The sequence below is a fragment of the Marmota monax genome, unplaced genomic scaffold (assembly GCF_021218885.2).
Source record: "Marmota monax isolate L192 unplaced genomic scaffold, Marmota_monax_Labrador192_F-V1.1 WCK01_AAM20220418_F8-fsc00044, whole genome shotgun sequence".
Taxonomy (NCBI): Eukaryota; Metazoa; Chordata; class Mammalia; order Rodentia; family Sciuridae; genus Marmota; species Marmota monax.
In genome coordinates, this window is record NW_026695198.1 from 1,758,024 (window position 1) to 1,902,202 (window position 144,179).

A 144,179-nucleotide genomic window follows, 5' to 3' on the forward strand; every position below is an offset into this window, starting at 1 on the left:
TAAAGCTTGTTTTTAAGTCTTATCTATAGATTTCTCTTTCTCTCCTTTCTGTAAGTATTCTTTTTAATGTTTAAAAAACTTTTTAATGTAGATAACATGTTCTTATGGTTCAAAAGTTAAAATGACACAGGCATGTTTGGGAAAATCTGATTTCCAACTGCTTTGCCCCCCCCTTCACCCCTCTTTCTTAGATAACCTCCTTTAATTTATTTCCCATAGATGTCAATTGTTTCCTTTTATAGTAGGAGAAATGCCAGTGTACTATATTCTTTTAAAATGTAGCATAATATGTAACTAATTCTGTCCCATGGCTTTTTCTTTTTTTTTTTTTTTTTTGGTTGTTCAAAACATTATAAAGCTCTTGACATATCATATTTCATACATTAGATTCAAGTCGGTTATGAACTCCCAATTTTACCCCAAATACAGATTGCAGAATCACATCGGTTACACATCCACATTTTTACATAATGCCCTATTAGTAACTGTTGTATTCTGCTACCTTTCCTATCCTCTACCATCCCCCCTCCCTCCCCTCCCATCTTCTCTCTCTACCCCATCCACTGTAATTCATATCTCTCCTTGTTTATTTTCCCATTCCCCTCACAACCTCTTATATGTAATTTTGTATAACAATGAGGGTCTCCCTCCATTACCATGCAATTTCCCTTTTCTCTCCCTGGCTTTTTCTTTATATGCTCTTGAGATCTTTTCCTACTAGTATTTATTTAGAAAGAATATAATATTTGTTTATAGAAATCACTTTTTTAAAAAAACAGCTGTATTCAAACAGCATCTATTAAGTTCATTGTTTACTTAATCAGCCCCCCTGGTGGGTATTTGGGTCTTCTCTAGGTTAATCACAGGCCATACTGTGGTGAAACAGCTTGTATACATATCATTTTACATATGCAGGTACATCTGTGGGATACATTCCTAGAAGTGGGATCGCTGCACCACTGGGTAGTGCATTTATAATTTTGTTAAATACTTCCTTTCTTAAGTGTTGCACCATTTTAAACTCCCACAAGTACAGTTGCTCCTCTTTATCCATGGAGGATTGGTTTGAGGACCCCTTTGTGAATACTAAAATTCAAGGATGCTTGAGTCTATTATATGAAAAGCATAGTATTTGCATATAACCTATGCACATCCTCTGCATACTTTTAAATCATCTTTAGATTGCTTAGAAGATCTAATACAATATTAATGCCATGTAAATAGTTGTTACAATACAGTGTAACAACTGTATTGTAACAACTGTATTTTTTCCTTGTCAAGGAAAAAAGTTGGTATGTGTTCAGTATGACAATTTTTAAAAAAATATTTTCACCTATAATTGTCGAATCCAGTCTGAATACCACAGATACAAGAGGACAGATTGCAGTGTATGAGAGAGTTCCTATATTTCTGAGGGCTTTCCAATGTACTGTGTGTTTACAACCCTTGAATTTGTTAACAGTTTGATAGATGAGAATTATCAATATAGAGTAGTTTTAATGTACATTGCTATCATTATTAATGAGGCTGAGCTCTTATGCTTAAAAACTAGTTGTATTTCTTTTCCTGTAAACTCTCTGTTCATGTGTTTGTTCACATTTTTGTTTTGAATTGCTTTTTTCCCCTTATCAATTTCTAGAAATTTATAAATTGTAGAGATTATCCCTGTGTGATATAAATTGTGTAGTTTTTTCCCAGATTTTCACTTGTTTTTTATTTACCTTCACATATTTTGATATACAGAAGTCTTACATTTTTTTTCTTTGAATTTTACAGTTTATATTACTCATTACAGTATCTTGATTTTTTTAAAAATATTTCTTTATTTCTATGTGGTGCTGAGGATTGAACCCAATGCCTCACAAGTGCTAGGTAAGTGCTCTACCACTGAGCTACAGCCCCAGCCCAGGTATCTGGATTTTAAGTCACTGAAAGGCCTCCAAGATTTTTAGAATTTGCCCATGGTTTCTTTTAGTACTTTTATGGTATCACTTTTACATTTAAATGTTCAAACTAGGATTTATTCTGGTGTTCAGAATGATGCATAGGTTCAGCTTTCTTTTTCTGTGTCCCTATTATTTTCACCTGTTGATTTTAGAGCCCTTCTTTGAATACTCTTATGGTATTGTTAACTTTTGGATGTATTGGGGTGTCTCTGGGGTTTGTATTCTATTAGTCTTTTTCTTCATATATCAGTATCACAGTATTGGTTTTATAAAAGTTTTAACATCTTTTAAAACTAGTTTCCCCTTGTTGCTTTTCATATTCCTGGGAATTCTTGCTTGCTTATTTTTCCATGAGTACTTTTGAACTGTTTTGTCTAGTTCCAGAAAAACAAAAAACTAAAATAAATAAACATCAGATTAAATATATACATTTAAAATCTATTTAACTTCTCCAAACTTTTTTTTCTTTTTTCAGGTTCTTAATAAAGGTGCTAAGAAAGAATGTAACACAGGAAAATAATTAAATATTTTCACTGTGGTAAGTGTTTTATGATTTTACATTTTAAAAATTCTTTAATTTTTATTATTTTTTAGTTCTGCTTCCTTAAGTTATAAAAGGGATATTGTTTTAGGAGCATTTGACTTCATAGAACCTGTGGTTGGTAAGGTGGATGCCAATAATGTGGGCTGTTTGAATAATGACGTTTGTCTTTCCCTCTCTTTGACTCTAATATTTTAATTTCTATTATCTTGTCATTATAAAGTATGGTTCTGAGAAGGAGATCCTGTATTACATCTACTTGCAACATTCAATGAATTCTTTCCTCTTAAATAGGAAGTTGAAAAGATTTGAAGTAATTTTGGTGATATAGAGGCATTTCTAAAAAGTTTGTTGTGATTTTTTATTTTACTAATTAGAAAAAATTTTACCCATATAAAACAACATAATGACAAAAGTCAGCCCTCAACTCCTGCACAAAGAAATAGCCACCATTAACTCACTTTTGGAAACTTATTGATGGATATGAAAGTATACAGAAGACTTTAAATAAACAGCAGTTTTTCTCTATATGAAGCTATGTGGTCATTTTTAATGTGTTTTATGTATCTCTATTTGTGAGTTGAAACTGATGTGCATAATCATGGGTGATCATTTTACTGGCTGCCTAGTTTGTTTTTTTAATTATTTTTTTAGTTGTCAATAGATCTTTATTTATATATGCAGTGCTGAGAATCAAACCCTGTTCTTTACAGGTGCCAGGCAAGTGCTCTACCACTGAGCTACAACCCCAGCCCTTGCTGCCTAGTTTTCCATCATTTAGAGGCATCGTACTTTATCTAGCTACTCCTTTGATAACTATTTAGATTGTTACTTGTTTTTCTTTCTTGTGAATAATGGCATGTTGATAATAGTATACTTATTCATTTATCTTCTTAGAGGTATAACTGCCAGGTCAAACATTATATATATTTTAAATATTAATAAATATGGCTGAGCCGTTGTCTGTAAAAACTATCCCCTTCAATGTCCATGAGAATCCTATTTTTAAAACCCTTGCTCACACCAAGTTTTCTTAATCTTTTTAATCTTTGCTAATCCAATATGGGAAAAAAAGTACATTTTTTGAGATAACATGTTTTTTACTGGTACTGGGGATTGAACCCAGGGGCACTTCCCCAGTAAATTAGATCCCCAGGACCTTTTATTTTTTATTTTTTTTTTTATTTTGAGACAGGGCCTCGCTAAGTTGCTGAGGCTGTCCTTGAACAGTGATCCTCAACAGTGATCCTCTTGCCTCAGTCTCCTGAATTGCTGGGATTACAGGTGTGTTCCACTGTACTCAACTATTGAAGGAAACCTTGTGTTATTCAAAGATTTCTTTCATTCAATATTCTTATTAACATAAATAATTCTCTTCTTAAGGACATACTTGTGATTCTTATATGTCAGATATTCTTAGGCTTAAATGTGATGAAAATATTTAAATATATTGAGTTGTTTTTAGGTCTTTTGCCTTGATTTTAACTCATTATCAATATTTGAAAACTTGAGGGTTGGGGATGTGGCTCAAGTGGTAGCGTGCTAGCCTGGCATGTATGAGACACTAGATTCAATCCTCAGCACCACATAAAAATAAAATAAAGATATTGTGTCCACCTAAAAAGTAAATATTAAAAAAATATATTTGAAATCTTGATCAACTAGCTATAATTGTTTTGAATACAGAATGTTTTCCTCTGCAAAGAGCAGTACTTTTGTGTTTTATTCACCTGAAGGGAAGCCTAAAATAACTTTCAAAATAATTTTTTTAACAATTTTCAAACATGGATACCAATGGCTGAATAGCATATAGAATATTATTTCCATAATTGGTTGATAATATAGTGTTTTTGAGTTATGTAAACCATGTGATTGTGTGTTCATGTGTAAACCTGTGTGTATTTCTTCTGTCCAAAAGATTTTATCACTTCCTGATGTAAATATGATTTTTAATTTTATGTTTGCTTTAGGTTTTATTTCAATCAAATAAGAGTTACATATAAGGATGGCCTCACATGAAGCAGATTCACAACTTTGTCATTTACCTACTGTTTATTCTTTGGCTTAATAAGAAAACATTAAACTGTCTTCTCTATATAAAGTACATCTAGATTGCTTTTCCTGAGGGGGCTTTTGTTTTCATTTCAATTAACATTGTTTACTGAATACCCCAAGGTTAGGACCATATGGTCCAACTGGTGATTTATTCACTAGTTTTTATTCAGCACTGAATACCTACCTACCTGGTAGGCATCCACAGGTGCTAGGCAAGTGCTCTACCACCCAAATCATTATTTACTTATTTGTTTAATTTTTTGGTACTGGGGATTGAATCTAGGGGAACTTTACCACTGAAATACATCCCCAGCCCTTTTTTATTTTATTTTTATTTTGATACAGGGTCTTGCTAAGTTGCTTAGGGCCTCACTAAGTTCCTAAGGCTGGCCATGAACTTAGGATCCTCCTGCCTCAGCCTCAATCTCCCAATGGTTGATGTGTATTGTCATTATTAGGTTAAAGATGTGAAAGAGAATAGCCATACATTTTAATTTAGAGAAGAGTAACATGATTTCATTTAAATTTAGATGTGCATAACTGTATGGCACTTGCTACTATTTCATTTGATGGAACTTTGTTTCAAATTTTGATTTGGACTATATTCTACTTACTTTTTAGAATCACATAAGCCCTGTAGTTTAAATCTTTTTTTTTTTTTTTCCATTATGGGCAGAGTAAGTATTTAAACTAGGTATGCTGCTAGATCTTGTTTAAAATCTGTTAATGTTTCCCAGTATAGACATGGCAATGTTTTTCACAATATGATGTTTAAAAATAAGGATAAAGGGGCTAGGGATGTGGCTCAAGTGGTAGCGCACTCACCTGGCATGTGTGTGGCCCCGGTTCGATCCTCAGCACCATTCTCTTTCTTTCTCTCTCTCTCTCTCTCTCTCTCTCTCTCTCTCTCTCTCTCTCTCTCTCTCTCTCTCTCAGAAAAAAAAAGAAAAGAAGGATAAAGTAAATGCTCCCCAAAATAAAGTAAATATAATTGTATGGTTCACATTTTTAAAACTAAAATCAGAGAAATGAATTGCCAGACTTTGAGTAGAATGAATAGATTTTTGTCTGGGACATGTCTGTGAAGCTTTTCTGACTCCTAAACCAGTTTTTCATAGCCAAAGTAAACAGAGAGATGGAACAATTAATGATCTAATAGATTTAAGCAGTGTTTTAGTCTGGATTTTATATAGTTCATTTCTGTTGGAATACAGGATTCTAAAGAATAAATGTAACTAGTTTTAATTAGTATTTTTGCAGAAGACATTTGCATGTGAAAATTTTAAAATCAAATAATCCTCTAGCAATTTTTATTTGCACTTTAATTTGCCTAGCAGTTGTTTCTTTTTAATATTTATTTTTTAGTTGTAGTTGGACACAATACCTTTATTTTATTGATTTATATGTGGTGCTGAGTATTGAACCCAGGGCCCTGCATGTGCCAGGCAAGCACTCTACTACTGAGCCACAACCACAGCCCCCAGCAATTGTTTCTTAATACATAGTCCAAAATTAAATCAAGGCAGACTTGAAATTATTGAGTCTTCATTATTGGGCCAAATTAATGAGGTTTTCCTGAACTTTTCCTTCTGGGATCTTATTATGGCTAATGATGTAATCTTATTTGTTTTCTAAAATATTGAAGTTCGATATTTTTGAATCTCTTTTTTGTGGCAGTACAGGAATTTGTTTATACAGTGCCTTTTATTTTACTGATGAGTTCATTTCTTTAATTGTGTGCCCTAAAGCCTACTAAAAATATTCCTGGATAGTGAGGGATTAAATAGAAATTGTAATTAAAATGAAGGATTTATCCTTTATTTCTCCTGTTAGCTGCATTTGTTAAAATTTTTATACAACATTTAAATAAATATTAAGACTTTATTACAGGGCTGGGATTATGGCTCAGTGGTAGAGTGCCTGCCTGGCATGTGTGAGGCACTGGGTTTGATCTCGGCACAACAATAGATAAATAAATAAGTAAACAAACAAATAAATAAATAAGTAAATCTATTATGTCCATCTACAACTACTAAAAAAAAGGACTTTATTATATATTATATTGGTTGGATTTTGTGCATTTGAAACAGTTTCTTCCTATATTAGGCATAAAGCTTAGTTTAGACTGGTATAGTAAGTGATCATTTGATTGGAAAGTTGGGTAGACTGAGAAGTCCAGTCTTCCTGTGCAGAATTTGAGACTTTGTACTCTTTGAGATGAAACAGCTTTGCAATCAGGGTAGTAGTACTGAGCTGCCAGTGGGAGGAGAGATGCCAGATGCTGGTATACAGTGTAGATGAGAGCCCCTCAGGGTTTCCTTCTATAGATTCTGCAACTGACCAGGTCTTCCCAAGGGGCACTGTTAACTCAAAGTCTTATGAGTAGAGTTTTAGAAAGGGGAGGAAATAAGAGTAGCTTTGGGGCACAAGGTCCATAATGAGCTCAGAGCTTAGTGAAACTCCCAAAGTTCTGAATGTCCCATCATCCTGAGAAATTTCCTCCCTCCTAACCCTGAAAGTTTTGTCCAGTGTGTGACATAATGCAAATTTGTGTGGAGCTAGGCAGAGCAAGTCTATTACTACAGAGTCTAGATGCTGTCTTTAAATGGACATCCAGCATGGGAATATGGCTGAAAACCACTACCCCCTCCCCACATCTTATCTATAGCAGTGCAATTGGAATTTCACACAAGCTTTTCCTTCTTTGGTTTGTTTAGAGAGGACACCTAGGTGCAGGTTGTGTTTGTGTATTTTAAACCCCCTGTGATTTGTTTTAGATATATTTCAGTCTGTTAAAATATAACAGTTTTTTTTTTTTTTTTTTTTTAGTCTGAACATTCTAGCAGCCAACATTAACTCAAACATTAATTGCTGTCAATGGGAAAGGATGTCTTTCCACATCTTTTCTTGGTGCTTACACCATCCCACTTCTTTTTTCTTTTACCTTAATAACAGATTACTGACACTTGGGAATTATAAACATATTGCAGCAATCTTTATGGAAAGATTACCAATTATTGCACTGCAAAATAAACATTTCTTTCTAATAGAGTGTTTCTCTCCATGTCTTTCTTTCTCTCAGTTTAGTGCTTTTAAATACCTTTTAGGTGAATGAATGCTTTGTGTCATGCTGTGATTTAATATTTTTAAGAGACTTTATTGATAGCTTTTTAAAAAACCTATGTGGGAGGAGGATGAAGGAGAAAGATTATTCATTCAATGTGAAATCTTCATAGATCTTTAGATGTCCACAAGGTAGAAGGATGGCCAATGTTAATTACCCCTACTCTGGTATAGTTCTGAAATTAGTATTTGCTGTGAAGAGTTGTGAACAGTGAGAATATTTGTGGTGGGCTGTGGATTGAGCATTGCAGTGTGCTCTTTGTGCTGATTAGATCCAGAAGTTTTGTGGAACCCTGGAATACACCATCTATTTCCATTTCCACTGCCCAAATCAGGAGAAATAAAAGCTTGCACATACACATACTGGCTAAGTGGCTACACACAGAGTTCAATTTGAATGTCTTCACAAAGCCAATCCAGCAAAGCTACCAGAAATTAGGTGTTGAAGATGAAATAGCAGTTTTTGTTTTGTTTTGTTTTGTTTTTTAATTAAAAGTAGCATTTTTAAAGGAGCAATAGTCTCCTTCTCTTATCTTTACTGTAGAACAGCATGGAAAATTTAGGCTCTGCTGCAGTGTGTTAGGCACCTTTGTGACTTCCTGCTTTCTAGCTACTGGGCTTAGACATCATGAGTTGGTATTGGCTCATATTGAGGAAAAAATAAGGAAATCACATAAGGAGACATATATATCAAAGTATAATCTACCTGATCAATAGATGTCAATATTTTTTCAAGGAGTACTCTTGAACCTGAATGTAAAATCTTATAGAAGACAAATCATGAATGTATTTTGGTGTCCTGTAAATGGTATTGAGTAAAGAGTGCATTTAAGTGAGACTCAGAGCTGAAGCTTAGCTGTAAAGACCAGATTCTGTGTATTTATTTAGATAGAAAAGATCTACAAAGGCCTGAATTTTTTTGAATGTCTGGGTTGGGCATGTTTGCTCATTCTCCCTGTCCACATCTCTTAATCTATGATAGAGCCATTAGAGAGCAAGATGACATAGCCCGTCTCCTCACTGATTCCTGAAGTTCAAGTGCATCGGATGCTGCTAAAAAATGGCAGAAGCGCTGATGTGTGAACTTGATTAGGGAAGCTTCTGAAGTAGATTGATATTTATAGAATTTGTAAATAGGCAGGATAACAGTGAAGAACAGTTTCTGTATTTATCTAGCTGAATCTCAGCTTTAAATTGCATTGTCTGTCTCATTATTTAACCCTCATTATCCAAATTGTTATGCTTTTACCTTGTAAACCAAAAGGTATCCCATTCATCATAAATAATAAGAAGCTTTGTCACTGTTCTGACTAAAAGATCTGACAAGAACAATTTTAGAAGAGGAATAGTTTATTTAGGGGCTCATTGTTTCAGATGTCTCAGTCCACAGGTAGCTGGCTCCATTCCTTGGGGTACAAAGTAAGGCTGAACATCCTGATGGAAGAGTGTGGAGGAGGGAAGCAGAGATAGACTTGCTAATTTAATAATTAACTTAATAATTTTTATATTATCACATGATAATCAGAAAGCAGAGAGAGATTTCACTCACCAGATGCAAAATATATACCCAAAAGTCACACCCCAAATAACCCAGCTCCTCCATCCACACCCTACCCACCTTCAGTTGCCTCTCAGTTAATTCCCATCAGGAGATTAATTCACCTATTGGGTTTAGGCTTTCATAACCCAGTCATTTCTCCTGTAAACTTTCTTGCATTGTCTGGCGTATGTGCTTTTGGGAAACACCTCACATCCAAACTATAACATCTCCTTTGTTCTAAGAACTTGGGGCCTTAAAATGCCATCAGTGCCCTTATGGGTAGAAGGGGTGGATGGAAGGAAAGAGGCAATCTGAGTTTTGTTTTTTGTGTGTTTGTTTGTTTTGTTGTTGTCGTTGTTGTTGTCGTTGTTGTTGTTTTGTTTTTAAAGTGAACTTACACCCAGTGATTGAAAATTTATGATGTAAGCCAGTAAGCACTCATAAAGTAAGTGGCCTAATTAAGAATGAAAAATTGAACCTGATTTTACAAGTTTTTTGCCTAAAAACTTGGACGCATGAAATATTGTGAGAAATCATTTTGAATTTTGTTTGTTTAAATTATAGTAACTCTCTTGATATTCCTTAAAATTACACAGGATGAAATCATTTTTCATAGTATCCATAAATATTGTAAGTCACTGTTTCTTTAGTCTGAGGCTTAGTAGACTGGGTGTCTACTAAGAATGCAGTTCCACAGCTCAGCAGGTCCCAGGATCTGAAGAAAATTGTCTCCTTCATCAGCCCATCAGGACACAAAGGAGTAAATCCAGATTTGGTGGTGGTGAGGTGACAGTATAAGACTAACCTGGGGCCTTCTGCAGGAAAACTTTCCCTGAAGCAAATCTGAGGATAGTAGCCAGGGAGACAGGCATTATTGACCTTTGGCCTTGTTTTTTAAGCATAATTTGATTTTTTTTTTTCTCAGAGAACTTTAGGGAAATTCTCCTTTGTCTTTAGTTTAATGTAGAAATGGCCCCTGAAAAACCAACACATTAGGAAAATTTTTTTCTCAGCCTTGAGTATATTCACATGTCACCAGGCTCTGAAATGAGTTATCACTGTGCTTTATTATTTTGCCTCATAGCTATTGCCTTTCTGATCCTGAACTTGAGCACTTCATGACCCATCTTTTTAGCAGCCTTTTACACTGTGCTAGTGTTTTTTAAATTTATGGTTGAGTAAGTCAAGATTTGGATGGAAGGAAGATGAAATTGAAATATATCTGTCACCAATGTGTGTGTATGTGCATGTGCATGTGATAAAAAGCATATTGATTCAACATCCTCCTCATTATGTTATAGACAAAGCAAAAATAAGAATGTATAGTGAAAGGGCATATATTGCCAGCAACATGTTAGTAAGTATTTAAAATTCAGAGTATCTTCTCTTTTTTATTATGCAGAATAAATGATTAAAGCTGAATATTGGTGAACCACTCACTGCCTGTGCTCTTTGACTTGTTGGTGATCCACTTTCTACAACATCACATCCACTTTTTTTTGTTATAAATAACTTTTCTATGGGTTATTTTCACTCTGCAACAATCTCTTTAACCAAGGGAAGGAGAATTCCTTTGGAAAATACTCAATTCTTTGGTACACAATGATTGCACAGTAAACACAGTTTCTGGGACATCTTAAGGAAGGTTAATTCTCTAGAAAAATCAAATTGGTTTGCATTTGTTGGCAAATTTGTTTCTGCATCTCTTTGACCAACTCTAAACCTCCAGTTCCTTGACTTTCTCCTAAACTAGTCTTAACATCTTCCTGATTTCCTCATTAATTCAGTCAAGTAGAATTTTTGACTTCTGGTTTTTTCTTTTTAATGAGACTTTTAACTTTTTGAAAATTATACTTGCAAGAGTATTGCCAACATGAGCTTATATAACTCCCATATAATGGTAAGACCCACTTCCAACCTCATGCATCTTTAAGTTAAACTTGGCCAAGTAAAAGAGAATAACACACATACATACATATATGCTGTGTAAGATATATATATATATATAATTTCTTAAATGTAAAGAGAAGTATAAATTGGTTCTATGATGTTAATATATGAAAAATTACAAGTTAATATTAATTTTAAGCTGGGGATGTGGCTCAAGCGGTAGCGCACTCGCCTGGCATGCGTGTGGCCCAGGTTCAATCCTCAGCACCACATACAAACAAAGATGTTGTGTCCGCTGAAAACTAAAAAAAAAATATTAAAAAAAAATTCTCTCTCTCTCCCTCTCTGTCTCTCTCTCTCTCTCCACTCTCTTAAAAAAATAATTTTAAGAACTACAGACAATTTTAAGAGGCTGGCCTGTTGCTCAATGGACTCATTCTGTTTGCAAAAGCCCAGTGTTTGATCTGAGTTCTTCCCTTGTGAAGCCATGGATAATCTATGGGTATTAAAGATTCGTGGATGAGAAAAGAAGAATTTTAAATATTCTCAGGGATCTACCTGTGTGACCAAGATATCTCTATGTGAGAAAAACATGACTCTCTGAGGGCTGGAAGGTAAACAAACTTTGTGATTTCAAAGGGGTTTCCTGAGATTAGTGAAAATAGGAAATAAACCCACATCTAATGAAATGGTGGCATAGCACATTTGAAAGGAACCCTCTCCTATGATTTTCAGCTCTGGAATGTGGTGTCAATTAGATACTGCCTTTGCCTGAGTGAGAGATTTGCATTCCCATGCAACTTTATTTCTGGCAAGGGTGACACCTGGCAGCTTAGGAAAGAAGACAATTTAGTAAAGAAGCATGACTGGGCAGGTCTGTCCAGCATCAGCCATTCATTGCATAAGGTGAAGAACTTTCTGGGTTTGATGCTATCACAGTCTCTGCCATTCAGGTGTGCACAGTCTTGTCATAAAGAGACATCAAAGCTAGAACATGAGCAAGCAGAATGAAAATGATGTAGGAGAGATGTAAGCGCTCTGGAGGTCAGAGGAGGCGGGCATATCCACAGAGGGACCAGAAGGGGCCTTGGAACAGTGGTGGAAGTCCAGAGATGTCTGAAAGACCAACTAGGGTTTCAACAGACAGATGTGAGTGGGGGCTCTTTAGTTGAGTCCACCAGCTCAGCAAAGATGTGTGGAAATAGAACAATGGTGTTTAAAGACTTGTGAACAGTGAGGCAGAAGCAAAATAGTGGGCCCACCTTTTATCAGTCTCCCAAGGAATAGGGTAAGAGGCTTGTTCTCAATTCAGTAGAAAAGCAGAAGGAAAAGATGTGACCAAGAAGTCCATTTGAGTTTGAAATTGAAAGGAACTACTATTAATTGAATACTTACAGTGTGCCAGGGACTTGATAGTTGTTATCATAACATTACAGCCAGGAGACTGAGAAGTCTCTGGAGAGATTGAGAAATGAAAATCACAGTGGAAACAACTGCAAATTCAAATCACAAAGCTCACCTTCTTTCTCCCACTCCTTATTGGCTAGCAGGGAGGAATGGTGGGGAGATCACTACAGAAGCCATTGTGCCAATTCAAACAATAGGTAATGAGGGGTAGAAAGAGGAAGATGGCTTTGGAAATGGAAAGAAGGACATAAAGAAGCATCCAAGAAGGCCAGTCACTGTGGCAAAGGAAATAGATGCCTAGGAAGAGTCTAATTAATGCCCAGTTTTGAAGCCTGGACTCAGGAAATGTGTTTAAAAGGAAAAAAAAAATCTGGAGAAGGACCTGGTTTAGAGAACAAAAAAAATAAGCTCAGTTTGATAGTTACTATGAGATGGATCAGGTTCCATTTAAGATGTAGGAGACATCTGCACAGAAGTGAGAGGTGAAGACTTTGAATAAATGGCTAAGGTGAAGGAACACGGAAGGACCAGCAGACAGCTTTAGACAATGCCCACCTTTAAGTGGAGGATAGAGATAGAACTAGGGGAGAAAAGGGAGAGGGAAGTGAATCAGTAATGAGCCTGAAAGGCAGGAGAGAATTTCAATGCACTGACCCCAAAAGTTAGGAGTCCAGCAGTCCTAGTGCTAGTGGCCTCAAGTTGTATCAGAGAGCACACTGGTCATCCTGGGTCATGGGCCTGGGGCCTGGGACACACTCCAGCCTGAGAGGGTGAGAAGCCATGGGGAAGGTAAAGATGGGGAAAGAGACTGACTGGGGTGAGGCTCAGGTCAAAGGTGACCCTATTCATGGGTGATGGGGATGTAGGAGCAGAGAAGACTGGGAGAATAAAAATGCCCCGGAGAAAAATAGACAATGGGGCTAAAGCTTAGAGCTGGAGACAGAGAAAAAAAAAATAAAAATGGTTTTGTTTTTCTTTCTTTCCTACCTACAGAAAACCTGTTTTTGTATTTATTTGCATCTTCTTAAGGATCAGCACTTATGTTACAAGGCATACCTCCAACCCGGAAAAGAACCACAAGTTACAGTGAATAACAATTAGTGCTTTTCTGACGCCTTCTGTTTGTTGTTGTTTGTTTGTTTTAATTTGTTATACATGATAGTACAATGACCTTGACATATCATACATTTGAATCTGATGGGATATAATTTCTCATTTTTCTGAGTGTACAGGTTGCAGAATCATATTGGTCATGCAGTCACATATATACACACAGTAATAATTAATGTCTGTTTCATTCTTCTATCCTTCCTATCCCTCACCCCTCCCCTCCCCTCCCATCACTTTTCTCTACCTAATCTATGGTAATGCTCTTCTTTTTTTTTTCCTCATATCTTCATACATGTATTTTGTATAATGATGAGTGTCTCCTTCCATCATCCATGAATTTTCCCTTCTCCCTCCCACCCCTCTTCCCTATGTAGAGGTAATCTTCTTCCCATGCTCTTCCTCCCTATCCCATTTTGAGTCACCCCCTTATGTCAGAGAAGACATTCAGTATTTGTTTTTTGGGGATTGGCTAACTTCACTTAGCATAATCTGCTCTAATGCCATCCGTTTCCCTGCAAAAGCCATGATCTTATTATTTTTTAGTGCTGAGTAATATTCCATTGTGTATATATGCCATGTGTTTTTTTAATCCATTGAAGGGCAGAGGAAGTACGTTCTCAACTAGTCTTTCTCTTGAAATCCAAAAATTAGTATTTGGAAAATCATGCCTGTTTATACAATAAGCATTCTGAAGTGCCTACTGTGTGCCAGAACAGCAGACCCCGTCCCATAAATCAGAGTTAACAGGTTGTTGTTTTCTCCAGGTCCTAAGGAATCCAGAAAACAGAGCAAGCTTCTGTATTTGTAATAATGGAATTGCAGTAATATGTTACTTATTTTAAAACAGTGATAAAAACTCATTGCCTGGAAGTAGCCTTTGTTCGCAGCACTTCAGTATGCATTACAGAGCTCCGTGGTGCTATAAGCATGGGTTACAAAGTTGCAAAAGAATACTTGGTGGCAAACTGTCAAGCAAGACCTTATTTTACATTTAATGCCTTGTAGGAAGAAGAGGACACAAGAGGAATCTTTGGAGAAGACAGGAGAGTTCAGTTGTTGTGAAAAGCAAGGAATCCATGCCTTCCATTGCTGGGGATCTCCAAGTCACTTGCTGGTTTTGCTGAGCCAGGTCTGGGTGCCATCCTTAAATGGAAGAGAATATTTACAAAAGAAAATACATTCTTCAGGTGGGTATTTTGTAATGTACTCCTGAGAGCTGTCGTAGAGATAAGTTTCATAATGGGTCCTTTTAGCATGAGCTCTGAACCTTCCATCTGACCCTTCGAATTGAATCATTAATCTGTGGTCCAGACTCAAACCTCCTGTGTTTCTTATAACTAATAATCTTATTTCCTTCATGTTAGTCTAACTTCTGTTTGAAACAGATGCTTTTATAATTGGATCCCTGGTACTTAGTGGTCTACAAAATATGCATTGATCCATGCATGACCTTCTTTGTTATTTTCAATGAAGATAAAACTCCTGAAACTCCCCCTCCCCCACTGCCAAAAAAAACACTAGGACCTTAACAAGAAATTAAAACATATATATCTACCTTATAAATCCACATTCATCTGATTTCCCTCCTTCTCCCAAGCCAAAGTGAACCATCGTCCCAAGTTATGTGATTAATATTCCCTCGCATTCTTTTCTATAGTATCTTATCAAACTTCTTTGTGTGGGCTAGGGATATAACTCAGTTGGTAGAGTGCTTGCCTTGCATGCACAAGGCCCGGGGTTCAATCCCCAGCACAACAAGAAGCAAAATAAAAATAAAAAAGTCTTCTTTGTGTTATACATATTTCAAAAAGTATGTGTATGCATACATGTTGTTTTAACTTTATAAAAATAAAAAATATAATTATAGGGCTTATATTGGCAAGATACACCCTGGTGATGCTTGTGGCAGGCATTTGGATTGGGCTTTCTATAATATTTTATTATATGAATATATCAGAATTGATTTACCAACACTACCTTTCCTGGTTGTCTGGGTTACTCATAAGTTCTTGATATTATGAACTGTGCTTTTATGAACATTCTTACATTTATGCAGTTTTATCCATGTGCAATCTAGGAGTGAAATTGTTAGGTTAAGGGTTATATTCAACTTTAGGGGAGAGTGTCAAACTATTTTTTTAAATTTTTTTATTGGTGCATTATAGTTTTATCTAACAGATTATGTATACATGGAATATAATTTTCCCATTTCATTCCCCAGTACTTCCTCTTTCCTTCCCCTCCTCCCTCACCTTTTATCCTTCCTCTACTCTGCTGGCCTTCCTTTTCTTATTGCTTCTTTTTAAGTTGGTGCTGTATAGCAATACAGAAAGGTGGAATTCACTGTGGTATATTTGTATGTATTTATACCATAATTTGGTCAAATGTATTCCAAAGTTCTTCCCTTTTCATGTGCCTCCTCCCTCCCCCTCTACTCCACTGATATATTTTCCTGGGATCCACTCTCCTTTTTAATTTTTTTTTTTTCTTATTGTGCTCTAGCTTCCACATATGAGAAAAAAATTAAAAAATGGCCCTTGACTTTCTGAGCCTGGCTTATTTCACTTAACATGATGTTCTCCAATTTCATCCATTCATTCAATTACCAGTAAATGCCATCATTTCATTCTCCTTTATAGCTGAGTAAAACTTGCTTGCATAGATATACCACATTTTCTTCATTTATTCATGTGTTGACAGGCACATGGGCTGGTTCCATAACTAAGTTATTGTGAATTGTGTTGCAATAAATGTTGATGTAGCTGAATACCTATAGTGTGCTGATTTTAGATCTTTTGGATAAATATCAAGGAGTAAGATAACTGGATCATCTGCTGATTCCTTTGAGGAATATCCATTGTGCTTTCCAAAGTGCTTGTACTAATTCGAAGTCCCACTGACAATGTCTGAGTGTACTTTTCCCCACCAGGTGCATGGAGCCTGGTGGAGGAAGTGTGTTCCCGGGAAGTGTGTGTAGAGGGCCAGTGAGATTTTGGGAATAAAGGTTGCTGTTTGAACCTACAAGGCTGTGTTATTTTGTGCCCAGCCAGACTGCGGCAGGGTACATGGGAATTTATGGTATAATTTTTCCCCTATGGCTGGGAACTGAACCTAGGACCTCATACTCTACGTAAGCACTACTATGCTCTAACACTGAGTCTCACTGTACAGCCCTGTATAATGTTTATATAAGTTTGAAAATTATAATATGCAGGTTGAGGGGGGTTGATGTAAAATGAAATTTTTTTATAAAAAATGCTGAAAGCATATTCCTATCAGTAACAACCAAAACTAAACATTGTCTAAAGCTATGAAATTTTCTGGTAAAAGCTACTGAAACTTTTTTGTTTTAATGAATATCCAAACTGACTAATGTTGGCCAGTGTTTCATTCTGGAAAACTAATTTGATAAATGAGCATTCATAAATTAATTCCTGGGCTATTAAGCCTTGAAGAAGAGAATGCAGTCCTAGCAGGGGGAAAAAAATAGATGTGAGAAAGAGGAAGCAACAGAATTTAGCTGGAATTCTGCAACCCGGAGAGGGAGAAGGAATATGGAGATTGGCAGGGCCCAGTCCTAGGTCAGTTATAGCCATGGTAGGGTTTTATAATACTTGGAAGTTGTATTATGAGGATTTTTTTTCCTGATTGTAAGCATAATGTGATATAAACAAATTTGGACTAAGGAAAAGAAAATGAAAACTATAATCCTGTCACTCACATTTTTATGAGACATGCTAATAAGAATTTTTCTTGATACTTTACTTTTTCTTCTGAAGGATTGAGAGTCTTGATATGATGACCAGTAGGTGACTGCCTGACCCCAGTCAAGGACCTTTCCAGATAGTACCTTTGTCCACGCTGGATCACCTACCAATATTGACCATTATTCTTTTTTTGAAAAAAATATTTATTCTAATTTATTATACATAACAGCAGAATGGATTTCAATTTATAGTACACATACAGAGCACAGTTTTCCATGTCTCTGGTTGTATATGAAATAGAGTCACACCATTCGTGTCTTCATACATGTACTTAGGGTAATGATGTACATCTCATTTCACCGTCTTTCCTACCTGCATGCTCCCTCCCTTCCTATCCCTTCCCTTTGCCCTATCTGAAGTTTCTCCATTTATACCATGCTCCTCCTCACACCCTCATTATGGATCAGCATCCACATATCAGAGAAAACATTTGGCCTTGGGGGTTGGCTTATTTCACTTAGCATGATTTTCTTATCTTTAAAAAAGAAAATTACAGTAGTCCCTTTTATCCACATGGGGTAGGTTCCAAGACACCAGCAAATGCCTGAAAACACACAAAATTTTTTATAAAAAATGCTGAAAGCATATTCCTATCAATAACAATCAAAACTAAACATTGCCTAAAGCTATGAAAGCTATCTATTGCTTTTTCTATTCATACATGTATACCTATGATAAAGTTTGTAAATTAGGCACAGTAAGAGAATAACAGCAATAATTAATAATAAAATATGACAGTTACAGCAATATACTATATATGCAAATGCTCACGCGCTCTCTCTCTCTCTCTCTCTCTCTCTCTCTCTCTCTCTCTCTTTGAATGGAATTTTAGTTAACTGAAACAGCAGACATCAGAATGCTGGATAAGAGGGGTTTGTGATTGTTAGAAAATATGATGAGGAGATAAATAAATAAATGTGTGTATGTAATTTTTTACTAGACAGGTATCATTTCCAGCACTTTAGTGTGTATCCTAGACTTTTCTTCTGTCATTACTCACATGGATATTATGGAATCTTCTCATAGAGTATATTCTAGTTTGTAAGTTTTCTGCCTAACACTACATATAATTCATCAATGTTATAAATGTTCATCTACTTTAATGTTTGAGTGGTACAGAATATTGCATCATGTGAGCAATGTCTAAACTGCATTTCAAATGTGCATCACAGTCACCAACCAATCACAGTGGATGCTGGCTAGTGCTCTCATACACTGTCATTGACCAGGTCTTCGCTGAGCCAATCGCACTTTGGTGACTTTTACATTGTTTTTATTTGTTCCCAACCAGTTGCAAGAATGAAGTGAATATCTTATATACTAAACCTTTGTGCACAGCATGATCATTGTGTAAGGAAACGTTTTAATAAGTTTAAAAATTCTTTTTTTTTTTATATTTGAACACACAAGTTTATTTACCTGTTAATACAAAGATTTCTGAAATGATTTTTTCTAAATTTTTATTGTTGGTTGTTCAAAACATTACATAATTCTTGATATATCATATTTCACACTTTGATTCAAGTGGGTTAACCAAAGGAATTTCCATGTTTTAACTTTTATAATTTATTTAACCAAATTGTTCTCCAAGGTTTTATTAATTTACATTGACATTGGTAGGAAACAAAAGTCCATTTTCCACACTCTCTGAGAGTATTACCATCAATATTCTAAGTTCAAATAACATTTCACTAATTCAGTTTGCATTTCTTCTATTACAATTGAGATAAAATTTTCCATGTTTCTTGGTCATTTTTGTTTGTTTGTGTGGGCTGTCTTTTGGTATTCTTTCTCCTTTTGTCCACCAAGTGTCTTTTCTCTTATTTATTTGCAAGAAGTGTGTCTATTGAGAGCATTGTCTTCATTAAAGCTGCAAGCTTTTTTTTTATAAATTTCTCTTTTGTCTTTTTTTTCTATAACTTTGTCTTTTAGATTCTTAAAAATGTTATGTTGTTAATCTTTCAGTATTTTTAAATTCTCTTTTTGTTTGAGTGCATATATAAATATATATATCATCCAATTTTACTTTTGACATTATTTTTTTCATTCTCTTTATCTAAATCTTGGTTCCACTGAGAATTTATGTTAGTATGAGATACAATGCAGGGATCTAACCTTCTTCGAATTGGTGAGCTTAGTGGTCAAATAACATTTATTGAAAATATTCTCTTTGCCTCCTGATTTTAATTGGCACCTTTGTCTTATATTGTACATCTGTTTGCAGCTAGATATATTATTGTTATTTCAATTCTATTTCTATGTTGATTATTCTTGCAATCATATTTTTATCATTCTGCAATGACTTTTAATAACTTGTTGAAGAGTTCCCTTTCTATTATTATGCTGTTTGAAATTTTTTGGCTAACTGGCCATCCTTAAGCATTTATTCTTCTACATGAACATTCAATATTCCTTTTGTCAATTTTTTTTAAAATGTTGTTTAGATTTTTCTTGGAATTATGTTACATTTATGTTATTCTGGAAATAAAGGGCATCCTTACAATATTAGGGAATTAGTGTGTTTTGCCATTTGTTGAAGGTGTTTTTCATGTTCTTCAGTCATATTTTATAGTTCACTCCATAAAGATCAAGCAATTAACTTGCCCAGTTAATTTGAAGCTGTTTATAATTACTGCACATTGTGACAGAGCTCTCCTCCTCTGCCCTGCCCTCGCTATCCTGCTCTGAATATTTATGAGTTTTATAACTGACCATCTTGTGGAACTCACTCACTATTAATACTTTTTCAGCTGATACTTTTGAATATTACAGGTAGTACAATGATAACTTTGTGCCATTCTCAATATTCATATTTTTTTCTCTTGTCCTGAGCATGGTTCAGGAATTCACAACTGTGGGTACAGTATTTAACCCATCTCACTATTCCTGAATCTGCTGGACCAGTAGCACCCTTGTTTTCCCTTCTCTCTCTCGTTAGTTTCATATTATCAGGACTGGGACCCTTAGTAAAATTAATTGGGACACTTAAACATTTATATAGCCTGAAGCCAATTGAATTATATAGAAAGTGCCCCTTACCTTAATGTGTGACTGAATTTGTCCACCCATCCCCCAAAACATCTGAATCTCTCTCTCATGGAAGTGGTAGGGAGTTGTTTATCAGTTTATTCTATGGCTTTTAGTCTCATCAGATTTTTCTATCTCTTCTTGAGCAGGTGGCTTTGCCTTATTTTATTTTCATAAATTTAAACCAAGTATGCTTTCTTTTTCTTTTCTTTTGGGTACTTTGGATTGAACCCAGGGGCACTTAACCAGAGAGCCACATCCCCACCCCTTTTTTATATTTTATTTAGAGATAGGGTCTTGCTCAGTTACTTAGGGCCTTGCTAAGTTGCTGAGGCTGGCTTTGAACTTACAGTCCTCCTGCCTCAGCCTCTGAAGCCACTGGGAGCTTTTTTTAAAAAAAAAAAATTCTTTTACTTAGTTACACATGACAGTACAAAGATCTTGACATATCATATATTTGAATCAGATGGGATATAATTTCTCATTTTTCTGAGTATACAGGTTGCAGAATCACATTGTTCATGCAGTCACTTATGTACACACAGTAATAATGATGTCTGGTTCATTCTACTATCCTTCATATCTCCCCAACCCCTCCCATCACTTCTCTCTACCTAATCTAGGGTAATGCTATTCTTTTTTTTTTCCTCACATTTTCATACATGTATTTTGTATAACAGTGAGGGTCTCCTTCCACCATCCATGCAATTCCCTTTCTCCCTCCCATTCCCTTCCGCCCCTCTTCCCTATGTAGAGGAAATATTCTTTTCGTGCTCTTCCTCTCTTCCCCATTTTGAGTCACCCCCCCTTATATCAGAGAAGACATTCAGCATTTGTATTTTTGGGATTAGCTAACTTCACTTAGCATAACCTGCTCTAATGCCATGATTTTATTATTTTTTTTAGTGCTGAGTAATATTCCATTGTGTATATATGCCACATTTTTTTTTTTACCCATTCATCCATTGAAGGGCATCTAGGTTGCCTCCACAGTCTAGCTATTGTGAATTGTGCTGCTGTAAACATTGATGTGGCTGTATCTCTGTAGTATGATATTTTTAGGTTTTTGGGGTATAGTCCAAGAAGAGGAATAGCTGGGTCAAATGATGGTTCCATTCCCAGATTTCCAAGGAATCTCTATACTGCCTTTCAAATTGGCTGCACAAATTTGCAGTCCCACCAGCAGTGTATGAATGTACCTTTTTCCTCCACATCCTCGCCAGCACTTGTTGTTTGTCTTCATCATGGCTACCATTCTTACTGGAGTGAGATGGTGTTTTAAAGTAGTTTTAATTTGCATTTCTCTGATTGCTAGAGATGATGAGTATTTTTTTGTATATTTGTTGATTGATTGTATATTCTCTTCTGAGAAATGTCTGTTCAGGTCCTTGGCCCATTTGTTGATTGGGTTATTTGGGTTTTTTTGGTTTATAGCTTTTTGAGTTCTTTGTATACCCTAGGGATTAGAGCTCTATATGATGTGTGAGGGGTAAAAATTTGTTCCCAGTATGTAGACTCCCTATTGACCTCACATATTATTTCTCTTGCTGAGGGAAAAAAAAAAAAAATTTAGTTTTAATTCATCCCATTTGTTGATTCTTGGTTTTAATTCTTGTGCTATAGATGTCTTATTAAGGAAATTGGGGGCTAACCCCATGTGATGGAGATTAGGGCCTACTTTTTCTTCTATTAGACTCAGAGTCTCTGGTTTAATTCCTAGATCCTTGATCCATTTTGAGTTAACTTCATCACATCAATAGATTTATAGATAAGAACCACATGATCATCTCGATAGATGCAGATAAAGCATTTGACAAAATACAGCAACCCTTTATGTTCAAAACACTAGAAAAACTAGGGATAACAGGAACTTACCTCAACATTGTAAAAGCTGTCTATGTTAAGCCTTAGGCCAGTATCATTCTAAATGAAGAAAAACTGAAGGCATTCCTTCTAAAATCTGGAAAAAGACAGGGATGCCCTCTCTACTTCTATTCAACATAGTTCTTGAAACACTGGCCAGAGCAATTAGACAGATGAAAGAAATTAAAGGAATAACTATAGGGAAAGAAGAACTTAAACTAGCACTATTTGCTGATGATATAATTCTATAACTAGAAGACCCAAAAATAACTCTACCAAAAAACTTTTAGAACTAGTAAATGAATTCAGCAAAGTGGCAGGATATAAAATCAACACCCATAAATCAAAGGCATTCCTGTATATCAGTGATAAATCCTCTGAAAAGGAAATGAGGAAAACTACCCCATTCACAATATCCTCAAAAAATAAATAAATAAATAAAATACTTGGGAATCAACAAAAGAAATGAAAGGTCTATACAGTGAAAACTATAGAACCCTAAAGAGAAAAATAAAAGAAGACCTTAAAATATGGAAAGATCTACCTTGCTTATGAATAGGCAGAATTAATTTTATTAAAATGACCATATTACCAAAAGCACTATACAGATTCAATGGAATTTTGATCAAAATCCCAATGAGAAATAGAAAAAGCAATTATGAAATTCATCTGGAAAAATAAGAGAACCAGAATAGCTAAAGCAATTCTAAGCAGGAAAAGTGAAACAGGTGGTATCACTATACCAAATCTTAAACTATACTACAGAGCAATAGTAACAAAACAGCATGGTACTGGCACTAAAACAGGCTGGTGGACCAATGGTACAGGATAGAGGACACTGAGACTAACTCACAAAACTACAACTACCTTATATTAGACAAAGGTGCTGAAAGCATGCACTGGAGAAAGGATGGCACCTTCAACAAATGGTGCTGGGAAAACTGGAAATCCATTTGCAACAAAATGAAACTGAATCCCTCTCTCTCACCATGCACAAAAGTTAACACTGGGTGCTTTTGAATTTAATCTTCCATCTCTATGTTTCTTAATTCTAGCATTATTTATTTGTATTTTCTTTTTTCACATGTAACTTGCTAGAGGCTTGCCTCTTTTATTTTTTGTTTTGTTTTGGTACCAGGGATTAAGCTCAGGGGTACTCAACCATTGCACCACATCCCCAGGACTTCTTGTTTTTGTTTGTTTGTTTGTTTGTTTGTTTGTTTGTTTTTATTTTGACACAGGGCCTTGCTAAATTGCTTAGGTTCTCACTAAATTGCTTAGTTCCTCACTAAGTTGTTGAGACTGGCTTTGATTCTGCCTCAGCCTCCTGAGTCACTTAGATAACAGGTGTGCACCACCATCCTTGGCCTTACTGGACTTTAAAAGAGCTATCTCTTTGATTTCTTATCAATTCTATTGTTTTCTGCTTTCTAATTTACTTATGTCTGCTTTTATCTTTCACTTTCTGTTTCTACTGTCCATTATATTTTGTCTCCATTTTTTAGTCAATTTATCAGTGTTTCTTTTTTATCCTTCATTTTTATTCAGTTACAAAACCATTTAAACTTTGTCTCCTCTCCTATAAGTGATCATAAAGAAGGATACACAGAGAGGACACTGTAGCTAGGACAGCAGGCTCAGAAATAGAGATCAATACTGCACTTCTCTGCTGGGCCACTAGCTCTGCCTCTCAGGTGCTAGCTTTTCAGATGGTGCCATTATGTGCATAATCTCTTTCCTACTTTGTTTCCTGCTAAATGTTAACCAGAGAGCCAGAGTGGCTAAGGGCTGCACTCCATCTTTGGCAGTTATGGAAATGAAGGCCCTTCCAACTTTATTACTTTTTCTGAAGCAGCTTTGTCTCATTTGCAGGACCCTGGGGCCTAAGTGGCACTTACTGGGAATTGCATCTATCAGCCTGAGAATGTGACCATTTATGTGATGATACTGAGTGTTTCTGATACCCTGGTACAGCAGTCACCCTGCCCTGTCCTGCCCTACCCCATTCTACCCCAATTTCCTCAGCCATCTCTCATCTCCTCCTGGCTCTGCAGGATTTATCAAAGGAGGTCTGTGGTACAGAGCACTAAGAAGAAGTAAGGGAGCATGTGAATGGATTTTATTGAAATATTAAGCTGTTGAGGAGAAGGGAAGGATGTACAGTGTGAAATACTCTTCAGTCAGACCAGGATAAATCTACCTGTGACATCTCAAAAGGCTCACTCTCAGGGTATTCTAGGGCTTCCACAGAGAACCTTAAGGAACCCCTGATTTTAATCCATGACTTCTAGTGGAACTCCATGCAGGACAGTGTCAATATCCATTGGCCTTTTGCATATGGTGACCAGCAGAGAGGAAATACAAAATTGGAGGATGGAAGGAGGTGGGTGTCTGCCCATGCCCAATTGCACAACTTCACTTTTTTTATGGAATGAAGATCTTCACTTCTAATCAATTCCTTACAGGATCTCAGTCCCTGTGTTCCATTTCTGAAATGATTAGCACTGATAAAAGTTTATTGAGCTTTTGCTATGTGCCAGATATTATGCTTAAGTATTCTTTTTTAATAGCTTTATTGGGACAGAATTTACAATGATAAAACTGATTCATTAAATATATACAATTCAAAGATTTTCATAAAATTTATAGGATTGGGCAGCCATTATTAAAATCCAGGTTTAAAATGTTCCATCATCTTACAAAACTCCTTCAAATCTGTTTGCAGTCAGTCTTCTAACTCATGTTCAGCTCCAGGCAATCATTGATTTGCCTCTGTCTCTACAAATTAGTGTTTTTCTAGGAATTTCATATAAGTTGAATCATATAATATATATACTTTTGTATCTCGTTTCTTTCCCTTGGTACAGTGTTTTTGAGATTCATGTATGTGATAGCATGTATCAGTATTCCATTCTTTTTCATTGTTGAATAGTATTCCACTGTATGGATATACCACATGTTTTCTATCTATTGACAAAATGATGGACATTTAGATCATTGTAGCTTTTAGTTATCATGAATAATGTTGATATGAGTGTTCACCTACAAATATTTATGTGAACATGTGTTTTTGAATCTTTTAGATAAATATTTAGGAGGAAAATCATTAGGCTGCTTAATAAACTTATTTTTAACTTTTAAAGAAACTAATGAACTGTTTTCATGAGGGATGACACAATTCCCACAAATGATATATAAAGATTCTAGTCTCCATATTCTTGCTAATGCTTGGTGTTGTCTACCTTTTTTATTGTAGCAGTCACATGGGCATATAAAGTCACCTTGTTGGGTGTGGTTTTCTATGGCTTCCACTCCACCCCCTCATCAACACTATTAGTCAGGATAGGCTAGGTTATGCTGTGGTAACCAGCAACCTCCAAGCCTCAGTGAGTTCAAACCACACATGCTGCATGGCTAATGATGACTAGAAATGGTAAGGAGAAGGAGTGCTCTTCAATGGCACCCAGGGACCCAGGCTGATGGGAAGTTCTGGAGGAGGAAAAGGCAGACTGCTGTGGTTTTAACATCATTGCCAATGCTCATGGTGAAATTTAATTTCCTTTGTAACAGAGGTTGCACCTTTGAGAGGTGGGATCTTTAAGAGATGATTAGGACAAAAAGGCACTACCCTTGCCAATGGATTAAGCCTTTTATTGTAGGAGTGAGTTTGTTATTAGTGGACTCTTGGTGAAAGGATGAGTTTGGTCTGCTTTCTCTACTTGCCTTTCTTCCATGTTACAATGCAGCACAAAAGCTCTGGCCAGACACTGATGCCATTCTCTTCTTAGTCTCCAGAACTGTGAGAATTTTTTTTCTTCTTATAATTTACCTAGCATGTAATATTCTGTTATAGCAATGGAACATGGGCTAAGACACAGACCACACCAGTTCTCAAAGCTTCTGCCTGACAGTGACAAAGTAACTTTTATTCCTATTTCACTAGCTGGCATTTCACATGGTCACCATTAACTTCAAAAGTTGGCAAAAAGGGCTGGGCCTGTGGCTCAGTGGTAGTTCACTTGCCTGGCATGTGTGAGACACTGGGTTCAATTTTCAGCACATAAAAGTAAATAAATAAAATAAAGGTCTACCAACAATGAAAAAAAATAAAAAAGTGAGTGAAAAATAGAATTATTATTTTATCAAGAGGGAAAGGTTAATTGGAATATTTGTGAAAAGCTAATGCATTTCATAAATGCTGAGGAAGATAGTCTCAGCTTTCTACAGAACTAGGAATCCAAAGCCCAGAGCTGAAGGGCCTTGAGGAAGAAACTGCTAATATTTCAAGCAGAAGCAATCTACCACCCAAGCCTGCATGTGTGTGTGTGTGTGTGTGCGTGTGTGTGTGTTTGTGTGTGTGTGTGTTTGTGTGTGTGTGTTTGTGAGGGTACCAGGGATTGAATTCAGGGCAGTCGGCCACTGAGCTACATCCCCAGCCCTTTTTTGTATTTTGTTTAGAGACGGTCTCCCTGAGTTGCTTAGCACCTGGCTGTTGCTGAGGCTGGCTTTGAACTCATGATCCTCCTGCCTCAGTCTCAAGATGCTGGGATTACAGGTGTGCACCATGTTGCTTGCATTCTTATTAACTACATTGACACTTTCACTGAGATACTGTTTGCTACAGAGTTTTTAAACATCCCCACTGAGGAGTAGAACACACACACACACACACAAACAACTTTGGCACATGGCTTTACTCAGTCCCACAATGAGATTGAGCTCACATCTAGAGAGCCATGTCATGGTGTCTAAATACTGACTCTGCCTGCCTGCTTCAAACTAGGGTCCATGTAATCATCTCCATAGAGATATAGAAGACCCCTGGTCCTGTCACCACCTTTATAGATAAAGATCATATCCTTTTACTACCCGTCCCTACATACACAGTGCTTTTGCTCTCATAAAACTCCAGAACAAATTCCCAACAGAGAACACCCTGAATACTTGAAGTGGGTCAAATAAATATTTTAATTAAAAGCCATCAAAGACCAGGAGAGGGACTTTATTGTAAATAGGGAAGAGCAGCACCTAACTTCAAACTGACTTGGTGCCCCTAGGAGAGTAGAGCCATAGATTTCTAGGTCTCCGTGCTGAGAGCTGCATCATAGTCAGGTGTGCAATGCATTCTCCAGGCCTGGACTGGGCTCTGTCGGCTGGCTTTGAAACCTTGTACAGCTGACTCCTCTAAGCCTTAGTTCTCTCCTTGGTAAATGTTAATAATAGGAGGATCTATTGGACTTAGGATTGAATAAAGAAATATGTGAAAGTCCTTAGCAGGGCTCCCGGAGCTTGGGGAGTGGTCATGTTAACCAGTTGTACCATTGATGTCATCATAACATATTCAGGTAGCTGAAAACAGAAGTCTCCAGATTTGGTGTTCAGGGACTTGTTGGTCTTGGAATCATTCTAGGTTGAAATTACCCTGGGATGACTGTCTCCATTTCTGATTATGCCTATTTTTGTCAACACTAGTCCAGGACAATTTGTGATAAGTTAAAGGAAAGGAAAAAAATCAAGGAGATGTTGAAGAGAATAGAAAGATGTTGAAGAGTGCTGATGACTCCCTCAAGGGGGGAGGAAGTGTCCAGTGGGGGAAGAACATGGCTGTGCCTTTCTTACTACCTCTGGGGCCCTGAGCAGATCATGTTGCCTCTCTGGCCCTCAGGGTAGGAGACCATAAGCAGTGGAACTTTAGTTTTGCCTGTGGTGTCACTTTAAAGTTTCAATGGGGTGAGTCCTTATCCCCACATTGGATAAGAACTTCAGGCTGGCACCAGAACATTCCTTCTCACTCATAATTTTAAACACTCCTTTTATTACTAAGTCCCACAGTTAGTCTCTTTTCTAAAATTGGAATGTCCTACCTAACACACTAACCTATACTTCAGACTTTCTTGAAGAGAGCCTTCTTCATATTCCGCCATGTGGTCCACTGTAGAGAGTTGCTAATCTTCTGGGAAGAGGAAAATAGATGCCATCTCCCCCCACATGTGCACATGGAGCTGGAAACAGGGAGAGGTAGGGTTCATAAGGGTGAAAAGGAAGGTATTTACTTGGGTGTGCTCAGGCAACATGTGGGTAAGTAATTGGGTATGGGGGGGCTGGGGTTGTGGCTCAGTGGTAGAGTGCTTGCCTAGCATGTATGAGGTTATACGTTTGATCCTCAGTACCACATACAAATAAATAAAGGTATTGTGTTCAACTACAACTAAAAAATAAAAAAATAAAAAATAATAATAATTGGGAATGGAAGGAGTCACCAGCCCTGAGGCAGCTGCAGCTCTGTTCACCTTAGGAATCCCTTCCTACTTTGCAGACTCTGGTGATCCACCTTCCCATGTGTCTGATGGAGATTCATGCCCTCTAGATGATCCTAGGAGACCATATCTAAGATGGTCCACAACACAAGACTGTCTTCAGGAAGTGTATTCTGCCAGGACAAGCTTTGGGAATACAAATTCACATTCATTTCTTTGTTAGTCAGCTTTCCCTGACTGTAACAAATACCTAAGTTAATACATTTATAAAGAGAAAAGGATTTTTTTATTCTTTTTTTTTTGGGGGGGGGGGTGTGCCAGGGATTGATCTCAGGGTCACTCAACAATGGAGCAACATCCCCTTCCCTATTTTGTATTTTATTTAGAGACGGGGTCTCACTGAGTTGCTTAGTACCTTGCTTCTTGCTGTGGCTGTCTTTGAACTTATGATACTCCTGCCTCAGCCTCCCGAACTGTTGGGATTACAGGCATGTACCACAGTACCTGGAGAGAAAAGGGTTCTTTTAGCTCACAGTATTGGAGTTAGTGACTTGTTGGCCCAGTGCTTTTGTGCCTGTGGTGAAGCAGCACATCAATACGGGAGCTTGTGTTAAAAAAGCCCATTCACCTCAAGACCAAGTGTAACAGAGGCAGACTGGGATCCTACAATCCTTTTGGGGAGACTCCCTCAGTGACATATAATGTCTACTTGGTACCATCTCCTCTTCTTTCTCTTCTCTTCTCTTCCCCTCCCCTCCCCTCCCCTCCCCTCCCCTCCTCTTCCCTCCTCTTCTCTTCTCTTCTCTTCTCTTCTCTTCTCTCTCTCTCTCTTCTCTTCTCTTCTCTTCTCTTCTCTTCTCTTCTCTTCTCTTCTCTCTCTCTCTCTCTCTCTCTCTCTCTCTCTCTCTCTCTCTTACTATGGATTAAACCCAAGGGTGTTCTACCACCTAGATATACACCAGTGCTTTTTGACTTTTGAGTCACATCTTGCTAAGTTGCCAAGGCTGGTTTTGAACTTATGATCCTCCTAACTCATCCTCCCAAGTAGCTGGGATAACAGACTCCCCTAAACTCACCTGGGTCCCACCTCTCAAAGGCTCCATCGCAACCATCCAATAGCATTAATCCAGGGACTAAGCCTTTAACACATGGGCACTTGGGAGATATTCCAGATCCAAGCCATAGCAGCTTTCTCGCTGGTCTCTAACCTTCTGTAATCTCAGGAGTAATTGCACACAGTCCCTGTGCCTCCATCGCTTCAGCCTCAGAGGATCAAACTCTCCACAGCCTCTCAAAGAAACTGGACTAGAGGTATAGGAATGGGTAAAACATCCCCAACTTTAGTGTATGCCTGTGTTCATCAGAAGGTGAATAAGAGTCTAATGATTGTAAAATTGTCTAATACCTATTGATTCTTTTATATCCTCTTTGTGGACTAGGGATTTGTGAAGCTGGCAGAATTTGCATGGTGAAACAAGTTCTAAAGCTTTGTCTGTAGAAATCTCCATCTTCATTTGGTAACTCACTTGGTGATTTTTCAGCTTTGAAATCTTGGTGCTGGTCATTATTTCCTGAGGCATGGCCCTTCTGATTTATTGGGGTTTTTGGGAGATGCAGTGACATCACTGATGCTTGATAGGTCCCAAGAAGAGTGCCCTACACTTAATAAGACTCAGATATGTGATTGACATTATTCTGCCCTAAAGAGGATGTAGCACATCAGAAGCATTTGATAAATGTTAATGAATAATTTTATAGATATACCTCAGTGTATTTCAAGGCAGATTAAAATAAGTGCTAAGTAGCTACAAGTTTTGTGTGGTGACAACCAATGGTACTGATAGGTAATTCTGCCTGGTGCAACCTGAGGAAGCTTCGGCCAGGAAATGGCCTTTGGGATTTGAGTCACTGGGAATGGATCATGTGGGGCGTTCAGATGGGCTTTCATTTATGGGTGGCACTGGGTTATTAGTTGGACCAAACCATGTTTCTTTGTGGGCCAGTCTGTCTTGGATAGAGCTCTTTTCATTTAAAGTGATAGAAAATCTACTTTAACCAACTTAAACAGTAAAGGGAAAGATTTCCTAAAAGGGCAATATATAAGCACATGTTTCAGCAGCAGGCCCAGCTGGATTCAGGCTTTTGGATGCCACTGGGACCCATTTTGTAGTTCTGGTTATTCTCAATACTAATTTCATTTTCAGCCCAGTAGCCAGCACCCCCTCTGGGGGGACAAGGTGTTGGACACTTCCAAAACTGCCTAGTTCTAGTTCAAATTCAGTGAAATGAAAGTCTAGCATGTCTCCATCTTTGCCTTCCCCACAACAGTCCTGACATCTGATATAATCACCTGGCCTTAGTTCCATGGCTCTGCCTTGAAGATTCCTGTGGGTGGGGAGGTGCTGCTAGGGGCTTCACCCAAAGACAAGGCACCAGAATCCCCTGAATTGATGGAGGGAAGAGCTGGCACCTGGAAAATAAAGAGGAGCTGCCAGCAGAGACAGTTAGCAGAGAGATACTCCAAGTACTTACTTTTTTACCATGAGACACCAGTCACACTCTGGGACCACAGCTGTACCCTAACTCACCAGCTGCATGACCTTTTGCAAAGTTCATCATCTCTCCATGCTTCAGTTTTCTCATCTGCAGAAAAGAAATAGTAGTAAGTCCAACATCATAGGGTTAGAGAAAAACCTAATGAATTTTTACAAATCTTACCAGGCTGAAATCGCCAGGTAGAGTCAGTGGAGCTGTCATTATGTAATGACTTCCTTTCCCTGTGTTTTTATATTTATTCAGTTATTCTGTACGTTTCCAGTCCCCACTTGGCTATCATGGTGGCGGGAAGTCATCCACCTCTCAAGAACACCTCAGTGTGATTAAAACCAAAGTCCTGCTAGGGATGGGGCTCTGGTCCATGTTGCTCCCTGCCATAAAGATCACTATACATGAATAGGGCCCTAGAAATCTAGCTCAGGGTCGGCCATGGAAACCCTAGCCACTCTGCATTTGGTGTCATTAGGGAAAACTAGGAGGAAATCGTAGCACTTGGGCCATTTGCAGAGGAACTTTGTGATCTAATCCAAAATTTTGGAACATTCTGTCAAATACAATCTGAACCAGAACCCATTCCCATGAGGAAACTACCCAAGTTGGCTAGCCTTTCTCTCATCCCTTTCTCAGTGTGTGAATTAGCATGTTAGGAAGAGAGACACAGAGAGAGAGACTGAGAGAGATTGAGAGATTCATAAAGGCTTAGGTAAGAAAAATTTTTAAAATGTGATGCCAGTAGATTAAAATGACCTGGAATACCCATTATTTCTGCAATAACCAATTCAAGGGCTTTATGTTGGTGGTGGTGGTGGAATGTGTCTTATTTTAATTGCATCCCCTACTTTAACAGAGTTGGCTTGAGTTATGCTCTAAAACCAGCCGATCTCCTAAATATTGGAGTCAGCTGGAGCAGAGGTTCTCTAAGTGTGGTCCCAATGCCAGCAGGTTCAGACTCAGAATGGCTCTGAATGCCCATTCCCAGGACTTACCTAGAGTGGCAGTGGTAGTGGTCATCTTCCAGGCCAGTTTTCTCATTAGCCTAGAAGGTAAGAGGCATTCTGACAAAGGACACTTTTGGAGTCACTGGCATTTACCAGAATGGGAGGGGGCCTCCCAGGGAGGTGCTTGAAATCCTATAATTGGAAGAGTTCAGGTAAACCTGGTAGATACTCTGGAACAGAATTCTTAAAAGTAGCACCTGATGGCTGTATCCACACCACTCTATTATTTATTGATTCTTTTTGGAAAAAATTTGCATTAGAATGCAATTACCACCATGAACTTGTGGCAAGGAACTAGATTTGAACTCTAAATAGGCCATATTGTCCATAATATTTGCACCTGGTAATTTATAGAACATCACCATTCAATATTTTTGCTATTATGGAAATATCCTGTGTCTTTCCTGTCTAATTCTGTAGCTTCAAGTACATAATATTTTGGCATATAGATCCTATGACAAAAGAACTGAGTTTGTCACTTTGATGTATTACATGGCCAATGGCCACAATATTGGGTAACATCATTCTAGGACACAAAAGCATAAAATGGAAGCATTTCCTCTAAAAACTGGAAAAACACAGGGATGCCCCCTTTTACCTCTTTTATTTAACATAGTTCTTGAAACACTGGCCAGAGCAATTAGACAGATAAAAGAAATTAAAGGGATATGGATAGGTAAATAAGAACTCATTAGCACTATTTGCTGACAATATAATTGTATACTTAGAAGACCCACCAAATTCCATCAGAAAACTGCTAGTATTAGTAAATGAAGTCAGAAAAGTAGCAGGATACAAAATGAACACTCACAAATTAAAGGCAATTCTGTATATTAGTAACAAATCCTCTGAAAGGAAAATGAGAAAAACTACCCAATTTAGAATAGTATCAAAATTATAATAAAATACTTGGAAATCAACTTAATAAAATAGGTGAAAGACCTCTACAATGAAAACTAAAGAATCCTAAGGGGAAAAAATTTTTTTTAAAAAATGTGGAAAGATGGAAAGATCCACATTTTGGGGGGGCGGGGGTACAGGGGGATAGTCAGAATTAATATTGTCAAAATGACCATACTACCAAAAGCACTGTACAGATTTAATGCAATTTCAATCAAAATTTCAATGACATTCCACATAGAAATACAAAAAGCTGTCATGAAATTTATATGGCAAAATAAGAGATCCAGGATAGCTAAAGCAATCCTTAACAAGAAGAGTGAAGCAGATGACTTCACGATACCAGACCTTATACTATGCTACAGATCAAAAATAACAAAAACAGTATGGTGTTGGCACCAAAATAGACTTGTAGACCAATGTACAGAATAGATAACTGTAATTATGGGAGTTAGTCTCTGTGTTATCTTATATTTGACAAAGGCATCAAAAATATACATTGGAGAAAAGATAGCCTCTTCAACAAATGATGCTGGGAAAATTGGAAATTTATATGCTATAAAGTGAAATCAAACCCCTGTCTCTCACCATGCAAAAAACTCAACTCAAATTGAATCAAGGACCTAGAAATTTAACAAGAAACACTATGTCTGTTAGAAGAAAAATTAGGCCCAAATCTCCATCATATCTGATTAGTCCCCAACTTTCTTAATAAGACTCCATATCACAATAATAAATATTAAGCATCAATAAATAGGATGAATTCAAACTAAAACTCTTCTTCTCAGCAAAAGAAACAATCAGTGAAGTGAATAGAGAGCCTACTAATTGGGAACAGATTTTTACCACACACACATCAGATATAGAATTAATCTGTGTAATATATAAAGAACCCAAAAACTTAAACAAAAAACAAACAAAACAAATAACCCAATCAATAAATGAGCCAAGAAACTGAACAGACACTTCTCAGAAGATGATATACAATCTATCAACACATATATGAAAAATTGTTCAACATTTCTAGCAATTAGAGAAATGCAAAATAAAACTACTCTGTGATTTCATCTTACTCCATTCATTTAAGAATATAAATTACAAAAAAGTGTTGGCAAGAATGTGGGTAAAAGGCACATACTCATACAATGCTGGTGGGACTTCAAATTGGTGCAGCTAATCTGGAAAGCAGTATGGAGATTCCTTGGAAAATTAGGAATGGAACCTCTATTTGACCCAGCTATCCTACTCCTCATTCTGTACCCAAAGGACTTAAAAACAGCATACTACAGGGACACAGCCACATCATGTTTATAGCAGCACAATTCACAATAGCTAAACTGTGGACCAACCTAGATGCCCTTAATTAGATGAATGGATAAAGAAAATGTGGTATATACACACAATGGAATATTATTCAGCATTTTTTTATTTATTTTTTTTTATTCAGCATTAAGAGAGAATAAAATCATGACACTTCCAGGTAAATTGATGGAGCTGGAGAATATAATGCTAAGTGAAATTTGCCAAACCCCACAAAACAAATGTGAAATGATTTCTCTGATTTAAGGATGCTAATTCATAACATGATGTGGCAAGGGGCAGGATGGGAGGATTAAATAAACTCCAGATAAGGCAAAGGAGAAAAGGGGATGGAGGGGAAAAAAGGGGGCATAGGGCAAGAAAGTCAGTGCAGTGTGATGGTTATTATTACCCTAAGTACATGTATGAAGCCACAAAATTTGTGACTCTACTTTGTGTACAACTAGAGATATAAAAAATTGTTCTCCTTATATGTAATATGAATTTTAAAGCATTCTGTTGTTATATATAACAATTTTTTTTCAAAATATAAAAAAATGTATACATACAAAAATGTAGACAGTGGTTATTAGGTCATTAAGTTGTGTCCTATTTTAAGCCATTCTCAACATCTTACTCATATATAAAGGTTTTCTTAAAAATTTTATAACTCACTTTAAAAAGAAATTAAAAACTACATTCAAAGATGATAAAACTTGACAATACTAGATTTGGGTTGTTGAGTTATTTTCTTGCATTGATAATATGGCTTATTTTGAACATAAAGTGTTGTCTAGTGAAAGCATTGAGCCTTTACAAGTACTTTCTGTCTGCTAAAAGTTCCCTACATTGTGGGAACAAATTTTTACTCCTCACACTTCAGATAGAGCCCTAATATCCAGAGTATACAAAGAACTCAAAAAATTAAACAATAATATAACAAATAACCCAATCAACAAATGAGCCAAGGACCTGAACAGACACTTCTCAGAGGAGGACATACAATCAATCAATAAGTACATGAAAAAATGCTCACCATCTCTAGCTGTCAGAGAAATGGAAATCAAAACCACCCTAAGATACCATCTCACTCCAGTAAGATTGGCAGCCATTATGAAGTCAAACAACAAGTGCTGGCGAGGATGTGGGGAAAAGGGTACACTTGTATATTGCTGGTGGGACTGCAAATTGGTGCAGCCAATTTGGAAAGCAGTATGGAGATTCCTGGGAAAGCTGGGAATGGAACCACCATTTGACCCAGCTATTGCCCTTCTTGGACTATTCCCTGAACACCTTAAAAGAGCGTACTATAGGGATACTGCTACATGGATGTTCATAGCAGCACAATTCACAATAGCTAGACTGTGGAACCAACCTAGATGCCCTTCAATAGATGAATGGTGCCACAGCCCGGCTGGCTGGGCAAAATAACCGGGGGGTGACGAATAACTTGTGTACGTTGATACAGCAGGAGTGGGAGCCGTTTATTGCAGGACAGGAGCAGTATTTATACATTCCACACAGCTTATCTTATTAGCATAAACTAGATACATCAGTCAACCAATAAGGAATCTCCACACTTAATAGCTCGCTTTTGTTACTTCTCAAACCACTCCCTCTGGCATTTTGCCAGGCACCATTCAGACTTGTTTACGAACTCTAACATTCCCCTGGCAAAATGCCAGGTGTTATTTTTTACTTGTTTACAGACTCTAACAGAATGGATTAAAAAATGTGTCATTTTTACACAATGGAGTATTACTCTGCACTAAAAAATGACAAAATCATGGAATTTGCAGGGAAATGGATGGCATTAGAGCAGATTATGCTAAGTGAAGCTAGCCAATCCCTAAAAAACAAATGTCAAATGTCATCTTTGATGTAAGGAGAGCAACTAAGAACAGAATAGGGAGGAAGAGCATGAGAAGAAGATCACCATTAAACAGGGTCGAGAGCGGGGAGGGAAAGAGAGAGAGAAGGGAAATTGCATGGTAAAGGAAGGAAACCCTCATTGTTACACAAAATTACATATAAGAGGAAGTGAGGGGAAAGGGGAAAAAACGAGAGAGAAATGAATTACAGTAGATGGTGTAGAGAGAGAAGATGGGAGGGGAGGGGAGGGGGATAGTAGAGGATAGGAAGGGCAACAGAATATAACAGACACTAGTATGGCAATATGTAAAAAAGTGGATGTGGAACCGATGTGAATCTGCAATCTGTATACAGGGTAAAAATGGGAGTTCATAATCTGCTTGAATAAAATGTATGAAATATGATATGTCAAGAGCTTTGTAATGTTTTGAACAACTAATAATAAAAAAAGTTACTGATAGAGAGTGGGGGATGGGTAGAGACTGTGTGAGAGAGTTTGCAGTGAGCTGGCCTAGAGGGATGACACTCTTCCTATCCCAGGGCAGAGTGTAATTCAAGGATGATGGGAGATTCAAAAAAAGGATGGTATGTATAGGGTAGGAATGTGCACTGGTATCCATAGTTTAACTCAGAGAAGGTGCAGTATGGGTTTGCAGATGGAGTCAAGAGAGAGCCAGGAGACTAAGGGTTATAGGGAAAAGTACAGCTTCAGAGGCTGGCAATTTTTAGGTGACTTGGCTCCTATACAGAAAAGCCTCCCATACACAGAGGAGCAGAGGCCAATCCCCTCTGCCTTGTCCCCTACACAAAGGTCTGGTGTGTTTCCTGCTGTGAGAACCCTCATATGTATACTTTCCTTGTGCTATATATAACCTCTTTTTTCCCATTTCCCCAAATAGGCAAAACACATATTCTCAGAGTGATACTGTGCCAGTCTCTCAGCACCCACACATGCTGATTTTAGTAAGCTGAAATCTAGAGCCAACCCTACCAACTACCTTATCTGCCACCCAGTCAACCTGGACCCAAGCACTTCTTTATCTCTTTCATTTTCTGCATCTTGTAAATTTTATAAAAGTAGGATATCAACTCAGCTTCACCATGGCACCCAGAAATTTGATGGTTCCACCTATAGCATATCCCTGAAAACACGGAGTGGGGAGACTCTTACCATTCTTCCCCCCATGTCAGCTCCAAAGAGCATTATATTAGCTCTACACCCCCATCCCCTCCAAATAAAACCAAGGCCTACAAAAATGAAAGTTCCACAATCTCAACATATGGAGGACACTGAAGAGGCTTTCGGCCAAAAATAATAAGGAAATGAATAAATAAGTAAGAGAAACCAGTATGAGATGCTACCAGTTTATTGCTTACCACAATGTCTTTCACAAGAAAACACTCTAAGGTTTTTAAGTAGTGATGAAGATGGTGTTCATAGCTCTGCACAGAGCTCAGGTCCCTAACTGAGATGCCCAGTGTGGCCATTGCTTTCTCATAAACACAAGGTTTGGAGTGTCCAATTTATTTTAATAGTGCTTTTCTCCTTTATTCTTAGTTAAGTCTAGTGTGGCATGCTGGCAATGTGAGGAAATGTCAAAGGGTACCTCTTATACTTGTAATGTAGCTGTTGTCCACTAAGTGAAAGATTGTTTAAATAGCTGAAATGTTCTAATAGCTTCAATGAGGTATATTTAAAATTCTATGCACACTTTTATTCTATGGAGGGGGGTATGTTTTGATATAAGAATACCCCATGGATCCATTTCCACATTTGCAGGAAACCATGCTTCTCCTGCTGTCCCCTTGTACATTAAATTCATATCATCAAGAACTTATATAAATCAAACTACTCAATACTTTTTTGGTGTCTTATTTTATTTAGTATAATTATTTGATACTTATCCATGTTCTGAGTGTTTCAGTAGTGTCATTCCTTCCTCACTTGTGAGGATTCAATATTTTTTTTAAAATGCTTCAAATGAGAATATTCAAAGCTATTTGGATATTATAACTTTATTTTAAGAGTGAGAGAGAGGGGGGAATATCTATGGATGGCATTCTAATTTTCAAAAATTTATAATTATAGCTTTTACAAATGGTGTGAAGGTAATTTTATGAAATATTTTAGTGCACCTTTGTTTTGACTGTAACCTGTCACATAAGGTCTGGTGGTGGAACTTTCCACATTCAGCATCATGTCACCTCTCATAATGATTCAGATTTCTGAGCATTTTTCATTTTTAGATTTGCAATGCCTATCTTTTAGAACATGGTTTATCATTTAACTTTCATGAGCATTTGCATCATTTCCAATTGATGTCTATTAGTGCAAACTGCTGTGTAATTTACATAAAGTCTACATGAAATTATGATCTTATATTTTAGTTATACACTTTTTTTGTAAAACATCTGAGTCTTCTTTTATGTATTCATTAAAATTTTAAAGTATATGTTCAGGTTTTTGTTTTGTTTTGTTTTACTTTTAAATGCTCCAAGATGTATTTCATGAGCTCTTTATGCTGGACTGATATCTATGTTTATACCTCAGCCTTGTTTGATGTTGTAAATCTTGACATGTTCTCCCAATAATATTCTAGGTCTAAATTGAAAGTGACGTGTGGGTGCAGTGACCATTGCCCAGTGTGCTTCAATTAATTCTGCTATGAGAAATTGCCTGTGGGAAACCCACCTGAAATTGTCAATTCAGTAATCTCTTACTGAATTCAGTAATTTCTTACTAATCTCTCCACAGCTATTCATACTTAAAATGTGAATGGAATAATGTATTTTAACTTAGTAAATGTGTTAACATTTTGAAACAATAAAATTCATATACAAGAGCATATCAAATCATAATTATTAATAAAAGTTAAGAATAATTTTTAATTTGATGGATTTGTCTAAAAAGTAATTGTTAGTTTTGAATGATGAGTCTCCTACATTAAAACTATTATAATTCCTACAGTAAAAAGTCACAAGCCATAGAAATCTGAATGGTGATATCATTGTATGGTTCTGAAATGGGGATCGCCAGGAAGTATTTATCATTCTCTGTGAATTAAGAATTGTCCCATGTCATTATGTGGTTAAAAGTGTGCCCCACCCCCCAAAAAAATAGTTGGGACATGTTCAGATGATTGATGAGAAGTGAGGAAACATGGTTCTTGCAGAAAAATAGTCTCCAGAGAATCACTTGGACTTTTGAATTCTTTGATAGCTCTGATCCTTCTGCCCTGGGAGTGGTGACCTATTTTTTTAACAAAGACATCTTGTTCCTTACAGGACCACATACAGCTCACCCATGGCATATGATTATAAAATTTTTCTTCCATTCAATTTAAATTGTCACTAACATGTTATAATTTTTGAAGTGTCACAAAGAGGTGTATGGTATCAAGACTATATATGTGTGTATATATCTATGAGGCTTTCAGACAGCATAGCCCTGTTCATTTTATAATTTTGTTGCAGTTTTTTTTTTTTTCCATCTAGGACAAATTTAGATAAGAAATATCCAAGTGGCAGCACAAGCAGACTTATTAGAACTGTCTACTAGTGGTATGCTGAGTAGACTTGATTTACTTTTGACAGACATTTTTAAGTGGCATACTTTAATATAAAATTTGTTTTTAGATATCTGATTGCTTGGGTGTGGCATCTGAAAATGGAATGTATGTATCAAGAAAATGATTTAAAAATATAAATGCATTTGGTTGTTCTCATTTGCATGATATTTCGATTACCATTTGTGGGAGGTCAGGGATTGAACCCAGGGACACTTAACCATTGGGTCACATTCCCAAACTTACTTGTTTGTTTGTTTGTTTTAATTTCCAGAAAGGGGTATCATGAAGTTACTTAGGGTTTTGCTAAGTTTCTAAACCTGATTTTTAACTTATGATCTTCTTCTCTTGACCTCCCAAGTTGGTAGTATGACAGGTATGCACCTGGAACTTTACCAACTTTGGGGGCTGGGTAGTAGAGATTGAACTCAGGGGCACTAAACCACTGAGGTACATTCCCAATTCTATTTTGTATTTTATTTAAGACAAGGTTTCACTCAGTTGCTTAGTGCCTTGCCATTGCTGATGCTTGCTTTGAAACTGATTTTCGTGTTTTAGCCTCCAAAGCCACTGAGATTACAGGCATGCACCACCATGACCAGCCTGTTTACCAATTTTTTAAAACAAAGATTACCGTAGAAATCTCTCTTTCAATATAAAATTCATTATTTATAAATTGATCTAAACATAACCATCAAGTCATAAATTCTTAAGAATAGTATATAATTAAATAATGAATATTTTAAGCTAAAAAAAAAGAATATACACTGATTGAAGTTTATCCTCTACTCTTGTAAGACAAAGAATCATAACTCTGTCAGAAGAACTCTGAAATTATTTGGAGCTAGTATAAGTGTAAACCAAACCTGTCCTAAGAAGTCTGTATTATTACATATTTGTTAATAAATCAATTGTCTCATTTTCTTTTGATATGTGTCATGGAGGTTTTTTTTTTTATTTTGATTTATTTATATGTAGTGCTGAGAATTGAACCTATTTCCTTACACATGCTACATGAGTGCTACTCCTCTGAGCCACAACCACAGCCTCTTCATGGAGTTGTTTATAAACAAGAAGTAAACCTAAAATGTTATTGTCTGAGTAAAGATCAGTGAGGTTTTTTTCCAATTATTTTTAAATTGTAGACAGACACAATACCTTTATTTGTTTATTTATTTTTGTGTGGAGCCGAGCATCAAACTCAGTGGCTCACACATGCCAGGTGAGTGCTCTTCCACTGAGCTACAACCCCAGTTCCAAGTATTTTTAAAGTTACCTTTTGCCCTCTGATTTTTGCTATAAAGAATCTAAGAAACAATGTAGTCCAAATTTTCTCATTTTGTATGCAAGAAGAGAGACTAAGAGAAATGACTGAATCATTTTGTGTTGCATATTACATAAGTTGAAGATTAAGTTCAAATCAAATGAATAATAGGACCTCAAATAAAACAGCATTCTTTCTGTAATTTGATTATGTTCTTTTTCATATGATGCTAGCTGGAAGATGTGGCTTTAATCAGCATTTGACTCTATTTGTACATCTGAAAAAAGTACTATCTAGTCACTATGTATACAAATAATCATTTATATTAGGCTTCAATGGAAAAAATTATATTTTATAAGCACTTTTTCAGAGGAGTATTGGTCACCATTCTTTGATTCATTCTCATATTTTTTAGGTATCACTTTCAAAAATTTTCTTACATAAGGTTGTTTAGATACTTGTGAGACATCAATTTCATGGGTATCTGTGTATGCTCTAAAATTATGTGCCAAATTTAGCTGGAAAGTTCTCAAAGACCAAATCCTCAAGGTCAAAATGGGTTTTCATTCTATAGCTTTTCTCATTTTTTTTCTTATCTTTCTTGGAAGATGCTTACCTTTCTCCATAAGATAGTGCTAGTGCTACCTTAATTTAGAATTTATTATTTATCCAAATAAAAGTGACAGATTGTTTTAACTTTTTTATAGGTTATTTATTTTCTTCACATTTTAGATCATTTTTATTTATCTATTGAACACTTTCCAAGTTCTTCATGAACTTGAACACCAAGAAGTCAAAATGAGAAACTGTATTAAGGACTATCTAGTTTAGCATCTTGGATCTACTGACAATGATGTTAAAAGGTTAGAGGAAGCACACCTAAAACTGCTGAGTCCAGAAATGGACACCATGTGGGGTTAGCAGGGCCTCAATGTCAAAGAAGAAAGGGGGTAAGAATCTTGTGAACTAACAAGGTGGGTGAAGCAGAAGGATCACAGGTTTAAAGCCGGCCTCAGCAAAAGTGAGGCACTAAGCAACTCACTGAAAGCCTGTCTCTATAAAAGGTAAAAACGGGCTGGGGATGTCACTCTGGGGTTGAGTGCCCTTGAGTTCAGTCCCCAATATAATAACAATAATTATTATTATTATTATTAATAATAATAATAATAATTTAAAAATATTCAAAATAAACTAATCCCCAGTAATGGGCATTAATGTGTCAGTAGTGTCAAATGTTTGTGCTTTGATAGACAAATAAAATTGCAAATATGCTCTGGTAAATCTGAGATATAATAGCCATATAAAATTATATCTTATTGTAATGTATAGTATGTGTACAAAAACACCTCATCAAATGGCAGGCATACACTCTTAAGAAATGCACTCAAAGTGATTTTGCCATTTTTGCAAACATCATACTGTGCACTAACATTTAGATTGTAGATTACTACAATCCTGGGCTCTACAACATTCCAGCTGTTTTTGTATATAATACCCATCACTGACTAAAGGATCACTATGCTACAATTTTATTATAAATAGACCTGTGAAACTAAAGAGATAATCTTGTTTTTTTATTTATTTTTTAGTTGAAGGTGGACACAATGTCTATATTTTATTTTTTTAATGTGGTGCTTAGGATCCAACTCAGTGCCTCACATGTGCTAAGTGAGCACTCTACCAGCCTGAATCCCAGCCCTAAATACAGAAACTTAAAAAACAACAACAACAACAAAAAAAAAACTTTACAACTAGACAATGAAAAATGAAAGTTTCCACTGCTGAGGTGTAGAAAATTACCATTATTTCTAAAGAAAGCTCCTGGAACTTTAGGGTATCTGTATGACACAAAACAAACTGTTTATAATCATGCTTAATACAACATGATAAATCTTTCAGAGATAATCAATATGTAACTATAAAACATTCAATTGTTACTATATAAAAAAGGGAGTTTTATTGTGAATGTGTTGATACATTCTCATAATATCAACTGCTTGAGAGGTTATGGCAAAAAAACAAATGCTGAATATTTTCTTTGATACAAGGAGAATGATTATTATTGGGGTAGCGAGGGGGAGCATGGGAGGAATAGACAAACTCTCAATAGGCCATAGGAGTGGGAAGAGAGTGGGCAGAGGTTTAGAAATGATGAACTGTTTATAAACACCATTATCCAATATACACATATGAAGATGCAAATTGCTGTGAATATACTTCGTATACGACCAGAGATATGAAAAATATGTGCTCTATGTGTGTAATAAGAATTGTAATGCATCCCACTGTCGTGTATAAATAAAAATAATAGTAATAATAATAAAGGAAATTTCAGGGAGTGGATGAACAACTTACTGAGACTATGTCTCATAACATTAAGACTGGGGTCTAGTTTTGTATACAGGAGCACCCTTGGTTTCACTCATAAGAACCACACAACAATGTGGGAGCTTATTTCTTTTCAAAGTTGCACAAAACAAAATATTATCAAATTAATAAATTGGGCATTAAAATAATCAATGAAGTCATACTATTAAAGGGTAAAAAGTGACAAGTAAGATAGATTACCTGACACATGACTAAATAAATTTAATAAGAAAAGACAAGGACACCAAGAGAAGAACAGGCAAGCGATTTGAATAGCCTCTTTACCCAGGTGATTTCTAGGGGCTCATACTCATAAAAATGTCAGCATCTTAAAAAATTAGAGAAAGAAAAAATAAAGCCAAATGCATCAAATTAAATGGTATTCCTGAAGATGTAGAGTGAAAAGTTCTCATGAACTACAGATGAAGTATAAGTTGCTACCCTTTGTAAAAATTTTGTGCCTATTGGAGGACATAATTCTTCCCTACCAGTAGCATTAACTTATAGAAATGACTGCCCTTAGAAACCATAATAACAGATAAGAGTGGAGCTGAATGGTCCATACAGTTGGAATCTGTAGGGTGGAGGAAAAGAGAATGTGCACATAAGAAGATACAAATAATAAAGTGTGAGTAAAGTGATTTCTACTGTCCCGACACATTTTGGCCACACTACATTCAGCCTAACAAAAAGTAATGTCACATTTGTATACTATTTCACACACAGCATATATATTTTAAAGGGTAATATGTAGAATTTACCAGAAAATAAAAACTTGAAAAAGGACATAAAAAACCCAATTACACACATATGTTTAGATAGCACTCATCTTACAAAGACAACAATTTTTCCTGAATGTAATCTGTAATATTTTTCATCAAAATTTTAGCATGTGGTGCTGGGGTTGTGGCTCAGTGGTAGAGTGGTCACCTAGCACATGTGAGGCACTGGGTTCAATCATCAGCACCACTTAAAAATAAATAAATAAAATAAAGGTATTGTGTACAACTACAACTAAGAAAAAAACATTAAAAAAGAAATTTCAACATTCTTCTCTTTTAAAAGGAAGAGACTAAAGGAAAAAAAAAAACCATCTGCTTCAGAGAAGCAAATGAGCTAGTAGTATCATTAAAAGACACTGATGTATATCATAAAATTATAATACAATAATAAAGACCAAGGAATCATAGTATGAACAAACCCAAAGAGGAATCCATATGCATGTAATTTTTGTATTGTTAAGAGCAATAGGATGCTCTAAGCCTATCCATACCAAAAATAACACTAGAAATAAATGGATAATACAATACAATCTAAAGTTAGATGGGGTCATAGTTCCCTCAGAGTTTGTGTGCAGTGTAAGGTAGTGGGTTCAAACTCATTACAAAAAGCAGATATTAAGATGAGATGAAGGGAAGATGGCAGCGAAGGGAGTGCATCACCCCTGTCTACCACATCACTGTGTGGGAGAATGACGAGTTAGAATGGCTAAAAGCTATCTTCTTAGGAATTTCCAGCAAAATTGGGGTGCTCCAAAACCTAGAGGAAGGATTTCCATTGCACGAGGATCAGCTATGGGGGCTCAAACGCAAGCGATTTGTCCGCACAGAGGGTCACGCTGCTTATTCAGCAAATCGCCCCATGGCTAGAGTCTGTGGCGCGCGCTGGGAAACAACAAGATAGCAACGCAAAGATACAGTGCTGCAGATTCTGCGGGCTCCTGCCAGCTGTGCAACCACTGTGCTCAGTGCTTAATTCTGGTTTGAGACGGGGGAAGGAAGCGGTCCAATTTGGTTCTCCACACTGATCAGACCACAGAGGAAGCCAGCGGCCACCATCTTGGAGAGCTGACGTCACCATCCCTGTTTTCGACTGATCGCAGCTCATTCAGCTATACAAAAGGTAATTTCAGGCTGCCATTTGCCTGTGTCTTGCAGACAAATTACTCAGGCTCAGTGCTAAAGAACCCGTGGAAACTGCTTCTTGGAGCCTGCTCCTATCAGAACATACACCGAGCCCGGAGCGGCCGAATTCCAGCTCCCGGAACTGCTCTGGCCCAGGGCTAAAGAACCCGTGGAAACTGCTTCTCAGTCCAGGTCCTGCTGAATACTGTGGAGGTAAATACCAACGGAGCCTTCATAGGCAGTGGCAACAGGATTGAGACGGGGCTTGTGAGGGCCGGTCAGGACTCACCCATTGCTTTGGTCACCTGACAAAGGGAACGAAATGCTGCCATTCGCATGGGACACCAACATGGCAGAGATCTGATGTCATCAGAAAGCAGCGGAGGAGATAACTTCATCGATACCAGCGGCGACAGAAACAGGTGGTCTCCTGATAAAGAAAGTGAGTCACAAACACCCGAGTCTCTCTCACTTTGTCATCAAGCCAGAGGGTCAGAGCAGAGCCGCCGCCTGTGCCCAGAACAGGCCCAGTGACCCGCCAGCATGGTAGTCACATCACCCCAATTGGAGTAGAGGCAGAGCAGAGCCGCCGCCCGCGCCCGGAACAGGCCCAGCGACCCACAGGCATGGTAGTCACGTCACCCCAATTGCAGTAGGGGCCGAGCAGAGCTGCCTCCCATGCCCAGAACAGGCCCAGCGACCCGCCGGCATGGTAGTCACGTCACCCCAATTGGAGTAGGGGCAGAGCAGAGCCGCCGCCCAAGCCCGCAAGGTAGGCAGACCTGCGACCATGCGGCGGAACAGGCCCAGCGGCCTGCCGGCGTGGTAGACACGTCACCCCAATTGGAGTAGGGGCAGAGCAGAGCCACTGCCCGCACCCAGAACAGGCCCAGCGACCCGCCGGCTTGGTAGTCACGTCACCCCAATTGGAGTAGGGGCAGAGCAGAGCCGCCGCCCACGCCCGCAAGGTAGGCAGACCTACAACCGACCAGCAGAACGGGCCCAGCGGACCGCAGGCATGGTAGACACGACACAACAATTGGAGGAGGGGCAGAGCAGAGCCGCCGCCCACGCCCGCAAGGTAGGCAGACCTGCAACCGACCGGCAGAACAGGCCCAGGTGTCCGCACGTGTGGTAGACACGTCACACCACTTGGAGGAGGGGCAGAGCCGAGCCACCGCCCGCGCCTGCAAGGTAGGCAGACCTGCGACCGACCGGCAGAACAGGCCCAGCAGCCCGTCACCGTGGTAGACAGATCACCCCAATTGGAGTAGGAGCACAGCCGCCGCCCGCCCCTACAAGGGAGACTTTTCAACTATACAAGAGCAATATAAATATATAGGGGGAAAATTTAAAAATCCCAACAGTTTCACCAAGCAGAAGAAACACGAGCAGTATGAAAAGACAAGGAAAGAAAGGACCACAAGCAATGCAGGTCAACTCAACTTTAGAAGAGGTAATAGCTACAGCAGATGGAATGTCAGATAAAGAATTCAGGATATACATGCTTCAGATGATCTGGAGTCTCAAGGAAGACATTAGACAGCAAAATCAGACAATGAAAGATCACTTCGACAATGAATTACATAAACAAATCCAAGAAGCAAAAGATCAACTATACAGGGAGATAGAGGTTATAAAAAACAAACAAACAGAAATCCTAGAAATGCAGGAAGCAATAAACCAACTTAAAAATTCAATTGAGAATACTACCAGCAGAGTAGAACACTTAGAAGATAGAACATCAGACAATGAAGACAAAGTATTTCAACTTGAAAAGATCATAGACAGCTCAGCAAGACTGTTAAGAAACCATGAGCAGAACATCCAAGAAATATGGAATAACATAAAGAGACCAAACATAAGAGTCATTGGGATACATGAAGGTATAGAGGTCCAAACCAAAGGAATGAGCAACCTATTCAATGAAATAATACGAGAAATCTTCCCAGACTTGAAGAATGAGACAGAATCCCAAATCCTAGAAGCCTACAGGATGCCAAATGTGCAAAATCATAAGAGATCCACACCTAGACACATTATAATGAAGATGCCCAACATACAGAATAAGGAGAGAATTTTAAAAGCTACAAGAGAAAGGAAGCAGATTACATTTAGGGGTAAGCCAATCAGGATAACAGCTGATTTTTCAACACAGACTCTGAAAGCTAGAAGATCCTGGAATAACATATTTGAAACACTGAAAGAAAATGGGTTCCAACCAAGAATTTTGTATCCAGCGAAATTAAGCTTCAGGATGGAAGATGAAATTAAAACCTTCCACGATAAACAAAAGTTAAAAGAATTTGCAGCTAGAAAACCATCTCTTCAAAACATCCTCGGCAAAACATTACAGGAAGAGGAAATGGAAAATAACAATGAAAACCAACAGTGGGAGGTAGGACAGTAATTGGGAGAAAAATAATCAAAGAGGAAAACAAACCATGTTTAGTAACATAAATAAACAAATATGGCTGGAAGAAAAACCCATATCTCAGTAATAACCCTAAATGTTAATGGCTTAAACTCACCAATTAAGAGACACAGGCTAGCAGAATGGATCACAAAACAAGACCCAACAATATTCTGCCTACAGGAGACGCATTTGATAGGAAAAGCCATACATAGACTGAAGGTGAAAGGTTGGGAAAAATCATATCACTCATATAGACTTCGGAAACAAGCAGGAGTGTCCATACTCATATCAAATAAAATAGATTTCAAGCCAAAGTTAATCAAAAGGGATAAAGAGAGATACTACAAGGGAACCATACACCAACAAGACATAACAATCATAAATATATATGCCCCAAACAATGGTGCAGCTATGTTCATCAAACAAACTCTTCTCAAGTTCAAGAGTCTAACAGACCACCATACAATAATCATGGGAGACTTCAACACACCTCTCTCACCACTGGACAGATCTTCCAAACAAAAGTTGGATAAGGAAACTATAGAACTCAATAACACAATTAATAACCTAGACTTAATTGACATATATAGAATATACCACCCAACATCAAGCAGTTACACTTTTTTTCTCAGCAGCATATGGATCCTTCTCAAAAATAGATCATATATTATGTCACAGGGGAACTCTTGGACAATATAAAGGAGTAGAGATAATACCATGCATCTTATCTGATCATAATGGAATGAAACTGAAAATCAACGATAAAGGAAGGAAAAATCATGCATCACTTGGAGAATGAACAATAGGTTACTGAATGATCAATGGGTTATAGAAGACATCAAGGAGGAAATTAAAAAATTCTTAGAGATAAATGAAAACACAGACACAACATATCGGAATCTATGGGACACATTGAAAGTAGTTCTAAGAGGAAAATTCATTGCTTGGAGTTCATTCCTTAAAAAAAGAAAAAACCAACCAATAAATGATCTCATACTTCATCTCAAACATCTCAAAATCCTAGAAAAAGAAGAGCAAAACAACAGCAAAAGAAGTAGAAGGCAAGAAATAATTAAAATCAGAGCGGAAATCAACGAAATTGAAACAAAAGAAACTATTGAAAAAATGGACAAAACTAAAAGTTGGTTCTTTGAAAAAATAAATAAAATCGACAGGCCCTTAGCCATGCTGATGAAGAGAAGAAGAGAGAGAACTCAAATTACTAGCATAAGGGATGAAAAAGGCAATATCACAACAGACACTTCAGAAATACAGAAGATAATCAGAAATTATTGTGAATCTTATACTCCAATAAAATAGAAGATAGTAAAGGCATCAATAAATTTCTTAAGTCATATGATCTGCCCAGATTGAGTCAGGAGGATATAGACAACCTAAACAGACCAATATCAATTGAGGAAATAGAAGAAACCATCAAAAGACTACCAACTAAGAAAAGCCCAGGACCGGATGGGTATAGAGCAGAGTTTTACAAAACCTTTAAAGAGGAACTAATACCAATACTTTTCAAGCTACTTCGGGAAATAGAAAAAGAGGGAGAACTTCCAAATTCATTCTACGAGGCCAACATCACCCTGATTCCTAAACCAGACAAAGACACTTCAAAGAAAGAAAACTACAGACCAATATCTCTAATGAACCTAGATGCAAAAACTCAATAAAATTCTGGCGAATCGGATACAAAAGCATATCAAAAAAATTGTGCACCATGATAAAGTAGGATTAATCCCTGGGATGCAAGGCTGGTTCAATATACGGAAATCAATAAATGTTATTCACCACATCAATAGACTTAAAAATAAGAACCATATGATCATCTCGATAGATGCGGAAAAAGCATTTGACAAAGTACAGCATCCCTTTATGTTCAAAACTCTAGAAAAACTAGGGATAACAGGAACATACCTCAATATTGTAAAAGCAATCTATGCTAAGCCTCAGGCTAGCATCATTCTGTTTTTTTTTTTTTTTTTATTATTGGTTGTTCAAAACATTACAAAGTTCTTGACATACCATATTTCATACATTGGATTCAAGTTGGTTATGAACTCCCAATTTTACCCCAAATACAGATTGCACAATCACATTGGTTACACATCCACATTTTTACATAATGCCCTATTAGTAACTGTTGTATTCTGCTACCTTTCCTATCCTCTACTATCCCCCTCCCTTCCCCTCCCATCTTCTCTCTCTACCCCATCTACTGTAATTCATTTCTCTCCTTGTTTATTTTCCCATTCCCCTCACAACCTCCTATATGTAATTTTGTATAACAGTGAGGGTCTCCCTCCATTGCCATGCAATTTCCCTTTTCTCTCCCTTTTCCTCCCACCTCATGTCTCTGTTTAATGTTAATCTTTTCTTCCTGCTCTTCCTCCCTGCTCTGTTCTTAGTTGCTCTCCTTATATCAAAGAAGACATTTGACATTTGTTTTTTAGGGATTGGCTAGCTTCACTAAGCATAATCTGCTCTAGTGCCATCCATTTCCCTGCAAATTCCATGATTTTGTCTTTTTTTAGTGCTGCGTAATACTCCATGGTGTATAAATGCCACATTTTTTTAATCCATTCATCTATTGAACGCCATCTAGGTTGGTTCCACAGTCTAGCAATTGTGAATTGTGCTGCTATGAACATCGATGTCGCAGTATCCCTGTAGTACGCTCTTTTAATGTCTTCAGGGAATAGTCCGACAAGGGCAATAGCTGGGTCAAATTGTGGTTCCATTCCCAGCTTTCTCAAGAATCTCCATACTGCTTTCCAAATTGGCCACACCAGTTTGCAGTCCCACCAGCAATGTACAAGAGTACCCTTTTCCCCACATCCTCGCCAGCACTTGTTGTTGTTTGACTTCATAATGGATGCCAATCTTACTGGAGTGAGATGGTATCTTAGGGTGGTTTTGATTTGCATTTCTCTGACAGCTAGAGATGGTGAGCATTTTTTCATGTGCTTGTTGATTGATTGTATGTCCTCCTCTGAGAAGTGTCTGTTCAGGTCCTTGGCCCATTTGTTGATTGGGTTATTTGTTATCTTATTGTCTAATTTTTTGAGTTCTTTGTATACTCTGGATATTAGGGCTCTATCTGAAGTGTGAGGAGTAAAAATTTGTTCCCATGATGTAGGCTCCCTATTTACCTCTCTTATTGTTTCTCTTGCTGAGAAAAAACTTTTTAGTTTGAGTAAGTCCCATTTGTTGATTCTTGTTATTAACTCTTTTGTTATGGGTATCCTATTAAGGAATTTGGAGCTCGACCCCACAATATATAGATCGGAGCCTACTTTTTCTTCTGTCAGACGCAGAGTCTCTGATTTGATATGTAGCTCCTTGATCCACTTTGAGTTAACTTTTGTGCATGGCGAGAGGAGGGGATTCAGTTTCATTTTGTTCCATATGAATTTCCAGTTTTCCCAACACCATTTGTTGAAGATGCTATCCTTCCTCCATTGCATGCTTTTATCTCCTTTATCAAATATAAGATAGTTGTAGCTTTGTGGATTAGTCTCTGTGTCCTCTATTCTGTACCATTGGTCCACCCACTTGTTTTGGTACCAGTACTATGCTGTTTTTGTTATTATTGCTCTGTAATATAGTTTGAAATCTGGTATCGCTATACCGCCTGATTCACACTTCTTGCTTAGAATTGTTTTTGCTATTCTGGGTGTTTTATTTTTCCATATGAATTTCATGATTGCTTTCTATATTTCTACAAGAAATGCCATTGCGATTTTGATGGGCATTGCATTAAACCTATAGAGAACTTTTGGTAATATCGCCATTTTGATGATGTTAGTTCTGCCTATCGATGAACAGGGTATATTTTTCCATCTTCTAAGATCTTCTACTTCTCCTTTTAGGGTTCTTTAGTTTTCATTGTGTAAGTCTTTCACCTCTTTTGTTAGGTTGATTCCCAAGTTTTTTTTTTTTTTTTTTTTGAGGATATTGTGAATGGAGTGTTTTTCCTCATTTCCGTTTCAGAAGTTTTGTCGCTGATATACAGAAATGCCTTTGATTTATGCATGTTGATTTTATATCCTGCCACTTTGCTGAATTCATTTATTAGTTTTAGTAGTTTTTTTGTAGACCCTTTTGGGTCTTCTAGGTATAGAATCATGTCACCCGAAAATAGTGACAATTTAAGTTCTTCTTTTCCTATTTTTATGCCTTTATTTTCTTTCATCTGTCTAATTGCTCTGGCCAGTGTTTCAAGAACTATATTGAATAGAAGTGGTGATAGAGGGCATCCCTGTCTTGTTCCAGATTTTAGAGGGAATTCCTTCAATTTTTCTCCATTTAGAATGATGCTAGCCTGAGGCTTAGCATAGATAGTTTTTACTATGTCGAGGTAAGTTCCTGTTATCCCTAGTTTTTCTAATGCTTTGAACATAAAGGGATGCTGTACTTTGTCGAATGCTTTTTCTGCATCTATTGAGATGATCATGTGGTTCTTATCTTTAAGTCTATTGATGTGGTGAATAACATTTATTGATTTCCGTATATTGAAACATCCTTGCATCCCAGGGATGAATCCTACTTGATCATGGTGCACAATTTTTTTGATGTGCCTTTGTATCTGATTCGCCAGAATTTTATTGAGGATTTTTGCATCTAGGTTCATTAGAGATATTGGTCTATAGTTTTCCTTCTTTGAGGTGTCTTTGTCTGGTTTCGGAATCAGGGTGATGTTGGCCTCATAGAATGAATTTGGCAGAGCTCCCTCTTTTTCTATTTCCTGAAATAACTTGAAAAGTATTGGTATTAATTCTTCTTTAAAGGTTTTGTAAAACTCTGCTCTATACCCATCCGGTCCTGGGCTTTTCTTGGTTGGTAGTCTTTTGATTGCTTCTTCTATTTCATCCATTGATATAGGTCTGTTGTGAGTATCCTCCTGACTCAGTCTTGGCAAATCATATGACTTAAGGAATTTATCGATGTCTTCACTATCTTCTATTTTATTGGAGTATAAGGATTCACAATAATTTCTGATTATCTTCTGTATTTCTGAAGTGTCTGTTGTGATATTGCCTTTTTCATCCCGTATGTTAGTAATTTGAGTTCTCTCTCTTCTTCTCTTCGTTAGCATGGCTAAGGGTCTGTCGATCTTATTTATTTTTTCGAAGAACCAACTTTTCGTTTTGTTAATTTTTCAATAGTTTCTTTTGTTTCAATTTCATTGATTTCCGCTCTGATTTTATTTCTTGCCTTCTGCTACATTTGCTGTTGTTTTGCTCTTCCTTTTCTAGGGCTTTGAGATGAAGTGTGAGCTCATTTATTTGTTGGTTTTTCCTTTTTTTGTGGAATGACCTCCAGGCAATGAATTTCCCTCTTAAAAGTGCTTTCATTGTGTCCCAAAGATTCCGATATGTTGTGTCTGTATTTTCATTTATCTCTAAGAATTTTTTGATTTCCTCCTTTATGTCTTCTGTAACCCATTGATCATTCAGTAACATATTGTTCATTTTCCATGTGATGTAGGATTTTTCCTTCCTTCTTTTATCATTGATTTCCAGTTTCATTCCATTATGATCAGATAAAATGCATGGGATTATCTCCACCCCTTTATATTTACTGAGGGTTGCCCTATGGCATAATATATGGTCTATTTTTGAGAAGGATCCATGTGCTGCTGAGAAAAAAGTATATCCACTTGATGATCGTTGATATATTCTATATATGTCAGTTAAGTCTAGGTTGTTGATTGTGATATTGAGTTCTATAATTTCTTTATTCAGCTTTTTTTTGGAGGATCTGTCCAATGGTGAGAGAGGTGTGTTGAAACCACCCATAATTATTGTGTTGTGGTCTATTTGATTCTTGAACTTGAGGAGAATTTGTTTTATAAACGTCGCAGCACCATTATTTGGTGCACAAATATTGATAATTGTTATGCCTTGTTGGTGAATGGTTCCTTTTAACAGTATATAATGTCCTTATCCCTTTTGATTAACTTAGTCTTGAAGTTGATTTTATTCGATATGAGGATGGCCACCCCTGCTTGCTTACGAGGACCGTGTGTTTGGTATATTTTTTCCCAACCTTTCACCTTCAGCCTGTGTATGTCTTTTCCAATCAGATGTGTCTCCTGGAGGCAGCATATTGTTGGATTTGTTTTTTGAATCCATGTTACCAGCCTATGTCGCTTTATTGGAGATTTTAAGCCATTAACATTTAGAGTTACTATTGATATATGGTTTGTACTTCCAGCCATGTTTGATTATTTATCTTCTTTTTTTTTAAATTTAGTTTGTTTCTCCATGATTAGCATTCCCCCCACCCTCTGTCTTTACAGAGGCACTTCCCACTGATGGTTTTGGTTATTGTTTTTCATTTCTTCCTCTTGTAGTGTTTTGCTCAAGATGCTTTGCAATGCTGGTTTTCTGGCTGCAAATTCTTTTAGCTTTTGTTTATCATGAAAGATTTTTATTTCGTTGTCATACCTGAAGCTTAATTTTGCTGGATACAGAATTCTTGGTTGGCATCCATTATCTTTCAGTGTTTGAAATACGTTGTTCCAGGATCTTCTCGCTTTCAGCATCTGTGATGAAAAATCCGTTGTTAATCTTATTGGTTTACCCCTGAATGTAATCTGCCTCCTTTCTCTTGTAGCTTTTAATATTTTCTCTTTGTTCTGTATATTGGATATCTTCATAACAATGTGTCTTGGCGTTGGTCTACTGTGATTTTGTGTGCTCGGTGTCCTGTATGCATCTACAATTTGTATATCCGTTTCCTTTTTTATTTCTGGAAAGTTTTCTGTAATTATTTCATTCAGCAGGTTACTCATTCCCTTGGTTGGAATCTCTGTACCTTCCTCTATCCCGATGACTCGTAGGTTTGGTATTTTATGTTATCCCATATCTCTTGGATGTTTTTCTCGTGATTTTTTACCAGCCTTTCTGAGTTGGCTAGACTCTTTTCAAGATGATATATTTTGTCTTCATTATCTGACGTTCTGGCTTCTACTTGCTCCACTCTGTTGGTGATACTCTCAATTGTGTTTTTAATTTGGTTTATCGTTTCCTTCATTTCTAGAATTATTGTTTGTTTGTTTTTTTTATAATCTCTATCTCCTGATAAAGATGCTTAACTTCTTCTTTTATCTGTTTACGTAATTCATTTTCAATGTGTTCTTTCACTGTTTGGATTTGCTGTCTCATATCCTCTGTAAGGTTCCATTCCATCTGTCTAAGGTATTCCTTGAGTTCTTTATATGACCATTTTTCTGATGACTCTAGATCCTCCTGAATATTTAGGCTGTCCTTCATTGTTTGTACTCCTTTTCTTCCTTGCTTTCTTATGCTGCTCATGTTACTTCTTGTTCTGTTTGACTGCTGAATTACTGTTTACTCTTATAAATTTATTTGATGCTTGGGAGGAAAGATATTAGAAGGGAAGGGAAGAAGTCACTAAAGAGAATGAGAGTAGGCAGGTAGAATTCAAGGAAGGGGGGAATAAGAAACTTGAAAAGAAATGAAAAGACAAAACAAAAAAATAGAAAAGAAAGAAAGAAAGAAATTTTTTAAAAAAATAATAATGATAATTAAAAAAATGAAAATTAAAATTTTAAATAATAATAATAATAAAATAAAATAATTTAAAAAAATTAAAAACATTAAAAAAAGTTAAAGAACAACAACACCAAAAAAAAATGAAAATGAAAGAAAAAGAAAAAAAAATAATAATAAATGCAATCATAGAGTTCGATTAACTTCTCTTCCAGTAGGTGGAGCTGTGCCCACTTGGCCAAGCATCTCCTCTCAATAGGTGGGAACCATTCACTGTGCAGCAGCTCTTCGTTCCAGACTGGGCGGGTCTCCAATCCTGAGTGCCTAGGGCCTTCTCTTGTGTTTCCTCAAGCCAGGCCACGCTCACCTGTGACACTCACCATAATACTGGATACACGCCAGGTCTGCTGCTCCTGGGAGCCCTGTTTTCATGAACGCCTGGGCACACTCTCCCTGTTTGCCTCCCTCAGACCCTAAGTTTGTAGAGCTTGGGGCTGAGAACCCCCAGCGAATTTGCTTGCCCTCCAGTAGCCACGCCCCCGGTAGCTGGTGCAAGAGACCTCAGTTGTCAGCACTGGTGGGAGCGGTAGCCGGGAGTTCTGTGCCGCGAGTCCCGCACCACTCCTGATTCCCTCGGTCTAGCTATCGCGCTCACAGGAGAGCTAGGAGGGGCCCTTAAGGTTTCCCCGGTGTGTGGAGGGAGATGGCTAGGGGATTACACAACTGTCACGCTGGTTTCAATGAAGTTATCTCCTCCACCCGTGACATCAGTTCTCTGCCATGGTGGTATCCCTTGCAAATAGTGACCATTCGTTCCCTTTGCCGGGTGACCAATTCAACGGGTGGGTCCTGACTGTCTCTCCCAAGCCCCGTTTCAATCCTGTGGCCACTGCCTATGAAGGCTCGGTTGGCTTTTACCTCTGTAAGTTCAGATGGGCCAACCAGTTATTTCAGGAGGATCGTTACTGCTGAGTCACGAGAAGCAGGCAAACCGGAGTTTGAATGCAGCCAATCCGGGCTCGGTGTGTGTGTTCTGAGGGGCCCAGACTGTTCGCCCCAGATACACGTCAGCTCAGCATTGCCTAGTGATCCTGAGCAAACAGCATTTAGACAATTTACGACTCCCTATGCCCGCGCAGCTGGAGAGGTGAGAGACTTGATCTCTCCGCGCCCGCCACCATGTTGGATCCTCCAAGAACAGTTCTCACTGATCTCTAGCATCATTCTGAATGGAGAAAAATTGAAGGCATTCCCTCTAAAATCTGGAACAAGACAGGAATGCCCTCTCTCACCACTTTTGTTCAACATAGTTCTCGAAACACTGGCCAGAGCAATTAGACAGACAAAAGAAATTAAAGGAATAAAAATAGGAAAAAAAGAACTTAAATTATCACTATTTGTGAATGACATGATTCTATACCTAGCAGACCCAAAAGGGTCTACAAAGAAACTACTAGAGCTAATAAATGAATTCAGCAAAGTGGCAGGATATAAAATCAACACATAAATCAAAGGCATTCCTGTATATCAGTGACAAATCCTCTGAAATGGAAATGAGGACAACCACTCCATTCACAATATCCTCAAAAAAAAAAAATACTTGGGAATCAACCTAACAAAAGAGGTGAAAGTCTTATACAATGAAAACTACAGAACCCTATAGAGAGAAATAGAAGAAGATCTTAGAAGATGGAAAAATATACCCTGTTCATGGATAGGCAGAACTAACATCATCAAAATGGTGATATTACCAAAAGTTCTCTATAGGTTTAATGCAATGCCAATCAAAATCCCAACGGCATTTCTTGTAGAAATATAGAAAGCAATCATGAAATTCATATGGAAAAATAAAAGACCCAGAATAGCAAAAACAATGCTAAGCAGGAAGTGTGAATCAGGCGGTATAGCGATACCAGACTTCAAACTATACTACAGAGCAATAGTAACAAAAACAGCATAGTACTGGTACCAAAACAGGTGGGTGGACCAATGGTACAGAATAGAGGACACAGAAACCAATCCACAAAACTACAACTATCTTATATTTGATAAAGGGGCAAAAAGCATGCAATGGAGGAAGGATAGCATCTTCAACAAATGGTACTGGGAAAATTGGAAATCCATATGCAACAAAATGAAACTGAATCCCTTTCTCTCGCCATGCACAAAAGTTAATGCAAAATGGATCAAGGAGCTTGATATGAAATCAGAGACACGGCGTCTGATAGAAGAAAAAGTTGGCTACGATCTACATACGGTGGGGTCGGGCTCCAAATTCCTCAATAGGACACCCATAGCACAAGAGTTAATAACTAGAATCAACAAATGGGACTTACTCAAACTAAAAAGTTTTTTCTCAGCAAAAGAAACAATAAGAGAGGTAAATAGGGAGCCTACATCCTGGGGACAAATCTTTACTCCTCACACTTCAGATAGATCCCTAATATCCAGAGTATACAAAGAACTCAAAAAATTAGACAATAAGATAACAAATAACCCAATCAACAAACGGGCCAAGGACCTGAACAGACACTTCTCAGAGGAGGACATACAATCAATCAACAAGCACATGAAAAAAGTGCTCACCATCTCTAGCAGTCAGAGAAATGCAAATCAAAACCACCCTAAGATACCATCTCACTCCAGTAAGATTGGCAGCCATTATGAAGTCAAACAACAACAAGTGCTGGTGAGGATGTGGGGAAAAGGGTACACTTGTATATTGCTGGTGGGACTGCAAATTGGTGCAGCCAATTTGGAAAGCAGTATGGAGATTTCTTGGAAAGCTGGGAATGGAGCCACCATTTGACCCAGCTATTGCCCTTCTTGGACTATTCCATGAAGACCTTAAAAGAGTGTACTACAGGGATACTGCTACATTGATGTTCATAGCAGCACAATTCACAATAGCAAGACTGTGGAACCAACCTAGATGCCCTTCAATAGACGAATGGATAAAAAAAAAATGTGGCATTTATACACAATGGAGTATTACTCTGCATTAAAAAATGACAAAATCATGGAATTTACAGGGAAATGGATGGCATTAGAGCAGATTATGCTAAGTGAAGCTAGCCAATCCCTAAAAAACAAATGTCAAATGTCTTCTTTGATATAAGGAGAGTAACTAAGAACAGAGTAGGGACGAAGAGCATGAGAAGATGATTAACTTTAAACAGGGATGAGAGGTGGGAGGGAAAGGGAGAGAGAAGGGAAATTGCATGGAAATGGAAGGAGACCCTCAGGGTTATACAAAATTACATACAAGAGGAAGTGAGGGGAAAGGGAAAAATAATACAAGGGGGAGAAATGAATTACAGTAGAGGGGGTAGAGAGAGAAGAGGGGAGGGGAGGGAAGGGGAGGGGGGATAGTAGAAGATAGGAAAGGCAGCAGAATACAACAGACACTAGTATGGCAATATGTAAATCAATGGATGTGTAACTGATGTGATTCTGCAATCTGTATATGGGGTGAAAATGGGAGTTCATAACCCAGTTGAATCAAAGTGTGAAATATAATATATCAAGAACTATGTAATGTTTTGAACAACCAACAATAAAAATTAAAAAAAAAATAAGGAGGGTTATTCAATGTGGGATAGGGAGAGGGAGCATGGGAGGAATAGATGAACTCTAGATAGGGCAGAGGGGTTGGAGGGGAAGGGAGGGGGCATGGGGTAATTAATGATGATGGAATGTGATGATCAAGTATACACATATACTATGTATACAACCAGAGATATGAAAAATTGTGCTCTATATGTGTAATAAGAATTGTAATGCATTCTGCTGTCATATAAAAATAAATACACAAATAAAAATTTAAAAATAATTTTAAAAAGATGAGATGAAGTTAGAATTTGTTTTATTCAACCTTTTTCACCAGTGTTACTAAAGATATTGACCAGAGAAATTATAGAGGAATAAAAGTTTATTTGTAGGCTTAGGGTTTCAGAGGTCTTTGTCTATAAAAGACTGCTCCATTTCTCAGAGCTCAAAGTGAGGCAGAACATCATGGCAGAAGTGTGTGGCAGAGGGAAGCAACATACTTGGTGAATTTGTTTTGGGGAAATATACAAATTTATACTCCAAAGCCACATCCCCAATTCCCACTTCCTTCAGCCACACACTATCACTTCAGTTACCACACAGTTAATTCATTCAGGGACTCTTTCACTGATGAGGTTATGGCTATGACCCAATTATTTCTTCTCCAAACCTTCCTACATTGTCTCACATGTGAGCTTTTGGAGGACACACAACTGGACCATAACAGATATATAGGAGAATAAGAGGCCCCTAACCCCCCCTTTCTCTACTGATACATTGAATACACATCTACTCATGTTATGGGTCCTTCTTTGACAAAGTCATCAATGAGTTCTGAGATTTAGAGTCATTGAACAATTGAAAGAATTCCTCAATCAAATGAGTAGAAAAGGCTAGGCTACACCTGGGCATTTGAGTTGTTGAGTGAAGTGCTATATATTTGAGAAATATCTCCTCAAAGTCAGGGGTCACTTTAAATAAGGGGAGATTAAGATCATATATAAGCTGACTTTATAATTTTCTGTAATTTTCATCTTAATTTATCCATTGGTTAGAGAAGAAGTGATATATAAGTATGAAAATGACAAAGTGGTCGTCTTCTACTTGGTGTCTTCTCATTTGAATCACAACCTGAAGTTAGGGTAGAGAAGTTACATATCAAAGGTGTCAGTTTGTTCCAAGAAGAGATTTACCAATGGTTTTGCTAACTTCTTTTGCTGGAAGAATTGCTTCTCTTTTGATTCAATTATGGGTACAAAAGGGAAAATTAAGCAATATGCTGATAGACTTTGTAAGATATCTAACTTAGCACTTTCTAATCATTTAAATTTCTATATTCCCCAATCCCAAAAAATAGATTCTTGCTGCCATGATTCCAATTTTAATTGGAGAGCTAAATAAGTAAAGTTTATAAGTATTAGGTGTTTTAATAATGTTTTGCATTTCAGTAAAAGGGAAATATTGTTATATAGTTACCAAATACACTTCCCTCATATAAGAAAAATGTTAATAATTTTGCCAAATGTTTTAAGTTGAAGTTACTTCAAGTTACTTCCTGGATGTCATATCCATAAAGTAAGTTTGGATGAGATGGAATTGTTTTTTAAAAAGTTTAAGTACCAAAGGTAGTCTTGTCTAGAGAAGTAATAAGTAAATAAGTATTGGCTTTTCCAATTTGTACTGTAACATCCTTAAGCTTTTTTTTTTTTTTTGAGTGTATTTATTTCTCAAGTAAACAACTTAGATATTTTTCCGTTCCTTTTTCTTTCTGATGCAGAGTTCAGGTTAATTAATATTTTACTGCATCTGATAATGTATTATATGTTTGAAGCATATGACTTTTCATTTTGACATTCTTGTGATTTCATATGCTGTATTCTTCAAGCAATAAAATTCTAATGTGTTTTATAAATTGTTTTTATATTTAATGATCTATAGGGAGATATCTATCACTATTTTTACTAGTTTCAGGAATGTTAAACCCAAAAGACATTTTTGACATTTGGTGTATTTCTTGTTTGTTTACTGTTATTTCAGAAAACGTGATTTTACTTGTGTTTTTATAATATACAGCCAGTCATAACAAAACTAATTTAGCAGTATTTTATTTTTAGCATTTTAAAAGTCACTGTTACGTGTTGCCAGTCATTAAAACTTTTTAGTCTTTTGGAGACAAAAACAAACAAAAAAAACAAACAAACAAACAAAAGATTTGAGCACTTTCTGATCCCTGACCTAACCTTGTTCACCCCAGTACTAATCCCATGCCTATCAGTTTTTTTCCAGAATAAGTTTCTCCATGCACTGAGTGTCTAATATTAGCAACTTCGGTTCAAGAGAGTGTATCCTAAACTTCCGAATTCTATAGGCAATAGAGACTGAGCATGTGTAAAGCTTCATATATTGCAAACAATTGGATTTGCATTGTTTTAAACTACTTCCAAGGAGTAAAATTTTCAGAGTAGTGTAGGCAAAGTGTTAGAAATCCCTGTTTCATCACAGAAAATATTTATAGCACACTCTTCCTCTGGCTACTTGATAGTCTGGAATCTAATACACTTGCATCAAAATTTAATGCATCAGTCAAATGAAAAATTTTCTGTACCTTGTGCAGTGTTGTCAGAATGCCTGTGATACAAATCTGAAAGATATGGTTTGGAGTTCTGGCTCAGTTTAGAGTGCTTGCCCAGCATATAGGAGGCACTGTATTTAAGCATCAGTACCACATAAAAATAAATAAATAAAATAAAAGTAATTTGTCTATCTATGACTAATAAATAAATAAGTAAAATATTTCAAAGTAAAAAATAATCATCTGAAACATAGTAGGTACCCCAGAGCATATGAGCATGGATATGAAGACTCAGTTGTAAAAATGTTGGTGAGAATATAAATTGAATAAAGATATTTTTGAAAATGATATTTGTATTCTTCAAAAAGTTAAAATAAAAATGCCAGATGATTTAGTAGTGGTAATTCTGGGTATGTATCTCAAAAAGTATTGGAGTCATTACATCATAGAAAACACTGCAGTTCCATTTTCATTGTAATATTATTCACAGAACCTGGTAAAAGAACTGAAGTACCTTTAAGGTAAATGGTAGGTTGCACATGGTGCCACATGCCTGTATTCCCAGTAGCTTGGGAGGGTGTGGCAGGAGAATCATAAATGTAAAGCCAGACCCAGCAACTTATCAGTGAGGCACTAAAGAAATCAGTGAGGCCTTGTCTTTAAATAAAATATAAAAAAGGGCTGGTGATGTAGCTCAGTGGTAGACTAGCTCTATTTTCAACATGTAGTAACATAAATAAATAGGGCCAACATATTGACCCCATGCTTTATTTTCCAAGAAAATTCTGGCTTAACTGGACAGGATATGTCACATTCCTTAACAAACTGTTATCTGCAGAAGAAATGCAGTTTCAAAATAATGTTCATAAGAGCAACTTAAGTTACCCTGAATTGAAGACTTTTGTGACCCTGCTATAGACCAGATTCTGGAAATAAAGATAATCCCTACTACCATAAATTCTGTGTGAGTTTATGCTTAAGAATTCAATTAGAAAGGGTGAACATGAGCCTAATTAACCTAAAGTTGTCATGGCAGAGGATACTTGAGAGTTTGATGTTATCCTGCTGTCAGTCCCAAGTCAAGAACTGTACCTGGGCAGGACTCTTTGGGATCTTTTTTTAGATCTTTAAAAAAACTGGAGTGCAAGAGAGCCATGCTATTTTCTTTTCAGAGAGAACACACTTTCTTCTGTCAGAGTGTCACCTTGTTCCTCCTTCACATCACTTCTAATAAACTCATTGCCTGCCACTCTGATTGATAAGTTTGGAAACTTATTGTCTTGATTGAAAAAAAATCTGCATTTGAAGGAGTTGGTCTTCACACTACCTCAATTTTTTAGAGTGTCCCAGCCCTGTATCACTAAAAGATCCTTGCCAGCTGAAGGGCTATCAGAGACTCCTTGGAGTGCCTTCACTTCATACTTTATACTGCTCTCTAGAGGGAAAAGACCCAAGGAATGATATTTACTAGACACTCCAACAGACTTTAGACATGGTGGCTGTTCAAACCTTTTGTTAGGCAGTTATGAAACCCACAAGTAGGACAATATGGGAGGTTAGAATGAGGACACATCCCACAGGAAATTCTAAAAGGAGGAATTTCAAATCAGATATTGTGATAAGGTATCTGTATGTGGGAAGACAGAGAGCAGAGACACATTGTTCTTATTTTTCAAACTACAGTTGTCTGCTTTTCTCTCATGTGAAATGCTCACAAAGAGAAAGGAAAATCTTTATACCGCCATCCAGTTCTTGGAGAAAAAAAATAGAAATACTGCATTCATTTGAAATGTAAAATAGAAAAAAAAATAGTTGACAAGGCAAAGAGGGAATGCTGGCATTAAATATGTGAACAGAGCTGAGTGCAATGGTGCACTTCTGTAATCCCAGTATCTTGGAAGGCTGAAGCAGGAGGATCATGAGTTCAATTCCAGCTTCAGCAAAGACGAGGTGCTAAGTAACTCAGTGAGACTCTTTCTTTAAATAAAATACAAAATAAGGCTTGGGATATGGCTCAGGGTCCAGTGACTGAATACATTTTAGAATGACTTGTTATCCAATGACAGATAAATAATCCACTCAATATTGGCTGGATGCCAAGATTCAATCACAAGATGCCAGCTAGTTTCCATATGGAAACTAGCTGGTATCTTATAGATAGTGTGGTGGAGGTGTTCCTGCACCTGCTATCTGAGAGGGTCACAGTGTGGGGGATGCTGTGACAGGGCTGCACCACCAGGAAACCAGAACCATGGGGAATGTTAAGTGTTTTGTTCATGATACTCATGAGATAGATAATAGGGCATACAACAATCAATAATAAAAGTACATGTTGCCTGAGATTGCAGGAAAATTCCCAGAATTAGACTAAGGATACAAATAAGATATGTCCTGAGATGTGTTTCAGTATCTCTCACAATACAAACAGTAGTGTTATTTCTTAAGAAATTCAAAGGGAAAAGATTGCAAATCAAGGTTCCTGAGAAAAGCTTAGCAGTTTACACTAAGTCCCTCATTCTAAAGCCACAACCTGTGCAACATATATTCCCTTCACTAACAGATCCTTCTTTGCCCTACACAGGAATTCATGATGAAAATGGGAAACACATAGTTAATATTAAGAGCAAATGAGTTGAAGTGCAGAGCCTGCCCTTTAATTAAAGAATATAAAGACATAAGAATTTGTATAATTTGATGAAAGATTAAAGAAACTCTTTTAAAATCAGTTAAATAGGTCATATGAAAAAAGAAAATTACCTTGGAAAAACAGAATAATGTAAAAATTTATATAGATATATTTTAGAGTCAGTTCAGAATAGTAGGCTTTTAAGTAATAGGTTTCACTGTATAATAAGTATAATAAGAATAATATTCTTATAAGAATATTATTATAATTTTATTATAATATTATAATAATATTATAATTATTTATTATTATATATTATGTATAATATATCATGTATAATATATATAATTATTATACTATAATCATATATAATTATTATAATTATAATATTATAATGTATAATAAGAATAAGTGTGTATTACTAGGGCTTTAGTTTAGAAGCAAAAAAGCTTACCAATAATCATAGGTATGCTTTAAAGTTAAAAGTTAATAATAGGTCAAGATACAGGTAGTCAAGTTGCACAGTCTAGTACTTAGTGATTGAGGTGAAAATGTAAAAGCTTAATCATGATTGGCAAAGGTTACAGGAACATATTTTAAACAATGTGTTCAATATCTTATGAAGTTAATATATGTCAGAAATATTGCAACTCTTGAAAAATTATGTAAATCAAAGAACTTTGGGGCTTTGATGCTATTCATTAACTACATGATTAAACACCTGTAACAAACGTGTAAATGTAAAGGCCCCTCTAGTGGCATCAGATCCTTCTGAAGGCTGCTTGTAACTTGCAACCTGTCATTCTGTCTCCTCTTCTTTTGCTGAAGCAACTTATACTTCAGTACCCCATGCTACTCTTGCTTCAGGACCTCTGGATTTCTGTTAGGGCTGGACCTTGGCAATAATAATTAATTTTTTCTTCATTTAAATTTGAAGTTGACTCTGTTGATGGGCTGTATTGAATTATAGAAAGTATAAGTATAGACATAAATGCCTATTGTTTGTGCTAATATTCTCATCGTACCCCATACCAAAGAAAAAACAGACATCATAGTTCTATTATTATGCTCAAGGCCAAATTGCAAATAATTTATTTTTTGATTCCTTATACTCTAGGTTCTGGAATACTGAGAGATCTAGAGACTTGGCACCATTCAACTCTTGTTTATTGTAAATGTTAATACTAGAAACTTTAAAATTTTATTTGTGCTCCATTTTTTTGTAGGGGAGTGGGGGACATTGCTACCTTGGGGAATTACTTATGAGTTGAAGTCTCAAGCTGTTTTCTCATAAGACCACAGAACAGAAATATTAAATAAAAATTTAAAGTAATTGTGATATTTCATTTTTATATATATGCACTTCTGTCTGGGCTAGATCTACATATTTGGAGGGAACTCTGCCATGAAATAATTTTATCCTGAGGCTCTTAATGCAATTCACAGCAAAAAAAAAAAAAAAAGATTCCAGGGCTGTGGAGCATTCCTGTAATATCAGTTACTTGAAAAGCCATCATAGGAGATGTTGAGACCCTTCCCCAGGACTCTATCTATGTTTCTATCTGTTTCTATCTATCCATCAATCCATTCTTCTGTGGTCCTGGGGCTCTGTAGTGAATAATACCCATGGGTCCGATCACCAGTGTTTTGTTTGTTTGTTTGTTTGTTTGTTTTTGCTACTGACAGTTGAACTCAGGAGCACATGACCACTGAGACCACATTCACAGTCCTATTGTAAGGGACCGGCGAAGCGTCGGAGGGAGAGACCACCAAGAGACCACTCATGCAATTAGCAGAAGGGGATTTATTGAGATTCCAGCATGCTGGGGCTCCGTGCCCACTCAAGAAGGGAGAGCAGCCCAGAGCCCTGAGCAGGGGCTGAGCACTGCTTAAGTACACTTTTTTGGGGAGGGCGGGAACTTTACATACATCACAGTCTCCTTTAACAAATCATCATACACCGCGGGAAAATCAAACAACAATTCTGAGACATGATTAGTTCATTCATTGGCGGGAACAAGTCTGGCAGGGGTGATAGGTCAGTTCTAAAGCGGGGTACACATTCAAACTGATTGGTCCAGGCCCTTGGATGCCTACGTGCAAGGCCACACAGGGCCCTAAGTTATTAAACAACCAGGCGGTCAGGGGAGATATTTACTGGGCGGTTCCAAGCATTGTCTTAACAGCTACAGGAATTTCAGGTTTTGCATGTAGCATAGGAACTTAACAATACCTGGTCCTTTACATTTTAACTCAGGCCTTGCAGCTTAGAAACTTTACAATGTCGGTCTTTTACACTTTAACTTCAATTTCTTTTACCCTTACACTATTTGTATTTTATTTAAACACAGCATCTCAGTGAGGTTCTTAGTGCCTTGCCATTGCTGAGGCTGGCTTTGAACTCACTGTCCTCCTGCCTCAGACTCTCTAGTTGCTGGGATTACAGGCATGCACCTCTGCATGTGGTGGATCCCCAGTGTTTGATCAACAAAAACAGAGCAGCCAAAAACCTGTCTTTGTGTCCTTACTTGATTCTGATCTGGATGCAATTTACTGTCACTCAAACAGTAGGCCTACTGAAACCAGAATTAGACAGGCAGTCAGTGTAGATAGGTAAATCCAGTCAGGTTAAATCTAGGAAGCCAATTTTGAGTGAATCTGGGAAGTTGGAGACTGTCCCCTGAGGGATAGTATCAAGAATATGCCCCTGCTCCTGTTGCCAAGGTAACCTGTCCCAGGAATTTCCCCTCCCTATAGGGAGCTATAAGGTTGTTAATGTGTCCTTGTCTACTCCATCCTGCCCTTCCCCCTTCAACCCACCTATTTCCCACCATTAGGTCATCCCACCAAGACTTTCTGGGCCTAGGCAGTCCTCAGGAAGGATAAAGATAAGGGGGGAAAGGCAGGAAAACAAAGGAAGCCTAGGACGTATAAAAAGGGCAGAATCCCTTGCTTCTTGGGATACCATGATACCAGCTATGTCCCCCTTCTCCCTCATGGGAGAAGTCTATGTTACCCTTTTCTAAATAAACCCTGCTTCATATGCTTGCCTTAGCAAGCTTCTCTAATGTTCGGAGTTCAACATGAGGGAAACTAAGACTTGTCACCAATAACTGGCAGTATCACTACAAGGCTCAATTTTGGAGGAAGTTCCTGAAGCCATTTCCAATCTGTCTCTTGGGTGAGAACTGCCCAACCAAGACACAGCCAGTGGTGAGGGGGTGGGCTTCCACAGTCTTCTGTTCCTTTTTTTTTCTGGAGCCTGCCTTCATTGAATCCATTTTTATGTTTCCAGGTTTCTGTGCTACACTGGAGCTGAAAAAAAACTACATGGGGAACACTAAGCATCCTGTGTTATGCTCGAATTCAGGACCCCCAAAAGACCACCAGAGACCCAAGATCGATGTAAGCAGCAAAGAGGTGTTTATTGCGAGCTAGCTCGGTCCTCCGCACACACACAGCAACAGGTGACGCTAAGAGGCCCCGAGCCCAGGTTTTGCAGTAGTTTTATGCATTCTTTGGAGAAGGCAGGGACCCCCACATACATCATAGCATCTCCTAGCAAATCATCACACACCACGGGAAAATCAAATAACAATTCTAAAACATGATTAGCACATTCACTGGCAGGAACAAGTTGGTTGGAGGGATTGGTCACTACAAAAGGGGGATTCATTTAAACTGATTGGTTTAAACCGTGAGGATGTCACAAGGGGAGTACGTGCCAAACTGCAGGGCTTCTAGTTTAGATATTGGTCACCACACCTAGGTGGAAGCCATCTGGAATTTCAGATATGTGGTTATCTTGGCCTATCTGCGGCTTTTCCGGCTTTTCTGAGAACTGGACTCTTTCCACAGAGCTTTTCTGTAGATTTTTTCTTGACTAGGATTACAATAAGTCAGAGGTTAAGTTTCAGAGCAAAATAAGATCCCAAGCAGAATGAAATTGCTTAGGTCTTTCACCTGAAAGCCAGGAAATGGTAAGTGTGTGTTCTTGTTTTTAGACTGGGTAGGGAGGTTGGTTGAAGCCAATGGGACTGGCAATGGTGGCTGAAAACTCCCCATAATTGTCTCCAGAGTCTGGTGGCTAGAGGGTCTCTCCATGGCAGCTTAGCCTTCAGTTTTCTCTGACTAGTCTAGTGGAGCTCATATCAGTATTTGAGACCTCAAGTCTTTTGTTCCATAACTGTATGGTGTTTCAGAGCCTTCCTGAATTCCTATGTGGGCATCTGTGTGCCATTAGCTCAGCATGTCCCCAGATTGTGTGGTGAAGACTGGGAAGAGGGCCCCAACTTCATTAGTTGTGTTCCTGCATGAGAGAAGCTGTAGCTTTTTTAGGGACCCCTGTTCTTGCTCCTCCTGAGTGTTTGTTTTTGTTGTTTATATGTTTGTTTATTTTAGACCAGGAATTATTCCCAGAGGTATTTATCTACTGACCCACATTCTCAACCTCTTTTTGTATTTTTATGTAGAGACAGGGTCTCACTGAGTTTCTTAGAACCTCACTAAGTTGCTCAGTCTGGTTTTGAACTCACCATCCTCATGCCTCCTGAGCTTTCTAAATGTAGACTAAGAAGTATCTCAAATCCAGAATGGCTATCTGATAGTTTAGCTATTTATAGGTCTGAGATTAAATCCCAAATTTCCAGCTCTCTTCACAAAGGCAGGGTTCCCTGCTCACCTTGATTGAGAAAAAATAAAATAAAATAAATAGTGAAATGACCAGGCAGCTGTATAATGGTCATCTTATTTAACCACATCTGGAGGCTAATGGATAGATATGTTAATGAGCACCATTAAGGCCTATTCAAATTAAAAAACCTTGAGACTCACTCTTGGAATACCTTCTACCAAATTCTTTGTCCTTGGAGTGAACCCAGTTGGGAGTCACTGGAAGGAAGATGGGATACAGAAAGGAAAAATATGAACCCAGTTGGTAATAAGAATGCCTTTTTCAGTACTCATTTTAAATAGACTTTGCCCCATGCTCTCCAAAAACCATATATAAACTTCGAAGCTGGCACAAAAAAAAAAAAAAAAAAAAAAAGGGTTCTTCTGCTATCACGCCCTCTCCCACATTGTGGGAGTTCTATTTCTTCTTGCTAAAATAAATCCTATTTTTTTTACTCTTACCTCCCTTGAGTGTCCATAGATTTTATTCTTCAAAATTTGTGAAAAAGATCCCAGATATAATTGGTTAAATGGGAAATTTAATTTCATCTCAAAACTTCAGTTTCAACATAATTTTTTCTTATGTTTTGTTTTAAAGAGATGCTTATTTGTAATTTTCTTCTCCAAGAACTGGAGGGCAGTTTTAAAAGATTTTGCTTTATCCTTATGAGTCTTTCACATAAGAAAGAATCAGGGAAAAATTAGATGACATTAAAAATAATGACTTTTTTCTAAATAAAATACTATAGTCAATGTGTCCCAGTCACCAGGGGGCAAAATTGTGACATATGTTGTCAAGGAGAGAAATAAAAAGTGTCCACATGCTTCTGCCCCTTTCAATGCTTTATTCACTCAAATTGCTCAATACAATTATACTCTATAGGTTCTTACTCAAGAAAATAACAATCCTGAATGGTACGCATTGCAATGGACATAATCTATTCACAGCAAAAAAATAATAATTTGATTAATTTACTGCTAACAATTCTAGATTAATTTTAAACTCTGCAAAACTCAGTTAATCATGACAGGCTAGTGACAGACATTCCCTCTGTGTTCTAAGTTTAAATGTCAGATCAAAAGTTTTAAGCCTTAGGCTTTTAGTGCAGCAGATGCACACTCACTCAGACCATGGTGACAAGGTCCAAAACCAAGGCAGGCTTCTCCTGGCTCGGAGTGGACAACAGGTTGAGGAGAGAACCTATGGAGAAGTTGTGGCTTTCACCAAAGTCCAGATGAAGTGGTAGAGTTTGAGAGATGAGAAAATCATGCAGAGGATCAGAAGAATAATGACAAGTGATGGGATGTCAGGTCCTCATCAGGCTCTTCAGCTTGAGTACATCCTTGTTTCTGCTGGCTAAATCTCTGCTCATTAGCTCTATTATTTATACTAAATTTGGGGGCTTTTAACCTCTCTTTCAATTCTTATTAGCTATCATGGGAATTCTCCATGAATCATTTAGCCTGGGGTTAAAAACTTCTGGTCTTGTGGTCTCCACCCTGATCTTCTTGTCTTTCCCTCTTATCAGGCAAGTATAGCCTGCCAGATATTTTACTCTGTTTATCAGGTTGAGGGGAAGTAACTTTTTTTAGGCCATACTGGAGGACTCTTTGGGTGTGCCTGGTGAGACTGCAGGTTTCAAACTGGAGTTTTTTAAATGGAGCTGTTTAAGCTCAGGGCTAAGACCATCCTCACAGTCCCAATTGAAGACTTTTTTTAATGTAATGGGACCTTAATTGAGGGCCCCCCATATATAAGACCACTTTATTAAAATGAACTGTAGAAGCATTCCAAAAATTTCCAGCAAACATTTTTGTCCTAATGTGGAGGAAAATAAAGATGGGACTGGACTTGTTTTAAACTACAAGGAAGTTTAATCACAAAGGCTAGAGTACATAGTGAATCTGAACATCAAAAACCATGTGAGTAACCTGGTACATTTAAAAAAAAATTTTTTTTTTTAGTTGTCAATGGACTTTTATTTTACTTATTGGTATGTGGATCTGAGAATAGAACCCAGTGCCTCACACATGCTAGGTAAGCGCTCTGCCACTGAGCCGAAACCCCAGCCCTAACCTGGTACATTTTTAATAACCTGTTTTACATAGACATTAACCAGTAGCCTTAATACTTTTTCAATATCTGTTTGGATTGAATTAATAATCCAGAAATCAGTGAAGCAAAGAATTGAATAATTTTATCTTCAACTGTGGTATCAGATATCACAGTGTCTGAGTTAAGATTCCCCTTTGAAGAACTTAACTGTGTGTTGTGTTCTCATTCCAACATCCCATATTTGCCCAGTCCTTAGTTTTAGAACAGTCTGACATAAGGTGTCCACAGATACCAATGTCTCTTAGTCTATTTAGAAAATATCAGTATCTGAGTCTTCTCTTCTAGAGATCAGTTTGAACTATAAGTGTGTAGCATCTAAGGGGAGTAGTTGGATGCTGTGAAGCTGGAAGGAATCTTCTGATGTTCCTTTCATCTAAAAGGAAGTTTGTTTGGGGGGTGCATACCAGGAATTAAACTCAGAGGCACTCCACCACTTAGCCTCATCCCTAGCCCTATTATACATTTTCTTTGGAAAATGAGAGTTGCTTAGTGCCTTACCATTGCTGAGGCTGCTTTGAACTCTCCATCCTCTGCCTCAAACTCCCAAGCCCCTGGAATTACAGGTATTTCCCACCATGCCTGGCTGGCATTTCCCACCATGCCTGGCTGGCATTTCTTTTCTTTTCTTTTTTTTGTACTGTGAATAAAGCTACAATGAAAATGGAATTGCAGTTATTTCTTTGAGAAAAGTTTTCCAATTCATCTAGATGTGTGCCCAGAAATATTATTACTGGATTGTATGGCATTTTTTACCCTGATTTATTATTATTATTTTTATTTATTGAGTCACCCTAGATTAACCCATGGGCACTTTGTCACTGTGCTATACACCAACCTGTTCCCCTTTTCTGAGACAGCATCTCACTCATTTGGTTACGGCCTTGCCAAATTGCTGAGACTGGTCTTGAACTTGAGATTCTCCTTTCTTATCTCCTGAGCCACTGGGAGCATAGGCATGTGTAGCCTTCCTCCTCTACCCAACATTATTATTAGTGGATTATATGTCAGTTTTATCTTTAGCTTTTGAAGAAACTTAACACTTTTTTCAAAAAATATATTTATTAATTTTATATTTTCACCAATATTTTTACATGTATATGTACACTGGCATAATTGTCATCTTTCAGAAATTTGTGTACCTTAGTTGGTTTGGCACTAGGAGATGAACCCAGGAGTGCTTACCACTGAGCCACATCCCCAGTCCTTTGTATGTTTTATTTTGAGACAATGTGTCGCTAAGTTACTTAGAGGTTTGCTAAGATACTGAGACTGTCTTTCAAATCACAATTATAAACCTCTGGGATTACAGGCCTCTGCCACCACACCTGGCTCTCAGATTTTACCTAAAGACATTTTAAGAGCCCTGTAGAGGGTACAGGAAATTGGTTGAATTCATGCATTAAATTCCCAAGGCAAGTTTATGTGAAGTAGCCAGTGTAGGAGGGTTCTGTAAAGATTTATTCAAATAAACAGGGATTTGTGGTTTCTAACCCCTATTCTGAACTACTATTGGTTATCATAGTCCATAAAGGTGCTAGAAATACAATGTAAATTTATTGGTTTTCAATCTATGTAGATTTGCACATGCTCAGTCACTTTTGCTTCCAGAGCTTAGAAGTTCAGGACATAGTAACTTGAACAAAAGACAAACGTTTAAGTTGAGAAATTTAGTATACAAGCAGACTCCTTCTAGGAGAAATTGGTAGTTCTGGCCTTATTATTGGAGTTAGCAGGGTTGGGGCTGGGCTCATGAACTGCTAAAATATTACTCAGGGTACCAGTGGTTCATTATATTTTTCCCTATTACATCCACAATACAGCCTAGGGAGAATATCCTCTGACAGCAACAGCAATTGGGAAAATATGTTGGCAAATGTCTTCTTGAGATGAACTAACATCTTTGATACTTGGCCTTGATCCCAGCTGATACAACACTTGCAGAAGCTTTCATGGCCCCTAGAAATCACCATACATTCTGTGGCTTAGATACTGCTGTATCACTTCTCCCACATTTCTGTTTACTGTGGGTGATAGTGACCATTGGGGATTTGGTCTCAAATGGGGTAGTTTGCTAAAGACAGGACTAATACTCAGTGTGCCCCAGCTTTTCATTCTGATTGAAGGTAAATATTTTCTAAATTGATGAATGTATTTAAGTCTCTCTATTCATTTATAACTTTGTGAAAGAGACACTCAGAACATGAGTAGCTTTTTATTAACTCTATTTTTAGATGGAGAAAAACTCAAGAATTTTAATATTCTGCCTTATTTTCAACATCATCCCCCATTAACATATGCCTTTTATTGTGTTTCTAAGTTTGGAACCGAGTATCTTGCACATTCTGAACACACATGCTGTGCCAGTAAATTGTGCTACTAGTCCCAAATTCTAACTTCAGATTGGATAATTTCGCCATTCATATCTAATATTATTTTTCATATGTATGGTTTTATTTAGGCCTTCCTATTGCTCTTAACAATGCCAAAAAATAACATATATATGGATTCACATTTGGTTAATTTATGATTCATTTGTTTCTATTATTGCCATATAGTTTCATAATACACATTAATGTCACTTAATAATAGCAACTTTATTTGGTCTTCAAAATGGAAGATTTTTGGCTGTTTTACATATTTTTCCTAGATAAATTTCAGAAAAACAGTTTAAGCATACTAAAATCTTAATGGGGATATATTACACATTAAACTGAAATAAATGGTTTTCTTTGTAATTATGAGTTTTATTTACACACATGGTGTGTATAATGGAGCATTTTATGTCCTCTGTAAATTTTTGTTTTGTGATAAGTCACACATATTTTTCTTGAAAGCGTCTATATATGTCATGTGTTGCACAGATATCACCTGTATGTAATACTTATGTAATATAATTGGATGTGCTCAGAAACTCACAGAATGCAGAAGTTCACATAAAAGCAGGTTTTTTTATTTTCTTTCACTGTTCTGGGCAAGTTTACCCTTCATGGATAGCACCTCAGAAGGGGAGAGATTTTTCTCCCCTTTCTTTCCTCCCCCTGCCAGCTATTACCAGGGAGCCCAATTGGTAACTTCTTTTATCTTAGAAATGTAAACATCTGTGTGAAGCCCCAGTTAGGCATCAAGAGGCCTTGTTTACACATTTTTTACAAACTACACTACTGGATGCATGTTTGTGAGAAACTAGTAAGTGGGTGTCCAGTACCTGGAGTGCTGATTTCTTCCCAGCCAGTGACCAGTTAAAACAGGGCAACATGAAAATTGGAAGTTTATCTACATTGAACTCTTTTGTAGAGACTCTTTTGGTGACAGTCCAAAAATCAGCCATGGTGAAGATTTCTGGAGAAGCCCAGTTAAAACTTCTGTGGAGAAAGCAGGCGCCACTTCAATGAAACTAAAAATATGTCTGATTTCAAGAAAGCAATTTTTTCAAACTATTATATTTATTTAATTTTGAATGTACTTCCTCTTTGCACCTATTTTTCTGGTTTCAACTGCATGGACTAACATAGCTGTAGCCTTATGCTATCATGTAACTATATATTATCAGGGTTCAAAAGCCCAGTATTTTTATAGGCTTTTCTACTGTTTGAGGAGTATCATATATATTAAATAAACACTTTACACAAAAAATAATAGCATTTTACATTCTTTCTCTAATTCAAGAGAATTTGTTTCTTGTCCTCATCAATACTGTGTAATTTTTTTGGCATCAGATGTTAGTTTGCATTTTTCTAATTTGTTAAGATGTTAAGAGGTTTTAATTTTTGAACATTTCTCCTACCAAAAGTGTCATTTCCTTTTTTATTAAATATTCTTAACTTTATGTGAGGTCATTTGTTCTCCCACTTTGTCACTTCTCTTTATACCTTTTGTTAAAATTATTTTATTATTTTAGTTGTGGCTGGACATAATACCCTTATGTTATTTATTTATTGATATGTGGTGCTAAGGATGGAACCAAGGGCCTCACATGTGCCAGGTGAGTGATCTGCTACTGATCCAGAACCCTAGCTCATCTTTGTACCGCTTAATGAAAAAAAAATTAATTTTAATGTTGCCCAATTTATAAATTTTTAACATATTTGTGTAACTTTTTGAAAATAAATAATTGCTCTGTTTTGTGGTTCTTTTTTTCTTTTTTTTAAATTTTTTTATTGTTGGTTGTTCAAAACATTACATAGTTCTTGATATATCATATTTCACACTTTGATTCAAGTGGGTTATGAACTCCCATTTTTACCCCGTATACAAATTGCAGAATCACATCAGTTACACATCCATTGATTTACATATTGCCATACTAGTGTCTGTTGTATTCTGCTGCCTTTCCTATCCTCTACTATCCCCCTCCCCTCCCCTCCCCTCCCCTGTTCTCTCTCTACCCCCTCTACTGTCATTCATTTCTCCCCCTTTTATTATTTTCCCCTTTCCCCTCACTTCCTCTTGTATGAAATTTTGTATAACCCTGAGGGTCTCCTTCCATTTCCATGCAATTTCCCTTCTCTCTCCCTTTCCCTCCCACCTCTCATCCCTGTTTAATGTTAATCTTCTTCTCCTGCTCTTCATCCCTACTCTGTTCTTAGTTACTCTCCTTATATCAAAGAAGACATTTGGCATTTGTTTTTTAGGGATTGGCTAGCTTCACTTAGCATAATCTGCTCTAATGCCATCCATTTCCCTGCAATTTCTATGATTTTGTCATTTTTTAATGCAGAGTAATACTCCATTGTGTATAAATGCCACATTTTTTTTATCCATTCGTCTATTGAAGGGCATCTAGGTTGGTTCCACAGTCTTGCTATTGTGAATTGTGCTGCTATGAACATCGATGTAGCAGTGTCCCTGTAGCATGCTCTTTTTAGGTCTTTAGGGAATAGACCGAGAAGGGGAATAGCTGGGTCAAATGGTGGTTCCATTCCCAGCTTTCCAAGAAATCTCCATACTGCTTTCCAAATTGGCTGCACCAATTTGCAGTCCCACCAGCAATGTACAAGTGTACCCTTTTCCCCACATCCTCGCCAGCACTTGTTGTTTGACTTCATAATGGCTGCCAATCTTACTGGAGTGAGATGGTATCTTAGGGTGGTTTTGATTTGCATTTCTCTGACAGCTAGAGATGGTGAGCATTTTTTCATGTGCTTGTTGATTGATTGTATGTCCTCCTCTGAGAAGTGTCTGTTCTGGTCCTTGGCCCATTTGTTGATTGGGTTGTTTGTTCTCTTATTGTCTAATTTTTTGAGTTCTTTGTATACTCTGGATATTAGGGCTCTATCTGAAGTGTGAGGAGTAAAGATTTGTTCCCAGGATGTAGGCTCTCTATTTACCTCTCTTATTGTATCTTTTGCTGAGAAAAAACTTTTTAGTTTGAGTAAGTCCCATTTGTTGATTCTAGTTATTAACTCTTGTGCTATGGGTGTCCTATTGAGGAATTTGGACCCCGACCCCACAGTGTGTAGATCGTAGCCAACTTTTTCTTCTATCAGATGGCGCGTCTCTGATTTGATATCAAGCTCCTTGATCCAGTTTGAATTCACTTTTGTGCATGGCGAGAGAAAGGGATTCAGTTTCATTTTGTTGCATATGGATTTCCAATTTTCCCAGCACCATTTGTTGAAGATGCTATCCTTCCTCCATTGCATGCTTTTTGCCCCTTTATCAAATATAAGATAGTTGTAGTTTTGTGGATTGGTTTCTGTGTCCTCTATTCTGTACCATTGGTCCACCCGCCTGTTTTGGTACCAGTACCATGCTGTTTTTGTTACTATTGCTCTGTAGTATAGTTTGAAGTCTGGTATCCCTATACCACCTGATTCACACTTCCTGCTTAGCATTGTTTTTGCTATTCTGGGTCTTTTATTTTTCCATATGAATTTCATGATTGCTTTCTCTATTTCTACAAGAAATGCCATTGGGATTTTGATTGGCATTGCGTTAAATCTATAGAGAACTTTTGGTAATATCACCATTTTGATGATGTTAGTTCTGCCTATCTATGAACGGGGTATATTTTTCCATCTTCTAAGATCTTCTTCTATTTCTCTCTTTAGGGTTCTGTAGTTTTCATTGTATAAGTCTTTCACCTCTTTTGTTAGGTTGATTCCCAAGTATTTTATTTATTTTTTTTTTTGAGGATATTGTGAATGGAGTGGTTGTCCTCATTTCCATTTCAGATATTTTGTTGCTGATATACAGGAATGCCTTTGATTTATGTGTGTTGATTTTATATCCTGCCACTTTGCTGAATTCATTTGTTAGCTCTAATAGTTTCTCTGTAGACCCTTTTGGGTCTGCTAGGTATAGAATCATGTCACCTGCAAATAGTGATAATTTAAGTTCTTCTTTTCCTATTTTTGTGCCTTTAATTTCTTTCGTCTGTCTAATTGCTCTGGCCAGTGTTTCGAGAACTATGTTGAACAGAAGTGGAGAGAGAGGGCATCCCTGTCTTGTTCCAGATTTTAGAGGGAATGCCTTCAGTTTTTCTCCATTCAGAATGATGCTAGCCTGAGGCTTAGCATAGATAGCTTTTACAATATTGAGGTATGTTCCTGTTATCCCTAGTTTTTCTAGAGTTTTGAACATAATGGGATGCTGTACTTTGTTGAATGCTTTTCCGCATCTATCGAGATGATCATATGGTTCTTATTTTTAAGTCTATTGATGTGGTGAATAACATTTATTGATTTCTGTATATTGAACCAGCCTTGCATCCCAGGGATGAATTCTACTTGATCATGGTGCACAATTTTTTTGATATGTTTTTGTATCCGATTCTCCAGAATTTTATTGAGGATTTTTGCATCTCGGTTCATTAGAGATATTGGTCTGTAGTTTTCTTTCTTTGAAGTGTCTTTGTCTGGTTTAGGAATCAGGGTGATGTTGGCCTCGTAGAATGAATTTGGAAGTTCTCCCTCCTTTTCTATTTCCTGAAGTAGCTTGAAAAGTATTGGTATTAGTTCCTCTTTAAAGGTTTTGTAAAACTCCTGTATACCCATCCGGTCCTGGGCTTTTCTTAGTTGGTAGTCTTTTGATGGTTTCTTCTATTTCCTCAATTGATATTGGTCTGTTTAGGTTGTCTATATCCTCCTGACTCAATCTGGGCAGATCATATGACTTAAGAAATTTATTGATGCCTTCACTATCTTCTAATTTATTGGAGTATAAGGATTCAAAATAATTTCTAATTATCTTCTGTATTTCTGAAGTGTCTGTTGTGATATTGCCTTTTTCATCCCGTATGCTAGTAATTTGAGTTCTCTCTATTCTTCTCTTCATTAGCATGGCTAAGGGTCTGTCAATTTTATTTATTTTTTCAAAGAACCAACTTTTAGTTTTGTCCATTTTTTCAATTGTTTCTTTTGTTTCGATTTCATTAATTTCAGCTCTGATTTTAATTATTTCTTGCCTTCTACTTCTTTTGCTGTTGTTTTGCTCTTCTTTTTCTAGGATTTTGAGATGTTTGAGATGAAGTATGAGATCATTTATTTGTTGGTTTTTTCTTTTTTTAAGGAATGAACTCCAAGCAATGAATTTTCCTCTTAGAACTGCTTTCAATGTGTCCCATAGATTCCGATATGTTGTGTCTGTGTTTTCATTTATCTCTAAGAGTTTTTTTTAAATTCCTCCTTGATGTCTTCTATAACCCATTCACTAACCTATTGTTCATTCTCCAAGTGATGCATGATTTTTCCTTCCTTCTTTTATCGTTGATTTTCAGTTTCATTCCATTATGATCAGATAAGATGCATGGTATTATGTCTACTCCTTTATATTGTCTAAGAGTTGCCCTGTGACATAATATATGATCTATTTTTAGAAGGATCCATGTGCTGCTGAGAAAAAAGTGTAACTGCTTGATGTTGGGTAGTATATTCTATATATGTCAATTAAGTCTAGGTTATTAATTGTGTTATTGAGTTCTATAGTTTCCTTATTCAACTTTTGTTTGGAAGATCTGTCCAGTGGTGATAGAGGTGTGTTGAAGTCTCCCATGATTATTGTATGGTGGTCTATTAGACTCTTGAACTTGAGAAGAGTTTGTTTGATGAACATAGCTGCACCATTATTTGGGGCATATATATTTATGATTGTTATGTCTTGTTGGTGTATGGTTCCCTTGAGCAGTATGTAGTGTCCCTCTTTATCCCTTTTGATTAACTTTGGCTTGAAATCTATTTTATTTGATATGAGTATGGACACTCCTGCTTGTTTCCGAAGTCTATATGAGTGATATGATTTTTCCCAACCTTTCACCTTCAGACTATGTATGTCTTTTCATATCAAATGTGTCTCCTGTAGGCACCATATTGTTGGGTCTTGTTTTGTGATCCATTCTGCTAGCCTGTGTCTCTTAATTGGTGAGTTTAAACCATTAACATTTAGGGTTATTATTGAGATATGGGTTTTTCTTCCAGCCATATTTGTTTATTTATGTTACTAAACATGGTTTGTTTTCCTCTTTGATTATTTTTCCCCCAATTACTGTCCTACCTCCCACTGTTGGTTTTCATTGTTATTTTCCATTTCCTCTTCCTGTAATGTTTTGCCAAGGATGTTTTGAAGAGATGGTTTTCTAGCTGCAAATTCTTTTAACTTTTGTTTATCATGGAAGGTTTTAATTTCATCTTCCATCCTGAAGCTTAATTTCGCTGGATACAAAATTCTTGGTTGGAACCCATTTTCTTTCAGTGTTTCAAATATGTTATTCCAGGATCTTCTAGCTTTCAGAGTCTGTGTTGAAAAATCAGCTGTTATCCTGATTGGCTTACCCCTAAATGTAATCTGCTTCCTTTCTCTTGTAGCTTTTAAAATTCTCTCCTTATTCTGTATGTTGGGCATCTTCATTATAATGTGTCTAGGTGTGGATCTCTTATGATTTTGCACTTTCAGCGTCCTGTATGCTTCTAGGATTTCGGATTCTGTCTCATTCTTCAAGTCTGGGAAGTTTTCTCGTATTATTTCATTGAATAGATTGCTCATTCCTTTGGTTTGAATCTCTATCCCTTCCTGTATCCCAATGACTCTTAAGTTTGGTCTCTTTATATTATCCTATTTTTCTTGGATGTTCTGCTCATGGATTCTTAACAGTCTGCTGAGCTGTCTATGTTCTTTTCAAGTTGAAATACTTTGTCTTCATTGTCTGATGTTCTATCTTCTAAGTGTTCTAATCTGCTGGTAGTATTCTCAATTGAGTTTTTAAGTTAGTTTATTGCTTCCTGCATTTCTAGGATTTCTGTTTGTTTGTTTTTTATGACCTCTATTTCCCTGTATAGTTGATCTTTTGCTTCTTGGATTTGTTTATGTAATTCGTTGTTGAAGTGATTTTCATTGTCTGATTTTGCTGTCTGATGTCTTTCTTGATACTCCAGACCATCTGAAGCATGTATATCCTGAATTCTTTATCTGACATTCCATCTGCTGCAGATATTACCTCTTCTAACGTTGAGTTGACCTGCCTTGCTTGTGGTCCTTTCTTTCCTTGTCTCTTCATACTGTTCGCATTTCTTTCTGCTTGGTGAAACTGTTGTGCTATTGAATTTTCCCCCTATATATTTATATTGCTCTTGTATAGTTGCAAACTCTCCCTCACAGGCGCAGGCGGCGGCTCTGCCCCTCCTCCAATTGGGGCAATGTGCCTACCACGCCGGCAGGCCGCTGGGCCTGTTCTGCCAGTCGGTAGCAGGTGCACCTACCTTGCAGGCGTGGGTGGTGGCTCTGCCCCTCTGCCGGCCACTGGGCTTGTTCTGTCAGTGGTTGCAGTTCTGCCTACTTTGCAGGCGCGGGCAGCGGCACTGCCCTTCCGCAGGCCGCTTGGCCTGTTCTGTCTGTCGGTTGCAGGTCTGGCCTGTTGTGTTGGTGGTTGCAGGTCCACCTACCTTGCAGGCGCGTGAGGCAGCTCTGCCCCTCCGCGGGATTCTGGGCCTGTTCTGCCGGTGGGTCGCAGGTCCGCCTACCTTGCAGGCGTGGTTGGCAGCTCTGCCCCTCCACGGGCCACTGGGTCTGTTCTGTCGGTGGTCACAGTTCCGCCTACCTTGTAGGCACGGAGGGAGGGGGTGGCTCTGCCCCTCAGCAGGCCGCTGCACCTGTTCTCTGTTTTGTGGTTCTTGAGATTTAAAACAAAGTTGCCATTACACTCATCAACATCCCCAGGCATTTTTTAAAAATCTTATATAGAAACATGTTGTTGGCAAGTGACCCAAGCTGACCTTAAAATTTTAACCTTTCTGCCTTAGTCTTCCAAATAGTTGGCGTTAGAGGCAAGTACTATAACATTTTCAGTATAAATCCCTTTTATTCATGCTGGGGATTGAATACAGGGTTAACTGACAAATGAATCACATTCCCAGGATTATCTTATATATTATTTAGTGACAGGGTCTCACTGAGTTTTTTAGGACTCTTTTTGTTGTGGCTGGCATTGAACTCACAATCCTCCTGCTTCAGTCTTCAGAGTTTTGGGATTGCAGGCATGTGCCAGCACACCTAGCATAAATCCCTTGTTTTAGTAACTTTTGACAGATATATATGGGTTATTGAATTTAGGGGTGGTATACCCTTAAGCCACAGCCATATACCCAGGCCATTCGTTATTTTATTTTGAGACAGAAACTTTCTCATGGTGGTCATGGCCTTCCTATGTTGACAAGGCTTTCTTTGAACTTTTGGTTCTTCAGCCTCTACCTCCCAAGTCATTGAGATTATATGTATAATACCATCCACAGCTGTATTTTATTTTTATATTGAAGTATATAATACTTCTGAAAATGATTTTTTTCTGATATTGAAAAAGCATATAATATAGTTTTCCCATAAAATAACTCCTGTCCCAATGATTTTTTTGAAAGAATATCATATTTCTATTTCTGCAAAGCACTGCACACTTTCTCTAAATTTCAAGTTTTTTGTTGTTTGTTTGGTTTTGTTTCATTTTCTTTTTCTTAATAAAGGTTCTGTGTTACACACATTTATTTATTTGTATTATTATAAGGTATCTATTTATTTCTGTAAGTTTATAGTGCACAACAATGTGTGGTAAAATCCATCTGTGGTTCAGTGATGTACTTCAAGGAAATATAATATGTAGCCTAAGTATTTGGTAATACAAAATTCTAGATGTCAGTATTCACTGTGACATTTAAAAAATAAATAAGATAAATTTAAAAAGTTAAAAAGTTTAGAGTGCATTTCTTGCAATGTATACCTATCATTAAATGAGGCATATTTGGCACAGGTACATATATATTGCTATTATATATAATTAATATTTTATTGCTACATCTCAAATTAATTATATCTCTTTCAATTTAATTTGTCTTTTGGAAGCAACCACACATGACACTCTATGTAGATGTACATTTTATATGGTGTGAAAATTTTGCTTTTGCTTAGTATGTTCTGCCCTCTACTCTCCTTTTTATGAAATTTTCTTTTCAAAATTATTGATTTTCATGAATTTTAGACCTTTTATTTTTAACTAGTGAAGTCTGTAGAGTTTCTTTTTATCCTCAGTTTTAGGTTCATCCCACTATATAAAGCTTTAATGTTGTGTAATTGACCTCTAATATTCTGCATATTTTACCCCTAATTCTGAGCACTCTGGACTATTAATATCTGAATGTAAAGGATCTCAGAATTTTTCATGCAAAAGGCAGGAAATGGATGGAGCAGGATATAAGACTGGTGGATGCTAAGTATGTAGGTGACATTATTTTTTTTTAAAGTATTGATGGAGGGGCTGGGGTTTTGGCTCAGCTCTAGAGTTCTGACCTAGCACATAAGAAGCCCTGTGTTTGATCATCAGCACCACATAAAAATAAATAAATAAAATAAAGGTATTGTGTCCAACTACAACTGAAAATGAACACTTTCAAAATTGTGGAGTATATGGGGGTAGGGAGAAAAAGATCAATAAAATTAAAAAAAAAAAAAACTTGAGCAGCAGAAGGGTTCAGATGCAACAAGTCTACAATGGCATCATTAGGGTAGAGGGATAGTGTTCTTGGAAGCAGAAATAAAATTTGGGAAGAAAGAAAAAGGTAACTGTTGTACTGTTCCCAAGTGAGGGAGCCAGGTGAATGGGTTCTGTTTTTAACTTTTCCCATCTAGAAGTGGAATTGATAGCTTATAAGGTATGCCTCAGTAAGTAGCAGAACATCATATCCAAGTACTTTTACACTTTTTCAAGGCGACAAGCTCTCCTTTAGAATTCCAGTCACATTACATCGTTGTACTTTTTAGTTATTCATTCATTCTTTCAATTATTTATTTGTTTTTGTATTTACTCACTTTTTCTTTTCATTGTTTTTACATTCCTGGTGATTATATAATGGTATAAATACACTGAATGTTAACTTCTCTAATTTTGGTTTATGTGTTTATTTATATACTTATTATTTGAACATTTTCCCCCTTCCCAATCCTGATTTATATTAGATCTTAATCTTGTTTTATAAATACTTGATAAAAACACATTATTTCAAACAGCTTAAGGATCTATCTCCTGAGCATAATTCCAATCACAAACTAAAGTGGGCCTCTGGGTCAATTAAAAGCTGTGTCAAATCTCCTCTTTGTTCTTATTTACAGCTTAAAATAGTACTCCTCTCTCACTTGTATATGTTTGAGAACATACTAATTTCCCAATGCAGCATTTAATAAATGTAGATGAGTTTTCATCAACAAACCCACTATTGTTTTTAAATTGTTTAAATCCTTGACCCTGAAAGTTTCACTGATTACCTTTTTATTCTCTCTCTCTCTCTTTCCCTCCCTCCCTCCCTCTCTCCAACCCTCCCTCCCATTCTCCCTCCTTCCTTCCCTTCCTCCCTCCCTCCCTATCTCTCTCTGTCTCTCTTTCATATTACAGATTGAACCCAGGAATGCTTTTCTGCTAAGAAACATCCTCAGCCCTTTATAAAATATTTTATATAGAAAAGGGTTTTGCTGAGTTTCTTAGAGCCTCACTAAGTTGCTGAGGATGGCTGGCTTTGAACTAGTGATCTTAAACCAACATCCTCAGAAGACTCTAGGATTATAGGCATGCATCACTTCATACAGCTTTTGATACTCTCTTTAAAATAATCAGTCACAACTCTAATAATTAAAATTGCATTTAAGTCACTCTTTTCTAATGCAGTAATATATTACCAACTAGAATATTTTTGAAACAAATTTATTGAATCACACTATTTTATTTGAAGAGTTTATTCTGTTACCTCTTTAGAACTTGCTAAATGGTCTTCTTTCTTCTTAGAATATGTGTGTCTCTTGATATCAAATGGGTCTATGATAAGTGTGTTGAAAATTATGATTCTAAACCTATTATGAACCTCCACATTTCCAAGAGTATTGAGGGCCAAAAAAGAATAATATTCATAACTAATGAATCACTTTCAGTGGAAGCATAGTACCAGTGTCCAAGGTGGAATGCAATCAAGATGCTTCAGTGGTAAGGTGGTGTCAGAACCACCACCCTAGGGATTTGGGGACCTCTAAAGCACCATGTACATTTTAGAATCTTTTACTCACCTTTTAAATACAATTACTGCTGCTTGCATAAAATATAAAACACTATGTATAAGAAAGGTGAATGAGAATTAAATCCTCTGGAGGCACCAAGGTTAATCTTTTATTCTAGTAGATAATTAATCAAATAAGAAACACCTTGCAATTGCCCCCATCTTTCCCAACTACATGAAATAGAACATTTAGATGTACTGAACTGAAATGACAAAAATGCATTTCATGGAGGTGGTATCAAAGAAATTTTAATGGCGGAATCTTGGAAATGTGGGATAAAAATATATACATACATATACAGTTATATAGAGAAAAAGATAAATGATAAGCTCATAAATGCAGGGGTAAATTCGGTGTGCCACATGAGTTGTATGTACAAGGTAATGATAATACCCAAAAGATGAAGAAAGTAGTGATTGAGGTGATTCAGAACTCTATAATTGTGAGGAATAATAATAAAAATTTAGTAAAAAATAGACACTGTTATATCCCTTTGGATATGCCTCTTTCCCCTGCTGTTCATCTGAATTTCATTCTATCAAATGAGGTTAGGTGGGTAAAGTGCTTTCTGAATTTTTGTTTTCTTTTGTTTTCAGGATTTTGTCATCCATGTCTTGTAATGCCCAGTCCTGAACTCACTTTTGTGGCTCTTTTACAACTTATTCTCATCTGCAGAGGCACAGACCCACTTCACTCATTTTGTTCAATGAACTGAATTTTCTCTATCTTTGCAAACAATGTTTGGAATAGTCAGTCTATTGGAGGGTCTTCCATATCATATAATATGGTTCTCAGACCCTGTGGGAATTGAGGGTAGTTCCCTGCTGTGTTACTGTCATCTTCCCTGTGAGAAGGCTTATCTATCTTCTGTGTTTTGAGTACTCCATCAACTCAGAAGAGAAGAATTTGTGGTCACAAGCTAAAGAACACTAGAAGCTATGAGATTTGAGAAAATGCAAGGAATAATTTTCTCTTAGACTTTTATAGGAAGTATGGCTATTTCATCACTTTGATAAAAATTTATATACTCACATTCACTCACACTGTGAAAGTCTTGTATTTAAATAATCCATAATTGTAAGAAACAATTTCTGGTTATTTCATTCCAATAAGTGACTTAATTCTTTTTTTAGCCATATTAAAAATCAAAAATTACTGCAAATTAAATCTATGTATTCAAATTTCCATCATGATAATGTGATCAGCATTAAGTAGGAATTAAGAGAACATTGAACAAAGTTGCCATAAAACATGATTGAAACTTCCCTGCCTTTTCTAAGTGTCAGAAACAGGTTGATCAAGCAGCTTTAAATTTCTGAGTAGTATGTAAGTGTATTTGTGATTCATTTTTCAGTATCAGTTTCCAGGGCTGGGGATATAGCTCAGTTGGTAGAGTGCTTGCCTTGCATGCACATGGTCGTGGGTTCAATCCCTAGCACCAAAAAGAGAGAGAGAGAGAGAGAGAGAGAGAGAGAAATAAATACCAGTTTCTTTGTGATGTAACTTATTGGTGTTCTTTGATAAACTATTCCCTTCATGTTAGACACTCACATGTTCTCTTTGCTTTTAGTTACTTCAGATAACTTCTGCCTTAACTATTATTTTCTTATGAACCTAATAGGGATACATTTTATTATTTGGAACTAAAAAAAAACTGATTTTCACAAAAGGAGGTTTTCTACTGTTATATATAGCCTGATCATTCTTGTTTTATATTTTGGAGATTGGCTGTTAAATTTTCAGCTTTTTAACCTACTCAATTTATACTTGGTCAATTTGTTGGCTAGTTTCCTATCATTTGTTTCATCAAGTGAATGTAGTTTGATCAATTTTATGGTCCCATTCTCTACTTTTCTACCTCATTGATATTGGTTTCTTCAAAAGTTTCCCATCAAAGTCTCTGATTGGTGGTGGGAATAACTAGAAACTAAACTCAGGGCTACTGGAGTACTGAGCCTCATACCCAGCCCTATTTTGTATTTGATTCAGTGGCAGGGCCTCACAGATTTTCATAGTGCCTTGTTGCTGAGGATAGCTTTGAAGTTGAAATCCTCCATCCTCAGTCTCCAGAGCTACTGTGATTATAGGCTTAAGCCACTTTACCCAGCTAGATCTTGCACGTTTTAATTTGATGTCATTTTAAACTTGCAAATGCAACTATATTGCACTTACAGAAATATATTTCCATTCATTATGTAACTATTATTGTGGTAGCAATTTGGGGGGGATGTAATGTTTCTCTATGATTTTTATGTTGTACTTACTAAATTAAATATATGATATATCATATTAGTGTCATGTTATTGACAGTGTTTTACAACATTTAATATTTTTGTAACTATGTTGTAACTAAAAATAAATAAACTCATATTTCTTCAATCTTATATGATCCCAATGTAGCTAGTTTCAGACACACTTTTTAGTGTTTGCACTCAAATTTGTCATTTTATGATGAGTAGGCCAATGACAAAATTTAGATTCATTCAAAAAAGAAACATTTAATTGTATTTATTCAGGTTATCATCACATCTGATAAGCCTATAAAAAACATAGTAGTGTGACTAATTCATAGGTGATTGAGAGTTATTTTAGTAATTAATGTGTTACAACAATGTGTCCATTAGAAACAGCTCATAATTTTCTCAGTGTACATTCATTAAAATATGATCTTTTGAGAGACCTTTAGCATGACAGCATGAAGATATCCAGGAAAGTTTAGCCCAGCAGAACTAATGAACAGGAAAACAAAATTCCAACTATTTATAATTGCTGGTCCAGAAATGTAGCTCAAGAAAATAGACAAGTAAAGGTACAAACAAAAGTATAAAAGGCAATAGAAATACACATTTTTTACTTTCTTATTGGATATTGAAAGCAACATATAAAACTGTATATTTAGAATATATGTCCCTAGTACCTCAAAAATTCAAAAAAAATCTCACACTATGTGGGAAGCATTCTCAGTATTCTTCTTTATATTACTTGATACATATTTTGGGGTTTCTAAAGAAAACATGTAAAAAATAGAGAGTGTCTTCAGACTGAAGTGTTTAACATTTTTATTCATCACCCACACACGTACATTTGGCTTGGTACAAAAATCCTGATTTAATTCTACTAATTTACACTTTTTTTTCAGAGTGCAACCAAAAGTTTCAGAATATGTATCTTCTAGTCTAGCATGTATTTAGTGCCACATTAGTTATTCGCCAGTGGAAATCAGTCCTCATATGGGCTGAGGAAAAACTATCATTCAATTTCAGTTAATCCAGCTTTTCTCTTATTGAATATGTAGAAGCAATTCTCTATTGTAAATTCTGTAAGCCCACCAATTTAACTAAGGCACTGATTGATAAATTAATTAATTAATTTTTAATTTTACTGTGGAATTGATTTAAGAGAAATGTGTGGCTGTTTATTTTATTCTTCTTATTTTTGTTCTTCTTTGTGCTGGGGATCAAATCTAGCAGTGCTCTATAATTGAGCAAAATCATCTCTGCCTAAGTTGCCCAATTAGTTTTGTACTTTCATTAGTGTCAGGAATTAAACCCAGAGGAACTTAACCACTGAGTCACTTCAAAACCTTTTTTTGGTTAAATTTCTGAGGTTGCCTTTAACATTGAGAATTACCTTCTTTTGCCTTCTGAGGTGCTGGTATTACAGAAATTCTCCATCATAACAAGGAGCCTTGTACTTATTTGGTTGGCCTCACCATCACAACTTAGTAAAATTATAGATGTACACCATAATGCTTGGTGCTTGCTGAGCAAGTGTGAGGTACTGGGTTCAATTCTCAGCGTCACATATACATAAATAAATAAAAAATAAAAGTCCATCCACAGCATATGCATATGTGTGTGTGTGTGTGTGTGTGTGTATATATATATATATATATATATATATATATATATATGAAGCAAGATACATACTTCAAATTTGTTTTTTATTTTATTACTAAATTAATATTTGTTAATAACACTGGTTATTAAACCCATACTATTATAATAATTAGGCTTCATGAAACTGGATAATGAACTAAAAGTAATGTATATGTCCTGGTCTCAGGGGATTACAATTCTTCAGTTATTTACAATATATATCATATACCTTTGATTTGCAACTGTAAGTTATCTCCTTCAAGTAGAAATTAAAATTGAGGCTAAACAATGTGTAGGCCAGTTTTTTTTTTTTTCACCTAAGAACTAGGTGCTGATTTTGTAATTTAAAAACTATTAGATAATTAATTCATTTTTAGTAAATTTCAGGTATTAGTTCTTTTAGGGGTTTTGGTGATTGACCCCATTGACACTTTACCAATGAGTCACAGCCTGAGTATTTTCAATTTTAAGACAGGGTCTTTCTATGTTGCATAGGACCTCACTAAGTTGCTGAAGTTGAACTCCAACTTGCAATCCTGACTCAACCTTCAACATTTCTGTGATTACAGTAGTGTTCCACTGCCCCCACTACAGTTATTAGATTTTAAGAGAGCACAATCGGAAATAGAATGACCTTGCTTAGGTGGCTTCATATTTGTAATACTCTGGCCTCAGCCGAAAAATTGCCAGTTTTACAGATATATGGTAAATTATGTAATTTGCATCTTTTTGAATTACTCATATAACTAACATGTAAATAATATGTCAGGGAACTTTATGCTCAGGATCTTATTTCTCAGATTTCATTTTGTCTTTTAGTAAATGCCTTGTGACTCCTTTTTCATAAATCTGACTGTCCCTGTGCATAGTTTCTTCTGTCTGAAAACATGGCCATGAGATATATATGATTTTTGTTTGTTTTAACACAGATTTGTGCCTTGCTATGTTAGAGTAAGACCCAGGACATATTCATGAGCATAGGTAAGAGAGATTGCCAACACTGAACTAGAGCAAAAGCAGGAGTGAGGAGGCTGAGGATCCCAGAGAACTGAGGATTGTGTGAGACTGAGCATACTAATCAACAGGGAGATCAAGTTTATATTCTATATAAAATAAATAGGCAATACAAGGAAGCATATGTTTGAAGTATTAGAAGATAGTAGTTAATCATGATTTTTATTCACTCATGAAACAGCAACAACAATCAATAGAGTAGTAGCAGAATGTTAATTAGAACATAATAAATGTTCATTTTAGCAATAAGAAATATATATAATACAAAGTTAAAAATTGGTAATAGATATCCTTTCAAAAAGAGATAAATAGATATGGCAAGACATGCCTGTAATCCCAGGAGAGGGCTGAGGCAGGAGGATTATAATTGGAGGCCAAGCTAATACACTTAGAAAAACTGTTTGCCACTGTAAAAAATAATCAAAAGGACTAGGGATGTAGTTCAGTGGTAAATGACCCTAAGGTGCCATCTGTGTCCAAAAATACAAAACAGAGAGAGTGAGAGAAAGATAGAGAGTGAGGGGCAAGGAGAGAGATAAAGAAAGTCAGAAAGAAAGGGAGAGAGAGAATAAACCAGAGAGAGAGAGGCAACCAAGATTAAAAATGTACATTTGTACATGGGTTGTGGCAAAAAAGTGAAACACCTGCCATGCTTGTACAAGATCTTGGGTTTGATCTCTATCCGTGCATGCACACACACACAAAAAATGAATATTTATTTACACAAGAATATTAAAAATTTAACAACTTTACAATAGTGGTTGATGTATAGACATAGTTTTCTTATATACTTATTACAAATTATAAAGTAAAAATGAAAATTTAAAAAGCCGCAGTATATTCACATAAATGTAAGTGGATCTCATCATGAAAACTCAGTGTTTTTAGAACAGTAATCAGTTAAATTTTTATTTTTCTATTTTACTGGCTGGAATTTTGACTGCTTTATGCATTCCATAAATTATTTATCTATTCATTCCTGCAAAGCTCATGTGAACGTAAAATTAACTTCATAAATATTTTCAGGGTGTAATTCTTTACCATTTAGTATATTCACATGTATACCATTCCCAAAATTTAGTTTCAGGAACTATTTTAGATGAAAAAAAATTAGTGCCCACTAGCAGTTTTTTTTCTTTTTTCTTTTTCACAAAGCTCTTGGCAATGACTAATATGTGTTTTTGCTTCATGAATTTACTTGCTCAGAAAATTAAATATAATATTAATTGTAAAACACATTACAGTTTTTCTGCTTACTTTCAGTTAGCTTAAGGTTTCCATGTACACATTCATTGTAACATTTAGTGCTCTCATGAAACATACTTGCTCAATATGGCTGGGATAATAGCTCAGAGGTACAGTGCTTTCCTAGCCTGTGTGAGGCCCAGAGTTCAATTCCTAGGAACACAAAGATAATATTGCTGAGTAATATTCTACTGTGAGGATTTACATGTTTCCATTTATCTATTTACCTTGCATTGATTTTACATTTTGGTTCTTATGAATAGTCCAGCAATAAATATTCCTATATGAATGACAGTCTCACCACATTTCCAATTACTTTTGGTATATTTCAAAGGTAAATTCTTGTTCATCTAGTAATTCTTTGTTTTACCAAAAAACCACCAAGGTAATTTTACTTTTGTATCAAAGAGGCATGGATTTTCAATTTTCTGCATACTGATATAATTTTCTTTTGCATATTGATCCATTTTAGGGTATTTTTTGCAAATGTTAATATTTTGGTTTACATAATGTAAAACAGTTGCATTTGGATAGGCAAAAGGAACAAAAGAATATTGCCAAAAATAAACACTTAGTGGTTTATTCAGTGGTCTCACAAAAACAAATTAGAACTGTGACAGAAATTTGTACATGTCAAGAGCTATCAAGTCATCTAGATTTTAGGACTTATCATTGACTTAACAGCTTGAAAAATTTTGGGGTCTCTGGGATGTATAACATCTTTCAATAGTTGAGTCTCTTAATGTGGGGTAATTATGAAGGGCACATTTTGGCACTGGAGTGTGAGAGCCAATGCAGTGGGAAATACATCATCAGCTAAAATTCTGAACATTCTGTTCTATCCAATCATGGATCTTCAGCCATGGCCTGGAGCATATGTGGACAGCTTTGTTCTGGAAGCATGGGATCTCCTCAGATTTTGTGGTACTGATTGGCATGATCATCAGGAGAGAATCCCAAATCCAAATGTAATTTTTTTTCTCTGCATAAAAGTGTTGCTGGTATATAGGCGACTGAGTTGCTTTTTTTCTCCTGAGCTTTCTATATGTCTGAGAAGCCAGACCTCAAATTCAGAACTCAACTTTTTTTTTCAGTTTTATTTTTAGGGTCTCAGAATATAATCCTCTATTTTTATTTTTTCTGTTCACACTCCCAATGCCAACTTTATTACGCTACAACATAATAAATTGTTTCTCATATTTCAAATAGACTTTATTTTGTAACTATTTTTTTCTAACACTAGATGGCACTGTTCATAATATTCATTTTATTTTTTAGTTATAGGTGGACACATTATCTTTATTTTAGTTTTATGTGCTGCTAAGGATCAAACCCATTGCTTCATATATCCTAGGTAAATGCTCTACCTCTGAGCCACAACCCAAGTTCTAGGTGGCACTGTTTATGGGATTTTTAATCCTTCTGTTTGTGAGAATTTAATATGAGAGAAAAAAAGAGAAGAATCTTTTGATATTTTGCAATCAAATGTTCATTCTTGTCCTCTCTTATTCTTTCATAGAAAGAGATATCTTACTGGAACGTATTTAAGTGGAGATTCCCCATTATAGACTTGGCAGGATGATACTTCATATCATTCTCATACTTTCTCCTGTGTCAGTTGTTTCTGAGGTATCCACAGCTGTCATGTCTATATAGTTTTGGAGTGTATAGCCCATTTGAATCTCTGTTCTCTCCTGACAAGAGGAAACAATCTGAAATATAGTGTGGAGATTATCTGGAGAGTAATTGGATGCTCTGTACCTGAAATAAATTTCCTGAGTGAGACACCCTTCACTGAAGTCTTTTTTTTTTTTTTTCTCTGACTACTGGCAATACTGCTACATGATAATGGGCATGCAGTCATTTCTTTGACTTACTCATTTTAACTTCTTGAATTTACACCCAGAATTAATTTAACCATGTTATATGTTATTTCTGTTTTAAATACTTCAAGGAGTCTACATTATTTTCACAAATGACTTTCCTAACCTTACATTTTCATCAACAGTGGGCAAGGGTTTTCTTTTTCACATATCCATAGTTTCTTGACCTTTTTTGTTATTAGATTGTTGACAAAACTATTCTCTCTCTTTTTTGGGGGGTAGGCACTGGTGATTGAACTCAAGGGCACTCAACCAATGAGCCACACCCCAAGACCTATTTTGTATTTTATTTAGAGACAGGGTCTCACTGAGTTGCTTAGTGCCTCATTTTTCTGAGGCTGGACATTGAACTCATGGTCCTCCTGCCTCAGCTTTCCAAACTGCTAGGATTACAGGCATGTGCAACCATTCATGGTGACAAAAGGTACTCTAACACCTGTGCTTAGTATACAAGTGTCCACTTTTTGACTTGTGCATCAAATCTGTCATGGAAGATGGTAGAGTCCAGTTTGTCAAGTAGCCACAGAGAGAATATGTGGAAACCTTTTCTGGGAATTAACAACTGTATGTGCTTTCTAACCCCTTCTCTGAACTACTGCTTGAGATTTCAGCAGCCCATTGAGATGCTTGCAAATCAATGGAAAACCAATAGTTTGTGATCTAGGGAAGATTTTCATATGATCAGTAGTAAAGCTTCATTCCCAGAACTTGAGCATTTGGAATAGCTTTCTCTTTGGGGTCCTCCGCCTAAGCCTCCTACCTTTCTTTTGCAGAATGTTTATATATATATATATATATATATATATATATATATATTAGTTTCTTCCCTTGAATGGGAGATGTTAAGAGATTACATCAGTCAATGAAGAAAAATTTTCTTGCTGGGAAAAGTTGGCTGTCATGGAATTTTTAGAGGGGCAAGCTGGAGACTGGAGCTCTTTGTGTGATGAACACCCATAAATGCATAAACCAAATTATTTGTGATTTAACTTCTCTGTCCTGATCCCAGGGTTTTAAGCACATGGATGCCCCTGCATGAACATAGATAACTATCATTTTTTCTGTATTCTTAGTATTATGAATGGGAAGATCCTTCTTCAGCAGAAGCACAATTAAGATCTAAAGCACAGGAAACTATTTAGAGGTAGGGTGTTATATATATGGTACCAATCTTCCTCTTCTCAGTACTGGCTGCTGGTAATTCTGTTCCAATTACATAGCACATTACCTAAGGCTGGACTGAGGCATAAGTCTACCCTAGCTTTTTAAAATTATCAAGTGGCAGATATTTTTCCAGTTGTACTGTTTATATAAATCTCTCAACTCATTTTTTTACTTTGCCTAAGAGAAACTTGAAACATAACATTTCCATTTAATATATTCATGGATGGAGAGAGAGTCAGGAGCTACTATTCATTATATCCCCAACATCGGCTTCCCTTAAGATATGCCTTCTATAGTTGGGCTGGAATTTTAACCCAGTGCTTTGCAGATTGTATACACAAACTATACCCAAGTTGATCTTTCTTTAGGTTTGGCCATGTCAACCATTCACATGTGATGTTGTTCTTGAGGTGTTTAGATTTATGTTGACCTTTCAATTTCTGTTAAGTATACATAAAGTTTTACATACATATACATTCAACTATGGATTTTGTATTGTATTATGATTCCTTGGTTTTTATTATTGTAAAATAAGTTCTTTTAATTCAGAATTTGGGGGCTGATTTCATGTATAACATATAACATTCCAGATGAATTTTAGAATTTTTTCTCTGGTCACTTCTCTCACTAAAAGTAAAATATGCTAACATTTTAATGAGGTGATATTGTAGATTTAGGAGAAATTTTACATCTTGGTAATGATGAGTTTTACCATGTACACAATGTTGTGTATGATAAAGTCTTTTATGTTTTTTTTACATTTTTATTTTCTCAAACTCTACATATTTTTATGCATGCATGAATGCAAAATATCACATGTATGTGACATCTACATAAAATTATGTGATGACTCACATATTTGTCAAACTGGTTATATTATGATGAAAATGGGTTCTGAAAATCATTTTTAACACTGTATTACTTTTGTCTTTCTAACCCTATTCTCATTATATATTTCTCAATGTACATTGCCTTTTCTCCATGTCCTGGATTTTATCTGTTTGGACCAATACTGCCATATCCTTATATGTTATCATAGTTCAGATATGCAGTAATTTTTATAAGCATAGGCTTCTGCTGGGGGATGAACATGTATTTTCAGTAGCCATTTCTTAAAAGAAATAACAATTTTTACACTCTCTTTAGTTCCTGAGAATTTACTTGCTCCATATGTTTACTGATACTATTTAATTTTGTTTCACAGATATGATTTTAATTTCTATTCTCAAATTACTAAAGCTATTGAGCTATTTTATAGTTATTAAACACCATGTTTCCTTTTAAAAAGTGGCTATTGAATTCTCTTCCCTGCCTTTAATTAGTACTGGGGATTGAATTCAGAGGCACTTTACCACTGAACAACATCCTATATCTTTTTTTTTTAATATTATCTTTCAATACATGGTTTCAATTAATTGCTTTGGGCCTCAATAAATTGCTGAGAATGGGATCTTATTTCTGAGTATCCTGAGCTGGTGGAAGTATAGGAATGTGACACCATAAATAGCTCTTACCTTTTTTTTTTTTTTTTTTTGAGTCTGTGTTTTTGACATTTTTTAAAATTATTATTTTATTTATTTACTCTTTTGGCACCCAATTTTAAAATCAGGCATGCTGTACAACATCCCCTGCTCTTTTTATTTTATTTTATTTTATTAATTTTCAGAAAGGGCCTCTGATTTGCTTATGGCCTCGATGAGTTGCTAAGGCTAGCATTAAACTTGGAATCCTCTTGCCCTAGCCTCTTTTTCTCCTTTTTCATATTTGAGACATATATTTTGTCATATGTGAGGCAATTAGTTTTTCCCAATTTGTTACTTCAGTTTGTACCCTGTAATGATATCAAATCATAATTATGAATTGCATTTAAACTATTTTCTGTTTTACTATAAAGGTATCATTTAACTTTGAAAACAAACAACCATACTTCTGTCTTTTAATATCATTATTATTTTCTTATTTTAGATGATTAAAGAAAGGTGTACCATACTACTCAGCACATTTACAGTCCTATCTAAAGTTTATTTTGAGTAAGCATCTCACTAAGATGCTTAAGCTGATCTTGATTTTGAATTTTTTCTTCATTTTCCTTCTAAGTAGCTGGTTTTATAGTCACCCACCACTAGATATACTGTATAAATCTCTTTCTGGTAAAAACTTTGCATTTTATATTTTTCTTTCATATTAAATTTTTTTAACCTCTGAATGCTTTATTAAGTCATACCAGGAAATGATACAATGACATTTTTTTGTTTTTGTTTTTCAGATACTCCATTTTTTATGCAACTTTCTTTGGAAGCATTTTCATTTTTTCCCTTTATTGTAGTTCAGTTTCTGTGTTTTATCATTGTCTAAATGGCCAGAGTCTTTTTAAATATTCTGTCTTTAGTTCCACAGGGCTAATTTTTCACCTCATTATGAGATCTATATTGATGATTTATTTATTTACTTATACAAAAAAATGAGTAACATGTAGCTCATTTTAAATCCTATAATCATATGTGGCACAATGCTTTATGTTCTCTAATGGCTAAATAATAACATAGGTGTATGGTGGTCTATATCATCTAGAATTATGTAAGTACCCTGCATCAAGAGCAAAATAACAGAATCACCTTATGGTGTATTTTCCAGAATGCATCCACATCATTAAATGAGGCATCATTATACACACTATACATTTTAAAAGTATATAATACATAAATAATATAAAAATTCTACTTGTGAAATTTACCAGAATTCTTTTAATTTTAGTTGTATTCTCAATGCAACATTTGGAATTACTGCTAATTTCTATGCTATATTAACTGTTAATATGTTTAAATATTACTTCTTTGTTAGTATTTTTCCTCTACTCTCTACCTATAAAAATTGACTTTTTCAAAATATAGAGACCAATATATAGCTAATGAATTCTTAGTTTTATTTTTAATTAATAATTTAATAGTGTAATTTCTTTCTAATCATAACTTAGACATATTTTTCAAAATGTGTCTAATTTCAAAAAATTTACAAATTTACAAATTTTCAAAAGATTTACAATTTTTTTTTCCTTTGGTCCTGGGAATAGAACCCAGGGACTTATGCATGTGAGGCAAGCACTCTACCACATTTGAGTGCTAATTATTATTGCCCTAATTACTATATCTATTTAAGGTGTATACTTTTAGCTCTTGATATACAAACACATCCATAAAACCAACTCAATAACCAATTAATTCATTCATTACCCCAAAGTATTTTATACTGCCCTTTTTTTAGTCTCTTCCCCACCACCTTTTGTGAAATTAATTTGATCTTATTTAATGATTCAAATACTTGATCAGCATCAAAACTCTATAGATCAATGAATTATTACAAGTGGAACATATTATGTAACTACTATTTCTATTAAGAAATAGAACATTAATGATGCTACAGAGAACAGCTTCATGTCCTCTTGCTTTCACTATACCCTCCCATCACCCAGTGGTAACTTCAACTTTTTCATTCCAACTTGTTTTTTTTTAATGTATTATTCTTTAAAATAAATAAATATACAGGAGTGGGACCATTCATTTATTTAAATAAATAAATAAATTTACTCATTATTAAAATGAGTAAAATATGTAGCTTGTTGTGTAGGAAACAAAATCTTACACCAATTATGCTTAAAGTTTGTTGGTGGATCAAATCAGAGGGTGATTCAGGAGCCAGAAAAAGGAGGAGCAACTCAAAATGTCAGGGATGGAGCATTAAGAGTTCATGTATGAGAGGTTACCAGAGCATAAGGATTGGTGCAATGGGTTGAAGAAAAAGAAAAAAAAAGATTAGATATGAGTTACTGGAGAAAATCTGAGGGAGCTCAGATGAAACAGGTTCAGAAGTAGAGCAATAGGCAGATTTAAGTTGAATGAGCAGTGCCTGGAGAGGAAGAAATCAGAAGTCTTAAAAAGAGTGTGACATCTCTGGTAGGAGCAGGAAGCCAGATGTGTGGCATACTTGTTTGATTACACCATTAAGTTCTGGTTTTTAGGAATTTCTAAATATGAGGCCACTGGGGTAAATATTACGCTGACACAATATTTCCTGTTTTCTCCTAGTTGGGATGAACATTTTTCTCATCTTATACACAGTTAGCAGTTTCTTCTTTCTCCTCAGATCCATTATTTTACTCCTTCACCACTTTTTCTTCTACTCTCTCTAGTTTGCATTTTCTTCCATTGTGTCCACGTTCAGATCCTTGATTCTCAACTATTCCACATTCCTTAAGCTTTACTCTGACATTGCTGTGGGACTGGGCATAGGCTCATGGGAATCTTGGTAACCAGGGTCCTGACTTAGGGAATCTGGAAGGTGGAAGGTGGAGGCAGATGCAGTCTATTTTCATGATGAAAACTGCAGTGGCAGTTACCTGTTGAAACATTCAGAATATTTTGTTGTCCATGAATAGAACTGATGACTCATCAAGGTATACCTATTTAGGTAGTACCAAATCAGTTTTCCACAAGGCTCTAAATTTTTGCATGGCAAAGAAAAGGATTTGACAATTCTAATAAATTAGCATGTTTGTAATTTCAATCTTTTTTTTTTTTGCCTTTCTCTTTCATGCTTTCCTTCCTGATTGGTATGCAATAGTGAATTTGCTTGAGTATTAACTTGTCTTAGAAGTAGTGACTTATACTCTTTTTTTTTTTTTTTTTTGTAAATTTATGTGATGGTTGAATCTTTCTTCTTTCATTAAGTGAATTTAGAATTTTTTTTTTCTGTAACATACTCTTTTGGTATGTCTTTTTTTTCACAAATATAAAACCGACTTTCATTCTGTCATATCTTTTTGCTACATATGTACTTTGCAAGTATTTTCTCCCAATTTATATTTTAGCTTTGATAACTGAGTGTTCCTCATTCTAAAATATTAAAAAATGCCCTTTAGATACATAAATCCATGGAAATATACAGGGAAAGGTTTTAAAAATTAAGTAACAGAGATCACTGATGCAGTTTCTCCTTTCCCAGTATTCAAACAAGTATCATGCATGTTTATTGTAAGAGGATGATCAAGGACAGGCAGAAAGTATGAATAGAGTATTAATTGGAATAATCCAGTGCCCATGGGATTGAGAGAGTTTCCAGGGTTCCAAGAAAAAACAAATAAGACCTGCACACTGGACATGGCTCTGTCCTCTGCTCTGCATCTGGAGACAGTGTATAATGTCACATTTTTCACCCATCACACTCACTTTTGTGCATAATTAACCTGTCTTTCCTACATTCTTCTGACTCAGTGTCCCCTCTCTTTTTTCATCCACTGTGCATAAAATATCCTTTTGTGTGATTCTTTCAATTACTCTGTGCAAGAATAAAAATAAGCTCAATGGAGCATCTGCCTTCTATGTTGCTACAGTGCTCAGATTCTATGAGGTTTGAATGTCATAACTTACTGTGACAGCACCAGGTTCTCTATCTCTCTCACTCTATATCTATCTATATGTATATCTATCTATCTAAAATCATTTTAGCTTCTAATGGCTATTGGTCTCTTTCCTGTGGTTACAAATGTCTATACATAGAGAGAGAGAGATATATAAATATAGATATATAGATAAAGATACAGATAGTTTGTCTCTCTTTACTCTTTTGAAGGCTGCATTACTACAAAAGGAAGGGAAACATTTGTAACCACAGAAAAGAGACCAATAGCCATTAGAAGCTAAAATGATTCTCTTCTAGAGTTTGTGGAAAAAGTGTGGCTTTGCTAATACTTTGTTATTAATCCTCTGTTGTGATAATAAAAACATCCATGTCTATAAAAGAATGAGTTTCTATTATTTTAAATTGTTATATTTGTGAGTATTTCCTTTAGTAGCAATGAGAATCTAGAATCATGCTAAAGTGGTAGGTATCAAATATATATAGTTGTTGTCCAGGTTGTGCATATATTTGCAAATTATAATTGAAAGCTGCCTACCGTATTTTCAGAAACAGAAACAGCTTGGTAAAGCAAATTCTTCAAACTCTTCAGTATTTTAATTTTTTTTCCTTTAATTTCTTAACTTCTGCTTACTGCAGATGTGACTTTAGGAAATATTCTCTCTATGTTTTATATAACTTCTCACTACTTATTCTTTATAAAATATTTTGTTCTAAAACACTTTTGAATGTATTTTATATTCTGCAGTGTTCACAAGTGTAGGGCTGATTCTGACAAACTTTCTGGAAATATTTGTTTTTATTTTTAAAGATTGGAGGAATTCTTTATTGCTTCTATCATCTACTTAATTGAGAACAGGAAATTTACTGGTTCTTGTTTCTTTCACTTCTTTCTCTGAGTGGATGTATTTTTGTCTCTTTAGTGGTCTTGCTTTTTTGTTTCTAAATTGTAGGTTTGTGAGAGTCTCACCAATGTTTTTAATATGGTGAAAGTAAGATATGTAAAAGGAGCTTCCTTATGTTTCTTGCTATGTTAATTTTGTTCTTTCCTCAAATGAGTAATAAGAGAACTTAAAAAGTAGATATTTTCAAGGTCCTCATAAATGAAGTGTGTAAAAATAGGAAACTTTAGATAAAACGGAAAAGTCAACAAAGCATATGCACTTGGGCTTCTGATTAATGTGTATTATGTCATGAATTTCTGGCTGAATGTTATCTAAAGTGTGCTGTCATTGTGTAGATAAAATTTTGAGAGTGAAATCTTAAATTTGGAATGGTCACATAGAAGTGTTTTTCATCTCTAACATGTTTTAGAGTTTTCACCAGGGGTATTAAAGGATCTCTATACGCCTTATTGTGTAGTGTTCAGTGACTTTGGAACCATTCTTGAATTCACTTTCCTAAAAACTTTAGAAAGCTGAGAGCTAAGTATCTTGTAGAACATAAAACAGTCAGTACAAAGAATAATATATCCTTTTAGTTTTACCACACTGCCTAAGTTTTATAATATATTAGAAATCTTTTTTTTTTCTTTTGGTACCACTGACTGAACCTAAGTACACTTAAGCACCGAGCTGCATCCTGAGCTACCACAACTTTTTAATATTTTTATTAGAGACAGTGTTTTGCTGAGTGACTTAGAGTCTTGCTAAGTAACAGAGGCAATATTTATCCTTGTGATCCTCCTTCCTCATCCTTTGAAGTCACTCGAATTATAGGTGTGTGCCACCATGGCTAGCATACATTATCAGCCTTTACTTGTTTCTCTTTGTTTTATAATAATCTATGATTATTTTGTACAAAAATTATACAGTGTATTTTGGGGTGTATAATGTGTACATAAATGTTTATAGTAATTGCACAAAGGAATCGAGAAAATAAACAGTCTTTGGTAAGGTTTTTAGTTTGTATTTAATAAACAGATACAATAAGGACTCTAATTAAGTTGAAATGATAAGATAAAATTATAATTTTCATAGTAACCAGTAAAAATAAAATATAGTGTCAATGAAATACTAGAAAAGAATAAGCTGAGTGGAATAATTATTTGTTTAAGATTATTGATGGCCCCACTAGTCCTAATGGTCCAATATAAGAAATAACTCAAATGTTCTTGAATGTTAAAATGAACAATTTGAACTGCATCCATAAAATGCAAAAGTAGTCATCAATACAAAGAAACACTTTACTGGTGCACACATGCTTATTGACTCTCACAGATACCATATAGTTCAGCAGCTGTATTTAAATTATATTGCATGATGTCAGACAAAATAAAATTATAGTTTTTATAATCCATTACAATAACATCCTTCTGGGAACAAAAAGTTGCATGTAAAAGAAAAATTTTTTTTTTGGGGGGGGGGATGATGTAAATATTCTGTTCTTAAAAGCAGTGAAGGTTTCTATTATTCCATTTGTTAAAACTATATAATGTATTTCTATAACATTCAAGACATGTACATATGACTTCACCAAAAAATAAATATACAAAGAGAGGGGTTGGCCTATGTTTGGAAATGGGTAGAAGCATAGAAAAATTTAAAATGGCATATAATAAGCAGGTATTAAATCTGGGTAACTGGTAATAAGCAAGTATTAAATCTGGGTAACTGGTAAAATGTATTTATATACATTTTACATTTACGTAATAAAGTATTCCCATGGTAGTTAATAAGAACCTCTTTGCTTTTTGGGATCATAAATGGAAACACTGATTTAGTCTGTCCTGAGCAAGGATGATTCAAAATGTGTTTACTTTTGAATAATTTCTGAAGCTTTACATAAATGTTTTATGTATATTTATATGTGCATCATACTTTAATGGAAATTTTAAATGTTATGTTTGTGAAATAATTAGGTATTGCAGAATACTAGCAACAATTTGCAATTTAGTACAAATCTCAATTTGGTTCACTTTCTGTTTTAATACTTGAATATTATCAGGCATTTATCCATGTTCTAACACTTGGGCATAAGTTTTGTTGTTGTTGTTGTTAGTTGGTTGGGTTTTTTTGTTTGTTTGTTTTTTTCAGCAACAATGTGGTAAACATTTTTTATTTAATTTTTTTTCAGTACAGGGAACAGTAGTAAGTATTGCTTTACCACTGAGATATATATACTATATATCTATATATACATAGTAATATAGTATATATATCTCAGTGGTAAAGCAATACTATATTAATGACACCTTACTGTTACCAAGCCTGTCATTGAACTTGCAATCCAGCAGTACCAGAAACCTTCATTGTAGGATTATTGGCATGCAACACAACCCATGGCTTAACAAATTTTCTTTAATAATTGTCTCCTATTAAATTATTTGATAAAATGATGTGGTTCATGATCAAGGTACTTATAACTGTGTCCTGTGCCTGTTGTATTAGCAGTAATTTTTAACTTAGTTGAATGGGCAAAAATTACTATCAAAGATCAGTGTATGCAAAGGATATCAATAATACAATACAGGTGCATGGTTTAAATAACTGCCTCATAATGGTCCATGTATTAGAGTTCTGTTCCTAAGGTTGTTTTATTTAGTGGAAACTTTACAAGGATAAAGCATATTGGGAATTGTTTAGTTTATTGTAGAATATGTACTTGAAACAAATTGTTGACACCTGGTGCTATTTTATGCCATTTGCTCCTGCCATAATGTGCTTACTCACCTCAAACAAAAAAATAAAGCTGTAATACAAATAACTTATCAAAAAGAATCTCCAGAATTTTGATTCAAATTAAGATTTTTTTCTATTTGTTAGTTGATTATCACAAGTACTTTTCATAGCTAAAAACAAAACAAACAAACAAAAACTGAAAAATTGTGTGGCTAAATTCATTAGCACATATTTTATGTGTCTTTGCAACTCATTTATTAAAAGATGTTAATTTAAAGTAGTGGTTTTTAGTTTTACTACACAAGATAATTTCTTTCCAATCTTTCAGAAACACTGAGGGCTGGGTTTTTCTCCAGAGATATGAATTCCAGGGACATGGATTACATTATTTTAATGCATTTTTTTTCTTTTTTAAATTAAAGAGCACTTCAAGTGACTGTACACTTAAGTCAGAACTGGAAACCACTGGTTCCCAGTTGAAAATGCATTAGCTCTGTGTGTTTTTCTTGGGTGCTGTGTGGATTTGCCCACTTCAGCCTTTCATGTGGGGGTTTATAGAGAACAGATTTGCTGTGTTGAAAAAATATAAAAGGATGATTTTCTTAAATCTTCAGGTGTTTAGTCAAACTGCTAGTGGAGGAAGTATTTTTTCAGTAGATCTATCTTGTTCTCTTGCTTTCATATCAAGAAACTATTTTATAAAAACAATGTCTAGGTTTACTCTAGGTTCAAAATTATAAGTAGACTATGAACACCAACAAAAAAAAAAAAAAGAATAAACTAAGTTGAAGATATACTGTGTGCTGTGCACATTTTTACTGTTATCTCATGGTGAGAAATGAAAATGAATCATTTAGCTTTATTTTCAAAACATAGTCCACATTGATTTACCCAAATTATACTCTATTAAAAAACAAACAAACAAAACAAAACAAAAAACTTGAGTGTTCTTGAAAGTATTTGAATAGTAAAAAGTAGTAAAGGATATGAAACTAAAAATTGTGCTTCTATAGCAGTGATGTAATTCTTCAGTTCCTAGAATCCTAGAAAAGTTATATGATTTTTTTTTATGGTTCTGGGAATTTATCCCAGAGTCTTTTGCATTCAAGGCAAGCACTCTATCAATTGAACTATAGTAATAGCCCTAGAAATGTTGCATGATTATTGTGGCCTAGGAAAATCTTTGAGTTCTTGAGACAGACAATTGTGATTCTGAGTTCAAAACCTGAATAGCTTCTTAGTACCTGTGGTATTGTAAAGTTTTATTTATTTAGAATAGACATACAAATATTCTCTACAAGAAAAGAAAAAAAGTATAAAATGCAAAAATATTTCCAGTTCCATATTCTTCCCTGTATCCCAGCAAATTGGCAATACTTTTTTATAGATGTCCTTATCAAGAGGCAGGATCTCTTTGCCAATATGTGAATAAAAAATGGCTATTTTATTACAGCCAGTAGTAGAGAGAGAATATGAAAATGTACTGGTATTGTGCTTAGACCTAAAATGTCTTGAATTCTTCCAGTTTTTATCTTTGTAAACCCCACCATCTTAAGAAGAAGAAGCTCATATTAGGCTTATGAAGGAGAAGAGGCCATATGGATGAGAATGAAAAGACCACAGTGGACAGCCATCTCTCTTCCAGGAACAGGGTAACCATGTCAAATAGCAGAGCATATGCATGTAAAATTTCTGCTGAAATCAGAATAGTCCAGATAAACCCAGTCTAAATATGGCTTACTCATAAACTGTGCATTTGAATCATGAATTAGTAAGTTTGCTGGTAGTTTGTAATACTTGATAGCTTCGTAATACTTGATAGCTTCGTAATACTTGATAGCTTAAAATACATTTAATAGAAACAGGAAGCCAGAATTCAAAACATGATAATTTCAAGTTAACTGCATAGATTTAGGCATGGAAGAAGCACTGAATTTATTTTTCTTGATTTAATGTTGAAAGATCTATAAAATAATTTTGAGTAATGCCAAAATGCATGTAGACATGAAAATGTTATTAGTACTTTAACACACAGCATACTCTACAACAAAAGATAAGCCAGACAACCATAGCTGGATCACTAGGATGAAGGCCCAATGGAAAAATTAAAAAAAAGTTTTAATATTTTTGTTCACATCTAAATTTTAATCTCAAGGTGTAGACAGAAATGAAGACATGACGACACTTCCCCCTGGATTTGCATCATCTGTTGTTTGCTGTCTAATATATGAAAAGTTACGGTAACAGTTATCGGTTTGGAATTATGGCCTACTTTAGGCAACTCTCATCTTATAGCACCCTCCTGGGTCTAAAAATATAATTTCTTTCTCATTTGATTTAAAGGAGAAATATTGTTAAGGAAGACATGTTTACTCACCTCTGATAAGAAAGGAGGGTTTCAGTCATTCAATTTTTTCCACAGCACTCAAATATATACTTTTGATGTGGCAGCCATGTGCCACATGTGGCTAATGAGTTCTTGGAATGTGGCTGATCTACCTTGAGAAGTATTAGAAGTGGAAAGAAGTGTGAGATTTGAAAGTTTAATGAAAAATACATGTAGTTAGCTAACAATTTTCATGGTTAATATATAGAATAATAAAATTATGGATATATTGGGTTAAAATATAAATAATTTTCTTAGAAATTATAATCATAATTTTATGTAATAAAAATTTTAAGTTATTTTATAACAAATTATTGTAAAGTACCAATTATTTGTGATAACTTATAAATTATAATTTATAGAAATTTATTTATAAATTATTATAATTATTTATTTTATTTGTTTTACTTATGACATCTAAAAGTTCAGTGACACATACTTATCATTTTATTTTTTCAACTATGATGCTATAGAATATTATCTACTTTTTCTAAAATCTAGGTGCACCAAAATTCCTGAACAAGAGCTGAGTGTGTTGTTGCATACCTGTAATGCTGGTGACTCAGAAAACTAAAGAAAGTTAATCACAAGCTTAGGGTCAGCCTCAAAGACTTAGTGAGATTTTGGCAAAAAAATAAAAATTAAAAACAACTGGAGATGGGGCTGGGGATGTGGCTCAAGCTGAGCGTGCTCGCCTGGCATGCGTGTGGCCTGGGTTCGATCCTCAGCACCACATACAAACAAAGATGTTGTGTCGCTGAAAACTAAAAAATAAGTATTAAAAAAAATTCTCTCTCTCTCTCACTCTCTCTTTAAAAAAAAAAAAAACAACTGGAGATGATCCTCAGTGATGCATTATTGGGTCTGTCCCTGGAACCAACCAAACAAACAAACAAACAAGCCTCATTAAGCCAGAGTATGAAGGTTATGAAACTCAAAAGTGTAAAGTAATTCTCACTATATTATTTGCATTTGTGAATCTGTCATTGGCATTATTGTCAATAATTGATATGACATTATATTCAACATTAAATACTAATGTCCCATTGTACAGCCAGGTCTTCTTGCACATAAAAGGCTCTGTCTGAGAAGGGATATAATTAGTATTTTGTTATTTTGGGGTCCTACAGCCTTAGATGAAATTGTTTCACCTGAAACTCAGAGGCAGAGGGGTCTGATGTTGGTATTTTTTCTATTTAGGTAAAAATTATTCAATCAGAAGTGATTGGGGTGATAATTATTGAATTAGAGCAACAACCAAAGAATAGAGGGTAAGCTTCAAAATCTGGGAGATAATTCATCTCTGTCTCAGATATATCTCTTGATCCATCTCCAGGTTTTGTGATGCCTGGGTGGCTCTGTCACAGGCCCTTTCCCTCTAAATCTCAGGGTCTAGAGTATTTTTATTTTTAAAAAATATTTATTTATTTATGTATCTTTGGTTGTAGGTGGATACATTAGTTTGTTTTTATGTGGTGCTGAGGATCGAACCCAGTGCCTCATGCATGCTAGGCAAGCAGTCTACCAATGAGCCACCACCCCAGGCCCTAGAGTATTTTTAAAAATGATATGTCTGCAGGCATTATGAAACAGAAGAAAGGGGCTGAGTAAAAGTAGTCAGAACTAATTGTGAGAACCTAGGCTTTCCTGAGGTCACCTTTGTAATCTTTTAACCCTACTCTAAATTTGATAAAGCTCAATATACTGCCACCTCTGGTCCTAAGAATGGGCTTGACAGTCAGGATTCTACTTTTTGTCCTGTTCCAGATTGGTGACCTCTGCCTGGCCTGAAAGTAACTCTATTTTCTTGCCTCCACCCTTTCAGAGTGGATGTTATAGACAGGATCAGGACATGAGAATTTTGACTCATGTAAATAATTCATATTTGGGAGGAGCTGTGGCCCAAGGAGTTTTCAGTTTCTCTTTCCCTACTAGGTTGCGCCCACTTTTTTAAGTGCATTTTCCAAATGTGTGGTAAGCATGATTTTCCTGAATGTCATCTTTTCTCAGCTAATTCACTATATTATGAAGTATGGTTCCCTGGAACATTTCAAATAGCACATAGTTTTTTTTTGTTTGTTTGTTTGTTTGTTTTTTTAAATAAATCTATTATTTTTATTATCATTCCTTTCAAAAAAGCACATAGTTTTAATTCATCTTTTCCTTAGTTTTGGATGGAATTTTAAAAAGTGAGTGAGTGTGTGTGTGCACATGTGTATGGTTGTACTTTTACATAAGAGGAACATGGTGTTATAACATAAAACCTTTTAAAAAGTATTTGTACCTAATGCTATGTGTGAAGATGCATGTTCATAATCTCAGCATTTTAGTAGGCTGAAGCAAGGGGATAAAAAATAAAAAGGGGAGGGGATGGTTGCTCAGTGTGTAGACACTGCTGAGTTTAATCCTTAGTATTAAAATTAAAAACATCTTTGAACCCTTTGTTTATTTGTCTTTCATAAGCATAGATAGCAAGTTTAGGGTCCCCTTAAGAAACTTTAAGAGTGTGATGTCTCTTAAGTATCTGCCATGTCTTTGAGTGGCCATGGTGTAAAAATTGCATGAAGCTAACCCAAAGTGCCCACAGCTCCCATGTTAAATTACCTAGAGAATACCAACTTGTGTGTAATTCTCTCTTCCTACAGAGCAGCTTGTGGTCAGGGAATGGAGCACTTGTTGGACTACCTGAATACTCAAGATACTCTATAGAGATTACAGAAATATCCTTTATAGGTTTCATGTATACAGATCAAAGATTAGAATATTAATATTATTTTCCCCAAATGTTAGGTTCAGCTCCCCAAAAACACATTGCTGCTCAAATCTATTGATTTTTGTAACTGAAAAGAAAGGCAAATATGATTTTTGTTCTCTGTTTTCTTACTCATCTAGGGAAGGTTGATTATAATGTGCCAGAATTTGAAAGGAGAATAAACTGTAGCAAGGATTTAGAAAAAAAACAAAAATATCCTAATGTGTTTGTGCAGACATCTTCAAGGAAAAACTCACCATATGCTAATTGGAAGACTTAATGTAGTGCCTCATGTTTGGGTGGTAACTAAATATTTAAGTAAATAGGATGGTAGATTGAGCATCTCTCACTTATTCTAACATTTTTATTACCTATAAAATGTAATTTATCACTAATATTTGAAAGATTTTTTTAAAAGTTTCCAAAGAGAAAATATAGAGGCAAATTTCAAATAAAATTATATTCAAACTAAGGTAATTTTTTAAGCCTGTGAAAGAACATCATTGAAGGTTAAGTAAGATCTTAATTGTATCTATGGCTATAATTTTCATTGCTGTAGGGCTATTTCTAGAATGTCAAATTAGAAAAATTCAGAGATAGGTAATAAGCAGCTTTTGTTTTTCTAAATCTACATTGCAATACTTCAAATTCATCAAACATAAGATATGGATGCATCCAAAATCTTAGGCTGTCAAGGGTTTGTTTTTAGAAGAAATAGCAAATAAATAAGGTGAAAGAAAAATGGACCAAAGGAGGTTAGAAATTCATTTCTTTCTGGGCATATTAGGACATGCCAGTAATTACAACCACCTGGAGGTTGAGGAAGAAAGATCAAAGTTGAAGCTTAGTGTAGCAACTTAGTGAGACACTGTCTCAAAAAAAAAATTAAAAGGCCTAGAATATATCTTAGTTGTAGAATGCCCCCATACCAAAAAAATAAATCAAAATTCCAAATGAAGTATCCTTTACCCTGAAGCCAACGAATACTTAGGAGTTTTAAGAAAATTGTGTGTATGTTGTTTTGGGCTGACATGAGATGGCTCAATATTCTAAGGGTTTCACATAAAGGAGAGACTTAAGCTTCACTTTTTTTTTTTTTGACAAATATTTTGTTCTTGCCCCTGAATGTAAAAGTGTTCAATTTTTTTTTACGGAAAACAATGGGAATATTCAGAATGAGTATCTGAACCAGCATATTTAAAATAATGAGGATCTTCTAAATCATATTGGGCAGGGGGCTTTTCTGTAGCAGAACAGAAAAAAATTGGAGGTAATATCTTCAACCAGTTATTTCCTAAAATGGCCTATATAGTGTCCCACTTTCCTCTGACATTTTTTATATTTTATGCAAAGTTTCAATTGTCAACTTCCAAATTTATATAATTTATAAGAAGCTGGTATACATAAGTGTGTTCTTTTTTATCAGAATAAGTAACTTGAGTGTATAGATGTAGAGACCCCTAATTTATAGGAAATGAATCATAAGTATAAATGTTATTCTATTCTGGGGCTTTAAACTGGCACTTCAGGTAGTAAAATTTTATAGGCATAACACCAAACTTGTGGGATCTGTACTAGATGGTATCAGAATTGAATTATTAAACTACTAATTGTTGAAATACTGGTTGTTGTTTGCACATTTGGTATCAAAAGTGGCTGCAGAGTCAGGAGTGGTGGCACAACCTGTAATCACAGTGATGTGGAAAAAATGAGGTAGGAAGAAAGTAAATTTGAGTCCAGTCTCAGTAATTTAGAGACCCTAAACAACTTTGTAAGCCCATTTATCACAAAAAAAAAAAATCAAAACTTCTTGAAATGCATTTCAGGGGTAGAGAGCCCCTGGGTTACATCTCTAATTTAAAAAATAATAATAATAATAATAATGTTGTTTCAGAAGAAAGACATCACAGATCAGAATGTTAAACTAACTTCATGTATGTGTTGGTTCACTAGTGATAAGTGACACCCTGGAAAAGGGAGTATTTCCATGCTGTCAGGGAGGTGTTTAGGGTCCCAGAACCTTTCAGAATTTTTTTCTTAACTGCTTAGTATTCTCTCACTTTCTACTTTGAAATGAACCAGGTGAGGATACAGTTTCACAGTGAGAGTGGTTTTATAAATCTGGGAATGTTAAACCTGATGTGTCAGTTTTCCTATGAACTGAGAGACTAACAGTCTATTTACTTAATTTGCTTTTTAAATTTGTTTTTATTATAACTTTGTGCCATGTAATTCAAGTTGACCCAAGTACCTAAGTGTTTTGTAATAGTTTGATAGTTAAAAATTTTATTTTATTGTTTTAGAAGTGAGTTGTGATGTTGTGGTCTGCAGAAGTAAACGTAATTTTTTAAATATAGTAAGATTTATGGTATGTTTAAATAATGAGAAGATAGACAACTTTGGAGATAACCATTCAAATAAATATGTGGACTGTTGAAAGTTGTGGTGTGTCTTTAGTGATCTCTTATGTCTTCTACACACTGAGGTGACCACTGTCGTATGAGTATAGTTATTACTTATAATTTTGCTATGCCTGTCTCAAGTATCATTGCTTTGTTTAGTTGTGCTTCTTTTGAATATTTAATAACTAATTGCAACTATTATATATCCTTTGGAATTATGTTGGATTTTTTTTTCATTTTTTTTGCTTCAGTGTTTTGCTTCATATGTGCTGCTCCCTGGGTTTTATTATACCAAATTTATCCACCAATTTTACTGCTTATAATGAATTATTGAGGCTGGGGTTATAGCTCAGTTGGTAGAGTGCTTGCCTTTCATGCACAAGGCCCTGGGTTCAATCCCCAGCACCACAAAAAAAGTATCTTACTGAATGGTTGACATCACTACCAAAAGTGAAAGCCACCTCTTTTAACTCTCATTAAAATTGGTATGAAATTAAATACTATGTCATTAATCATATGGTTTATGTGATATGTATTTATTCATTTTTATTTCAGGAACCATTGACATTAAGGGATGTGGTCATTGATTTTTCTGAAGAGGAATGGAAATGCCTGGACCCTTCTCAGCAGACTTTATATGGAGATGTGATGTTAGAGATCTATAGAAACCTACTCTTTATTGGTGAGCCTAAATTTCATTCAGAATTTCTAATTCAAAACCAATATTTAATTTTTTAACTGTATAGAGTATCTTATGCCAGCTTCTATTTTGCATGAAAAAGTTTTAGTTTCTTGTTTTTAGGACAAAGATTGGGCATTTGTTTATGTAGAAAAGAAAATGTTAAAGATTTTTCTTTATGTTTCACTTATCATTTCTAAGTAGTGCTCACAATGTAGAGAAAAAAAGGTTTCAAAGTATTTTAGTGTTTTTGTCTGAAAAAAATGATTTGGAAAATAATTGTGTAGAATCTTATAGAGTGTTTTCTCTTTTTTTTTCTATGGAGGACAACATTAAAAAGATTTCTGTAGTTACCAAGAAAATAACAAAATGTGACATATTCTATTTTCCATCAAAAACATCTTGTTGTCTATAAGTTGTCCTTGGTCACCTTTCTGTCCCTAAAGAAATAACCTTGGGATTTAAAAGAAAACAGACAGTAGACATATATCAAAGTGGGTAGAAATTAATGAAGCAAAGAATACAGATAAGCAGTTCAAATGTCAAAGAGGAATTCACATTTTAAAATGTTAATTAATAAACTAAAATCTTACACAATTAATTTTTTTCAAGCCTAGGTTTGTTTCTGTTGCAATAATTATAGAGGATTCCATGTTCTATGTTTACCATGCTTATCAATTATTTAAGCTCCTTCTTGTTCTCCAGTGATCTCCCTACATTAAAATTAACAAAGCATTGAAGGAAAATTAAAAATAAAAGACAGAGACAAGAAGCAGGAAAGGTGGCATAATGGCATGGAGGCCAAGCTGCCGAGCTTTTTTTATATCAGTAGGTTAATCTAGGTCATTGGCATCACTACTACATATTGTTCATTTTATTACTAGGCAGGTTAGAAACTTAGCAACATTATGGACCTGATTCCTCAGTTGCAATATGCAATGTTAGGAGTTTTGTGTAGCTCTCAAGAAAGTCCATTATATAAACTTACTGTTGTGTGGACAGGTTTAGGCTCAGTGAAACATTGTGCTTATCTATAAAGAGAGTTCCTTTATTCCCAGGAGCATGTGCCAGAGATCATATTTGAGGCTGATAACCCTCTAGTGCAGAGCCCTTTCAAGCAGGGAATTGCTATAGCAGCTTGACATTGCACGTGTGTTTTATTATTTTACTAGTTCCTGGGGAAATTGGGGGGCATTCTAAGGGTGGGAAGCAGAGTGCCTGTTACCCCTGGGAGTTTGCTCACCAGAGGAATGCTTCTCTTTTCCACAGTCAAAATTCCTACAAAGTATTCCACAATACCTGTGAGGATATTCATAACCTGACATTTATTGGTATTTGGAGGCTCTCTAAAAAATTTGCTCATTTCCAAATATTTCTAGATAAAACCATTGTAATATATTAATATTATAGGAGAGTTTTTTATATAATTTAAATATTTATTCATTCAAAATTTTCTCATCAGAGCTTTATATGAATGCTTATACTGGATATTCTGTGAAATTTTCCTGCAGTATTTATGAAATTTTCCTGCAGTATATATGAATAGCAGTATTTCACAATACCTGCTCCTAGTGGTTATGTAACTATAGCTGATCAATGTGGTTTAAAGAAGAATTTTCAGGGCTGAAGCTTTAGTTTAGTGGCAGAGGGCTTGCCTCACACATGTGAGGCATTGTGTTTGTTCCTTAGCACTACATAAAAATAAACAGATACAATAAATGCATTCTGTCCACCTATCACTTCAAAAAAGTTAAAAGAAATATTTCTATTGTAATACAATTATCCAAAATTTTGTGGATTACATTTCTCTAATTCTTGTGTGTGTGTGTGTGTGTGTTTTTTTTTTTTTTGAGCTTCACTCTTTAGAGAGCTTCAGTGTTGTTCATTAGGTTTTCTCACATCAGTGATATTGTTTTTATTTGTATATCTATATGTTATAATTGAATAAAAATTATCATGATTTGTCACTTTAGGAAAACATTAGTTGAAATTAAACTGCACGTGAACCATGTGCCAATTTTCAAACAAGTATTCTATGATTTTACTTATATGTATAAATATTACCTCTTTTTATATATGATTTTTATATAGTACCTTGATTGTTTATACTCAGTTCTTGTGCTTAATCATATAATGTATCTAAGTATACACACACACACACACACACTGCGTATTGAACTCAGAGGTTCTTATAATATTGAATTTTAGTTTACAAAAGACTCTTGCTAAGTAGCTAAAGCTGAAATTCTATTTACATGCCTCAGCCTTTCTTCCAAGTAGCTAGAATTAATGGCATATTCATTATCTCTCTATATATGAATCTGTTCTTTTGTCTAGGAGTAAGACTTTAGCATTTTTAAGGTACCATAAAGATGTTTACAATTCTGTTTATCTTTTATGTATTTGTCAAATTTTTAATTGTGATCAAAACTGTATACTGTACAACTTTCCTGAACCTACTGTCTTATATATTTTGAATTTATTGGTCAATAGTGTTCATTTAAATTGTTTTGTAAGATTTTTTTCTAGAAAGTATGTATCACATAAAAAGTAAGTTCATTTTTCCTCCAAACAAGTGCTCCTTTGTCTCACTTTTTCATCCCTGATGCCATTCTTTTTGGTCTCTATATTTGGCAACAGTAGATATCTCTTATATGTAGAATTACCTTGTATTTTTTTTGTGTGTGTGTGTGTGAATTACTATTTCACTTAATATACTATCTTAAAAGTTGATCATTGTAGATATTATATAATTTCTTATCTTTGTAAAGTTTTAAAACTTGTCATAGTTCATTCTAAATTGCCTTCATGTAGTCATATGAAATGTAATTTGATTGGCTTGCCACATTGGTCTCTATTGAATGTTGTTTTAATGAGAATAGATCTGTAAATATATTTTGATTTGACCATCAAGTTGAGGGATAATTGATGTACCTTCAGTTTTATTACTCATGGCTTCCTCATTTAACCTCAAGTTAACATAACTGTATTGAATATTTTAACTTTTATTATTTTTATATAAGGAAGCATTTTCTTTAAATTTTAATATGTGTAATTATGTATGCACCCAGGATATTCCATAGAATTGTTCAAATAACTTATTTTGTACATGCAACAATAATATTGATTTTTTTGATTGGTATTACATGGACTTCGTAGATTACTTTGAGTGCTATAGGCTTTTTTTTCTGTAGCAGAGGTGTTTAACCACTGAGCCACATCTACACCCTTTTTTTGGGAAGGGTACTGGGGATTGATCTTAGGTGCACTTCCCCCTGAGCTACATCCCAAGCCCCATTTTTTATTTAACTTAGAAACATGGTCTCCTTCAGTTGCTTAGCACCTTGCTTTTGATGAGGCTGGATTTGAACTCACAATCCTGCTATCTCAGACTCCCAAGTTGCTTGAATTACAAGTGTGTTATCATACCTGACTGGCAGCTATTTTTATATTTCATTTTGTGACAATGTCTAGACAAGTTACTTAGGGCCTTGCTTAATTGCTGAATTTGGCTTTAAATTCATACTTATAAATTTTAAATATCACTTTTGCTTTTGATTTCCAACTTATTATGTTACAATGCAACTTCAATATTGTAATATCTGTTAACATTTGTTTTGTGCTTTTAACCTGTTCTCTTTGGAATAATGTTCCATAGACTATAGAGAATATTGCCTCTGTAAGCCAAAATGGTTTTTAATGTTTTTTGAAGGTTTTTTTTATTCCTTGGGTAAAAGTGCAATGCTATTTTTTATTCTTTGCATTAATTGGGGATTGATGTCTCCTATTACTACTTTGTTGCTTTCTATGATGTTGAATTTTGTCTGTGTTTTCTTTCTGTATATGAAAAACATTATTGGAGTTACAAATGTATTCACTATGATTGTATTCTAGGGATTTGCCATATTTATTTTTATATAATATTCTACTTTGTCTCTTATTTATATAAATATTATCAACAATTTTGAATGTAATATTTGTTTTATCCTTTTGTTTTTAGTCTTTTTGTGACCTTATATCTAAAAAGAATCTTTTGTAAAAGATTTACATCTGACATAGTTAACATGTTTTTTAGGTTTAATCTTATTTGTCATATTGTGTTTTGATTAGTTTTTTTTTTCAAAGTAGTTTATTGATACTTAAATTACTGATGAGGAAGAACTTACTTCTATAGTTTTCAGATTTTATTGATTTCTTATAATTTTTCTACTATTAAAATATGCCTTAATTTGTAGTTCATACATTTTTATTGTGATATTTTATTTTTATCTATTTCTTTTTTATCTTTGATTTTTATTTTGTCATTATTTTGGAATTATTTAAGTGCATGAAAACAGTAGAATAAATTAAAAATAACATTCTTATATTCTTAAATGAATATACAACCAGTGTAACTTCACATAATTTACCACCAAAAGAATAGGTTGTTATAATTTATGAATGTATGATATGTGAAGATACATTCTACTGTCATGTATAACTAAAGAAAAAATAATGGAAAAAAATAAAGTACTTAGTTTGCACTACATTTTAATCTGAAATAATTCTGGTTTTCTAAAACAATCAGTGTCTTTACATGTGTTGCCATGATTTGTTATTGATGTCACACCTGCTTTTCTGATTTATACTAATAACAAAGATTTATGATAATTTTTATGCTTTAGTTTTCCACATTCTATAGTAGAATGAAATGTTTTGTGTACAAAGAAAGTAAAATAAAATATATATTTGTAAATTTTCTTTTCCACAAAAGCTTTCAAATTTTATATGATTTCTGTTGTGCAGATTTATTTTATTGGAAATATTTCACTGATTATTTCTCTTACAGAAGGTCAAGAAGTAAAGCAATTTTTGAATATTTTCATATCTTGAAAGCATATATTTTTCTTAAAGTTCAAGAAAATGGTATTGGTTGATAAAGTATTCTAGGTTCATAGTTTCTTTTTCTTTCAACATACATACCTATATATCCCAATTCCTTTCTGGAAGTCTTCTGCAAAGAAATCAACTATTAATCATAAAAGAATATCTTTGTAAATAAAATTTCTCTTTTTCTTAGTTATATCAATTTTTCTTGAAGAGTTTTAAAAGTTTGATTATAAATTTATTAACTTTTTTCTTTAATTTATTTATTTATTTATTGGGAATTTAACTCAGGAGCACTCAACCATTGAGTCACATCACCAGCACTATTGTGTATTTCATTTAGAGACAGGGTCTCACTGAGGTACTTAGTGCCTCACATTGCTGAGTCTGTCTTTGAACTCGTGATCCTCCTGTCTCAGCCTCCCGAGATGCTGGGATTAAAGTCATGCACCACTGTGACCATTATTACCTGTGTCTTTTAATTAATTCTAGCCTTTGATATATTTTCTTCCTCAAATTTTTAATTGATGAGACTGTGTGGGGGGGTGGTTCTGGGGATCAAGCCTAGCCTTTTGCATGTGAGGCAAGCAATCTACCATCTAAAATGTATCCCCAGCCTGAGACATTTTTAAAAGAATATTTCTAGTATATAATTTCTACTTTTTCTGTTGCTTTTTTTCTGATTTTTTTCAATTTTCTACATTCTTATTTAGTTTAATAAATATCTTTCAAGTGGTTATTGGGCATTGCTTAGATAATTAACAACATATATTTTCCAACTCTCAATTATTTGTGTGCTTGAGTTGATTATACCCTTTATTGTGTGAGCTTTTATTTTCATTGGGATTTTTCTATTTAAAATCTGTTAAACTAGATCATTATAGTCATTTTGGAAAATATTTGGAAGTTACAAAGTAAACAAAATTAGGTCATGTTCAATGATATATAAATGTAATTCCATATAATTGGGAATCTAAAGCAGTGGAATGCCAGTTTGAAATAAATTTCAGCATTGTTATAATAAACTTTCTCAAAAAAAAAAGTATAAACATAGGAAGGTCTATGGATGTAGTTTAGTGATAGAATACCAGTGTGTTTAATCCTAAGAAATAGTCCCCACAAAGATAAAAAATAACTAAATGAGAAATTTATTTTCTGCAACATTTGAGTCACAGGTGGAGTTCAAATATGTTGAAGTAAAGGGCTGTGATTGTGATAATATCAGTCAGTTTGAATGTTGTCCTCATCTGTGGTGCTACAAATTCTTAAGATGATTTTCAAAGTTCTCACAGTGTTTCTCAGAATATTCTAGTAAATTCTATATATTTTTTGAATAATAATGGCCTTGAATCATACTGTTCTGTGGCTACTCCCCCCACACACCTTGATAAGGTTTTATATATTTGCAGAGTATATTCACCATAGTGTCGTAAGTGGAATAACTTGCTATTTTAATTTTTTTCAGGTCTGACTTCTAATCAAAACCAAGAATTTTCAGAAGAACAAGAAATAAAATATTTTTTGCAAAACTTGATAAAGAGCAGGTATGGATACCAAGACAGTAAATAGTAAAGGAATGTGAGACAGGGCCATAACTTATGTTAAAAGAGGTAAAGCACCTTATATGTTCTCTAGATCACATAGGATCTAAAAAACAATGACTAGATAATTTTTCCATTTTTTATTTAAGGGAGTATACATCAAAGGTAGGAATGAGATTTCAACAGGAAGAGTCTTTCTTCAGACAGGTTAATTGGCATTCTGGCAAGTCTCACCCATCTCTGTGATGTTATGTGGCTATGTGGCTCCAATGGATGATACCATCTCCAGTGCCATGCTGAATTTAGACAAAACTAGGTAGTATATAACATGTACTGGATCATCTCAAATCAGCTGGATTTCAACTGTGAGTTCCCAGATACCAGACTTTTTTCCCTAATGGCTTCCATGCTTTTTTTTTTTTAATTACATGCACAGTTCATAGATATCTTTCAGCAGCTCCATCTGACATGCACTGCTTCATCTTCATAGCAACAGGGATTTTGTTGCTATGAAGGGATTCACTCCAAGTGAATATCCCAAAAGATCTATGCATTCTGTGGTGTGGGTGGAATGGGAACAACTTTCCAAGTGTGAGATCCAGAGACTTCCTGGATCCTATACATGTCCCCAGTGAACTAAATCCTGTTTCCATTAGATTTTTCTGAGGCCCTCGCATTACTCATCTGTGCATCTCAAGGAATATGTTTTCAACAAATCAAAAGTATTCTCTAACTGATTTTAGTGAGCTAGTTACATAGAATTTTAACAACACGCTCAGTGATAGATATTTTTGCTGGAAAACTGAGCAGTCCAGCTCAGATGCAGTTTGCTCTTTGGCTTAATGAAAAATGCTCTAGCACATCAGGGCCATGATTATGTCCCAGTGCCTGCAGTATTCCCCGCAAATTAAAACCAGACAATAGTGTGTTGGAGGCAAGGTGGAACTGTAGAGATATGGGACATTGGCTAAGCTGGAGAGAGACAACAACACATATGGCAGTCATATTTGAGGACATGTGTGTGCTTTTAAATATATTTGCACAGCATTTTGTAATTATACCCTTCCTCTAAAAAATGAAAAATTTTCTATGTAGTCTACTTCATGCTTTAGTTGGTCACTGGAATAATTTGAAATGCACCATTTTGTAAATATCCACAAATATTTCTGTAGACAAGATAGAAGAAGAGGAGGAGGAGGAGGAGGAGGAGGAGATGATTGTTACTTTACAAAAATGATGCAATGAACAGTTTCTCCGTGTGGCAATGCATGGAATTATAATGAATGTGGGAGTATTTGTACTTACCTACTATTGCTTAATTTAAAGGTATATGTAGATACTCAGACAGACCTCTATATTTATGATAAATCTTTTAGGACCTGTAGACAATCTCTACCCTAGGTAATTAGCAGTATATTAGATGTGGTGTAAAATAATGTAAATTCTGTGAAATTCATTAAAATTTTCTTCTTTTTTAAATCCTAGAAAACACCCATGTGATCATTTAAAAGAGCTTTACAATGATAAATGTGAAAAAGTTTTTAATCCATGCCCCAAATTTATTTATCCAAGCTTTCATAATCAAGAGACAAATTACAGATACAAGGTATGTGAAAGCACTTTTAATAAAACTACAAGAATTCCTGAACTCCAGAGAATTAGTATGGATGAGAAGCCCTACAAATGTAAAAAATATGTAAAAGCATTTAAAGATTCCTCAATTGTTTATCAGAGCAGTGATAAATCCTCCATAAGTAAAGAATGTGAAAAAAATTTTACTCAAATTCCATCCATTACTAAAAATCATAGGCTTTACAATGGAGATATACCTTACAAATTGAAGAAATGTGAAAATGTCTTTAAGTGTTGCTCAAACCTTTTTAAACACTACAGTAATCATACTGGAGAGAAAATCTGGAAATGTAAAGAATGTGGCAAAGCTTTTAGTAGAAAATCATACCTTACTGAACACCAGAAAATTCATACTGGAGAAAAGCCATACAAATGTAAAGAATGTGGCAAAGCTTTTAGTCAAAACTCACTTCTTACTCGACACCAGAGACTTCATACAGGAGAAAAGCCATACAAATGTAGAGAATGTGGCAAAGCTTTTAATCAAAGATCACACCTTACACAACACCAGAGAATTCATACTGGAGAAAAGCCATACAAATGTAAAGAATGTGGCAAAGCTTTTAATCAAAACTCACTTCTTACTCAACACCAGAGAATTCATACTGGAGAAAAGCCATACAAATGTAAAGAATGTGGCAAAGCTTTTAATAAAAAATCACGCCTTACTCAACACCAGAGACTTCATACAGGAGAAAAACCATACAAATGTAGAGAATGTGGCAAAGCTTTTAATCAAAGATCATACCTTACACAACACCAGAGAATTCATACTGGAGAAAAGCCATACAAATGTAAAGAATGTGGCAAAGCTTTTAAACAAAGATCATGCCTTACTCAACACCAGATAATTCATACTGGGGAAAAGCCATATAAATGTAAAGAATGTGGCAAAGCTTTTAATCAAAAATCACGCCTTACTCAACACCAGAGACTTCATACAGGAGAAAAGCCATACAAATGTAAAGAATGTGCCAAAGCTTTTAATCAAAGATCACACCTTACACAACACCAGAGAATTCATACTGGAGAAAAGCCATACAAATGTAAAGAATGTGGCAAAGCTTTTAATCAAAAATCATGCCTTTCTCAACACCAAAGAATTCATACTGGAGAAAAGCCATACAAATGTAAAGAATGTGCCAAAGCTTTTAATCGAAAATCACAACTTACTCAACACCAGAGATTTCATACAGGAGAAAAGCCATACAAATGTAAAGAATGTGGCAAAGCTTTTAATCAAAGATCACACCTTACTCGACACCAGAGACTTCATACAGGAGAAAAGCCATACAAATGTAAAGAATGTGTCAAAGCTTTTAATTGAAAATCACAACTTACTCAACACCAGAGATTTCATACAGGAGAAAAGCCATGCAAATGTAGAGAATGTGGCAAAGATTTTAATAAAATATTATGCCTTACTCAACACCAGAGAATTCATACTGGGGAGAAACCATACAAATATCAATAATGTGGCAAAGCTTCTAATTGAAGGTCATTCCTTAGTCAACACCAGAGACTTTATATGGGAGAAAAGCCATACAAATGCAAAGAATGTGGCAAAGCTTTTAATCAAAGATCATACCTTATTTGACACCAGAGAATTAATACTGGGGGAAAGCCATACAAGTGTAAAGAATATGGCAAAGCTCTTCATCAAAAATCACACATTTCTCAACACCAGATAATTCATACTGGGGAGAAACCATACAAATGCAAAGAATGTGGCAAAGCTATTCTATTAGGAAAAAGTGTTGTTGTTCATCAAATATTCATACTGGATAAGAGCCATATAAATGTTAAGAATATGGCAAAGTTTTAAGTATGCTTCAAGTGTTAACAAGAAACAGATCATTCATACTTGAGGCAATTCTCACAAATCTATATACTGTAAAAGTCATTTGTTGTAAGATCACACCTCATTGGTCACCAGAAACTTCATACTAGAAAGAAAAATTACAATTTCCCAGAGATAGCTCCACAGCACTGACTCCATGAAACTCCAACCCTTGCCCAACTGGCCGTTACTCAGGAGCCCATGGAAGTGGGCAGGAAGCATGGTTGGATCCTTGGCCCTCTTTCCTTCTGAGGACCTCTCCAGGTTCACTTGTCCTTTCCTCAGTTTCTCTGTTTGAATTGATTGAATTCCAATCATCTTTTTTTCCAAAGCTATCTCTGGACTTAAAGGCCTCTTTTGTACCAAACCAACACATTAATAAAACTATCTTATGCCTGAAGTCTATGATCACATCAATGTTTTCCCCATAACCTCAGATGGACAGCATGTTCCTTTGTCAATGTCTTATTTATTTATTTTATTTTATTTTGGGGGGTATAGTGAGGATTGAATTCAGGGGCACTCAAACACTAAGCCACATCCCAGCCCTATTTTGTATTTATTTATAGACACAATTTCATTGAGTTGCTTAGGGCCTCACTTTTACTAATAAGGCTGGATTTGAACTTGTGATTCTCCTGCCTCAGCCTCCTGTGCTGCTTGGATGACCAGCATGCATCACTGCATCCAAAAGTCAATGTCTTTTGCTCTGTAGTTAGTTTAATTTTACTCAGGATTTTTATGTCCATAAAAAACATTCAAAAGATGTTTTTGCCACACTTCAAGCATCAGATTCTGGCTTTTTAAATGTCCTGCATGATACATCTTAGCTTTCTACATCAAATGCAGAGTTTTTAAGTTTGAAACCAGGTGGCTGAGAAACAAATATATTGAACAGCAAAATGCAATACATGTTGTGGTTAAATCTACACATGTAGTGGGTGTGAATGCTCACACTGAATAGACAGCAGGAGGACTGTCCATGACCCCTGAGGGCCCTGAGCCTCCATCCATGACTTTGAGCCCCTGAGCCTCCAGAGGGTCTGTACAAATGAGAAAGAAGCACACTACATTTTCCTACCCCTAAACACACTGTAGAATTTACTAGACAGACCAGGGGAAGCACTGTGTGTCTTTGTACCAATGTGTGGCTCTACTTGCATGTATATATATATATATTTTTTTTTTTCATCTGCTTTAGTGAACACTGAGTCAGTACCTGATGAAACATAGTTGCCCTTTTTTTCTCTTAAAAGAAAACCACAGCCCTGCACACTTTTTTAAATCAATAACTTTGTTACATTTGAAAAAAAATAAGAATGATTAAAAAATGGTGTCAATGAAAAGCATTTGGACTGATGAGTCCATCCTGCCAGTAACGCTTACAAGGATACAGTTGTGTCACCCAGGAAAAAGCAGGTCTGTCCCAGGCCACACTGTGAAAGCTCAGAAAGTTACATCTTTCCCTGGACCCATCCTTGGCTCTTCAAGGTGCTTCTTCCCAGGGAATGATGTTTTTAACAGTTAATAAAGTATGAGGAAATCTCTTCCACTGCAGTACTTCAGGTTCTCTCAGGATTCTGGAAGACTCAGTCTAAAGCTGGGAACAGTGGTACACACTTTTCATCCAAGCAGCAGGGGAGGCTGAGGAAGGAGGATCACAGTTTCAAAACCAGCCTCAGCAATTTCACAAGAATCTAAGCAACTTAGAAAGATCCTAACTCTAAATAAAAAGACTTGGGGACATGGCTCAGTAGTAGAGAGCACTTTGGTTTGATCCCAAGTTAAAAACAAGACAAAGAGACTCGGGATTTGTGGTCATCAGACTCAGTTTTTGCTGTGCATAAGTCTGAACAATTGCATAATTTAAAAAGCTTTTTCTAAAAAAATTATAATAGCTATAGTTATTTAGTGATCACCATAGTGCTATAAAGCACAGATGCCTCCACTGACTTACTGTCACAGAAATACCTCCATGATAATCCCACAATATTAAGATGGTGCCTCTGTTGATGGGGGATTCATTTGGTAGCCTCTGTTCAGTTACTCTCTCACAACAGGTGTGCACTAAACCCCTGAAAGTTCCAGTAATTCAGATCAAAAATCATGCCTTACTCAACACCAGAGAATTCACACTGGAGAAAACCTATACAAATGTAAAGAAGGTGACAAAGCTTTTAATAAAAGATTATGCCTTACTCAACACCAGAGAATTCATACTGGGGAGAAACCATACAAATATCAATAATGTGGTGAAGCTAAGGAACTTAGTAAGATCATAACTGTAAATTAAATAGACCCCAAGAAGGCACAGAGACATCCATGCAAACTCCACTGCAGGTGTGAACTTAACTTTGTGCCTCACTGCTCAGTAGTTCTCAGCCATGGCAGTGGTTTTACCCACTGGACATTGGGCCTTTTAGAGGCATTTTTTTTTATTTTCAAGGTAGGGAATATGATTACTAAACATCATCATGATGGGCAAGCCCCTTACCAAAAACAACCCTTTGGTCTCTAAGTTTAACCATGCTGAGGCTCAGGAACCCTGAGGTAGATCATACATGCTGGGAAAAAAAAAAAACTGGTATTTTTCTAATTTATTATTTTCTCCCCAGTGCTTTAAGCACAATGATTGTCTCCCAGTAGTGAGGAATGGAGGAAAGAAACAAGAGAAGGAGCAGAATGAGACACACAGCATATTATCAGATGAAACCTAAAGCCTGTAGGCAGGAGAATTATTAATTTGGACCTGATTATGGTGCTACTAACTCTCTGTCAAAGAGTTCTACCATCCTTCCCAAACCTTACCAGTCCCAGGTCAGTTGTCAGTATTGAGCCAGATTCCCCTACTTGAACAACAGGCAAGATTCTTCCTTAGCAGAAACCCCATTGAGGAAGTAGTCTTTCCACCTCTTCTATTCCAAGAATGAATAGTGAGTCATTGAGGACTTCACCTGCATTCACGTGCATGCACATGCTCACACACACACACACACACACACAAATTAATATTCAGGCCATCAGAATCTGCAACCCCATGCTGGAGCTGGTGGCCTGGGGAATTATCTTGCCATCTACAAGAAAAACCTTTGACTTCTGATCCTGCACATTCCAGAATTTTCTGTGCAGTGTTCCACTTTCCCCTTCCAAGGTGCCATCCGAGAGAAAAAAAGCTACAGTAAGACTCAAAGCCAGGCCACTGCCCTTTTCTCTGTACCTGAGTAGTCTGACCTTATCCCAAACATCCTGAGCTTGCCCCAGGCAGGTATCACCTGGTGACAAATTGAGGATCAAAGGACAGAGGAGAGACTGTTGACAGGCAACAGAATTCTCTACTCTGCTGGCCAAGCTTTATGCCTCACTTGAAGACACTCTGTTAAAACAAGGAGTCCTGCTACTCTGCAGTCACCCACAAGGCTGCATAAGGTCCATGAAGAAAAAAAAATGATCACAAACACAGTTCCTTGCCTGAGGGAGCAGAGAGCAAGCCTCTAGAAGCACCTACAGAGTCATTTTCTTTCTTTTTTTTTTCTGAAAATAGAAAGTACTTGTGGTACCAAGGCCTTTTACAGTTGGGACTCTCTTCCTTTGACAATGGGGCTTTGCTGACCATGAAGGGGATAAATTATTAGACTGTGTGTGTGGGTGGGTGGGTGTGTGTATTTGAGGGGCAGAGGAAGGTACTGGGGATTTAACCAAGAGCATTTTACAGGTGTTCTACTATACCCTAAGAAGATCCCTAGATGTGTTTTTTAAATTTTACTGTGAGCCAGGATCTCACTAAATTGTTCAGGCTGACCTTGAACTTACAATCCATCAGCTTCAGTCCCCTAAATCACTTGATTTATAGGCATGGACCACCTCACCCAGGCATGGACCACTTCACGCAGTCATGACCTTCTGGAGAGAGCTAATTCTTAGAGATAGTCAGACATCTTCCCAAGTTGTTCATGTGCAAATTAACTAATATAATTTCCATACTACCAATATCCTTCCTATTATGCTCCCAGCATCCCAAGTCAGACTTTGTCTGATCTAATCATGGCATGTCCTAGTACCAGAATACCAGAGATGGCTCATGCCCCCTTAAGCTCACTGAAATTATAACAGCATACTAACCCTAAATCCACTTATGCTGTCTCATCTTTTCTTCCTGCACGAATAGAAGAAAGTCTCTTTTCCATATTCTCCATCACCTCCCACACCCTCATCTCCTGACCAACCCTGGATCTTCCCAAAGGGCTCTTCACTACTGCTTATAGAAAACTGTAGCTCTCTGTGACAATGTGTGTGTTTATGTGCATCTCCTATATATGATTAAAACAAACCCAAGGCACTCTTACAACAATGGCAAATCTATAAATCTCCTCAAAAGGGCCAGAGCAACTACATCTGTAACCTGTACCACTTGGTCTTGGTCGTGGGGAGGCACCAAACCCCCTGCTTTCTGTTAGGCATTCCCCATCTTAGTGCTGGGAAACACAAAAGGCTTCCAGAGGTGGAGGGAAAGGAGGGGCTCTTCACCTGGAATGTGGGAATTGTGTAGGCACTGTTCCTGTTGCATACAATCTCTTCCACCACTGTTGTAAACATGGGTTGCAGAAGAGGTACATTAGCAGATAAAGTCCACAATAGTCTGGAGTAGAGCTAGGCTTGGACCCAGGATTCAAATTCAAGATATCTTCCCACCTTCTGAGTTACTTTTCTTATAAACACCTTAAAGCATCAAAAAGGCAGGCCATATGTTCTGGGTGTTCATAAAACCAGAGTATACTTTTCAGGAGAAGAAAATATTGTCTCCACTTTTCTCCTCCAGATTGGTATTATAAGGGCCTGTGACCATATCTCTGCCACCACCAGGACTTCAGGCTGTGGGGAAATAGTCAGCCTGTCCTGTATGGGGAGAAGGACCTATAACATTCTAAATAAATTTCCTGCTACAGTACTATAGTAGTACTGTAGTCAAAGACCCTGGCTTCATATCACTTCCTGGAATCTGCAGTAAAACCTGCCTCAGCACAGCGACACTTCAGGGACTCTGATGGGAGAAACCAAGAGAAGCCCCCAGCCACCTGCAGAGTGCCCTCCACTGGCAAAAAAAAAAAAAAAAAAAAAACAGAAAAATAACAACAACAAAAAACTGGCTCGCCATCTAGTGGTCTTATCTGGCAACTGTGGGGATCTGCACATCATGATCCAGAATCTTTATTTAAGAAAACCATGGTCCATCCAATCATGGTTACAGTGCAGTAACATGGCCTTTAGAGATTTTTTTTAAAATATTTTGTTTTTAGTTTGAGATGGATGAATTTTTTTATTTCATTTCTATGTGGTGCTGAGTATCAAACCCAGTGCCTCATGCATGCTATGAGAACACTTCCACTGAGTCACAAATCCAGCCCCCTTTAGAGTTCTTAAATAAGATATTAGGTATTGCTTTAATCTCTGGAAGAGAAGTAAAGGTTAAAATGTTTACGGGGATTTGACTCTTACCTGTGGGTGTTGTGGTTGAAGGTCTTAATGGGGTCATTGCAACAGGATTCCCTGAACATCTCAGCAGTAGAGATCCATGCGCCCAGCCCCTTGGATCTCAGGTTCTGTCCACCATGGCTGAAACTAGACAATTTTGGATACAGGTTATTAAGGTGTAAGTTAGTGAGGTCATAATAACTCTTTTTTGTAAAGTGGTGAAAAAAATTGTTCTTGGAGGAGAGACCAAATCAGAGTACAGATTTTAAGCCCCAATCATGCAACTGAATGGATCATAAAAATTAAGATTTGTGAGCCACTCTGAGTCTCGTATACTAAGGCTGAGCTGCAACCTGAGAATCCACATTTCTATCCAGTTCTCTGGTAAAACTGATGTTTGTTTGGGGCCCAGTCTTTGGGACCCAGGATCAACCATAGTATGACTTAGGCTTAACTACTTCTAGCTAAATGATAGGGGACAGATGTGAGTGGTGAGAGCATGAGGTTCAGGGAATAATTCTATAATGTGGGGTTCACTGTGCTGACCCTCGCATGCTTTCCTTTTCATGAAGAAATTAACCTGCAACCCTGCCTGCCTTAAGTGCCTCAGTAAACTATCTGTTATCTGCAGGAGAAAATCAGATATAAAATAATGTCCATAAGAGGAACCCATGTTACCCTTAAGAAGGGAACTTTTGTGACTCTTTCCACATACCAGATTCTGAAACCCAGAGAGATAAAAATATTTTTTCCTAACTCTAAAATCTGCAAGAATTTATGGTTAAGAATCCAGTGAGAATCAGTTGCATTAGCCAAGGTGACCTAAAGTTATCACAGTAGTGGGGACTTGACAGTCTGATGTTATCCAGCTGTCAGTTCAAAGTCAAATGGTAGGCCTGGGTGGGACTCTTTGGAAACTTCTCTGGGATACCCAATAAAAGTGGATTGCATGAAAGGCACACTGTCTCTCTCCTTTCTCAGAGGACCTATATCTTCTATGAGAGTGTCACCTTTCCCTGTTTATCCCTTCAATAAACTAATGCCTGTTATTCTGAGTGAAATGTCTGAAATCTTTCTGACTTAGTTACAAGAATTAGAGTTTGAAGGGGGGCCTTCTTACTGTTTCAGTTTACATGAAGTCACCAACCTTGTATCATTAAACATTTAAAAAGTTCTCATGATCTACATTAAGCTTGCTCCAGCTACACTTTCAAGATTTACAGAGTTGTAGTCCCCAGCTCTTTCAGGAAAAGCCAAAAGATAGAGCTAAGATCAGCTAAGATAAAGCTAAATGATGTGACTGTATTTTTCCTCACACTCTAGTAGTTAGGACTACCAGGAGATATGGTTGAGCCCAGTTCTTGTGCAGCAAAAACCTTTGGTTCCCACTGCTGCATCCAAATAACCAATGAGGTTAGAATGGTCATCATCCACAGCATGTGAGGCCAGGTATGAGATGTCTCCACAAGATCCATGCACATTTTCATCACTTTCACATAAACATTTGCATGTGAGGTGTTTTATGCTAGAAACTGACAAAACAAATGGTAAACCTGTGCACTGGACAACCAGAAGAATTTTATCAGAGGATTAGTTCCATCCTGTATCTCCAGCATAAGGGGCTCTGGTAAATGCTTGGCTCAATAAACCACTCTTAGTTTAGAAATAAGCAGTGATCTGATCTCCACCTACAAATTCTGTTCAGCCTATTCAAACCACTAGTACATGTAGCCAATCAGAAGTTATCCCTGCTCAAGGGACACTCAAGAAACTTGAATCTAAACCTGGTTCTACCTGTTCTACTCACTCAAGAAATGTATCTCAGTTGATGTGGTTCTTAATATGCATTGCAGACCTAGTAAAAAAATAATTTGCCTGAAACTAGAAACAAATTATTGGTTATAAATGTATGTTCACTGACAAACATGTATATGTAATACAGTAAAACAAACAAACAAAAAAAACACTTTAAGAGTTAATTTATCCACTGAGCAACATCCCCAGCCCTATTTAGTATTTTACTTAGAGACAGAGTTGCTTAATACCATGTTATTTCTGAGGCTGGCTTTGAACTCAGGATGCTCCTTCCTCAGCCTCCAGAGCCACTCAGAATACAGTCATGTGCTACTGCACCTGGCCCCAAATTTGTTTTCTTTTACAAGTAAAGTATCTGTGGGTAGTTCTGACTGAGGCATAGCTGATTTCAGAAATCAGGGTCTTTTCACCTCTCACTTCCCATTTCATTTCAGGGCCTTTCCTGAGCCATAGTTGGCAATAAGCTTTCCATGCTCACTTTCTACAGTTATTTGTGGCCCTCTGGAACAGTATGTCTGGACCAGCTCAAACCAACTTGGCAGGTTAAGAGCCTCTTGTTCAGGGGGCTTCATGCTATGACTTCCTGTTCTGGGTAACCTATCTGATTCACCCCACATGGAGTGGAATGCAGAAGGGGATTCCCAGGAAAAAACACAAGCAACTTCTGGAAGAAGAGAAAGCAGACACTGGAGACAAATAACACATCAGACTCCCTTCTGATCTTCAGGGAAGCCATTGTCTACATGTGGAGCTGAGAAGTCTATGTTAGTTCATGACACTGTCCAAGCACTCAGGGCTCAGGACATTCCCATCTCATAGATGAGGAGACCAGAACTCAGAGGGAATTAAACTTCCTGTAAAAGGCCACTGGCCTTGAAAGTGGTAGACCTGAATATGAATACAAATCCAGACTGTTTTGAATCAGTCTTGACATCCCAGCTCAAGGTTACTCTCCATCAAGTACAAGAAGATTATCATTGACATAGAGGAGGAAGAGGGGAAGCAGGAAAGATAAAGATTCCCTGATAGAACTTCACATAGACCCTGTACTGGTAAATTTGTTCCTGAGTTCAGGAGGCTTCCTGCCTACTAATATTTTCTAGTGGTTAATACACATATATATTTCCACATAACTTTTTGGAATTTTTGCATTAGTATTGTTTTTTGATCACTTATTTTTCTTAAGTCAACTTACCTGTTATACTTACAGAAATGTCCTCAAAACCTTAAGTGTTTGTGGCAGTTTTAAATCAAAATGAGTAATGCTTGCCTCAAATAAAAATTCGCTTTAAAAGTCCATAAAAGGATGAAATGAAAGGCTAGTAATCTGTTCATTCAATATCATCCCACAATTGAAGTGGGGTCTTCAGAATCAATTTGGAAAATTAGAGCTACCAGGTCACACCAGAACACAAATGACCCCTATGCTCCTTCTCCACATGCAGTTTTTCATTCCTGCAATTTCCTCTGCACTCTGACAGCAAGGCTAAGGAACTACCAGCTCCTGTAAACCAGGATGCCAGGTTATCCTACCCCAAATGTGGCCAAGTCTCCACACCTTATCCTCAGGCTCTAGGTCCTGGCCACTGCACCCCTAGTTTCTGAACACATACTTTTATAGGTGTATAAATTTCTTCAGGGTCCTTGCTTTCTTCCAGCACTATTTTGCCTGAACATTGTATCATGTTATAACTCCCATTTTACCTTTAGTGTGATTATTTCTTTAAGTGTCCTGGGAAGAAGTGACCAGGTTTGCAGGATGTATCCAGGAAGCCAGGCAGTGCTAGGCCATGAACATCTTTTCCCAATTTTCCTTTGTCTACCTGCTGCACAAATGTCTGTCTTAGACCAATTTTCAGGGGAATACACAGAGGCCACCAACCCAGAAATCAAGAAGGGCTTTGAGATTAAGAACAAATACTAGTCACTGTGAAGAGAAAAAAGTCAGTCCTCAGGGACCTGGTCTAACTATCTTGCACAAACAGCTGTGACAGAGCTGTATTTGATCAATATCCCCTGATTCCTTGCACAAGGTTTTCTTTTATTCAACTGAGATTATTTCTATCCCAAATGAAATTAATCTCCTTTCTCTAAGGACAGAGTGTGCAAACTTCTCATTCTAAAATTGTTTATTCTCTGTGGAACAGCCATGTAGTCATAATGACTTTCTCTCACCTAGTAGATGAATCACATGACCTCCTAGAATCTAATGATCCTATAGAAATAGAAATAAAAAACTTGGGAAAACAAAAGGATCTAGAGATCCCCACCACACCTTGCCCTCATCCTGAAGACTCCAAGACTTTTCATCCTGTGGATGGAAAAGGCTTCGTGTGACTGCATAAACCAGAAGGCTACACATGAAGTACATTTCCTCTGTCTCAGAAAGCAATATGAAGTCATTGTGTCTTCAAGAAGTCAGGTTGTGGCTTAAACTCTTTTCTCTCATACTTGGCCACTCAGCTCCCTGCTTCTCAGCCCTGTTTCACAACTGGGTTTCAGTCTGGCTCCTCTCTCAGTGCTGGTAAGGGTCATCCTTAAGGGGTCAATGCATCCCACCTGCTCAAACTCAGTACAACTACACCATAAATAAAGCTGAGTATGGGTGAGAGACACAAAGAGTCTAAGGAGAAGAGGTCCAAATAATTTAAGGACAGATATTCTCCCAAAAACCTAGAATTCCAAGAAAGTGTGGTCTTGTTGAAAAGGGATGGGAGAGAACAGAAATCATTCCCCAAACAAGAATACTTCCTCTAAACTCACTTCTAGTTTTATTATTTGGGATAAGATGTTTATATTTTACAGATTATTTTTAGAATAGCTAAAAACTATAAGGAACCCAATCATCCAAAATAGTAATATGGCTGGGTATCTATGGTGCGACTATTCTACAAGCTCTTATGCAGACTTAAGAATGATGGTTTTAAAATATGGATGCTTTAATTCAGATAATGTTCATATGTGAAAAAAAATAGTTAATTGCATGTGTGATGAGATTACTACCATGCTATTTGATGCTTCATTTCTTAAGCAAAATGTTTCAACTATAGTGGTCCTAGTGAACTTCTGGGCTACTGCATACAAATATAGAAATATATGACTGAAGTATAATCCCTGTTTCCACACAGTGCCTCAGAGTTGCCTGGGACACCCAACTCTGGCCTGCATGCCATGTACAGTTGTCCCTAGGAATTTATGCTAGGAAGCTCATCCAGGTGCCAAATCTGTCCTGCTTCATAGGAGTTGCTACACCAAGAAGAATGACACTGTATTTTGCAGAGTGCACGTGGTCTTGAGGAATTTTTTTAAATTTTAAGGCTTGGAATGGACATTCCTATGAGAATGAATGTGTCAGTGTTGATTGGGGGTTGAGCCCTGACCCTGACCTCAGAGGGTTTAAAATTCAGGATGACTATTCACAGGTTAACCTTTTACATCTTGTCCCTTCTCCAGTATTGTAAGAGAACTCAAGGTGACTAATACCTTCCAAGTGCCACAGGCACAGTTCTCTGTGTCTGTTTTTCTGTCTCTCTTCTTGCTGCCCACCTTTTTCACCAGGATCCCATAGGGAGTTCATTCATCAGCACTGTGTAAGGCCATATTTTGACATGCTACTTGTTAACACTGAGATGAAACTAGAGGTGTGGTCCCCTTCCTTGTTGGGGCTGCTACCTGTACTGCCCAGAAAATACTAGAGGAGTGTGCATCTTGTCTACCATGGCCAAGAGTCTGTACCAGCATTAAGATCAGCTCCTGGACAAATGTGCCCCAAAGGGGTGGCTGCATTAATTTCACCTTGAAAATTCAAGAGGATACTTACCTCAAGTTGTGACTTCCAGAGATACATGGCACACCATAGCTGGGAGCATCTTGGGTACATTGGTACCAGTCTCAGCTTGGCTTAGCTAAGGAACTGTTCTTTGGAGAAATGGCCCATCCCTCTCCTCAAGATCTGAGGACCAGGCCTGGTTTCGATTCACCTACACTTCATTGAGAAAGGTGCGGTTTTTGGCCCCAATATGTTTCATTTCTTTCTTGCTCCCTCCTCTTTTCCCTCTTCTTGCCCTATATTAATTTTTTTCCATAATCATGGTCATGACAACAGTGTACAAGTCATCCCTGGACTCATGGTCATGTGTCTTAATCTTCCCAGTCAATCCTTCAAGTGAAAACTTGTCCCCACTTTATAAATAAAGCAAAACTAGCCTGAAAAATTCCATAGATGCTCTTACTGAGAAGCAAATGTCAAAAACACTGAGAAGGCACCACCTCTAGCAATTATAGAAATGCAAATTAAAACTACACTGAGATACCAATTCCAATTATAGCTACCATTTCAATTATAATGCCAATTATCAGGAATATAAGTAAAAGCAAATTTTGGTGAGGATGTGAGAAAAAATGAAACACTCAAACATTGTAGTGAGACTGCAAATTTGTGTAACCTCTCTCTAATGCAGTGTGGAGATTCAAAAAAACCTAATATTTAACCCCCCTTTTGAACCAATTATCACATTCTTCAAGATATATATATATATATATATATATAGATAGATAGATAGATAGATAGATAGATATAGATAGATAGATAGATAGATAGATAGATAGATAGATAGATAGATATAGATATATATATAGATATATATATTGATATCAGGACTTAATACAGTGACACAGTCACATCAATGTTTATAGCAACACAATTCACAAGAGTTGAGTTATGGAACCAAGATAGATATCCATTAACTGATAAATGGATAGAGAAACTGTTGTATATATAAACAATAATATATTACTCAGCCATAAAGAAGAATGACTCTATGACATTTCCCAGTAATTAAATGGATATGGAGACTCTCATTCTAAGTGAAACAAGCAAATCCCCCCAAAAACATAGATGAAATGTTTTTGCTGATATGTGGAGGCTAAACCACAATAAATGAAAGAGAAAAGGGAAGAAGTTCAGTAGATTATTCAAAGAAGCCTTCAAGAAAGGTAGAATAGATAGGAATAGAAAAGACAGTAGAATGAATCTAAAATAAATTAGGTTGTATGCATATGAAAATATATAAATGAATTCCACCATCATGTCCACCCACAATAATGAAATTCATAATTAGAATAATTATGAATTATTCTTTAACTGGACAAAATATCACTGTTTATTTTTCTGGTGCTGAGGATCGAACCCAGGTCTTTACATGTGAGGCAAGCACTTTACCAATGTGCTATATCCCCAGCTCCAAATAATTATGAATTATAAATAAGAATTTCTATGCTTGTATAATTTTATCAAAATGGATTCTATGTCATGTATACTTAAGAATAACAACTAAAATCAAGTAAATTAAAAAATAGTGAATAGGAGCATGAAACAAAATTGATAGCATCATAGCCTGATGATTAAATGTCTTTAGATTCATTTCAGAATTTTCTGAATCTCTCCCTATGTGGAGTCTGCCAAAGATATTCAGGCTTGAAAGAAAGGTAGAAGTTCAGGATGCTATAAAGAGGAGAAGAAGGGACTCCACCCCTGCTGCATTGATATACAGGTAAAGGGATCCAAATGAGAAGATAATCTCAAGGCCCTCCACGTTTAACTAGGGCAGAGAGGAGCAGTGTGCTTGATTATATATTTATTTAATGGCACATACATGGAGATATATATAGAATTAGGAAAATCTGGAATTAGTTTCCCTGGATTCACAATGAAAGTCAAATATTTTTTTCCTTGAAGAGAGAGACCCTTGACCCTCTTTTAACAATAAGTCTTGTCTGTATTATATGACTTTTGGCACCCCTGATATTTGGGGAGCAAGATACAGAGCTCTCTTTTGAATCAGATCAAAACAAGCAGGCAGAGGTGAGAAGTTTGTAATGCTGATTTTTTCCTTTGTAAAGTACAGAGTGTCCAGCTGCAACTAAGGATGCATCCCTGGGCAGGGCCTTTTTGACTTTTGTAGGAAGGCAGGTGAGCACCCAGGTCCCAGGATCCAGGTGAGTGGCGGGAACCAGAAAGAATGCCCAGGTTTGCCTTGGTCTGTGGAAAGCTGCCATCATGTGGCCACCACAGGTATTTCTCTCAAAAATGGCTCACCAGTGAGCAAGAGAGCCCAGGGACAGCTGGATTTTACACGTCTGTGCTCTCTGATGTCTCTTCTGTGCTGATCTTCTTATTCTGCCTCCAGATTAAACCAGTTAGACAAAAATCAGGCTCTAATGCTGACATCCACGTCCAAGTCTACTACAGGGCACCTGTCAAGCCTGCTGGAAGCCTTCACCAATGTGGGCAAAAGGCAATGTGTTTATTGGGCACTGAATATTTCTTTTCTGTTTCTACTGATTTTGTTTTAGCTACCTGCCCCAGGTAGTCAATGTATCAGTCAACTCCACTGGCCTTACAGTTCTTTTACAAGATGTATTGACAACTTTCCAAGAGACTGAAAGGCCATATTCATTTGTATATTTTTAAACATATAAAAAATGAAAAGTCAGCACTCCAAAGAATGCTTTGTGATAGTCTTATTATAGGAAGTGGCCCAGGTAATGAAGCTTTGAAATCAACCTCAATTTTTTAGCATTAGAACCAAACAGAACTTAGAACTCTGGTAACCAGGCACACACATTCGAGAGAGGGTGCATTATTCATCTCATTTAAAGGGAGATGCACAAGATAAAAAGATGTTTTCATAATGTATTCAAAACTTCCAGGATTCTAGGCACAAAAATGTCCAGAGCACATTTGCATGTTGGCTCAGCCTTCACACCAGGACCTATGCGTATTTATCAGAAGGCATTTATGGCTAAAAGGGAGCAGTTCAGAGAAGACCAATCCAGGCCAGTTCTCATCTGGGATCACAGCTGGAAAGTTTTTTTGACCTTCCCCTTCTCTGTGTGTGTGTGGGGGGGGAGTGCAGTAATTGAGGGGCACCTGCAATGGTAGAATCAGGTTATATCATGACATGGGTGGTAGGGTGGATATTTAAATATTGGATTGTAGTTTCTTTACTGAAATAACTATCCAAAGACCTTATTCTGTAATCCAATGTGTGGAAGTCTATGCATATATTCATCTATTTCTAATCTGTGTATAAATATTTTCAGTGGGAGTGTCATCTTTGGAAACAGCCAATATTAATTATTGTCCTACATGTCCTACAAACTTTTTGCCAAGCCCCTTGTAGACCATAAGAAAGCTACTTGTTAATTCTGTCTTCTGGGGAAAAAGCAAGTGCACCAGAAAACTCACAATGATATCTGTGGTGTGAGGTTAGCTAAGCCTTCTGGAGAATTTTCTCCTCAGGAGAAAAAAAAAACTGTAGATGGACAGAATATGCAGAACAAATACCCGGGATGGGGAATCTCCTAAACTCTAAGAATTTTACCACTTGAATGATCTACATGCCCATTCCAAAAGAATTCTAGACTGTATTATTCTCCCTGACAATATAATAGATGTAAATCTTCAGATTACATACGTGAAGAAATAACAGAGAAATCATTTTCACATCATTGTCAGTGTTTATTGGGCACTGAGTAGTTCTTTTCTGTTGCTACTGTTGTTGTTTTAACTACCTGCTCCAGGTAGCCCATGTACCAGTCAATTACACTGGCCTTCTAGTCCTTTGATGAGACTTATATATGAACATCCTTACCAGGAAAGTTTTGACAAAGAGTAGTGAGAGTTACACAAACAAAGGAGGTAAATGTAGTCTATATTGTTTTATGACTGTGCCATACCCGAAAACAATTCTCTATAGCCCCATCCAGTAAGAAGCTATGTCCTTGAATGCCTTCAGAAATTCTAGTAAGAATTTCTTTTTTGCAGTAGGTAGCCTTTCAATGCGTTGGAATATGATTTGATCCAATTGTACATTCATTCAGCCAAGGGGCAGGGACAGTTTATGTGTATCCTAATGAGCTGCATCAGTGTCATAGGGATCTCATAAGACAATGAATAGATGGAATTACACAGATATTTATTTGTCCTAACTCTTGAATTTTTATATCAAGATACTTGCTGGAATGATTTCCTTTGAGGCCCATTCTTTGAGATGTAGATTGCCATCTTCTCTCTCCATGTTTGCATGACATTTTCCTGGGCTTCTCTGTGTCCTTAGAATGTAGGTTGCTCTAAACATTAAAGCTTCAAATACAATTGATTATACCTGCTAGCACCATTTGCATATTAAGTGAACCAATAAAAATTAAAATTTAAAATTACCAATAATTTGAAAAGAATATCCTCATTTAGGAGTCCTAACCCAGTCTTTAATGAAGAGCTATTTTGAGAATAGCTTGGTTATTTTTCAGCCAGTGCCCATGTAACATTATTCTTTGCAGCTCATTGTTCTGTTCTTCGAAGGATGTTTGGGTGTCACTGTTATCCCTGAATTGGGTCTAGCTTTAGTATTTCTTTGGCCAGGCCTGTTGTTGACTTGTACAACTGTGGGCTTTCCCTCCTTTTTTTTAATTGAGTTGTGTTTGATATTACTTTCTCTAATGATAAATCAGTAATCACTGCTTATTTGTATTTATTCTTTTATCTTATCAGTTTTATTTACTTTTGTCTAATTAGTGGCAATCTATTACAGAATAGTCACTTTGTGATTAGTTAAGTATTATTTTAAGGTGTTCTTGCCTATTTCACATTCAAGATATTTTTATAATGCTAGACAGGTTTTCTTTATTTTGAGATTTAAGTTGATAACAATAATATTTGGTATACATTTTAAAAAATTGTATTTTTAATCTAAAGACAATATTCTGAATATAAAGGTTTTAAAAATAATAATTTTCAAAATAATCATGAAAGCTTGGATTAAAATATATTTATGCAGCCAAGTGACTTCACTTAGGTGAAGAATTTTTATGTAAGTGTAAAAGATTTTGTTGTGTTTTATTGTTCAAAGCAGAAATTTTAAGACAATTTGCTTAATAGATTTTAATTAAAATTATGAAAGTAACTGTGGCATAAACTTTTTTACTCCCCTAACTGATCACCAATGGAATCTCTTATTTAAGCCCAGTTTGGCCATTTGTCCACCGTGGCCTCCAAATACTGTTTGAATCTAGAGTATTTTTAAGCTTATTTAGCAAATATTTCTATTTTTGGTTATTGAAACAGGAAAACAAACCTGAAATATATGCAAAAGTCATATTTAAAAATTCTAAAAGTACTAATTACCTTAGAAAATGTGATAACTGATATCATTTTTATTTTTATGAAAAGTAATTTAGATATACACTTTATGTCAAATTTAATCATAAGAGATGCCTTTTTTGTTTGGGTGAAACAAGAAAGAAGGAAGGAAGGAAGGAAGGAAGGAAGGAAGGAAGGAAGGAAAGAAAGAAAGAAAGAAAGAAAGAAAGAAAGAAAGAAAGAAAGAAAGAAAGAAAGAAAGAAAGAAAGAAAGAATATCTCATTGCCTTAGAAAATTGTCAGGCTGAGCAAATGGCAGTGCAGTGTTTTATAGAAATGTTCTGAAAAATACCACTCAGAGTTACTGGAGATTGAGCTCAGGGGCACTCAATAACTGAACTACAACCCGACCCCTTTTTTGTATTTTATAGAGAGATAGGGTCTCACTGAGTTGCTTGGTGCCTTACAATTCCTGAGGCTGTCTTTGAAATTGTGATCCTCCTGTCTCAGCCGCCCGAGCCACTGGGATTACAGGCATGTTTCACCATGGCCAGCTGTGTAAAATATTATAAATAAGTATATGCATGACATTTTTTACAAGTTTATATATTACTCAAAGACATAGCTTTTTATTTCTAATGAAATTCTGCTTTTAACTGAAGATGGAAAGACAGTCCTGCATTGCTCCTGCCCATATGGTTGACAAGCAAAAGTCAGATGTCATCAGATGTGTTCTGTACCAAGAGAGGTGCTTTTTAGCCTGAAAGATGTTGGGAACCACTCTGGACAGTACACACATTTAAGTTCTGAGTAAGGGGTACTGAACGGTTATTGTGTCCCACAATATATTGGACTTTTACCACCACTCGAATAATGAGGTGTGGTTCCAGTTTTGGGAATCTCTCAGTGGGGTTGAGTTACACACTCCTGATCTTTAGTAATCCTATCTCTTTGCCCTTTTTGGGACAAAACGTTCCATGGAACTTCCCCTTGTGGGTCCCCTATATAAGAATAAAAAATTCCAGTGGCTCTCTCTCTTTCCATGGACACCCAGGGTTGGAGAGCCATTCCAAAGTGTGAAATGGTTCTTCTTTGTCTTATGTACTTCTTTCACCATTTTCTTACCTTGTGAAATAGTCAGAGTTGTGAACACAGCATACATCACCAGCTCCATTGGATGGCAATAGGAATACTTGGCTGGAAGTCTCCTACACATTGAAACATTGCATCAGCTTTAAACTTCCTCAGTCAGTTCGTTCACAGACACAACAAGAGTGAGAGATTTTTGCCCCAGGAGAGGAACCTCTTCTCCACTCCTACTACTTGTTAATCATATCTCATGTTGAGATTTTAAGCTTACAGGTAATTTTTTTCAGTTTAAAGAAAAACAGTAAGTCTTATTTTCCAACTTGAAAAATTACTTTAAAAGCCTACTAATGATTTTAGTGGCTATTATATATTGAGGACCTCTTGAAACATATCTTCTTTAATTCCTCCAATTGGTTTCTGAGGCAAGTGTAATTAGTTTCCCTTACAATCCTCACAACAGATTAGAGCTGATAACTTACCAAGGGCACAACTGATGAGCTGGGATTCCAACCCAGGTCTACACACCATGCTCCTCTTCTGCATCAGCCTAATTCTTCTTTTCACTTTACTCGCTGAACTTTCTTCAGACTCTTGATAATTTTTTTCTCATATTGTTTTTCTTTTTCTTCTTTTATGTAGAAGACTAGCTTTCAATTTGAAAAAAAAAATTTCCAGTTTTGGCTAAAGATAGAAAGGCATTTTACTTTTACTTCTGCCCAAATGGTTTGCAGGCAAAAAACAGATGGCTTCAGATGTGTTCTACACCACCAGAGGTTCCTATAAAAAATCTGAAAATTTGACTAAAAGTTCATTGTGCAAAATAAAACATTCATATTCTTGTTGTGTAGGTTATATTTAGATTTACCTCAATTTGTGTAGCAGTGTCAGTTATTGCTGTAATTCAAAACTAGAATCAATAATTTTTTGATATAGTAATGGCAAGGAGCCATGGATAACACTTAGGATTTCTGGCCTGATCCACCAATAGGATAGAACTTTTCCTGAAATGATGAGGCTGGTTTTTTTGTTGTTGTTGTTTGTTTGTTTTGAGATGCATGTTTGCATATATGTGTGTATGTGGGTTGATGGTTGTGTTTACAGTTTATTTTGGACATGTGAAATTTGAAATATATATTGTTTAGTGAAAAGAAACCAATGTTTAGAGGTCATATGTATTGGATTCAAAGTAAGCAAAGATATCTAGGTTAATTTTGGCATGTTAATAAAATTTAAAGTTTTTTACAAACCTTTAAAACATGTGAGGCAATAAGTCCAGCTCAGGGATTCCCATTGCATCAGGCATGCTCTTATCTTGGAGTCACAGTGTTGATTTTGGTTATATTTTGTGAAAATACTTTTTTTGGAGTATATAGAGAGTTGTAGAACTGAACAATAGAAGAGGACTCAGCAGTTGTAAGGGTTGCTCTTTTGTTAAGAGAGCAATTAAACAGTGAACTGGTTTCCCAAAAACATAAGTGCCTAATTTCTGGAAATTGTGAGCATGTTAGGTTACATGGCACAGGGAAATTAAAGTTGAAAAAGCAGTGATAAAATGACAAAGATGGAAAGAAGAGATGAATGGAAAAAAGAAGTCTTCTAGCTAGTGTGGCAAGATTTAGTATATCTACCCTATATCAGGCACACAATCAAGTTCTGGAATCTCTTTGTCTTAACATTTTTTTCACAGGCTTTAACCCTGAGAGTCACATTTCAAAGTATGTTATGTATACATAAAGAGGGAGAGGTCTAATTCTCTCAAGTTTTCTCTTCTCTCTCTGGAAAGAGAAAGGCTTAGCATTTCTTATGTAGTGTGTGTAGGAGAGGTAGTAACTGGATCCTCATACCCACCTTATAGCTGTTATCATTTGCATTCTTGGGCTCTTACAACATTATTGTCCTAAGATTATGATTTTCCTTAAAACTCTGAGGTAAGAGAAGAATCTTTTATTCTTTTTAATATCCTGGTTATTTTATATTGGAATAACTGTTTAAATCTGTAAGTCTTTTCTAGTTTTTGTTTGTTTGCCCCATTTACCTCTCATGGTACTAGAAATTGAACCCAGGGAATTCTACATCGACATCCCTGATTTTTTTTTTTTTTTTTTGAGACAGAGTCTTACTAAGTTGCTGAGGCTGGCCTCAATTTTGTGACTCTCATGCCTTTGCCTCCTGAGTTACTGAGTTTAGAAGTGTGTGACACCACACCTAGCCCAGATAGTTTCCTAATCTTACCTAGCCCACAAGCCTAGGTTTTGACCCTCTAAAACATCTTTTTTATAACTATATTTGGCCTGCTGATGTGTATAGCAGATATAAAGTACTGGTGCAGAGGAATGAATGAAAAGATGTGAAGGAAAGTCAGGTACTGTCTGTAAACTTCATCAGAAGAAGAAAAACTAAAAGAGTAACCAATCTCAAGACAAAAAGTGTTTAGAGCAGAAAAATATCTTGAATGAGCAAATAAAATTTAGAAAAATTGAGAATAAGTTGTATTCAAAATTTTGAATAGGTAATCATGGATTTTATTTTTCTGAGAATATAAAAAATGCATGTTTATTTCCTTGATTTACTGAAATAAAATAGTTAATTTTCTATCTTAGCATATGAAAAAATGCAAAGATAGTTTTATACAAAGATGTATACAACTATTTATACATATATATAGTCTTATTTTATACGTATACTCTTATTTTTAAATATAATTCTTCTGTATGTGCTTTGGTTTATATTTTCTACATTTCCTTCTCTTACTCTGACTATTAAATGCAAACTTTGATGTCAAGTAATGCTTATCTTACCTCTGTGAGAATATTTATGCAACCATTTATCAGATTATGACACCAAAATTGGGTCTGAGCAATGGCAATATTCTGCTTAATTTCATGTTTTTGTGTTTAAATAACATCCTGTAGCCTACATGACAGGAATCTGAAAGCATAAGTGTTCTTTCATGAGTTTTGCCAGAATTGTGAATTATATAGGCTAAATATATCAAACCTTTAGTCAACATTGTGATAGATGGCTTGCCAGTAATGATCTGGACTGTGAAGTATGGGCATCCCAAGTGAATGGGAAACATTCTGACTCATAATTTCCCATGCTTAAGTACTTGAAAATCCATTAGATTATTAACATTTTATGTTAGTTGCTCCAAGAAAGATATGTTTAATTTAGCACAAGTCACAACTTAATTCTTGAATGAAGATCTGATTGTAATAATAGAGTATATCTATATGTGTAAACTAAGTCATATTGTTTGAATAATAATAATAATAATAATAATTCTAGAAGATATGGATTCCAGACCATTTTTCCACTTGAGAAATTTATTTTTTTCCATTGTCCCCATTTACTCATGTCAAAAATGAAGATGGTGTATTGAATACTACTTCTAAGATTCTTTCTAGTGTTAACATGCAACAATGCTGTTATGGATGTTGGGAGCTTATGACAAGTTTAGCCTCTCCCTCATTTTCCCTTCCTCTATGCAGTCTTTGAATAGTTACTGAACACTTACTTAGTAGTGCCAGGTGCTGTTCTGGTTGCTATGCAGAGAAAGGAGAGGGAAGTCTAAAACGAATTGTTGGTGGTGAGAAAATAGGTTAATAAGCAGGGTCCTTTAAGGTGAGGATGAAGTCTCAGAGGACATGAGCAGGATGTAATGGAAAAGAGCACTGAGCTGGGTGAGGATCCTTTAAATTAAGTGTAAATGATAGCCTCTTTGTAGAAGTGACATTTAAAAAGTTATTTTATGAATTTATAATTAATGTGTAATTAAATGCACAAATTTCAATCACACAGGTTGATGGATTTTAACAACTGTGTGCATAAAAGAACTCACTATGCTGGTGGTAAGAGTTTTCTCTACATTTCCTCCTGCCCTGCCCTGCCAATAATCTAATTTTTTTTAACCCAGGTTAGCAATTGTTATCTATCCTAAACTTTAATACTATTAGAGTCATTGAATATGAAATCCTTTGTGTCTAACTTCACTCAGTCAACATAATTTATGTGATATTCCTAACATGATAATTAATAATAACAATAATTAACACTTTTTGAGTGCCAGGCACTGTTTTAAGTGTTTTGCAGTTAATTATTTGTTTAATCATTACCACAGACCAGTAAGTCAGTGCTGATTCTCACATTACTGGTGAGAAGAAAGGCAAACAGGCTGACACCAAGAGTGACCTTGGATTCCTGAGAACACACTTGACCCTCTGTGCTGTGCTGGCTCTTAGGATGATGTTCAAGGATGAAAAGCAGTTAGCAATGCAGAGCCCAGTGGAGGCATGTCCTAGGTAGAGGATAAAGGCAGGCAGGTGCAAGAAAGAGCTGCATGCATTTGCAAAATTGAAGAATCTATGGCCAGACAATTGTGTTCATACAGGACAGATGGGTGGGCAGAGAAATTCGAGTCCTTGTAGGCCCCAGAACCTAGAAAGTAATATAGATTTTATTCTTTAAAATCTAGAATTCTTTGAAAGTTTGTTGTTTTTATTTTTTTTAAATAATTTTTAACTGTGGAAAAAATATCTATTTAACATGAAATTTACCATTTCAACATGTGTAGTTAAAAGAGGATTAAATACATTCATGGTCTGGCAACCATTACTAGTGTCCATCTCCATAACATTGAGAAATGAAGCTCTATACTCATTAAATATTAATTCTTTATTCCCTTTTATCATCAGCCCTTGGAAACCACAATTCTATATTCTGACTATGAATTTTCTGCTCTATGGTCCTCACTTACATAGATTATACAGTATTTTTCATTTTTTTCCCAATTTTCATTTTTAATTAAATAGTGTTTTGAGATAATTTTCAATTCACATGCAGTTTCAGAAAGTAAATCAGGGTTAATGCTATATCCCCTTTAGCCAGTTTTTGTACTTCTTTAAAAAATGAGCACAGTGCCACAATCAGGATACTTACGATGATACAAATAAGATACAGAATATTTTTTTTCATATAATGATCTGCACATTTCTCTTTAATGGCTACAATTTATTTTTCTTTTGCATCAACCCCTATCTAAACCCTGGCAATCACTAATCTGCTATTTTTTTCTATAATTTTGTCATTTCAAGAATTTGTATGAGAAAAATACTGCAGTGTGTAGTTTTTTGAAGTTGACTTTTGTGTTCAGCATAATCCTCTTTTGTCACACAAGTAAAAAGGTATTCATTTATTTAATAAGTCATTTAAGGGCTAGAGTTGTAGCTCAGAAGGAGAATGCCTGCCTACCACATGTGAGGAACTGGGTTCAATCATCAGCACCACATAAAAACAAATAAAATAAAGATATTGTGTCCATTTATGACTTAAAAAAGTCATTTGAGTGAAAAAGCATACAATATGCAGCTAAAATAAGAACTGTTATACTGATAGATATGAGGAAAATACTCAGAATAAAGCACTGAAATAGAAATATGAAAACTATGAAAGAAAAAATAAGAGGATGGGAAGTTAATCAGTAGACATGTCAGAAAATTTCCAGAAAAAAATTGGAGAGAATTGGGGTTAGATAATGTTGAAAGATAAAACTGCTACAATATTTCCTAAAATGATGAATCTTTGGAGTTAAGAAGGAGGGGGAAAAATCAAGTAAAAACAAATCCAAAGCCATACATAGTCCACTTTAACTACAGAATTTCACAGACAATGAAGATCTTATTTGGGGGGAGGTGGGTACTGGGTATTGAACACAGGGGCACTCAACCACTAACACCCCAAGCCCCATTTTGAATCTTTTTCTTTTTGTATTTATAGACTCTTTTATTTTTTTCATTATTAGTTGTTCAAAACATTACCTAGCTCTTGACATGTCATATTTCATACATTTGATTCAAGTGGGTTATGAACTCCCATTTTTCCCCTGTATACAGACAACAGAATCACATCGGTTACACATCCACGTTTTTACATACTGCCATACTAGTGTCTGTTGTATTCTGCTGCCTTTCCTATCCTCTACTATCCCCCCTCCCCTCCCTCCCATCTTCTCTCTGTACCCCATCTACTGTAATTCATTTCTCTCCCTTTTTTTTCCACTTTCCCCTCACTTCCTCTTATATGTAATTTTGCATAACAATGAG

General features: G+C 36.0%; 1 protein-coding gene across 1 annotated transcript; it reads left to right on the forward strand.

The window, feature by feature from the left end:
• The first annotated feature begins 1,738 nt into the window (after positions 1-1,738).
• Positions 1,739-120,963, forward strand: LOC131423591 (zinc finger protein 420-like). Its single transcript, XM_058574021.1, has 7 exons — positions 1,739-1,872; positions 2,422-2,484; positions 14,618-14,799; positions 67,240-67,411; positions 110,561-110,687; positions 117,016-117,094; positions 118,577-120,963. The coding sequence occupies exons 4-7, from the start codon at positions 67,301-67,303 to the stop codon at positions 120,048-120,050; spliced, it is 1,791 nt and encodes a 596-aa protein (XP_058430004.1). The 5' UTR covers positions 1,739-1,872; positions 2,422-2,484; positions 14,618-14,799; positions 67,240-67,300; the 3' UTR covers positions 120,051-120,963.
• Positions 120,964-144,179: the final 23,216 nt, after the last annotated feature.

Coding starts and splice junctions, on each gene's coding strand:
- LOC131423591 (XM_058574021.1), top strand. CDS start 67,301: ATGCTCGAATTCAGGACCCCCAAAAGACCACCAGAGACCCAAGATCGA. Junction 67,412..110,560: donor CCGCACACACACAGCAACAG/GTGACGCTAAGA, acceptor TTTTTATTTCAG/GAACCATTGACATTAAGGGA. Junction 117,095..118,576: donor CAAAACTTGATAAAGAGCAG/GTATGGATACCA, acceptor TTTAAATCCTAG/AAAACACCCATGTGATCATT.